The sequence below is a fragment of the Harmonia axyridis genome, chromosome 2 (assembly GCF_914767665.1).
Source record: "Harmonia axyridis chromosome 2, icHarAxyr1.1, whole genome shotgun sequence".
Lineage (NCBI taxonomy): Eukaryota > Metazoa > Arthropoda > Insecta > Coleoptera > Coccinellidae > Harmonia > Harmonia axyridis.
In genome coordinates, this window is record NC_059502.1 from 57,261,566 (window position 1) to 57,391,671 (window position 130,106).

At 34.5% G+C, this 130,106-nt stretch overlaps 7 protein-coding genes and 1 long non-coding RNA gene across 11 annotated transcripts; 4 read left to right on the plus strand and 4 right to left on the minus strand.

Moving 5' to 3' along the window:
• Positions 1–322: 322 nt before the first annotated feature.
• LOC123673908 (cytochrome P450 9e2-like) lies at positions 323–27,963 on the minus strand. Its single transcript, XM_045608670.1, has 6 exons — positions 27,806–27,963; positions 26,216–26,418; positions 12,692–12,855; positions 6,961–7,292; positions 5,099–5,543; positions 323–1,344 (listed from the first exon to the last, which is right to left on the minus strand). The coding sequence occupies exons 2-6, from the start codon at positions 26,416–26,418 to the stop codon at positions 902–904; spliced, it is 1,587 nt and encodes a 528-aa protein (XP_045464626.1). The 5' UTR covers positions 27,806–27,963; the 3' UTR covers positions 323–901.
• Positions 27,964–30,764: 2,801 nt separating this feature from the next.
• Positions 30,765–43,960, minus strand: LOC123673912 (15-hydroxyprostaglandin dehydrogenase [NAD(+)]-like). Its single transcript, XM_045608677.1, has 5 exons — positions 43,687–43,960; positions 40,201–40,321; positions 37,789–37,895; positions 34,903–35,231; positions 30,765–31,641 (listed from the first exon to the last, which is right to left on the minus strand). Exons 1-5 carry the CDS (start codon positions 43,780–43,782, stop codon positions 31,530–31,532), a joined length of 765 nt encoding a protein of 254 aa, XP_045464633.1. The 5' UTR covers positions 43,783–43,960; the 3' UTR covers positions 30,765–31,529.
• Positions 43,961–47,697: 3,737 nt separating this feature from the next.
• LOC123673913 (kelch-like protein 10) lies at positions 47,698–74,052 on the plus strand. 3 transcript variants are annotated; one of them, XM_045608678.1, is made up of 7 exons: positions 47,701–48,105; positions 52,322–52,529; positions 54,945–55,300; positions 61,206–61,570; positions 64,917–65,091; positions 67,895–68,204; positions 73,670–74,052. In XM_045608678.1, the coding sequence occupies exons 1-7, from the start codon at positions 47,851–47,853 to the stop codon at positions 73,879–73,881; spliced, it is 1,881 nt and encodes a 626-aa protein (XP_045464634.1). In that variant the 5' UTR covers positions 47,701–47,850; the 3' UTR covers positions 73,882–74,052. The 3 variants fall into 3 exon arrangements, with proteins under 3 accessions (XP_045464636.1, XP_045464634.1, XP_045464635.1); XM_045608679.1 differs by having other exon boundaries at positions 73,685–74,052; XM_045608680.1 differs by lacking the exon at positions 73,670–74,052 and having other exon boundaries at positions 47,698–48,105; positions 64,917–65,086; positions 67,895–68,203.
• Positions 74,053–80,592: 6,540 nt separating this feature from the next.
• On the minus strand, positions 80,593–86,278 carry LOC123673914 (dnaJ homolog subfamily C member 18-like). The gene is made up of 4 exons (XM_045608681.1): positions 86,220–86,278; positions 82,980–83,291; positions 82,806–82,918; positions 80,593–80,906 (listed from the first exon to the last, which is right to left on the minus strand). The coding sequence occupies exons 2-4, from the start codon at positions 83,260–83,262 to the stop codon at positions 80,781–80,783; spliced, it is 522 nt and encodes a 173-aa protein (XP_045464637.1). The 5' UTR covers positions 83,263–83,291; positions 86,220–86,278; the 3' UTR covers positions 80,593–80,780.
• Positions 86,279–87,356: 1,078 nt separating this feature from the next.
• On the plus strand, positions 87,357–88,270 carry LOC123673915. Its single transcript, XR_006746563.1, has 3 exons — positions 87,357–87,597; positions 87,654–87,842; positions 87,916–88,270. It is a non-coding gene; the product is annotated as an uncharacterized LOC123673915 (long non-coding RNA).
• Positions 88,271–100,044: 11,774 nt separating this feature from the next.
• LOC123673438 (chymotrypsin inhibitor Ani s 6-like) lies at positions 100,045–103,765 on the minus strand. The gene is made up of 3 exons (XM_045607918.1): positions 103,606–103,765; positions 103,386–103,553; positions 100,045–100,232 (listed from the first exon to the last, which is right to left on the minus strand). Exons 1-3 carry the CDS (start codon positions 103,658–103,660, stop codon positions 100,048–100,050), a joined length of 408 nt encoding a protein of 135 aa, XP_045463874.1. The 5' UTR covers positions 103,661–103,765; the 3' UTR covers positions 100,045–100,047.
• Positions 103,766–108,925: 5,160 nt separating this feature from the next.
• LOC123673916 (dnaJ homolog subfamily B member 14-like) lies at positions 108,926–116,064 on the plus strand. Its single transcript, XM_045608682.1, has 6 exons — positions 108,926–109,174; positions 109,233–109,520; positions 109,583–109,845; positions 109,921–110,033; positions 110,885–111,048; positions 115,574–116,064. Exons 1-6 carry the CDS (start codon positions 109,042–109,044, stop codon positions 115,687–115,689), a joined length of 1,077 nt encoding a protein of 358 aa, XP_045464638.1. The 5' UTR covers positions 108,926–109,041; the 3' UTR covers positions 115,690–116,064.
• A 358-nt stretch (positions 116,065–116,422) lies between these two features.
• LOC123673918 (dnaJ homolog subfamily B member 14-like) lies at positions 116,423–125,711 on the plus strand. 2 transcript variants are annotated; one of them, XR_006746564.1, is made up of 6 exons: positions 116,423–116,664; positions 116,774–117,058; positions 120,815–121,014; positions 123,592–123,701; positions 124,537–124,817; positions 125,543–125,681. XR_006746564.1 is itself a non-coding variant. In XM_045608683.1 (6 exons), the coding sequence occupies exons 1-6, from the start codon at positions 116,532–116,534 to the stop codon at positions 125,674–125,676; spliced, it is 1,029 nt and encodes a 342-aa protein (XP_045464639.1). In that variant the 5' UTR covers positions 116,423–116,531; the 3' UTR covers positions 125,677–125,711. The 2 variants fall into 2 exon arrangements, 1 of the variants encoding a protein (XP_045464639.1); XM_045608683.1 differs by having other exon boundaries at positions 124,537–124,703; positions 125,543–125,711.
• Positions 125,712–130,106: the final 4,395 nt, after the last annotated feature.

Sequence of the window (130,106 nt, forward strand, 5' to 3'; positions counted from 1 at the left end):
AAATTTTCGGGTTTGTGAATAAAGTTCTTTCCCTATTCTTGTATTTAAGTATTTATTGTTATGGTCGTGGATAAAACATATTATTCAACTTGCGGTAATAGTCATAACTCACTTGATGAATTACAGCACTCGCCTGCGGCTCGTGCTGCAAACTTCATCTGCGTGGGTTATGACCTACATAACCGCTCGTTGAATAATATACTAATTATTGATATCATGCATAAAATATTACAGTAATTCAGTTCACATCATTCAGAAATGTTAAAAAACGTGAATGTTATTAGCATTTCATATTCTAAGCTAACAATTAAAGCTTAAGTATCATCGGTCATCAACTCGATTGATAACTGATTAATTTTATTGATATCATTCATACAATATTTCTGTAGTCTCTATAATTTTGACGAAATGATGAAATAGCCTTTTCACTTCTGAACACAAAGTTAAATTATGAATTTTAAGAACAACTGATAAATTTCAATGATATCATTCGTACAATATAAGAGTATTTCTATATATGATAAATTCAGGTAATATGATGAAATATTATTATAGGTACATCTCTAACAAAATCAAAGATTATCATGGAAAATTGTTAATGTCAATATAAATTTAATACAGAATTCGAGCGTTACATTTTGACATGAGAAACCACATGACATCGTGGTTTTAATATTGTGTTTATTTGTGGTTTTTTATATTTATTTTCATAGCATCAATCAAATCATGAATCAGCTTGAATACTGTTTATGACAGGAGGAGAATTTCATTCATTGCATTTCTATCCCAAAAAATATCAATATGATAATACTGGCATACCATATAACATTTAATTTCTCATCTTCCATCCTTGAAGCAAATGCACAGACCTATTTGATTTGTTGTCATAAAAATAATAATACTATTTCTCTATCGCTCTTTTTTTCAATCCAAGAGGGTATCCATTTTCAGGAATAAAACCGAAAGCATTTTTGTTGAATTTGATCGGTATTTCAGTTTTCTCAATTGGCACAACTTCAAAATGACGGAAAAGGTAAAAAAGCAAAGCCTTAACTTCCATGAGGGCAAATCTTGAACCAATGCAATTCCTTGGACCAATTCCAAAGGGCATGTAGGTATAAGGATCGATATTATGTTTGTTCTCTGGTGAAAATCGTTCTGGGTCGAATTTTTCCGGGTTTGGGAAATATTTCGGATCGAAGTGCATTCCTAAGATGGGGATCAGCAGTATAGAACCCTCTTTGAGTGTTAAGGGCTTTTCTCCAGGAAGTTCAGGTTCAATTGTGTACTCTTTCGTAACAACTCTGTCAGTCAGAATGCCATTAGGCCATTTCCTCAAAGCCTCTGAAAAATATAGAAGAATATGTTAGCTTATTGTTTCTATTGTGAAGGGTTTTCTAATAATAGGTTACATTTTGAAAAGCCCGCTATCTAGACAGCTGTCACTTTTGAAACTGTCATATTTTTACATTTGGCATGCAAATCCTACGCCATACCAAAATTGAACGATATGCGCTTCAACAACACATTGATATTGGTTAGTGATGTGAAGGATATTACTTCCGCAGTCCGTAGTGTTGACGATAATCAAGGTTTGTTGATTTCTCGTCGATATTGAGAAATATACATTGTACGAATCCACCGCCTCTTCATTGGAAGAGCGGCTTTCCTCTGATCAAGGGGTGGTAGTTTTATTGAAGATGTTAATTGAATTCTTTTTCCTTTAGTAAGGGAGAAAGTGTGGGTGAGGCCTGTCGCACTAGGGACAGGACTTAGTGTTAAGCTGAATTTTTCTTTAGGAACAGGTCTAGTGATAACTGAAAGGCATAAGCTCTTTTATAATTTTACTAACAAAAAAATTATACAAAATTGAACAAAAATTAATCTTCGGAAGGACTTGTTTCAAACTGGCTGGTCTCTTTTATTCCCTTGAAACTTCACAAAGCTACTGGAGATTTCAGAACATAGGACAGAACAAACAAACAAAAAATTGAAATGTTGAATTTCTCAACTTGCTACCTGTTAATTCCCTAGATGGATAATCCTTCAAATGTACTCTCACACAACACTATCGCGAAATGTATCTCGAACTCATGTAACTTTGTCGAACCGATACCGTTATTGCCTAATCTTCAAATCTATTAATTCGACTATCAACCCGTGACAGAACCACAAAAAAAAAATATTATTGAATTTCCCAAACTCTTAACTGCGCTTCAAACTTACTTATCTCCAAAAAATACTTATACCGCCTAACTTCTACTAACTACAGATTTCCACGATCTACCTTTAACTCGTAACTTCCTAATTTCCGCGACCAATTTCCGAACCGATTCTTGAGTTTCCCTGAACTCCCCGGGACTAACTGTTTCCCGAAACTTACTCGTCACTAACTCTAACTTCCGCGACGAACTCCTCTTGAGTTGCCCTCGACTCCCCGAAAATTACTCGTAAATAACTGATTGATTTTTCTATGATTTGGCCTAAGGTTACTTATTTCCTGCCCTCGATGGGCGTACCTTCAAAAATGACGTCTTGGATTTTTTTCCGTAGTTGCCAAGTTTTTCTCTTCCCACGGATCGAATGTTCCCATAAGGAGACCACTCAACAAACTTCGATAAAACTAATTTTTAACACCCTAAAAGTTATATTCTTATCGCCTGAGGTCGAGACTGCACCTAAGTATCGACTTGTACAAAAATATTTCTATCATCCAGATTTGACAAATAGGACAAATAGGGAACCAATAAATTTCGCACTTTATTAGTCGCCACCAAGTCTAGTGTCAAGTGCCTGACCTAACATCGTCTTCGAAAAGGGTCTCGTCTACCTACCGCACGTTGGCGACGTCCAGACTCAATAATCGAGAATCTTAAATTCCCGATTATCACAACATTCCAAAATTTTTGTTTAAATACCAAATAACATGCATGTATGACTCAATATATTAATAACGAAAATACACATTATTTTGCATAAGTCTTTACAGGTTCAGTTGACATAAAGCTCGAGCCGGTCGGTCACCAGCAACGTCGTATTTTCTAATAAGCAGAATTTTCGCATTTGAGGTTTGTAGAATCTAAAAATGATTGTTGAAAAGCCTCTACATATTCAACGTATCACGGTTTGCTGAGGTTCTTGGCTGGTGTTGTGAATGGACCTTCATTATAATTTCACTGAATCGGAGTCGTTACGGCTCTGTTAGCCTACCGAGAATTGCGACCAAATTGATATTTCGTTCTTAACCAAAACCAGGGTGGCCATCAATGCTGTTAAAAAAACCGACGACATCCTTAGGAGCCTTGGCTATTACTTTGTGAGAACCCAAAAATAACATTTCTATTTGAGTGTTTCTTAGTCCAGTCAGACTTGGGCATTTGCACACTATGTGTTCGGTCGTTTCTACCTCCTTTCCACAGAGTCTGCAGATATCATCTGATGACTTACCCATGCGGTACAACAGGTATTTGCACCGACAGTGGCCTGTCAGCAGTCCCACCATTACCTGAAGTTCCCCAACACACTTGCCAGAAAAGGCTCCAAGGATCCAAGAAGTATCTGGGATCTTAGTAAGAATATGCTACACCTCCTCACTGGATTCCTTACAGGGCATTGCCGCCTTAGGAAACACCTCATGAGAATGAGTCTAATAGAAAATGACGAGTGCAGATTCTGTGGGGAGGAGGAAGAAACTCCGGATCACCTGGTGATGGAATGCCTCGCCATCGCTAGCTAACGCAAAACCTACCTTGGACACGAAACTTATAGAAGTGAGGAATTAACCTCCTTGCAGCCATCCCAAATATTGCTGCAGGACCCTGCCTGAGCAAGACCCGGAGTATACCTCCAGATGGTTCTCCTATATGTCCCTCTCCTATTATTGAACGGCTGCCTTGTATTGGTATTTCCCATTCTCACAGAAGGACCAACTGGTGTTAACCTTGATGTCGTTTTTGTTAGTTCATCGGCTTTTTCATTTCCTGCAATAATACAATGCCCCGGTACCCATAGTAGAGTTACTTTATTGCCTCTGGCCAGTTGCTTTATATTACGATACTTCCACGACAGTAGAAACCCCTGGCTATATGAATCCAGGGACCTCAGTGTGGCCTAGCTCTCTGAAGTGATGTTAATACGTGCCCCTTTGAGGTTTCTTTTGAGACACTCTTGAGCGCAAATATATATAGTATAGGCAAATAGAGTCCCGTTTGGCAAGATAGAGGGATCAATTCCCAGGGATCTAGAGATCCTCGTTTTAGGCCCATATACCCCAATATCTGTGCCTTTTTATCCTAGCGATGTAAGAAGTCCATTGCACTGCAAAGACCGTTTCAGAGGGTGATAGATAGTTGGCATCACATCCGAGGGTTTTGCCAGGAGCTTTGGGTCTTATTGATGTCCAATGTCCATGTGTTCTTTCCAGTTTTCATGAAGGAGATTCTCATTGCGGGATATTTTTATTGCTTCCATCAAGCTGAATTTCCTCACATGTAAATGTAAGGGAGGTAGATCGAGTACACCCTCAAGCGTGATTGGACCTTACTTTTCGAAAAGGAGGATGGTGCAACTGTTACTGTGAATGGATTGCGCTACCGAGGAAAATTTACTGTTTTTTTTTCTCAATTAATCATGATTGGCCACCGAAATATTGTAATTCAACACTTTTTTCGCAGGTGCCATGTGAAAAATAACGCCAATGCTACAAAATCGAATCAAGACTTTCAAGATGACATTCATGAAGTTATACAGCCGAAAATTTACGAATTGGCCTTGAAAAATTTCATGAAAAGGATATGGCGCTGCACCCGTATTTGTAGCGGTCATTTGGCTGAAATCGTTTTTCATTGCTCATGTCACACCTTTTTCTTCATAATGAACTAAACATCCATTTATTTCTTTCAAAATATACTCGTTTTTTTCATCAAAATGGAACCTCTTTTCGGAAAACCCTTCAATCAAAGATGCCATATCATTAATGTCCAAAAATTCAGGGTAACTAAATATGTTTAAGTATGAATCTAACGAGTCGCTCAAATCTTCATCATATGATTGCTATTTAATAATTAATATCCATTATCGTAAACACGTTAGAACTTACCAGAAACCACCATATCCAAATAAGTCATGTTCATCACTTTGTTATAAGATGGTTTGTCATCTTCTGGCCAATTTTCATCAATTTCATCAATCAGTTTTTTCTGTACGTCTGGATTTATTGCCAATTCATATACAGTTTGACATATAAGAGTTGCAACTCCTTCAAAACCGGCAAGGAAGAATATGAAGGCTTGAGCAGCAATATCCAAATCGGTTAGTTCGATATTTGAAGTCTTCATCTCTAATTGTTCTTTTACAACTGCAAAACCACCGTCCTCTTCTTCTTGATCTTCTTTTGTATTCAGTTGACCTTTTCTAGCGTCTAGAAGCAAGCCTAAGACATCGGGACGTTTGATGTTGTTTTCTTCTCTCATTCTTAGGGTGTCTTTTACTAAATTTATGAAGAAGTCTTGAACTTTTTTGGAGATTATTGGTACTTTCAAAATCTACAAAAAAACGGATATATAGTAAATATAGGATGTCCGTCATTGGATTTCATATATATCCAAAACGTAAACATTGAAATAACTTATTGATATCGACTACAGTTAATTGACAACCACACCCGATGTCCCCGAATTGTAAAAAATGAAAATTTCAAGGGGCTGAATTTTTTTTTTTCACAGGTTGATTATTGTTAATAATAAACCAAAAGATCTTATAAACGAAATGACCAAAATAAAGGTCAGCCCCAACTTTTCGTAGATATAATAAGTGATTATGTTGATCATATGGCAAATAATATATTCAAAAATGTATAACTTCGAAAAATAAATGCTATAAAAAATATTGTATTCATTTTCATCGTAGCAAAACAAGTTTTCAATTTAATGTTGATTTTTTTTCATTCTGTCCAGACGTATGATTTTTTATTTTTTTCCCTTTAGTTTCTGTTTCAAAAATTCATGGATCGTATTTTTGGGCTAGGAGCATTAATGCGGTATAGCAATTGTTTTTCATACTAAATTTTATGCAAAAAGCTCTTATACTTTCCGAGTAAAGATCTAGATAGTATAGATAGTTGGTTTTTATTCGATTTTTGTATTCTACTCATTCCAAAACATTTCAGGGGGGGTTTAAATTTTATTTTCTTTGAACGATGAATCACTCAACATTTTGAATATTTAATACTTGATGATTGTTGAGTGATACTTGTTACGTGCTATTTGTTATTTGATAATACATACTAGCTATTATTTCAAAACATTTCAGGGGGTTTAAATTTCATTTTTTTCGAACGATGAATGATTGAACGCTGGTTACCTTTTGGTTATTTTTTACTTCATGATTGAAAAGTGATACTTGTTACGTGCTATGTTAGTTAATAATACACCCTTTATTCCTGCATTTTTATGACGATGTAATAACTCAATTTAATGAACGTTAATACTTCTAAACGAAGTGCGTATAAAAAAACAGAATGATAAAAGGACTTAAAACTGACCTCTTCCGGTTTGTGTACGATAAAGACTCCGATGATAAACAAATAGTGTCATAGAAGGCGTGGAGATGATTATCAAACATATTAATTTCGATTATCGATATACTATTAGACGTAGATTGACTTTTTATGAGATTCTGTTTTCAAATAGTTGGGAATATCAAATATTGAGTATATACAAATAATTTTATCAGTGCTCCTTGAAATCAGATTTTCATAACATGAAACACTTTACTGCGCTCATTATTTGTAAATTAAGTTAATCTTATCATAATATTTGATTTGATTCGCTGATTACGAAAATGAACATTATCTTATTTTCAATATTCTCAACAACGATTTTAGTATGGAATGAAGAATTGAAGACTACAGAAAACTCAAATAAAAAATCAAAATAATTTTCTGAGACAAAGCATACTTACAGAAGCTAGTTTTGGTGATAACTGAAATAAGCAAAACGCAATTTTTAGTCTGATACTGGTAAAATCGAGGCTTTGTCGACCCATTTTGAAGAAAGTATTGTTTCTATCTTTCAGAGAGTCGACCTGAAGACCAAAAGCACAACTCGCTATAACGTCACTCGTGAATCTACATATAGAATCTTTGAATTCAACCTCAATAAGATCCTCTTTCTTCTCCAAGAAATGTTCAGTAAATAGGTTTGCATTTTGACAAATCAGTACAAACATTGACTTCATTTTGCTGCTGGTGAAGGTTGGACTGAGGGTAGACCTCATATCTTTCCATGATTGTCCTGAAAACACAGATTAATAATGAAAGGTTCTCAAGACTTTGACTTATTTATATGTTGTATGCACATCAATGATCATTATTATGTTATTCTAAATCCTCAAATGAGGAAACTAAATGCAATGAATGAATGGAATGATGATGGCAGAAAATAGCACTTTCACTAATCGTATCAAAAAATTCAACAAATTACTGATTTGAATTCAATTACTCCTTCGAAGAAAGCTAAACTGTTCAAGACTCATTGGAACAGTTCAAACAAAATCCGGGTAACAACCAGTTCAACGATTTCATCGTGAACAGCTCTGGATATGATCCAGCAGCCACTTTCAGGTTATTATAAAAAGTCTGGAGAGAAACACTCACAATGAAAACTTTCTAAAAGGTGTTTTTTTCAGAGCTATAGAACTATAAATTGCAATAAAACAACGATGGATTATTCGATTGACATGAATTTCCGCAAGATAATCTTGTGGCATTACATTTTCAATATGATTTCGGGCATATGACCGCCACAGCTGGCTCGGATATAGTCCGATCTGGACGTCCAATTTTCTATGACTTTTTCCAACATTTGTGGCCGTAAATCGGCAATAACACGGCGAATGTTGTCTTCCAAATGGTCAAGGCTTTGTGGCTTATCCGCATAGACCGATGACGTTACATAGCCCCACAGAAAGTTGTCTAGCGGTGTTAAATCGCAAGATCTTGGAGGCCAATTCACAGGTCCAAAACGTGAAATTAGGCGGTCACCAAACGTGTCTTTCAATAAATCGATTGTGGCACGAGCTGTGTGACATGTTGCGCCGTCTTGTTGGAACCACAGCTCCTGGAAATCATGGTTGTTCAATTCAGGAATGAAAAAATTAGTAATCATGACTCTATACCGATCACCATTGACTGTAACGTTCTGGCCATCATCGTTTTTGAAGAAGTACGGACCAATGATTCCACCAGCCCATAAAGCGCACCAAACAGTCAGTTTTTCTGGATGTAACGGTGTTTCGACATACACTTGAGGATTAGCTTCACTCCAAATGCGGCAGTTTTGTTTGTTGACGTAGCCATTCAACCAGAAGTCCGCTTCATCGCTAAATAAAATAAAATGGACATAGTGCGCGATACGTATTCCGCACAGAACCATTATTTTCGAAATAAAATTGCACTATTTGCAAGCGTTGTTTAGGCGTGAGTCTATTCATGATGAATTGCCAAGCCAAACTGAGAATAAATCACTTGACAGTTGTTAAATCGGTCGCCATCTTGACCAGTAATGCCAACTTAAAGTTATATACCTCGAAAAAAACACCCGTTATGTAGCGATCAAATCAAATTAATGTTTGCATTAATCGCTAATGTGAAAACATCGGCTTCCAAATAATTCGGAAGCGAAGGTAGTATATGTTTTTCGTCTTTGTGAGATATATATTGATTTTATCCATCTTTCAATGAGGGTAATATGGAATTCTGTTTGATTGGTTGGGTTGCCATGTGTTATTTATTATAAAGGCGGCTTAGGAAATTCGGTTTGAAGATTTTTATTACACGGATTGTTGACGAACGCAGCGGAGCAAAACAAAGTAATATTGTTTTAAAGAATCAAGGATTAAATATGAAAAGGCGGCCAGAAAACTATGCCGAATTGCCGCCCCCCAAAAGGAAACAGTCGCTTCAAGGTTTCACCTCTAACATACAGCTGGCTGCACGTCCGAGCGCAAAGAATCGAATCTGAGGACGGATTCGACATCACTGAGTCGAACAATCGTTTCCTGAAAAAATCAATAAATCATTGAAAACTATACAGGGTGTCCCGTAAAGACCACGTCAAACCGGGGGAGAATGTAGATCAAAGGATAACCCACCTGCTATGACAAAATTCCCACAATAAAAGTTTTACCGTTTTCGAGATATATTTTTTTTTGAAAATAATGAATTTTTGCCCCTTTCAATAGTTTTTCCCTTACGGTTGGTACAATTTTACATCTTTCTGGTTAATTTTTTCTGTAAAATATTGCTGAAGAATGATTTTAACGTATACATCAAAAACATCCTCCGAAAATTTTAAAAGGGGGCTATGAGATATATTTTTATTGAAAATTTTAGTAGTGGATTATTTTGTTCCTGAAGTTAAGCCCATCGTAGTGGAAAAAAAATGTACCGAGCTGCTGCTGCACATTACACCAATAAATTGTCTATTTTATAGTGATTTCAAAGAGGTATCACACAAGTCATTTGTTATTCAAAGAAAAAAGATATGGCTGTTTTTATCCAAATGGGTACGTTTCTGACAAAATCAAGTTTGTCAATTCTGTTAAGAAATCTTCGATGTTGCATTACTTAGTGAAAAATGGCAATTGTTTACGAGCGAAAAAATTACTCGCATAATTATTCACCTCAACGAAATTCAATTTTGCCGGCAAATTTTGGAAAACATCATGCAGATCCAGATTTTTTCAATAAGATCATTTGAACCGACGAGTCTTTCTGTACCAAGGATGCGTACATGAATCTCCACAATTTGCATAGCTGGAATATCTTAAATCCACACGAGGTGAGAGAAGATAGATCACAGTATCGGTTCAATATCAATTTATGGACTGGAATATTTAATTTTGCAATTTTGGGCCCGATCGAACTGCCGTCATCACTGAACGCAAACAATTATTTGGAATTTTTAACCAACCAGCTGCCCATTTTATTGGAAGATGTACCACTGGCGCTGCGACGTAGTCTGTGGTTTCAACATGATGGATGCCCAGCACATTACGGACTCGAAGTTACCGCACATTTGAATAGAACTTATCCCCACCGGTGGATTGGAAGAGAAGGTGAAATTTTGTGGCCTCCTCGTTCACCTGACCTAAATCCTATGGACTTTTATTATTGGGGCTGCCTAAAAGACAAAGTATACGCAACACCCATACGTGATGAAGACGAATTGAGAGAACGTATCCGCAATTCGGCTTCATCACGTATGGGTGTTGCGTATACTTTGTCTTTTAGGCAGCCCCAATATTAAAAATCCAGAGGATTTAAGTCTTCATGTACCCATCCTTGGTACAGAAAGACTCGTCGGTCCAAATGATCTTATTAAAAAAATCTGGATCTGCATGATGTTTTCCAAAATTTGCCGGCAAAATTGAATTTCGTTGAGGTGAATAATTATGCGAGTAATTTTTTCGCTCGTAAACAATTGCCATTTTTCACTAAGTAATGCAACATCGAAGATTTCTTAACAGAATTGACAAACTTGATTTTGTCAGAAACGTACCCATTTGGATAAAAACAGCCATATCTTTTTTCTTTGAATAACAAATGACTTGTGTGATACCTCTTTGAAATCACTATAAAATAGACAATTTATTGGTGTAATGTGCAGCAGCAGCTCGGTACATTTTTTTTCCACTACGATGGGCTAAACTTCAGGAACGAAATAATCCACTACCAAAATTTTCAATAAAAATATTTCTCATAGCCCCCTTTTAAAATTTTCGGAGGATGTTTTTGATGTATACGTTAAAATCATTCTTCAGAAATATTTTACAGAAAAAATTAACCAGAAAGATGTTAAATTGTACCAACCGTAAGGGAAAAACTATTGAAAGGGGCAAAAATTCATTATTTTCAACAAAAAAAAAATATCTCGAAAACGTTGAGACTTTTATAATGGGAATTTTGTCATAGCAGGTGGGTTATCCTTTGATCTACATTCTCCCTCGGTTTGACGTGGTCTTTACGGGACACCCTGTATGTGTGAAAGGGGATCTGTGGGTTGAATGACATTTCAAATCTTTTAAAGAATATACAGTATTTTCCAATAAGAGGTTTCATTTTAGATAGTTAGCTTTTCGCAACTGTCATTTTTGAAGCTGTGATCATTTGACATTAAGTAAAAACTACCCCATTACTGAAGATGGAACGATACACGCTTACTTATTCGAAAATGAGGCTGGTGTATCTGTTAAAGTGACGGTACAAAGCTATGATTTTTTATGGCCGGAATTGGAAAATATTCATTTGGACTACGTTTTTCATTTTCAACAAGACATTCAGTCATGCCACACAAGCAATGAAGCAAATCAAAATTTGTATGGAAATTTGTTATTTCTCAAAGGGGGGATCATAATTGGCCACAAGATCATGTGATTTCACACATTTAGACTATTTTTTTGGGGTCACTTGGGAGACGAGGTCTCTGCTAATTCTTCACAATCAATTTCATATCTCAAAGATGGAATTTGTGAAATTATCGAGGAATTCAGACGCAAATGAGGGAATTATACATGGAAAATTCCTTGAAAAGATTATGATGCTGCAACCGTAATGGTGACCATTTAGCAGATATCGTTTTCCATCTTAAATTTAAATTTCTTTCTGAAGGGTGTTTTTTTTAGGGCTATAGAACTTTAAATTGCAATAAAAGAACGATGGATTATTCGATTGACATGAATTTTATTTATCCGCAAGATAATCTTGTGGCATTACATTTTAAATATGATTTCTGGCATATAACAGCCACGGCTGGCTCGGATGTAGTCCAATCTGGACGTCCAATTTTCGATGACTTTTTCCAACATTTGTGGCCGTATATCGGCAATAACACGGCGAATGTTGTCTTCCAAATGGTCAAGGGTTTGTGGCTTATCCGCATAGACCAATGACTTTACATAGCACCACAGAAAGTAGTCTAGCGGTGTTAAATCACAAGATCTTGGAGGCCAATTCACAGGTCCAAAACGTGAAATTAGGCGGTCACCAAACGTGTCTTTCAATTAATCGATTGTGGCACGAGCTGTGTGACATGTTGCGCCGTTTTGTTGGAACCATAGCTCCTGAACATCATGGTTCTTCAATGTAGGAATGACAAAGTTAGGCTCTATACCGGTCACCATTGACTGTAACGTTCTGGCCATCATCGTTTTTGAAGAAGTACGGACCAATGATTCCACCAGCCCATAAAGCGCACCAAACAGTCAGTTTTTCTGGATGTAACGGTGTTTCGACATACACTTGAGGATTAGCATCACTCCAAAAGCGGCAGTTTTGTTTGTTGACATAGCCATTCAACCAGAAGTGCGCTTCATCGCTAAATAAAATAAAATGGACATAGTTCGCGATACGTATTCCGCACAGAACCATTATTTTCGAAATGAAATTGCACTATTTGCAAGCGTTGTTCAGGCGTGAATCTATTCATGATGAATTGCCAAACCAAACTGAGAATAAATCATTTGACAGCTGTTAAATCGGTCGCCATCTTGAACAGTAATGCCAACTTGAAGCCTCGAAAAAAAACACCCTATATTTACAATTGAATAAACAAACTATTGCTCTTAAAACTTACTCGTTTTTTTTGATTAAAATGAAACCTCTTATTGGAAAACCTTATTCGAAAAGCAGTACCTTTGAGATTTATCAGGTTCTTAGAGAATAACACATCAGTTCCTTCTGCTGCAAAGTTTCTACGATTGAGGAAATATTCGAAATCCTTCACGCACAATTTCTTGATGATGTCTGGAGTTCGAATAACAAGTGCAGGAAGAAAAAATTGATATAGCCCATAATACCTACAAAATGGAAAAACACATCACGAAACTGTTGTTATTGGTTCATAGTTTTCGAAAAGAAACAATTTCTACAGGACTTCATGCATCTTATTGCATGAAAATTCAAGAAAGCAATGACCTGGTGTCATGAGCTGTTGAGTGCTCGTTCATTCATGCGCATATTGCAGCGTTGAATACCACATAACTGAATTCAAAAAAGTGGTCAATCTCAAGCAATATTTTGAAGAATGATAAAAACACCGGAAATTGATACGGTTTTCCTTATAAACTTATTTACGAAGCCACTTGTTTTAGCCCTTTTTGATTATTATGATGTTTAGTTTTGGCAACGTCGCGGATTCTGGGAAATCGAGACGTATGTATTGTCAGATGAATTATTAAGATGTATCGGTTCATCGGCGGTCGGAAATAATAGTTAAAGGTTGTTAGTATAAAGTTTTCGGTGTTTATTATAGCGGTTTTTGGTGTAATTAACGGACATTTTAAATATATTAGGATTACAGTTCATTAGAAGGTCAGTTTGCATTGTATAAGTCCCATTTTGTTCCATTTCAATCCTTTACCCTGTTCCTTTACTTCCTTATACAGTGCGGTGCTGTGTGGAATAGCAGAGAGCAGTTTATTTTGGTAAGATTATTATAACATCAATTTATTGGTTCAAATATAGGGAAAATGCTACATTTTTTGGTCCTTCGAGCCGGATTTTTTGAACTTTAATTCAAGTTTCGGTTACATTTATTTAGGTTTCAATCGGTATACAGAGTTTCGGAACTCATTTTCATTTCATTCCTAATTGTATTCGGAAATATTAATTCAGTTTATTTTGTTCGTTCATACGGTATTGAGCGAAGTAAAAACGTGCGGTAGTTTTTTTGTATTTTTTCAGCGGTTATCAAATTCGGGTCCCAGAGTAAGCCTTGTTGCCAAGCGTACACAAAAGTATTCAATTCACAGTTTAGACTCGCGGGGTTAGTTTCCGAGTATTCTGCGCACTTGACTTTCAACACAATGGGTGGAACGTCAACTGAACGGAAAATTAAGATGCTTATTGCTAAGAAAGAATCTTTATTTTCGATACTGCAGAATTTATTGGATTTGTCAAAATCATTAACAAGTGAAGTAGCTAAAACTAAATTTTTAACAATGGTCAGTTCAATTAATTCAACAAAGAATGACCTGCTGAAAATAATAGATAATATAACAGAGCTCAGTTTTGAAATTAATGATGAGTTCGAACCAGACTTCAATATATTTAGAACCATTGATGAAATGTGTTGTCACATTCAATTTTCAGCGGCTAAGTTGGAACGAGAACAAATTCAGAAAGATGTTTCTTCGGTTAATGTTGAACCTCAGGGAAGTTTGATACGTAATCTTCCTACACTACCGAAGATTGAATTGCCGGAATTTTCGGGAAATATTAGAGAATGGGAAACCTTTTATTCAATATTCAAGAGTTTGATACATGAAAATAAATTACTTACGGATACTGATAAAGTGAATTATTTAGTAGGTCGTTTGAAAGGTTCTGCGTTGACTATTTGTTCTTCGTTAGCTCCTACTGGAGAAAATTATGAAATCATTTGGAATTCGCTTGTGGAAAAATATCAGGATAAGCGCGCTCTTGCAACTAATTATCTACGCCAAATTTTAGAGTTCAAATCGATACAGGGTGAGTCATCTAAGGGTCTCAATATATTTTTGGAAAAATTTGATTGTGCGGTACAGGCTTTGAAGAAGCTTAAATTAGATGATATGTCGGACTTCATTTTAATGCATCAGGCCCTTTCTAAGCTTGATTCTGATACGGTGAGATCGTTTGAAATGACTATTAGGGGTAATGGGATACCTACCTATGAAAATGTGATTAAGTTTGTTAAGGAACAATCGAAAATTTTGGCTCTAAATCAGCAATCAACCCTTAGTAGAGGTGATAGCTATAAAACTCGTAATTCGAAATCCTTTTTTGTACAGGGTGGGCAAATAAGCGAGGTAAGCGGCTATATCTCAGGAACCACTCATCGTAGAGACTTGCGGTAAAAAATTTTACCACTAAAGTAAAGAAAAGAAAACACTGGAAATTGTTTTGAAGTTCATACCTCCACCGCTAGGAGGCGTAATAGCTACCGTCGAGTAGAAAAATGAATTTTACTCGAAAAATTTTCATATTAAGTTGGAAAAAAAATATCATCACTGTAAACCTTGGAAAATTCTCCATCTGTTTGAATTGTCACTTTCGATTTTGCGACATGAAATAAGGGTGGGGGAAAGATAGAAATCTGACTGATTGAAATGTCTGTAACTTCAGTTTGGCTCAACATTTTTGAGCAAATTAGATCTTATTTGAGAGACAACATCTTGTTGATTAAGGAAAAAATATACTCATGATGAATTTGATTCAGCTGCTTCCGATAGGGAGCGCTAAGTCAGAAGTTCATTGTTTTGTTCATTTTTCTCTGAAATTTCAAATGTAATGATAGGATTTTCTTAACAGAAACAAAAATTTTATTGAATTTGCATGAAAAAACCTGAAGGTCGCAAAGCGATAATTTCAGGCGTTCTGAAGTTATGGCCGAAAGAAGATATTCTTCAACTGATGCACTGCGAAAAACCAAATTGAGTCTTCAAGTTCTAACAGAATCAGAAATCCCATCAAATTTGTATGAAAAAACCAGAAGGTCGCAAAGCGATAGCTTCAGGGGTTCTCTAGTTATGGACGAAAAGAGATATTCTTCAACTGATGCACTGAAAAACTGAATTGTGTCTTTTTTCGTCCATAACTAGAGAACCCCTGAAGCTATCGCTTTTCGACCTTTTGGTTTTTTCATACAAATTTGATGGGATTTCTGATTCTGTTAGAACTTGAAGACTCAATTTGGTTTTTCGCAGTGCATCAGTTGAAGAATATCTTCTTTCGGCCATAACTTCAGAACGCCTGAAATTATCGCTTTGCGACCTTTAGGTTTTTTCATGCAAATTCAATGAAATTTTTGTTTCTGTTAAGAAAATCCTATCATTACATTTGAAATTTCAGAGAAAAATGAACAAAACAATGAACTTCTGACTTAGCGCTCCCTATCGGAAGCAGCTGAATCAAATTCATCATGAGTATATTTTTTCCTTAATCAACAAGATGTTGTCTCTCAAATAAGATCTAATTTGCTCAAAAATGTTGAGCCAAACTGAAGTTACAGACATTTCAATCAGTCAGATTTCTATCTTTCCCCCACCCTTATTTCATGTCGCAAAATCGAAAGTGACAATTCAAACAGATGGAGAATTTTCCAAGGTTTACAGTGATGATATTTTTTTTCCAACTTAATATGAAAATTTTTCGAGTAAAATTCATTTTTCTACTCGACGGTAGCTATTACGCCTCCTAGCGGTGGAGGTATGAACTTCAAAACAATTTCCAGTGTTTTCTTTTCTTTACTTTAGTGGTAAAATTTTTTACCGCAAGTCTCTACGATGAGTGGTTCCTGAGATATAGCCGCTTACCTCGCTTATTTGCCCACCCTGTACATCAAAATAATTCTTGCGTAGGAATGGATCGGTCGAATATATGTATTTTTTGTAATCGGAAAAATCATTCGCTGAGTAAATGTGACAAATTTAAACAATTGTCGCCATCTAAACGATATGCTACAGTACGGGATAACAACTGGTGCTATAATTGCTTATCGTCAAATCACGGAGTAAGAGACTGTCCTTCAGACAAATTATGTTCAGAGTGTTCCAGAAAACACCACTTCCTATTACATTTAGGACGTATACGGGGTGAAATGGAAAAATATCCAAATTCGAAATCGGATTCGAATACAAATACGTTGGTTTCAACAAATAACAATTTTTGTGCTACTGCTATGGGTGATCGGGATACTCATACGGTTTTATTGTCGACGGTTGTGGTAAATGTTTTGAACGGTTCGGGTAGTTTGAAGAAAGCCAGGTTTTTAGTAGATAGTGGCAGTCAAGTTAACTTACTTACTTATAGGTGTTGTAAGAAATTAGGATTGAAGTTTTCACAATGTTCAACGTCAATTCATGGGGTTGGATTCAGTTCAAATTCAATTAAAGGTTTTACAAGTATTATTGTTTCGTCTAGGTATGATTTTACTAAGAAATATTCTATTGAGGCATTTTTAGTAGATAAAATTACGGATAAACTTCCAATAGCCAAAATTGATCGCGGTGTTTTAAATAATTTTGGAAATATACAATTGGCAGATGAAAAATTTGACGAACCGGCTGAAGTTGATGGCATTTTGGGGGCGGATCTTTTCTCGATTATTGTGGGTAATTCGGTACCATCAGCATCGGGATCTCCAGTGGCGGTACAAACGGTATTTGGTCATATGATTATGGGAAAAGTTCGTAAGTTAGAGTCAAAGGGGGAGTTCGGTGTATTCTTCAGTTTAAGGGAGGAGTGTCGGTTAAATGACTTGGTTAATAAATTTTGGGAGATGGAACAAGTTCCAAAGAATATTTTGCCGGACCCAGCAGAAGTAATATGCGAAAATTTGTTTTCTACATCTTTAAGTAGAGATTATGAGGGACGTTTCACGGTAGCGCTTCCTTTTAAGAATTCTCCGAATACTTTGGGTAATTCTAAGACAACGGCGTTGATTCGGCTCTATTCATTAGAAAGAAGGTTGGCGAAATTTCCGGAGTTTCGTTTGAGTTATAATGAGATAATGAAAGAAGCAATTCAGTTAGGATATATGCATTTGGTTGAGGATGAATATTTAAAAGATTCGGAACCTGCGTATTACATTCCTCATCATGCTATTGTTAAGCAAGGTAGTTCGAGTACGCCAATTCGTGTGGTTTTAGATGCTAGTACATCATCCGATAATGATGTTTCGTTGAACGACATTTTACATGGTGGTCCAAAACTACAAACCGATCTATTTTCTTTATTGCTGAATTTTAGGTTGTTTCGAATAGCGATTACAGCGGATATTCGACGAATGTATCATCAAATAAGATTAGTTGATCATCAATGGAGGTTTCAAAGATTGCTTTGGCGTTTCAGTCCTGATGATCCGGTTCGGGTATATGAATTCAATCGTTTAGCATTTGGGGTGAAATCAAGTCCATATTTAGCTCTTCGTACTATAAAGCAATTGATAAAAGAAAATGGATGTAGTTATCCTTTAGCAACGAAAATAGTTTCGACAGATGTTTACATAGATGATTTGGTTTGCAGCATTCCTTCGGAAGAGGAAGCATTCAATTTGTATTCACAATCAGTGTCATTATTCGCAGAAGGAAAATTCGAGTTAGTTAAGTGGTCTTCTAACTCTCTCGATCTATTGAAGTTAATTCCTAGTGATCAACAACTTGTAAATTCGGTAACATTTAAAACAGACACAAAAATTTTAGGTATGTACTGGAACCCGGAGACTGATTATTTAAAATTTTTCTTTCAAGTTCCAGATTCAAAATGTACGAAGCGTATAATATTGTCCACTGTGGCTCGATGTTATGATCCATTGGGACTTCTTGCACCATTTATATTACACTTGAAACTTTTGATAAAGGAATTGTGGAAACGGACTTTGGGTTGGGATGAGGATGTAACGGAGGATATATCGAAAAGTTGGTCAATATTGAGAAAAGAATGGCCGATACTTGAGCATTTTCAGTTTGCAAGACATTCTGGTGTTGTGACAACGTCTCCTATTATGTTGATTGCTTTTGCAGATGCGAGTAAAGATGGTTACGGTGCGGTTGTTTACGTGAGAACAATCGGAGATGATGGTAAAATCGTTGTTAATTTATTATGCGCAAAATCTAAAGTATCCCCGACTAAATTAATTACAATTCCTAGATTGGAATTAGCTGCGGCTTTACTTTTATCCCAATTAGTAAAACGTGTAACAGAAGAGTTTGAAAAACGGATTATCATATCGAAGATAATAGCATTTTCAGATTCTTCGACGGTTATTCAATGGTTGGATACTGTATTTCTGAAAGACATATATGTGGCGAATCGGGTATACCAAATAAAAGAAAATTGTCCTAAAGCACAATGGTTTCACATCTCCGGAGTAACAAATCCCGCTGATATTTTGTCTAGAGGTTGTATTCCCTCACAATTAATTGATAATCCTTTATGGATGTCCGGTCCAATTTGGTTACAATCTTCAGACAGAGATTGGCCTATCACTGGGGAGACTTGTTTAAGAGATTCTGAAGAAGAAATAGAACAAACTGGGTGTTATGTATCTATTCAAAATGAAGTGAATGAATCGTTTTATACAATGTTTTCGAGAGTGTCGTCGTGGGTTTCTATTTTGCGGATTACGGTTTGGGTACTTAGATTTTTGAAGAAGCTTCCCAAGAGAAAATTTATTATAGCAGATGATTTGAAAAAAGCGGAGATCGTATTGATAAAAATTGTTCAGAGTAAAGCATTCGGATCGGAAATAATGTTATTGAATTCAGAAAAAGAGATCTATGGAAAATTACGCAAATTGACTCCTTTCATCCAAGATGGAGTTCTCAGGGTGGGGGGGCGATTAGCAAATTCTTCGCTCAAGTTTACTAGCCAACACCCTATTTTACTTCCAGGCAAAGATCCTTTTACAGTAAAATTAATTCAATACTATCATAAAATAAATCTCCATACTGGTTCATTTCTTTTGGAAGCATTGTTGAGACAAAAATATTGGATAGTAGGTGGTCGTAATGTGATACGACAGCAGATACATGCATGTAATCGTTGTTTTAGGGTAAATCCTAGAAATAATTATCCTCTGATGGCGAATTTGCCTGCTTCAAGGGTGAATCCTACAAAAGTGTTTTCTCAAACGGGGGTAGATTACTTTGGACCGTTCGAAATATCACTCGGTAAAAATAGAAAGACTCAAGTATATAAGGGATATGTTTGTTTGTTTATATGTATGAGCGTAAAAGCAGTTCATTTGGAACTCGTCAGTTCATTATCTACGGATCATTTTTTGCAAGCCTTTAAACGGTTTATATCTCGAAGGGGTACTTGTAATGTTTTGTATTCGGATAGGGGCACTAACTTTGTGGGTGCTAAAAAAGTTCTTCGCGAAATTAATGAATTTATTAACTCGGATCAATTCATAACTTCTTTTCAAAATGAATTAGCTTTGAATGGTATTGAGTGGAAATTTAATACGGCCGGGGCACCCCACATGGGCGGTTTGTGGGAGAGCAATGTTAAATCGGCTAAGAATCTGATTTATAAGGTAGTAGGTACTCAAATTCTAACTTTTGAAGAGTTCAGCACTCTTCTTACGCAGGTGGAAGCTTTATTGAATTCACGTCCTCTTTGTCGTCTGTCATCAGATTCAAGTGCACCGGAAGCATTAACCCCTTCACATTTTTTGACAATGTCACCATTAAAATGTATTCCATCGCATGATTGGTCGAATATCAAGTTGAATAGGCTTGATCGTTTTCAACTGATTGACCGGATGGTTCAGGATTTCTGGAAGCGCTGGAAATTAGAGTATCTAACGACTTTACAAACTCGGGAGAAATGGCATTTGAAATGCTCAAATATTGAAGTTGGCACGGTTGTCATATTAAAATGTGAAAATTCGCCACCACTGCATTGGCCATTGGCGTTGGTCACAGAGGTCCATCCCGGAAAAGATGGTATAGTCCGTAATGTAACGGTGAAAACGAGTAAAGGTACCTATACACGACCTGTAGTAAAGGTATGTCCTTTACCGACCCAGTAGTCAGAAGAGTTGACTACTATATATATTTTTTTTTGGTAGGTTAGTTTTTGTTTCTTTTTTGGTGAATTTTTTTTTTATAGTGGATGATTTTGACAAGTTCATTTATGAAAGGTATTTGATTTCAAAGTGTCTGAAATCGAGTTTTCAGGGCGGGGGGTATGTTTTAGCCCTTTTTGATTATTATGATGTTTAGTTTTGGCAACGTCGCGGATTCTGGGAAATCGAGACGTATGTATTGTCAGATGAATTATTAAGATGTATCGGTTCATCGGCGGTCGGAAATAATAGTTAAAGGTTGTTAGTATAAAGTTTTCGGTGTTTATTATAGCGGTTTTTGGTGTAATTAACGGACATTTTAAATATATTAGGATTACAGTTCATTAGAAGGTCAGTTTGCATTGTATAAGTCCCATTTTGTTCCATTTCAATCCTTTACCCTGTTCCTTTACTTCCTTATACAGTGCGGTGCTGTGTGGAATAGCAGAGAGCAGTTTATTTTGGTAAGATTATTATAACATCAATTTATTGGTTCAAATATAGGGAAAATGCTACACCACTCATTGTCTGATATTACCCTTAGAGACCTAACGATATTCGGTTTTTCATAAATAACATTTGAAAGAATGGAATTATCGATTCAAAGGACCAGGTAACAGCCTAATGGAAAAATTGTTACCGGTTAATTTTTCTGAAAAAAGTCGATGGGTCCAACTCAATACTATGACTACATACATGGTGTTGAAATTGAAAAATGTCATTTCTTTGAAGTAACATTTCTCGTAGGAAAACTAGAAATCTTGAATGCGTGACAAATATTACTTACCCATAAGGTAACAATTTGAGACTGGTTTTTAATAAAAAACATTGAACAATGAAATAAATTGTACAGGGTGTCCCGAATTCGATGCTCACTGAGAGCATCTCTGAAAAAATTTTCAAAGACACCTGATCTCTTTTTTCGGAATAATTAGATATCATAAAGGAGATGATAGATACCTTTCGAACAGAAACCAAGATATAGCGAAATATTTGAAAACAGTCATTTTTCAGAAACGTTCTGTAACTCGAAACCGAATCAAGATATATCTATGACTTTCTGATATCTAATTTTTTCGAAAAAAGGAATCGGGGGCTTTGAAGATTAATTCTCTAAGTCTTATAGTTCTTGAGATGTATGCAGTGAGCATCGAATTTGAGACACCATGTACAATGTATTTCATTGTACAATGACAAACTAGCAATAAGTAAACGCCAACGTGTCTTTTACCATTTCTCTATTAAATTTTCATTGTATACAACTTTTGTAATAACAGCTGCCCCTTTCATAATGATATATTATCCTGTGTTTCTATGTATGAGTGTAGACTATTATTATTATCTCAAAACCTGGTCATAGCAAGGCTTATACTCGACATTATAATACCTAGTCTACTCGAACAAAAAGTAATGACAAACAATTGGAAAATTCCACGGAAGACTTTTTCCAATACACGGTGAACAATGAACTAAACGCATTTCAATTTGAATAATGTTTAACTCACCCCCTTATATTCTTATTGAAATATTTGTGGCACAAAAGTCTTTCATTCAAGATGTTTTCCTTCTAGAAATGTTACTTTAAAGAAATTCCATTTTCCAACTTCGACACTCTGTATCTCGAAAACTAGTAATAGTATTGAGATGGATTTTTCTTTGGGGGCACGTGAAAGAAGACAATACTCCAAAATCGATTAAAGATCTTATAGATGGAATTCATGAAATTATCGAGGACATGGAAAATTTCATGAAAAGAATTTGTGGTGCAACCGTATCCTTGGCGGCCATTTGGAATATATCGTTTTGCATCGTTAATGACGTACCTTCCTCTTCACAATAAAATGACAATCATTGATTTCTCATGCTTTCTCGAAATGAAACCTCTCATTGGGAAACCCTGATGTATTTGATTGAATATTTTTGCCGCAAAGTTAGACCACAAATAGTTACACAGACACACAGTTCCTTAAGTAAAATCTAATATTTACTGGTATATTTGATGGTGATATAGGTGATGTTTCCTCGTAATGACATGAACATTAATGTGTTATGGAAATAATAAATTATTGTTGAAAATTTCCACTTATTTGGATGGTAGATCAATCATCAAAATAATTCCTTAACCTACATAACCTAACCTAACAGATGATAGGCCAGGTCAGGTTAAAAACCATAAAAAATAATTCCTTACCTAACAGATAATAGGTTAGGTTAAGAATTATTTTATTATGGTTTTTAATGATGGCGAACTAGTTCCACGATTCCCACGATTCTTTCTTCGATTTAAAATAAATTATTAATTTTTTTGAATTGTTTTTGGGAATAATGTCATCAATCTTCAGATTGCAGACAAAAGATGAACGGGCTTTGAATTAATCATTTCCATAACGTTGCTCCAAAAATTCTTACCCACCCAGAACCTCTGTTCACTCCCTAACCCGTTCAATAAATCTGCATAAATATTAGTTATATTTATCATTAAAAATCATCATGAATCATTCTAGAATGCTCCTTTTCAATTAAATATTGAAAAATACGAGGATCGGTTCCGTAAACATTTAACAAATTTGGATTTTGGAAAATCGCTCGGACCCGTCATTGTTTTCTGAGAATTGCGCTCATCATGCGGTCATCAAAAATGCCCATAGCCTCATTTAATTTTTATAGTGTTTTAGTGTGAGTTTCGCGGAAACTATGATTTTCATCTTATCACTAACGACAGCTATGATGATTTAGGAAAAAAACATCGATCAGAGGAGAAATTACTGAATAGAAATTGGCAATCATCTTGTATTGTTTATATACTTTATAAAATTGCAAGCGACGCTCATGTTCATCTACATCAATTCACAATTCGTGCGATTAATTTGATTTGTTATGGAAAAAATTCTATTATTTTTTGTGAATCCAATGAATGGACTTTCTACACTGTGTCCGTAAAGTATGGAACAAATTCATTTTTAGCTAAATAGACCATTTTAAGAAATAATCCTGAAACACGTCGATTTTCGTTTTTAATTTACCGTATTTCGAAATAACAATCTGATATACAGGGTGAATTACTTTCGAGTAATGACATCGCCGTAATTTTTTTAAAGGGAACACCCCCATTTTGTCTCAGTTTTACGATTACTCTTTCTGAGCTGATTCCAAAAATGTATCACATGTTGATTTCTATTGGTCCTGTACCAAAATACAAAAATATAATAGTTTTGTGTGTGCTCATAAAGTAACACGTAACATTCTTTATTAGTTAAATTAACAATATTATCAAAAATACTTATTGTCTAGCGGCAATTGGTTTGAATGTAACACCCTGTAGTTTGTTATATTTTCAGATCAATAAAAATAAGCTGTTTCCAAACATGTTTGGTACTTGTGGTCTAGCAGACAGAATATGAAAGAAATCATTTTTTATCAATAAAAAAACATGGTCGTCTACTTTTTCATGAAATGTCATTATTTGTTTATTGCCGCTAGACAATAAGTATGATATTTTTGATATTATTGTTAATTTAACTAATAAAGAATGTTACGCGTTACTTCATGAGCACACCCAAAACTATTGTATTTTTGTCCACCCTGTACCAATTGGAATCAACATGTGATACATTTTTGGAATCAGCTCAGCTAGAGTAATCGGAAAATTGAGACAAAATGGGGGTGTTCCATTTGAAAAAACTGACGGTGACGTCATTACTCGAAAGTAATTGACCCTGTATATTAGATTATTTTTTTAAAATACGGTAAATTAAAATCAAAAATCGACGTATTTCAGGATTATTTCTTAAAATGGTCTGTTTAGCTGAAAATGAATTTGTTCCATACTTTACGGACACAGTGTATATTGTGCTCAATGTTGAATTAGCACTGACCTATGCTAATACTTCAATATTTGCAGCTCCATTCATAACTGTAAACACGCGTTAACGATTTCATTCTCTTTTTGCCACTGTACCAAAACTCCTGAACTCCTGAAATACTCGAGAATAAGAGATGTGAATCTGAACAAAGAAAATACCGCTGTATGGGAATTTTCAGGAATCAATTTGAGCATTTATTGGATTCGATATTCAGAACACTCATTTGGTTTTTTTCATCAAATTTCACCCAATTGCCCTTTTCATTGAAATTCATAATCACTTTTATTCTCCAGATAAATTCAGAGGTGATTAAATTTCAAACCGAATATCACTCAAACGAATAATCAGATCTTGAAACATTTTCACTGTCATATTCAGGATGACTTTCAATAACATATCGCATGACCCATCTTTTCAATTCAATCCCTAAATATCATTTGATAATACATAGTTCTTATGTGAAAAAATTTTCAAAATCGGAATTATTCTACCTTCCTTTCAATGAGACACCGTGTATATAAAATAATCCTTCGAAATTTCATGCCGAATTTCAAGAGCATCGTATCACCGGAACTCATCATCAAGATAAAATAACCGACAACGATGACATGATAATAAATCAACTTATACAGGGTATCCCGGAAAGAAAGCGACAAACGGATACCATGGACGCGTATCAAGAGATTTCAATGACCTGAGTGCCTTCGGATATACAGGGTGATGTTCATGTTATGGGTGAAATTTTATAGTTCAATAACTCTTCAACTAATTAACTGAATCTTTTCAACTTTTGTAGTTTTGTCACCCTTTATTATCGACTTACTTCAATATTTCTGAAATTGACTAGGACTAGGAAAATTTCAGACTTTTTTATTTTCATGAATTCCTAATAAAAATTTAAAATCTGTGGTTGACATCGGCATACAGGCCTAAAATGGTGGAATTCAAAGTTTTTCAATTAATTTGCTCTTTTTTGTTCTTTCTAGTTTGTTGATCGAAAGTTTTCTCAAACAAATTCTTTTCATTTATGAACAATTTTTGTAGGATTTGATATATTAATCTGAACTCTCTACTTGAAGAATAGTATTCTTTTTCAGTCATTAAAATAATAAAAATTATATTGTTTACGTTCAGGGTCACTGATATCGTCTGAAATTCTGCTAGACCAGTTGTGTTTTTTCAATTTGAGAAAAATTCAAGGACGGCGTTCGTAAAAGGTGACAAAAATTCAAAATTTGGAATAATTCTACCGATGAGTTCAAGATTTATCAAAATATGAAATTGCCTCCATAAAGGAATGTTTATTGATTACCCTGTATGACAAGCAGAGATTTTGAATTTTATCACGAATTAATTCTTTGTGGTTCAGAAATAAAAAAAATATTCATGTTCATGTACAGGGTGATCAAATATTTACGAAAATAGAAAAAGTCTGAAATTTTCCTAGTCCAAATCAATTTTGTTCGATTTCAGAAATATTGAAGGAAGGCGATAGTAAAGGGTGAAAAAACTTCAGAATTTGAAATTATTTCGGTCGATTAGTTATTAAACAGTGAAATTTTACTCATAAGATGAACATGATTCTTTTCTGTATAATAAGTATCCAAGTTCTGCGATCTCTGATAGGAGCATGAATGAACAAGCGCTCAAAAGATCCTGATACCAAATCTGTGTCGAATTTTTTCGCAGGCTGCTTGACGATTATCAAATGAATGCTTCTGGAAAATATTAAATCATAACCTTTCATTGGGTAGTGTATTATACATTCTCCTAGTTTGATCTATGAAGCTCTCCAAACCAAAGATAACACCAAAGTTGTCCCCAAACACAGGAATCACTCGTCCTGTTTTCACATTTCGTTCTTTCCAATAATTGAATGGTTTGATAGCCAAAAAATATACCAATGTTATCAGTATAGATAACAGTAGAATAAATGCAATCATCTGAAAATAAACATGAAGTATAAATAAATAAAATCAATATTGAAATTTTTCAAGTTGCAATAACCAGATAACAGTCATCATAGTTAATTAATTCACACAAAAAATTCAATTTTTGATGTATATCAATTCCTCAGCATAAAACAGTTTCGAGGATTTATGTTGATTTTTCTTCGGAAGTTTTCCGTGTTTTTTGCAGGCTTAATGTATGATCTCGAATCTTCAAGATCTGGAAATACATACTTTTTATTTTGATTATAGATATAGGTTATTTTTGTATTTTGTTGCTCACAATTTGTCAGTTATATTATTGATGTGCTATTTTTTATATAAAGAAAAGTGGATGATCGGCTTTGGCCGAATTCTGTTCCTCTTGGCTAACCTAACATAATGGAGGATTGGGTCAACAAACATTATTATTACTATTCGGATTTTAATTAAGTGTTCCAATGATGAATTTCGAAATTTTTGGAATTTTTACTTCAATATGAAGAAATACATACATACATTTATAGTTCATCAAAAAAAAATTCATACGCTCTCGTGTTTTTCAATTTGAAAATTCAGGATATCAATACATGGAAATATTACCAAATAAGAAAGCAATAAATGACAATTGGTTTGAGGTAATGTTTCAGAAAACATTGTAATTGAATGATAATGAAAAAAATTCGAAATTCACTATATAAAAGGAAAACGATAATTTTTTTGGATCAGTGGGTGTATTCCAATCTGCTATATAAAAGTTTCTTTCAACAATTGAAAAAATCGATCAAGTGATTTCCGCACAGAATCAAAATTAATCTGCACTGAACAACCTAGTGAGAAAAGTAATGTAGACCTTTAGGAAATCGATGAATTTCAAAGGATAAATGCTGGAAAAAATATCCTTTGGCGAAAACAATGAATTGATCGATTTTGTCAATATTCAGTAGAATAAAAACAAACACTATAAATTGTATTTTAGGTCAATGCTAAACAACCGGAAACACTTTACAGCTTTACAACTGATAATTTATGTCATCTGAGTTGTTAACTTCATTAGATTAGAATCGATTATATAAAATTGATGGTAAATACATGACTGTAAATCTTTTATTCATTTAACAGTAATCCCTATTGGAAAATCTCAATTATGAGATAATTTGAGCCATTTCATTATATTTATGTGAATCTAGTTGACCGAAAAATTTTTGTATTTGATTTTGGTAATTTCAATTGTTGATACGTAGTAATGGTTTTATTATTTTTATCTCACTTAATATGAAATTCGTTGGTTTTACCTCATACGTGATTTTGTGTGGGAGAAAATCTGTCCTTCAGGCAAAAAAAATATTTTTCAACAATTTCCCAGCTCGAGTAAATTATTGTGTAATAAAGTAGGACCTACCTTTATTTAACTTAAGTTCGCATCCTCTCTCAAACAAACAACACTGTACTGATGATCGAATCAACTGGATGACAGCCGCATGTTTTCAATGTTTATTTATCGTTCCCAAGGTCGGATGACTTAAGCCTATCAATTTTCCAAATAAAGCTTTTCAATCAACTCCTACATACTGTTTCATGCTGTTTTTTGTCAGCTTTCTTTAGGGAAATAGTGTTATTTTGGCGAAAATTATGTAATTTTTTGAATTCGAAGTCTTCAATGTTTGGGTTCGATTCACGAAGAATTCGAGGTCAACATTAATTCTGTCCTACCGTTGTATAGATGATTACTCTCGAACGGAATGTGCTATAAATAAAAAAAATTCAGGATATGTCCAGGGTCTGAATCCAGGGCCGCCGCCAGTCATTTGGCGCCCCGGCAAAATAAAATTTCCCCGCCCTAAACATCCAATTGTTTCTTCATTGACTGCTATTAAATTGATATGTTTTGTTATTCACCAGAAAAAAAAATCTGGCATCTGTAGGCCCTCTGTAGAACAACCATTTACTACAAAATATTTTTCGGTTTTCTGAGGTACATCTACAGGGCGTTCCACTATTGATGCGATTCCCCTATTACGGTTAAGCACTGAAATTTTCGATTTTTTTTTTCACAGTAATATTGGGCTGCAATAGATCTACATTCTCGAATTGTTTGGAAATACTGCTCAAAATTTACCGTTTTTGAGATAATTGGATGTTTCGTAAATTGAAGAGCAGTTGAAAAATCTAATTACTTCGAAATGAAGAAAAAAATTCCGAAAGTGAATAATAGAAGAACGGAGGTAAGTATCATCTGACTTTCGATAATAATTGGGAACTGTATTAAGAGTTCAAAATGAGACAATTCGTTGATGATGACTTATTCAAACGTAAATATTCGGCAAACTCCAAATGTCACAACCTTCATTTCATTTTCTCATATGGTAGATAATTTTTAAAAGAAAATTTTTCAAAAGATTTGCTACCTATATAGAAAAATAAAATACATGGTATGCCTTTTGAAATAAGCACCTTATTAATGCACTAAGTTATTAATGAATCGTCTTATTTCGAACACCCAGTAGAGTTCTCAATAATTATCAAAAAGTCCTCGGTACTTACCTCCGTTCTTCCAGTATTCACTTTCGAAATCACAGTCAAATATCTGTCTATCTATATATTATTAGGTTTTTCCAAAGACCCTTCAATTTATGAAAAATTGAAAAAACTTCGAACCAAACAAAGACTTGACAGCAAAATTGTGTTAATTTATTTCATACAATTTGAAATTTCAATGAAAAAACAGGATGTTTCGTAAGTAAACACATGTCATTTACTTTTTTGGTCTTTTTGAACAATTTGATAATGTAACTCTAATGAAGCCTAATGGTACTGTATCGAGGAAAAATTCTAAAATTTCAGCGCTTAACCATCGCATCGATGGTAATGCACCCAGTATATTTTAGCGCTTTCGAATTGCGGATTCTTGAATTTTCTTTGAAGAAGCCTTTGTTATTCCTCTCAGGCATCTTTTCAGTTTTATATATAGGGTGTTTTTTTGGAGGTATATAACTTTAAGTTGGCATTACTGTTCAAGATGGCGACCGATTTAACAGCTGTCAAGTGATTTATTCTCAGTTTGGTTTGGCAATTCATCTTGAATAGACGCCTAAACAACGCTTGCAAATAGTGCAATTTTATTTCGAAAATAATGGTTCTGTGCGGAATACGTATCGCGCACTACGTCCATTTTATTTTGTTTAGCGATGAAGTGCACTTCTGGTTGAATGGCTACGTCAACAAACAAAACTGCAGCATTTGGAGTGAAGCTAATCCTCAAGTGTATGTCGAAACACCGATTCATCAAGAAAAACTGACTGTTTGGTGCACTTTATGGGTTGGTGGAATCATTGATCTGTACATCTTCAAAAACGATGATGGCCAGAACGTTACAGTCGATGGTGATCGGTATAGAGACATGATTACTAACTTTTTCATTCCTGAATTGAACAACCATGATGTCCAGGAGCTGTGGTTCCAACAAGACGGCGCAACATGTCACACAGCTCGTGCCACAATCGATTTATTGAAAAACACGTTTGGTGACCGCCTAATTTCACGTTTTGGACCTGTGAATTGGCCTCCAAGATCTTGTGATTTAACACCGCTAGACTACTTTCTGTGGGGCTATGTAAAGTCATTGGTCTATGCGGATAAGCCACAAACCCTTTACCACTTGGAAGACAACATTCGCCGTGTTATTGCCAATATACGGCCACAAATGTTGGAAAAAGTCATCGAAAATTGGACGTCCAGATTGGACTACATCCGAGCCAGCCGTGGCGGTCATATGCCAGAAATCATATTTAAAATGTAATGCCACAAGATTATCTTGCGGATAAATAAAATTTATGTCAATCGAATAATCCATCGTTGTTTCATTGCAATTTAAAGTTCTATAGCTCTGAAAAAAAACACCCTTTAGAATCAAATTGTCATCAAAAAACGCCCTTGATTGTTGAAAGTGAACGCTTTATAGTGAAAAGACGATGGAGTCCTTGAAGCTGCATTTCAGTACCAATTTGTATTTTCTTAACTAGTTGAGAGCGCCTATTCGATTTCTTCAATAAAATTGGCAATTTTAAATTTCACTACATAGCATGGTATCACTAAAAAAACATTTTGTGTCAAAAATTTTTTCTTGTTTTGTTAACTGAGTTTACGCCCTTGCAATTTGGCGTTCCGGCCGGCCTCTGATGTTTACAAAGATTATGACATTTTATTCAAAATTAAATTATTATTTACCAAGTACTGAGTACCTACGAATTAAATTATTCACAAGATAACAACGAGTCGTTTTCGAAATGTTGTCTGAAAACAGAATGAATGGACAAAACGTAAGGAGAAAACCCGATTTGAAAATACAAAAGTCCAATTATCCCAAGAAATTGAATATTTAATGAGTAATCAAAATTCAAATTATAAAATGTTACAAAGAAATATTCTTTTTGATATAATTATGTAATATTCAATATAAATGATAAACTTTTCATCGTAAATTATTGAATTTGAGAACTTAACATTTCAAATGAGTTTCATAATCATTCATCGTTCATTACATATTCTATAGTAAAATTTTATCGATAAAATATTTCCAAACATAACCAAGCGGAAGCAATTTTGTGTGGTCAAAATTTTGCATTGAAAACCAGCAAGCAAAAAGTTGCAATTTATATGACATGTTGGATTTTGAATGACCAGTGAACAAGATATAGGTATCTATATTTTCCATCAATTGAAATTTTAGAATGCCTTCTTATATTCTTGTATATAATTTTTCACTGATCATTCAGGCAGATATGACAATGTTCCCGCAAATTTATCAAATATCACATCCATTTCCACTATGATCATCCGAACACAAAATCGAAGCTCATAATTTACAAGAGGTAATTTCACTATTAATAAAATACATTTTGAGATGTAGAACTAGGTACTGGCAACTTCAGCTGCATTATCTGAAGTTCCCATTGATATAGTTTTTTCAATTTTTCTTCGGCATTTTCTTCATTTTGTACCCCCTTAAAGCATATTGTATAAAACCGTCCAAAACTTCCATTGTAAGGTTGTATCTTCTCATGTATAAAATATTGGTTTCGACGCTTGGCAAATATGTTGAATATCAGTCTGATTGCATTTTCTTCTTAGAGGAACACTTTGATTTCTTTTGGTGGATTGGTACCTTCAACCAGCCAACTCGTACCGCTAGGAACTTTCTGTATTATTTCTGCTAAAGCCCGCGCTAGGTAATCTGATCTGGAAAAAAATGGAATAATCAGTTCACAGCAAAATTTTTATTTTGTTTTGGATGCAATAACGGACACAATCATTTATCGGAATGAGATTAAAAAATCAAAATAATATGTTAAGTGTTAATAGATTAGTATGAATTTTTATAGACTATATTATCCTATAAAAATTGAATCACTATCACAACTAAATACACGAATCAAAGTCTCCAAGGTGAAAAAATTCATAATAATCTATTTTAACAACGAGTTTTGTGTATATTGACCAAGACCTCAATGTTACAAAATTCTTCAGATCCGAAGAATAATCTCAAATTTCAATTTGAATGAAATCTATATGGTAGAATATGATACATCAATTTATACAAATATAAGCATAGGCGTGCCCAAAAGATGATTCAATTCTTCTTGAAGAGTTTCTTTTTTTTGATAGACTCAAAATGAGGTTGTGTGAGAGTAGGGTTCGATAGAAATCTGCGGATTATGATCTTCGAGAGATATATACCGGTACCTCTAGATAGATATTCTGCAGTTACTCAGACCTATTGTAAATACCATAGACTAGCTGGAACTGGAAAATATAGAGCTAGAGCCAATTAATATACTGTTGTGTCTTTACATTTTGGTCCTTTTGGGAATTTCAAAAATACAGAATTTTCAGGGTTTGTCTGACGTAACTACTAGCTTCTATCTTTGGAGAGGACTTGGGGAGGCAGAGAAAGGTTGGGATAGAAATTATTGAACATTACTTATAACTGGACGGACCCACTGTAAGTGATATCATATGTCCAGTTATCGCAAATTTTTTTATAAAAAAATAAAAAAAGTATCTCTTACAAGCATCTCGAAAGAAGCCTCCAACTGGGCTGGATTATAAGGATGACCCATCCGCTGTTTGATCTTATGCTGAAGAATACCTGATGACTTTTTTCAGTTTATCATGTAAATTGAAAGACGTGGCAATTTGCCATTTCTAGAAGTTTTGATACAAATGAACTCGGAAGAAATGCTAGGTTACCTACGCAGACCAAAACTCTGAATAAAAAATAAGATGCAATCAAGGTACTTGTTTATAGAGCTCAACGTATATGTGAACTGAAATACTTCATGGAGCAATCGTATCACTCCAACAAAGCTTTCTTGTTCAATATTTTCAGCTCGAAAAATGTCTAGTATTAATCTCAAGACGTCAAACAAGAGAGAATAGGGTTTAATATGATTTCTGAGGATGACTTGTTTTTCATATCTTCAGTATCTAACTGATAAAATCGGAAAACTTCTTGAAAAATCTTAACATCGCACGAGCAAACCAACCAATAGGAAAACTGGGACAACTCTTGATAATACACTGCGCAAAAAAATTAACGCACATTCTGAAAATCTCAATTTTAATGAAAGTCAACTCTTTTATGTTCTCTCGGGAAGGTTTTGAACGAAACAAGACACATTAAATGGAAGAAAAATTCAGGATTTCACCGAATCTTATGTAAAAGAAGAGAAATAAACAATTTTCAAAATACTGGAATGCTGATAATTTAATATTTGGTATTTCCACCCCTTGCGTTAATTACAGCTCGGCAACGACGGTTCATACTCAAAATGAGTGATCTTAAAATGTTCTGATCTAATCCTTCCCAGATTTCTCTGAGTTGGATTCCTAAGTCATTAAGAGTAGCTGGATGATTTTCTGAACTTCTCAGCCTTCTATTAAGGTTGTCCCAAACCTGCTCGATCGGATTGAGATCTGGACTTCTTGCTGGCCATTCCATTCGAGAGACTTCAACCTCTTCAAGGTACTCCTGAACGATGCGCGCACGATGGGGTCTGGCATTATCGTCCATAAAAATGAAATTTTCACCAATGTATGGGGCAAATGGCACTACATGCTCTTCAAGAATGTTCCTTATATACCTATCAGCATTCATAGCTCCATTATCAACGACCACTAGGTCTGTGCGAGCCGTCAAAGATATCTTTCATGTAGACGTCTGTATACAAGGGAAGGTCGATCACAATGGTAGAGGCAGAATCTAGACTCATCTGTGAAGAAAACTCTTTCCCTATCAGCCTCTACCCAATGGATATGCTCTCTAGCAAAATCCCAACGCGCCCTTCGATGGGCTGGGGTAAGAGCTGGGCCTCTTTCCGCGACTCGAGGCCTTTAGTTATATTCTCTGAGGCGATTTCTTATTGTCTGAGTGGTAATTTGCACCCCATGAGTTTGCTCAAGCTGATTTTGAAGGAGGCGAGCGGTTGCTAACCGTTGTCTCAACGAAGAAACTCTCAAGTAACGTTCTTGAATGGCAGTTGTTACTCCTGGTCTACCCTGTTCTGGTCTTCGGACATTCATACCTGTCTCCCTGAATCGCTGCAACATTCTAGACACACTTGTATGGGAAACTCCAAACCTTTCTGCAATTTTTGTGTATGTCCACCCTTCTTCTCGCAAAACTACCGCTTGGGCACATTCCTCTTGGGTCAAATTACGTGTTTCGCATTGCATAGCGATCGAGTGTAGAAAATCAAACGAAAGGAAAACTATTGATCACTAGAATTGATCGAGAACAACTGATTTCAGAATGGAGCCCATACATTCAAAATCTGATAATCTCCTCTTTTTTTATTCCTGCTGGGAAAAAAACATCTGTATTGAAGAAAAACGTTGAAAGTGGATGGCATGCATAATTCTAATAAAAATAATAATCATTGAAAACACCTTCAGTTGTAGAATAAATTTGAGATTTCCATAATGTGCGTTAATTTTTTTGCGCAGTGTATATAAGGAAAAAATGGATCAGGTTTTCGTGTTATTATGATTCCAAAAGAATCAATGGATGTTTATTTCATTTTGAAAAAGAAGGTTTGGCTTTAACGATGTGAAACGATATCAGCCAAACTTTAAGTCTCAAGACCTAAGTCTTTATGATTTTTCGTAAACACTACGGGCTATAGCACCAATATTCTCAGTTCTTTTTGAGCAACGCATTCTTTACATCATTACAGTCGAGAAGGTGCTTCACTCGAATGTCCATTAGATTTGGAAACTGTGACTGCGAAATTTTCACAATAGTGAATTTCAATAATGTCAATGAGTTGTTGAAACGTGTATCGTTTCATTTTTAGTAGTAGCGTAGTTTTTACTCATCAAATGTCAAAAGATGAGAGTTTCAAAAGGGTCAGCTGTCCAGATAGCGGAGTATTCAAAATGAAACTTCTAAGCTATTGAAAATGGAACCTTTTGTTGGAAAACCCTTTATATCAAACTCACTTTGTTGGTGCGATATTGCTTATGTCTTTCTGCCAGGCTTGCTCGTATTCACCACTGATAATCCTTTTCCTAGGATCTTCTGTTAGTACTGTATCAGAGGGTGGCGCACATATAGCAACAACCTTCACTCCAGTTAGTTTTTCATGATATGAATCGCCATAAGATCTGGTCAGGGCCGCTACAGCGTGTTTGGTAGCAGTGAACACAGGTAAGGACACCAAATGGCTAACGCAGCTACTGGAACCCACGTTAACAACCACACCTCCTGCGCCGCCTCTGTCTTTGCCCATGAATCGATATGCAAGAAGTAGTCCTCGAATTACACCATTCTGAAAGAACAACAATTATATATACAATTAAAAGTTATGTGAGATTGATATGGAACAAGGAAAAAAATAATGAGATTTAATTCTCAATATTTTTGACATTTTGATTTCATCAAGTTTTGAATTTTATTGATACTGAATGTAATAAACAAACGATCTCACGTTTCAAATAGGCTTTTTTTTATCTGAAAACACAAGAGCTTTTTCATCGGATAAACTTTTATTTTGTACAAAATCAAAATTGATTGGGAATTTAAAGCAATAAATAAGACTGTTAAAATAAGGAAAGCACACAGGCGAAATCAGGATCTTCTGAGTGCTTGTTCATTAATGCGCCATATGGAACACATATCGGGTGTCCCAAGGTGAGTGGCCTATTAGATTATTATGGAAACTATTGATGGTAAAGATTTCAAATTTTGTGGATAGATATTTGGCCATGTAAGGTACATTTTTGAAATAATTTCACATTTCCAGTGTTGCCGGATGTACGACAATTTGGCAACAACTTTGTTATTTTGAATGGGACATCCGGTATTTCTATTTTTTTTATGATACTCCATAAAATATTGAATCTATTCACTCTTACTTTTCCATCCCTATCTTTGACGGTTTTTGAGTTATTAATTATTTTTCGAAATTTTAGGTCAAATTGGCGTATTACGAAAATGACTCTAGCTCGCTCAATATTTGAGATTTGAGTCAGAAATTTTGCAAGTCGTTAAATATTGATCTGATTTGTGTCACTGCTTTTGAATTATGGTTGTCAATAATACAGGACGGACCAAAAAAAATCATCAATTGCCAAGTTACAAAATTGTAAAAAAGTCTATTTTTTCAAATTAGACCCCTAGTATATTTTTCAATTTTTGGAATCAGTTCAACACATTCTACAATTCTTCTATTCACTTACACAGACTTTTTTACAATTTTGTGACTTGGCAAATGATGATTTTTTTTGGTCCGTCCTGTATTATTGACAACCATAATTCAAAAGCAGTGACACAAATCAGATCAATATTTAACGACTTGCAAAATTTCTGACTCAAATCTCAAATATTGAGCGAACTAGAGTCATTTTCGTAATACGCCAATTTGATCTAAAATTTCGAAAAATAATTAATAACTCAAAAACCGTCAAAGATAGGGATGGAAAAGTAAGAGTGAATAGATTCAATATTTTATGGAGTATCATAAAAAAAATAGAAATACCGGATGTCCCATTCAAAATAACAAAGTTGTTGCCAAATTGTCGTACATCCGGCAACACTGGAAATGTGAAATTATTTTAAAAATGTACCTTACATGTCCAAATATCTATCCACAAAATTTGAAATCTTTACCATCAATAGTTTCCATAATAATCTAATAGGCCACTCACCTTGGGACACCCGATATACCTATATACAATTATGTGCCTCAAAAATTCTTGACTTCACGTCCTATTTTTTTAGGTTTATAATTTATTTTTTTTAAAGTAGGATACCGTTTTAGGTATAAGAGAAATCAAATAATGAATACTAAATGAAAACTGATTAAAAAAGCATTGATGTGATGTCAGCAGTATTAAAACGCTTGTTCGAGTTGAAATATCGAATAGTTTCACAGAGGAAACCAAGCAAAACGATTCATTGGATAAATACATAAAAATAATTACAGAGTAAATAAGATAAAAGCGACAAAAAACATAAAGAATAGAAAAACTACAAACAAGGACAGAATCACGAACGAGCTAATAAAAACGAATGAACGGCTATCGTAGAAGAATCTACAAAATTGTTCAATATAATACTATGGTACAGAAAAATGAGAAAGCTGATTCCAAAAATGTATCACATGTTGATTCCAACTGGTACAGGGTGGACAAAAATAATAAATTGAATCTAAGCGATAATTAAAACATTCACGAATATTAAAATATTTTAGTAATAAACTATCATTGAACACCAATAAATTACTAAACAAATAATGACATTTCACAAAAAAGTAGACGACTATGTGTTTTTTAAATTGAGAACAAATAATTTTTTTCACATTATGTCTGGTAGACCACAAGTACCAAACATGTTTGGAAACAGCTCATTTTTATTAATTTAAAAATGTAACAAACTACAGGGTGTTACATTCAAACCAATTGCCGCTATGCAATAAGTTTTTTTGATAGTATTGTTAATTTAACTAATAAAGAATGTTACGCGTTACTTTATGAGCACACACAAAACTGTTGTACTTTTGTCCACCCTGTACCAATTAGAATCAACATGTAATACATTTTTAGAATGAGCTCAGCTGGAGTAATGGGAAAATTGAGACAAAATGGGGGAGTTCCATTTAAAAAAAATTACGGTGACGTCATTACTCGACGGTAGTTCACCCTGTATATATTAGATTATTATTTCAAAATACGGTAAATTAAAATCAAAAATCGACGTGTTTCAGGATAATTTTTTAAATGGTCTGTTTAGCTAAAAATGAATTTGTTCCATACTTTACGGACACGGTGTATATCTTTCATATTGGCAATTTAGTTAATGTATTTATTTCCAATTATTATACTTACCAAATTAACATCAACTTCCAATTCCCATAATCGGTCATTCATGATTGAAGCATTGTTCACCACGATATCAACACCCCCTAGTTTCGATATGGTTGTTTGAAAAGCCTCTGGAAGAACACATAAAAATTCAATGAAGCAGGAAACATGCACAAGCTACGTTCCCTTTTGGAAACAATTTGCTCAACTTCGGGAAAATTCGGAACAAATGAGCCGAATTTATATACACTTGGGAACGTAAACTTCAAAGGATATACTTGGATGGTTCGTTCCATATTCAACGAAATATCACAATATTTGAACGAGCAGTCCTTTATTGTGTTCAGATCAAAATTCTATTTCGCTTGAAAATACTCTATTGATGCGGGAATATAATTCTTCATGAAGGAAATTGAAATAGTAGAACATTTCACGCGTAGGAGAAGTGTGACTTTTCATGGTTCTTTTGGGAAAATGAAAGATAAGTCTTGAAAAGTATTTTCTCATCCAAACGAAATTCATACAAATGATTTTTCACAAATATTTTGAAACTATGTATTGAATAGTTAATAATATGGATCTTCATATCTGGATTCGATTTTTATTTACAATCAATGTATTAGATGAATGAAAAATGTGGCTACTTATAGACCTTATAGTTGTTATGCAAAAAAAAAACTTTGACCGATAGAAATCATTATTTCCATTGATAAAACTTGTTCCAATTAAAGGCTGCATTCTGATAGATATCAAAAACAAATAGTTTTTTGAGAGAAATCAATAGATGTTTATTTCATTGTAAAGAGGAAGATATGTTATTAAGGATGAAAAACGATAAAAGTCAAATGGGCACTACGGCTACGGCTGTTGGACCATATACTTTATATTTATTTATTTATTTTATTTAATATATACAATGTTCTACAGGTTTAAACCCAACTATAGAACAAGGAATAAATGAAAAATAAAGTATACACTAATATTACATATACTGAGAAAAAAAAACGATAACAAAAATTCTCAGTCAGTCAAAATAATGTGATCTTATATTTAAAATGGAACAATTAAAAATATCCAAGTGAGAACTTATAGCATTACAGGCATCACACATATTATAAAGAGGTGAATACTTCAATGTATTCGTTCGAGGTGTCGGTATATAAAATGTATTTCTAACTCTAGAGGCTGGTCTTGGAATAGCAAAATTTAGTTTTTCGAGAATGCAAGGATCTTTAATGACACCGTTTATTAGTTTGTGAGTAAATATAACTGAATGACATTCTCGTCGACATTTCAAACTATTCATGCAGTGTCTGCTCAAAAGCAGGTTCTGTGGAAAACCGATAGGCGGGTAGACACCATCTGCTCTATGAAATTTTTCATGAGCAATTCGCTCATTTGATGCTCTTGTCCTCAATACCTTCAAAAATTTCAGATCAGGAATCGATTGTGGAGCTGTGGCATGAACATCATCTTTTACGTGCAACAAAGAAAAAAGTCTGAAGGTGCTAAATCCCTTGATCCCGGTGGCCAATTGTGTTAATTTTTTCGAGAATTACCATGGCCAGAAATTTTTTTTTGCAAAATTGAGATTGATCGTGTCTTGTGTGGCACGTAGCGCCATCTTGTAGAAAATAAACTTCCCTTAATATCTTCCATTGAAGGCTTAAAAAATTATTAATCACAGCTCGGTAGCGCAATCCATTCACCGTAACAGTTACACCTGCTTCATGTTCGAATATGTAAGGTCCAAGAACACCACCATCCCAAAAACCACACCAAGCAGTGACACGTTGAGAATAGTAAGGCTTTGCAACAATCACTGCTGAATTTTTAGAACCCCAAAGTGAAAATTCTGATCATTAATATAGGGCCTCATCACTGAACTGGTGATCGACCGGCTGGAGTTTTTGTATTAACTGAACTTTAAAAACGTTAAGACTTAAGTTTTTGATGCATAATACGGTGTAATGAGGTTTATGGAATGCCAAATTCCCAAGATCGACAAGGAATCGCCAAACCTGAATTTTTGTCAACACTACGGGCAACAGCACCAATATTCCCTGTTGTTCTTAAGCGACGCACTCGCTTTCGATTCTTCACATCGGTAACTTGTTCCAACAGTTTCAAATATTTTGTCGGCCGAGAAGGTGCGAACCGAAAGTGCTTTAGTTTTGCTAACTGTGACTGCAAAATTTCAACTATTTGTAGTGAATTTTTATAATTTCAATATGTTGTTGAAGCGTGGATCTATCGTTCAAATTTTAGTAAAGTCGTAGTTTTACCTTGTCGATCTTCAAAGGACGATGGCTTTAAAAATGAAAATTGCTCAGATAGTGGGAGAGAAGTGCAAAATGAAACTTCTTATTGAAAAACCCTTCATATATGAAAAAAAATACATATATATTGCTGGTTTCAATTTAGGGATTAACTCACCTTCGAATTGAGGATAATCTGTGACATCACATGGACAAAATATAACCCTATCTCTAGCTATTTTTGATAACTGATGCAGCAATTCTTCTCCTTCATCTGTATTTATATCACAAATAGACACCTGTAAAGAAAAGTTAAACTGTTTTAAATATAGGTATCGTTAGTAATATAGATATTCGAAATGTTATTAACGAAAATTAATGTAGTGAAGGATTTAATGAAAGTTATTATTACCCTTGAATCTTTTTGTGCAGATTCTACCGGTTTGGCCTATATGTACTCTATTACATTTTAATTGATATGAGTTTTTGAAAAGGTTGTCTTTCTTAATTTTTTTTCAATAATTGTATTCGATCAAGAAATTCCAGTATTTTCCTCTTAGATTCAGCCTTATGTTCGAGTACATCTCTAATTTATTGTCGAAGTTTAATTGATTACGATTTTTTCTGAATTGGGAATAGTTGACAAAAAAATATTTAGCAGTTAAGTAGTTTAACTAAGTTAGTGGTATTCATATTTCATAATGAATCACGTAGTAAAGAAATACTGTTTCCGATACCTTGTATTTCAATTGTGGCAAGCTGAAATGTATTTGCATATGTGTAATTATTTTCTTTTTTTTTTTTTTTGGCAACCGTCCGGTTAGCATTTTTCCTTTTCCTATAGGGCTAGGGCAACCAGGTGCACTTATCCATTAATTAGGAAACGGATACGCGCGAGAGCAATCCGTTCCCTGAGTGGTTAACGCACCTTATGAATCTATTATCCTAGTCTGAACAGATAACGACCAAATTAAACTGTAGTCTGAATGATAAATTTGTATGGGAAAGTACTGATCAATTTGAGAATTTAAATTACATATTTAATTGAATTTTTCAACGGGGTGTTCCTTAATTGGAGGTATGAAGGAAAATGAGAGATTCCTTGAATAATTTAAAGAAAAGTTCTTCAACCAAACGCTTTGTTTTCAAGATACACCAGTGTGTTTCTTATAGTCACTTTTTGTGATGATAATTCATCGAATCTTTGCCACAGATTGGTTAAATAAGTACTGAAACTTATGATTAATTTATTCATCATAACTTACTCGATTTTTTAATAATTTGGATTTTCTTGATGATTATGATAAAATTCTTCGAAATTTTTTCTCGAAATCGGTAGTAGATACGTCAAAAATACAAGAAACAAAAAAGTATATTGAAGTTTCTTTTGAAATTTTTCCAAACTAGAAGAGGTCCATCAAAAAAAAATTCTGGTGGAAAGAATAGACCACTATTCTACAAAAAATATCACCCTGTAGATTTTTATTGAAAATTAGCATATCACATGAAGAAAACATTGAATTGAATTATCTATGCCTTTTAAGTTTAAGTTGAAAACCTTGTGAAAGGAAGGTGCTAGGAGAAGTAAACTTGAAAAATTATCAAACTTTAACACCCTGAAAACAAAGCATTTGCGGGTTTATGAGACTTTTTTCAATACGAGAAATCTGTCATTTTTCGTACCCCAATTTGAGAACACCCTTTATGTACACATTATAATAGTGAGGAATGTTATTCTTTAAAATTGAATATACAAACAACACAGGTGCCAAGTTGGTTTGAATGCCAGCTTCCATTTACATTTACCACTACAGTTTTTTAGTTTTATAGTTTCTTGAAATCAAATGATACTATAGAAGTTAACGTTATACTATTTATTATTTGTGCATACAATGAACTATTCGTAAAAGAATAAAGAATTGAATTGTATGGCCTATGCATTGTGAGGAGAAATAACAAACCTAATGATTCAAAGAATTCTAAATGAATAATCAATTATTTGAGTGCTGAATTGTGAAATTAAATAAAAGCACAACAAACATATCCCTGATCTCAAGAACAAATGAAAATAATCATCAACACTAATTTAAAAATTACGATTAATAGGTGCATAAACACATATTTTTTGCATGTTGCAGAGGACATAAATGTATGATGTGCTTAAAGTAGATAAAGTAGCATTTTCATAAACATCTTTTCATTACTATACATATATTATTTTAGTTGACATTTTGATTTTTGAAAGTTTGCATGGTGCATGGCGATAAACTATAGAAAACATCAGCGTTAGTGAATTTCAAAATGTTCTTCATGAAGTTTCTAATGCAGCAACAGTTGCTACAGCACAATTATTGTCTGAAAATCAAAATCCAGGTAGGAAAACGTATTTGTTCATGAAATGATGGATATGTAGAAATGCGAAAATATTACAGATGATGTAAAATTTATCTTACTTGGCGCAAAAACCTGAAAATGTGATTTCTCTACCCCGTGGAGCATGTAGGTACTCTATGTTGTATCATTTTATTGGAGAAAAGAATGTGAAGAAGTGATGAAGAATATTCGTAAAAAGCAAAGAAATCAGATGTCTTCAGCAGCGAGCAAATCAATAAATTCATTAGGAAAGCAGATGATGCAACATGCTAAAGGTAGGTACCTTATTCTAACAAAATATTACGATTGCAGGCTCTAAAAGTATTAATTCAATTTGCTTCATTTTCAAGTAGCAACAATTATTGGATTAGCCGGTGCGTGTAAAAGGAGAGAACCAAAAAAAAAATTAAATGATCTTATAAACGACAAGGAAGATATGTTGCTCATAAAAATACCAGATTCTAAAACTCATATCGAGATGATTTTGTTGTGGTTGGACAAGAAATCCTACTCTTGAATAGGCAATATTTATCTTTACGGCCATCCTATCCTCCACACAACAGATTATTCGTGAATTACAAAAAAATTTTCGATTCAGCCTGTTGTTTTGTGAATCTTGGATCAAAAATCGAAGATTTTTTGAATTAATCCAATACTTTAAATAACACAGGCCATAGCATTCGGCGAACATCAGTTACGATATTTGCTGATAAGAATGAAAAATTTTGAGTCACGGAAGTTGGAAGAATATAAACACAATTCACTTATAAAGACCAAAAATAAAAATGCTAAAACCATTCGACAATTATTATATGAAAACAATCAATGTGTAACGGAAACTTCACCTTGTTGTTCTTTCTCCAACGAATAGTATTTAAATATACTAAGCAATTCAAACAAATCGAATCCTTTCAATATTAGCAATTGCTTGAATTTTTAATATAAATATTAATATGAATGAGAATTAGAATGTTTCTGTTAGTACCCATCTTCGAATTTAAATATTTAATACAAATAAGATTTGAAATATTGGAAAATGTGTCTCATTGATTTGTTTTTCCACACTTTTCCGAAAAAATAGTGTATGCAACACGTCTAAAAACAGATTTTTGGACTGACAGACTTCCTATGGCTCTTCCTAAAATTTTGTCAACTTGTCCAAAAAACAATAGACTTATTCCGGACTTGTTACGTAAATCAATATTTTTTATACAATACGAATCGAAGAAATGAAAACGAAACAACATGATGATGTTCAATAAATTCAATAATATTACGATTTTTGACTCACCTTACACCCTTGCTTGAACAATTCCTTACAGTATTCCCTCCCTTGACCAGCGGCCCCACCTGTGACCAACGCGACTTTGCCTTTCAGATCAAGCATTTTCCACAATTAGTTCCAGTCCCAGCACAAAAACATCTACTGTATTTGTGGGTGAATCGCGAGCAATACAAAATAATGGTTCTATTTTTGGAGTGGCAACGTTACAACCACATAAGCCGCGCCCTTCTGGCGCCGCGACGTCTAGTAGGGGATCCTAGGGTGCCGAGTCATTGCGCAAGAGTCCTACAATTTCAACTTTCACCGGAGGTGGATATAATGAATTTTAATATGCGTCGAATTTTCTATACAGAATTAATAGTTTTCAGGTATTTCTTCAAATTTGTACCAGCTTTGTTATTCAATGCTTCTGAATAAATGAGTTTTTGAAGAGATTTATCGTTGAACGTAGTGTCAGCTTTATGTGGAGGTTATTTCCAGTAAATTAGCAGAACATGGCAAAGACGCGAGGAAAGGTCTAACGTAAAGTCAGGAGTTTTTAAGCCCTCATTTATTTGTGTGCTAATTGCGCTCTCAATTACCCATAGAGTATAATAAACATAGATAGAGGCAGTATACGTAATTTCTGCATGTTCCCAACACGGCTAGATTACATTGTCGGAATGTGATATAAAGGATTTTTTTTAGAGCTATAGAACTTTAAATTGCAATAAAACAACGATGGATTATTCGATTGACATGAATTATATTTATCCGCAAGATAACTTGTGGCATTACATTTTGAATATGATTTCTGGCATATGACCGCCACGGCTGGCTCGGATGTAGTCCAATCTGGACGTCCAATTTTCGATGACTTTTTCCAACATTTGTAGCCGTATATCGGCAATAACACGGCGAATGTTGTCTTCCAAATGGTCAACGGTTTGTGGCTTATCCGCATAGACCAATGACTTTACATAGCCCCACAGAAAGTAGTCTAGCGGTGTTAAATCACAAGATCTTGGAGGCCAATTCACAGGTCCAGAACGTGAAATTAAGCGGTCACCAAACGTGTCTTTCAATAAATCGATTGTGGCACGAGCTGTGTGACATGTTGCGCCGTATTGTTGAAACCACAGCTCCTGGACATCATGGTTGTTCAATAATGAATGAAAAAGTTAGTTATCATTTCTCTATGCCTATCACCATTGACTGGAACGTTCTGGCCATCATCGTTTTTGAAGAAGTACGGACCAATGATTCTGCCAGCCCATAAAGCGCACCAAACAGTCAGTTTTTCTGGATGTAACGGTGTTTCGACATACACTTGAGGATTAGCTTCACTCCAAATGCGGCAGCTTTGTTTGGTGACGTAGCCATTCAACCAGAAGTGCGCTTCATCGCTAAACAGCAATCTCATTTTGGGCCCATTCGACGAATCTACGCCTTACTTGATGATCGTTTGGCTTCAATTCTTGCACGAGTTAGATTTTGTAAGCACACAAACCAAGATCCTTCCGCAAAATCTTCCATAAAGTGGATGGACACAGATCCAATTGCTGTGCTCGATGGCGGATAGACTCATTCGGGTCTTCCTCAATGCTACGCTCTACAGCAGCAATAGCTTTTTCTGTACGCACCGTACGACATGATGAATGGACCATATTCACCGTCGCCATATTGTTGTGCGACAATACCAACTACCCAGTGTTCCCAACGGAGAAATATTGAGTTTAATAGAAAAATACCGCTAATATCAAAAATACTATCAGCCATAGAGATTATTCTTCCACTCACTATTTCCAAAAATGGAGCGAGGCCTTCATTTATACACTCGGCCACAATTAATTTGTTCAGAAAACCACCTTTCACTCATGTTTTTATTTCCAAAAGGTGAAATTTTTGCGAAATATTGTCCCAAACAAGCCTATCTGGCGTAGCAGATAGAAAAGGTACACATAGACTTCTCTTATAAACTTTATATTGTGGGATTTTTCTAGTAAACTCAATATTTCTTCGTTGGGAACACTGGGTAGTTGGTATTGTCGCACAACAATATGGCGACGGTGAATATGGTCAATTGCCAAACCAAACTGAAAATAAATCACTTGACAGCTGTTAAATCGGTCGCCATCTTGAACAGTAATGCCATATTAAAGTTATATTCCTCGAAAAAAAACACCCGTTACATTTTCAAATCCACAATTTAACTATATCATGAATGTATATTATATTGAATGGAATTGATTTATTTGAGTCATTTGCGATTGAATATGCAAATTTGAATATTTGAAATCCGCTATTTTTCCTAATTGTCGATTTGCACTACTTTGAAGCATAAATGTATAACCAGTTTTTCACAATAATGCCTCAAATTTCGGAAAAAAAACGGCGGAAGCAGAAATGTACGCCTATGTATTTCTAATTATATTCAGTTATAATATCACAAGAGCAAAGACAATATTCGATTATACACCGATTCACGAGACAGTTCGCGAAACATCACGAGAGCGCAGTTCGAGTGGTGTTTCGTGAACTACGTCGAATGAAGAGATTCCTATAATCGAAATATATTGTCTATGCTCGAGTTGGTATTCGTTACGATTATACACTGTGTATAAGTATGGAACAAATTCATTTTTAGCTAAACAAACCATTCTAAGAAATAATCCTGAAACACGTCGATTTTATTTTGATTTACCGTATTTTAAAATAATAATCTAATATACAGGGTGAATTACTTTTGAGTAATGACGTCACCGTCATTTTTTTTAAATAGAACACCCCCATTTCGTCTCAATTTTACGATTACTCTTTCTGAGCTGATTCCAAAAATGTATCACATGTTGATTCCAATTGGTACAGGGTGGACAAAAATACAATAGTTTTGTGTGTGCTTTAAAAGTAACGCGTAACATTCTTTATTAGATAAATTAACAATATTATTGAAAATACTTATTTTTTAGCGGCAATTGATTTGAATGTAACACCCTATAGCTTGTTATATTTTTAGATTAATAAAAATGAGCTGTTTCCAAACATGTTTGGTACTTGTGGTTTAGCAGAGAGAATATGGAAGAAGTTATTTCTTATTTCTATACATTTTTATTAATATAAAAATGTAACAAACTACAGGGTGTTACATTCAAGCCAATTGCCGCTAGACAATAAGTATTTTTGATAATATTGTTAATTTAACTAATAAAGAATTTACTTTTTGAGCACACATAAAACTATTGTAATTTATCCATCCTGTACCAGTTGGAATCAACATGTGATATTTTTGGAATCATCTCAGCTAGAGTAATCGGAAAATTGAGACAAAATGTGGGTGTTCCATTGAAAAAATGACGGTGACGTCATTACTCAAAAGTTATTCACACTGTATATTAGATTATTATTTTAAAATACGGTAAATCAAAATAAAATCGACGTGTTTCAGGATTATTTCTTAAAATGGTCTGTTCAGTTAAAAATTAATTTGTTCCATACTTTATGGACACAGTGTATAAAGAATAATTTCAATAACTACAACCAAAGCACTGCATTTTGATAATTCAATGACATTTCATTGAGCTTGACATTTATTCTTTTGGCAAATGTTGGAAATGTATGGAAATGATCCCAATATGGCAGGAAGCGAAACACCAAAACGATTATACCACGTCGTCAAGGGTATATCCTCTTACCAATAAGACGTAACTATGGGAAATTTACGGATTCTGTTGATTCATCAGAACACGAGTTATATAATAATCAAAATTCGCAAATTTCGGACTTTTTAGCATTGCTCTAAGTTTGTTCGACATCACAGTCGTGGAATCTTTTAAAATGGTATCCGAACATCAATTCGAAAGTAGATGTGAATAGAAAATACTTAATTTAGATGCAAAGCTTTTATTACCTACAGAAAAATATTCTCATTCACATGGTTTGATTAAACCACACGAATTCTTCATTGACAATTTCTTTTTTTGAATTTCCTTTCCGAATCATGTGACTACCAGTATTCAATTGTGTCGACATTCGAAAATGTCACATTTAAACGACACGTCAGTTGAGTCAAGCCTTGAAATAAAGTAGACATCGAAATTGAACGTCAAAAAGAAAATTGATTTCCTTTATATGAACTATTTGTTGTTGACCAACCTCTAACTGAAGTACTCAAAAAAAAGGTCTAGATTCGATATGGACGTATCCATGAAACTTCTCAAGATCAATTACTATGGTTCATCTGGCAAATGCAACAAAATAACTAGAAGACGAAGGAAACTGAAGAAATGCGTTTGTGTTCTACCTCAAACCGGCGAATTAGAGTTCCCGAGAGTTTGGGAGGAATTGAGGAATAATAATCAGTTGTGCGATGGGGTTGTCCGATGTGCCAGTGGCAAGGAATTCAGGATTCACAGGGCAATACTATCTGCCGTGAGTCCATATTTTAAGGTATGAATTCATGGTTAGAATTGTAGGATTTATTGTTGAATAGTGGCAAATGTGAATGACATAATGATAAATCTCGTCCAAATCTTCTTTCCGATACATTTCAAAAGTGTCCCTCTGAATACATAACTGAATTTTATCTCTGTCCTTAAATACATTGGAATATTATCTCGTCCTGAGTCTTGAAGGAATACCGCTTACTTTGCAGAGTGTTCTTAAATTGGAGGTTCAGATAGAGGGGTAGGTTATTACATTTTCCGTCATACCATCTATTTTCCTCAAGATATCTTGATTCTTCAAGATATTCAGCAGAAATTGACAAAATTAATCGAATGAAAATTTAGACGGCGATATTTTCCTGGATGAATGTCCAATTTTTTGTTCAAAATTTCTTTGTGGTGCACCGCTAGTAATTTGAAAAATACAAAGTTCTTCTTTCTTCTTCAGGTGCCATCTCCTCTCAGAAGGTTGGCTATCAAAATGGCTACCTTCATCTTTGACACTGCAGCCCTAAACAACTCAACAGAACTGCACTTTCTCCTCTCTTAGCACATGACCCAGATACTACAACTTTCCAATCTTTACCACGTTCAGTATTTCCTTATCTTCACCCATTCTTTTGAGCACTTCTGTATTTGGTACCTTGTCTATCTACCTCTATTTTGAGGTTTCTCCTGTAAGTCCACATTTCGAAGGCCTCCAGGCGATTACTAATATCCTGCTTTATTGTCCAAGCTTCAATTCCATAGAGGAGCACAGGGAATACGTAACATTTTAACAACCTGATCTTGAGCTGTAAACTTTCCACAAAATACTTTTCTCATCTTATTGAATACATCTTTATTGCATTCAGAAATTATTCGATAGATTACAATCTTTCCGTATATTCCGTCGTAAGAAAACTAAAGATAAGATTTTCAAATAAGATATCAGAATATATTCATATTCAAATATTAGTTATTTTTTTAACGATTCAAGGTATTGAGTTATGACTATTGAAGATTCGTATGGATGTAAATTATTCCCTAGATCTGAATGCAGGAGCGCTTGCACAATCTGAATGTGATGAGGATATAGCGAGATATTTAAAAAGCCAGATATTTGAATTAACATTAATTTAATTGTACTTTCGTTGGATTTTCTTATGAGTCGATCGGTGGTATTCTAGTAGTTCGTGGTTTTTCTGCTTTCTTATCTAGAGCAGTGTCGTTCAACATGGTATTTGAATAGTACCACCAAAGGAGAAAAAATATCTGAAAACATATTTCCTAAGATATAGGGAGTTAGAAGCTAATTGCGGTTTGAATCCACTTGGTTGAAAAACATGATTTTCCTTTTTAGTGAAGTTGAGGCAAAAAAACCATTCAATATTCAATATCGATACCGTTATGCTTGGACAATTACTACTTATGGCTTATCCCTCAAAAAAAGGTTTTAATAACGCCAAATCAGAAGAGGAGACTGCACATCAAATTATGACTCGTTGAGGATGAATAAGTTATAAGTAAATGTTGCTTGGATTCTCGGGAGACCAATAACTAAAGTTGTGATGGTTCAATTCTCAAAATATAGCAAAATTTTCCCGTTCTTGGTGGTCTGAGGTCTCTTGACCGATGTACAGGGTTTTTCACCATAATTTGACCCCCCCTTTAACTTTGTTACTAAAAGAGGTACAAAAAAATGTTTTCTACAAAAGTTCCACGAAATCGACTAGTGTTTTTTAAAATGATTTCACAAAACGAAATATATACAGAGTGGGCAACATATTGATTGCAACTTCATTTTTTCAAATGAAACGCCCTGTATATTTTTCTATATTTGACTGGCTCTTCTTCTCCTGATTTCGAATATATAACATATGTTTGGCCTATCTCTCTTATTCTGAGTATCATAGAGTTTCAAATTTCAAGAACCACCTTTCATGCTCAGTAATCAGTTTTCAAGTGGTAGGCTATGATAACTCAAAATGCCCTTTTTTGATTTAACTCGTTGGCAATTTGACTATATGTCATATCGTTGACAACGAGATAAATCATAAAAGGGCATTTTGAGTTATCGCAGCCTACCACTTGAAAACTGATTACTGAGCATGCCAGGTGGTTCTTGAAATGCCCTTTTTTTGAGTTATCTCGTTGGCGATTTGACTATTTGTCATATCGTTGCCAACGAGATAACTCAAAAAAGGGCATTTTGAGTTATCGCAGCCTACTACTTGAAATCTGATTTCTAAGCATGCCAGGTGGTTCTTAAAATTTGAAACTCTGTGGTACTGAGAATAAGAGAGATAGGCCAGACATATGTTATAAATCAGGGGAAAAAGAGCTAGTCAAATATAGAAAAATATACAGGGTGTTCCATTTGAAAAAATGAAGTTGCAATCAATATGTTGCCCACTCTGTATATATTTCGTTTTGTGAAATCATTTTAAAAAACACTAGTCGATTTTGTGAAACTTTTGTAGAAAATTTTTTTTGTACCTCTTTTAGTAACAAAGTTGAAGGGGGGGTCAAATTATGGTGAAACACCCGGTACATCTTGGAATGGTGAAACTTCAAATCGTTCTACAACATCCTACGCACTGTTTAACGATTCAATCTTGGTTTTCAATTAATTAATACTTACCTTGCTCTATGGATGTTTTTTCAACCCATATCAGGATTGTATTTACATGAAATTATCATCGAAAATGATATTTCATCGCTATACAGTTATAATAGAACCATTACTGACAACGAACGCTTCATACGCAAATATGCGATGATGTCCATACACTGTTCCTTTGTTACTGAAACACTGCCATTCTTGAATGATAGACACTCCAAGAAATTTTGCTTGAATGAGACATTGTGTTGATGAAAATTTATAGCTGGCACCAAATGCTCACTGTCGTTAGGCCGCTGTCCAAATGACAGAGATACTTACAATCGAAAGATGTGTGGATATGAACCTTGTTAGAAACTGTCAGAAATATGATATAACGATACATTCTGACAGGCTGGCTGCAATCAAAGCATTGAGATCACATATCATTGATTCTAGATTGTATTGCCGAAAGAAAACGCAATGAAATAGGCAAGAATAACAAGGTCTTTTTAGTCTGGGTTCCCAGCCACTCGGGAATTAAAGGAAATTAAGAGAACAATAAACTTGCCAAAAAAGGAGTACAAACTCCTTTCATTGGCCAAATACCTTCATGTGGATTAGGTAAATGTACCTACAAGAAAGAGTTTCAGGAGAAGAAAAAACCGAAAGAGAATAGTTATTTATAATATATGTGCAGAAGGCATTGATATTCCTCCACGAGTTCAAAATTCAAAAACGAGCCACGAAGTGGCGAGTTTTGGAATGAACGAGTGGTAGAATGAGCCTTCTGTACGAGTATTATACATTATTTTCTCTAATTCATTGCATTTTTATTGAAATTAATGAAATATTTCCATAAATATAATTTAGTGACTTTTGCATTGAAAAATGATGGTTGGCAGAACTGATTTCTTTAAGGCAAATTGATGAATTGACAGATAAAGCCGTGGCGGAAAGTTTGGAGTGCCAACATAGAATAATAAAATATAACCATGAAAACTGTGCGTTTCTGATATATTCTCGCACGATTTTGTTCTACAAGATGTGGAAGAATGAACGGAATAACCACAGAATTAGAGAAACACTCTACTACTTCCCATGTTGGATAATTCCAAAATTCATTCAAATCTTTTATACTGCGAGATTTAAGGAGTATCTGGATGTTAGCCAGCTCTCCTAACTGGATTCCTTATAGGGCATTGTCACCTCAGGAAGCAGCTCATGAGAATGAGTCTAGCAGAAAATGATGAGTGCAGATTCTGGTTGGAGTGAGGAAGAGGAAGAAAATCCGGATCACCTGGTTATGGAATGCCTTGCCATCCAAAGACAACTCAAAAAATGCTTTGGACAAGAGACTTTTTGGAGTGAGGAAGTAACCTCTCCTTGAAGCCATCCCAAATACTGGAGTTCAATGACTAATGACGGGAACACATCTGAGGGCTGAGCATAAGAAACCATAAGTTCACGGTGTAATGAAACCCCTCTTGAATCTAGATATAAATCGAATTATAGTGATATATTTCATTTTTCCAAATACTGCCCTATAACACATCGTTTAAATTTTTAAATACTCGATATCTTCTTCTAGACTATTTTTGTTTTCAACATGTAACTACCACTTCTTTTCGCAGTGTAGGCTCTGTTCACGAACTCTATAAATCGAGACAAGGAGGAAAATACACAGGCGAACACCACAATTCCCACAGCAATACTGGAGAACCTTTTGGACTTTGCCTATTCCGGAAAATGTTCAATAAACGAGAACAACGTCGAAAGCCTGCTGCGATTCGCTGATCAATACGAAATTTTGGGTGTTGTGCAGTTATGTTGCAAATTTTTATTGGGTGAGTGAATAATTTAAGCATTTTCAAACTAATATCTGTTTTTTAATAACTTGAAACTAAGATACCCCAAGGTTTGGAATAATAAAAAGAGGTTAAGTTAGAAATCAAATGGTTCATTAATAGCCCTAATGGTGTGAAATATACCGGGTGTTCATTGGAAAACGGAAATACTTCACAGGTGCATAGGTGGCACCAAGGCGGTTCTGGAGATACCCCATTTATTGGATCTTACTGTCTTCGTAGCCGAGATACAGGGTATTTTATGAATTTTGCCCGTTTCTTTCTGAGGCCATATCAAACGAACCACCCAATATATTTTCTTCATATTTGGGAAATATGTTCCTAATTGAGAGCCCAAACGTATCATGCAATAACCGCCTTGAAAATCCAGGTCCGGGTTAACAAAAAATTATGAATCGTTTGAATCCTTGAAAGAACACCCTGAATATCGGAATTTTGAAAATTTGTTTTAATATTCAGAAACTCCACTATAAACTAAACTGAGACGAGTACTTCAAATTTTCACGCAATCAATTTTACTGCACAAATTTTCAACGTAAAAGTGAAATTTTTAAAAACTTGAATACCTGAAAGTGGTTTAAAGTGACTTTTAACAATGAATTATCAAAACTATTGAATCCATAATTATTTCAACATTACTTTGTAATTCATTTTTACATTGGTTTTCCTTTTTATAGTTGTATACTATTTCAGTTTTTATTTATTGTGAATTGAGTTGCATTAGGTTGAAATCGGCATATTCCTCATTTGAAAATGTATAAGGCATTTTTTTAATTCAACAAAACACTAAATCACTGATAACAATGAGGAAACTATGAATATGATTTGAATTATCCTAAACAACAATGGTTTTCTGTCAAAGTGATGGTTGTCAATCTACTTGATTGAATACGAAATTTTATGAATATTCGCAGTAGTGAAAATAGCTCTGCTAAAAGAAACAATAGACTTTAGACACAAAAGAGGACTATGCTCTCAATAAGTTACTTTTAGATTTATCACTAAAAGTTACTTCAAACTACTTCCAGCAACCCAATTTCTCAGAAACTTCACGTTTATGTTGAAAATTTGTGCAGTAATGAGAAACGACGAGAGTAACTCAAAAATAAAAACTGAAATGGTATACAGCTATAAAAAGGAAAACCAATGTGAAAATGAATTACAAAGTAATGTTAAAATAATTATGGATTCAATATTTTTGATAATTTATTGTTAAAAGTCACTCCAAACCATTTTCAGGTATCCAAGTTCTCAAAAACTTCACATTTACGTTGAAAATTTGTGCAGTAAAACTGTCTGCGCGAAAATTTGAAGTACACTTCTCAGTTTAGTTTTTAGTGGTGTTTTCCGATTTCGGCTACGAAGACAGTGAGACCCAATAAATGGGGTATCTCCAGAACCGCCTTGGTGCCACCTATGCACCTGTGAATTGATTTCCGTTTCCCAATGAAACACCCTGTATAATCCAAAAATGCCGATACGATCCAATTGACACTAAGTTGGGATGTTTCACTTCTATCGCGTTCAAATTTGGTATTCTGTTTCTAATTCTCCTTCTATCGCCAAATGTAATTCGTAATTGGTATGCATAGTAATTCTACTTGAATTACAGAATACCTTTTCGAAATGATTCCTGTGCATTTCAATTCGATCCATACTATCTGTAGTCAATTCGAACTTATAAAATTCATGGCCATCACTCCGAATCCCATAAGCATGCCTTCTCTTGAGATCAAGGAAGTCTGAGCACCAATCATAAGATCTAATCTGAGGAAGTTGAACCCTGTTCAGGTCGGAAGCATCTCGACACCACCAAATTAGAAAGGAGTCGGAATTCGGACAGATAACTGCGCAACCCGAAAATTCGACTAGTGCGCATACCGGAAGTGAGGTTCTTTTCAGAACCAAACAATCGTTCCTTCTCAGAACCACCACCCTGAAGACGGCAGGCGAATGCTTGCCGAAACGTCGGAAACAACCAACCGCACAGATGATGGAAACAGCCCAAATAACTATCTATTATATAGTCCATCATCAATATCAAGACAACAATTATTCAGGACGTTTTTCGATTAAATAGACAAAACGTCCTTTGTCAAATTTGACAAGGTATTCAAAATCACGATTTCTCATGAAATTGAAGAGATGGCTGAAAAGAAAAACAGATCCTTCTTCAAAGAAAATTTAGATGAATTAGGCAAAACAAGGTGGCAAATTTTGCCGGGGTGACCAAATATCTGGCGGCGCCTCTGCGTATGATCACATCATACTTTTAGGTTCGAACCTCAATTGTTTTCAAAGAGTCTATTGCAAGCCCATTTGCTGCTGTAGCCTCATTTCTCTTTCAATAATTTCTTTCATAGCACTGTTATTGTTATATTATAAATGTTCCAGATGAAATGTGTCCAGCCAATTGCCTGGGTATTCTCCATTTTGCCGGACAATATTTCTGCACAAAACTGATGGAACGCGGAAAATCATATGTAAGGCATCATTTCGTCGATTTGCTGATGGAAAGTTGTGAATTTGTCAACATAGCCGTTTCTGAACTGCTCGAGATCCTCAAAGATGACGAACTCAATATAAAGTCGGAGGAAATAGTCTTCGATGCCGTGAAGAAGTGGGTTAATTTCATGCCGATGAAGAGAAGGGTACATTTGTTGGAGTTACTGAAGTGTATGAGGTTGCATAATTTAGAGACGAAGCAAATTTCCAAAATGTCTAAATGGTCATTGATTCAGAAAGATCCGGTAAGTTTGAATCTTTATCATCAGTGGTGGGAGGGGTACCGATTATTATTATCAATCGAGAATAAATTACTTATACTTATAATCATACTAATACTTTCAATTCAATTCAATTCAATTCAATTTATTCACCATAAAATGTTACAAACAATTAACACCACATACACTCGAAATACACAAATCAAACGAGTGTATCATCGGTAAAATGACCCACACTAGAAATGAAAGAAATCATGTCTGTGTCGTGAATCATTCACCACATAATATAATACAGATGCATAAATCTGAATGGAGCAGATGAGGAGCCCGGAAACCGCCCCAGACAGCCAGGCGAAAAAGCGCCCCGCCATTAGACTACACGTAAAAGATCAGTAGTAGGAAGTTTGAGAAAGACCTTCTTTAATTGAATTCTATGGTTTCATGATATCTAAAAATGTATTATAGTTCTTTTGGATGTATTTTTTGGTTTGTATACTAAACTGTCGTTTATTATTAATCAATGATTTTATATTAATAGGAAGTTTGTCGTAAAACTTAGGTGCAAAGTATGTTACTATTCGTTGAGTGTGTGACTTAATGTACAGATGGGTTCGCAATAAAACTGATCTGGTGGTGTGGTGCGCAGGTATCTTTGGTAAAAGATGCTGTATCTTAGGGAGGTAATTTATGCAAGCATGAATATATAGAGCCTTAAGTGGCAGCACCTCAGCTATCTTATACAATCTGTCAGTTGGAAATGTTCGGTTTTTCTTATGTATTATTTTCAGTATGAATTTTTGAGTGATCAAGATGTTTTGTAAAGAATTATTGAACCCTCCTCCCCAAATAACTAAACAATATCTCAGAATTGACTCTACTAATGATATATAGACCATCTTTAATAGTTTTTTATCGAGAATATCTCTAAGTTGATATAGTCTATAGACTAAATATCTCATTTTTTTATTGATATAGTTACAATGAACATTCCATCTCAGATGTTTGTCCAAGATAATACCCAAATATTTAATGTTATCGACATTTTGTATAGGTTCGCATGAACAGTTAGAATTAGAACAATCTTCGCCATGAATTTTCAAGATTGTGTTTTGTGGTCTGTCAACAGCCGAGATTGAGAAAGTAATATATTTAGTTTTTAGAATATTTATACTAAGGAGGTTGTAGTTGAGCCAGCTATACAAATTTCTAATACCATCTTCTGCCTTTCCAAACACTTCTTGCCAAGTGGATCCTGCGAATGTCAGAACAGTATCATCAGCGTAAGCAATTATTTTACCATTTGTTAAAATCGATCCAATATCGTTAATGTAGATAAGAAAGAGTGTAGGCCCAAGTACAGTACCCTGTGGGATACCTATTGTGGAGTTTCTAACCTGACTATAAGTATTTTCAATTTTGACTCGTTGTGTCCTATTCGATAAATAATTTTTAAAAAGTAGATTTGCACTTCCCCTTATACCCATATATTCCATTTTTTCTAATAATTTGTCATGAGGAACAGTATCGAAAGCCTTAGCTAAGTCGATAAAAACTGACAGATTTTTTTTATTTCCGTTCAAGTTCGTGTTTATCTCATTCGTTAGGTTAAATATAGCGTCCTCCGTGCTTAAATTTGGTCTAAATCCATATTGATTTTTATAAATTGTATTATTCGTTTCTAGAAAGTTCATAACACGGTTTTTCAAACATTTTTCGAATATCTTGGCAAAATTATTGATAAGCGCAATGGGCCTATAGTTTTGTAGAATTTGTTTATCGCCGGTCTTGTGGACAGGTACAATGCTAGATGATTTCCAGTCCTGAGGAATTTCATTTTTCTCAAATATAAGATTAATCATATATTTGAGCGGGTCTATTAAATAGGTATGTATATATTTTATGAGCTTAACGTCAATTCCGTCATCCCCAGGCGATGAATCATTCTTCAAAGTAGATATTAATTCGATAAGTTCTTGTGAGTTTACTGGTGTAAGGAAAAGCGTCTTCTGATTAGTTATGTTATTTTTGTATGTTTTTTTAATTTTCTTAATTTCATTCTGCATTTCAACACCTATAGTGGAAAAGTAATTATTGAAAGAGTCGGCAATGTCAGTTGAATGGGTCAAAATTTCATTTTTTTCGTTGATAATGCATTCAGTTTTGCTTTGTGATTTTGTTACATTGACCGCCTCATTCATTATTTGCCAAATTTTCTTAGAGTCATTTTTTGCTAATTTAATTTTGTTAGAGTAATAATTATTTTTAGTAAGTCTTAGTAATTTATTAAGAAAATTTCTGTAATTTATATATTGAAGTTTCATTTCGTTTGAGTAATTTTTATTTAAGTCTAATTTCATCCTATCTCTCTTACGAATACTGTTTATTAATCCAGGAGTAATCCATGGTTTTAGTTTTTTATTTTTATTATTTAAACGTGTTATTCTTCTACAAGAGCTCAAATGATTCATTAAAGTGAACTTGAATATCTGATAACATTCCTCAACATTATTTCTTTCATATACTTTTAGCCAATTTTCTTCCTTCAGCAAAGTTAATAATTTTTTGACATCGGTTTTCACAAATTCTTTTGTTTTCATTTCATTTTTTATTTTTCCCTTAAAATCGAGTTCCAAGCCTACAGGATAATGATCTGTCATTGAGCATTTAAAAATAACAGGATTAAGACTAAAATTTTTTTTAATATTCATCTGCGTTCTGACAAATATATGATCAATTAAGGTTGATGTAGTTTCTGTCACTCTAGTAGGCTTGTTTATATAAGAAATAAAACCACACGATCCCAAAATATTCATATAGAGACTTGACATTTTATCGTTTCCATTCAAAATATCAATGTTTATGTCTCCTACAATTATCTCAACACTATTCCTCTTTAGTTCACTTAAATATTTTTCCATTTCTTCCATGAATACACCCAAATTAGTTGAAGGAGGTCTGTAAATAGCTGTTATCCCAAGAGCAAGTTCATTTATTATAATTTCTACACGAACAGGAGTTGTTTGATTCAATTGTGTATAGTTAACTCTTGGATTCAAATTCTTTCGAACATAAACTATTGTTCCATCATTCTTATTGAATACAGAATTATTATAATATATTTCATAGCCATTTATTGAAAATAGTTCAATGTTAGTAAGGTTGAAAGTTTCTGAGAGTACAATTATATCTATTTTTTCTAAATTTATTTTGTCCAGACAAACTAATAATTCATTGAAATTTTTTTGAATGCTTCTTATGTTGAAATGTATTATACCTAGACGCGACATGCCCCCAACGAAGCCCCCCCCCGGCCCCGATCTCCCCAGTCATAGCGGTCCCCGGGACCTCATCAAGCTCCAGTGTCTCTAATATGTTCATTAGACAGGGGAAACAAATAAATACCCCTCACATGCTCTCTGATGAAGCTAACATTTTGAAAAACTCAAAAAAGTGCTCATAATTATAAATAATCTATATTATGTTCTAAAGTAATTAACAACCATCATTAACCTAAAGAATAAAAAATCAACAAAAGAATTCAATACATATGAAGGCCAAAAAAAAAAAAGAAAAAAATTTTCAACATTTCAGAACGTAAACTATTTATGGAGATAATTATTTTTGTGAGGTTACAATTTTCCTCTTCACTCCATTATCGGTTTTAACATAAATGTTTCCATTACGCGTGAATACTTGTTTTTTGTCCTCACTTTTTTGTCGTAGTGAGCGATATAACTCTAGACGTCTCTTTGTTAGATCTTCAGCGATTCCAATTTTCGTTCCGTTCAAACGTCCGCAATTTTTCAGTATTGTTAATTTTGTTTGATACCGTTCAAATCGAATAATCACTGGACGTGGATTTTTCCCTTTTACACCCAATCTATAGCATTTCACAATATCAGATTTGTTAACTTTTACCTTCATGTTTTCGTTGAATATTTCAAGTAAATTTTCCATTAAGTTTTCTTCTTGCATTTCCATCAGATTGTAAACACATACATTGTTGACTTTCTCTGCTTGCATAAGGTTATCCATCCTCATATTGATCGACTCAATTTTATCCGTGTTATCGTTGACTGCAGATTGTAAAATATCAAGTTTTTCGTTGATCTTGATAAGAAGTTTGTTTATGAATTTATCGTCACTGAAGAATTCTATAATGGATTCCTTGATTGCTACTTTAATATCTGTGTTAGTTTTAGGGCCCATTTTTATGTTATATATTAAAATATTTATATCATATAAAATACAATTAACACTTTGAAATTTTGTGACTCGTTGGCACTTGGATAATCTCTATTTTTCTAGTTATCAGGAGCGATGTGATCACGTACTACATCATGCGCACCTCGACAGTGAATACTAATACTAATACTTATGCTTGTACTTGTAACGGGTGTTTTTTTTCGAGGTATATAACTTTAAGTTGGCATTACTGTTCAAGATGGCGACCGATTTAACAGCTGTCAAGTGATTTATTCTCAATTTGGTTTGGCAATTCATCATGAATAGAGTCACGCCTGAACAACGCTTGCAAATAGTGCAATTTCATTTCGAAAATAATGGTTCTGTGCGGAATACGTATCGTGCACTACATCCATTTTATCGTCGACAAATACGTCCATCAGAGCAGTCAATTCTATTAACCATGGAACGTTTTCGCATCACGTTTACTCTTATTGATAACTCGCATCCCCAGAGATGCCGTACAGAAGAAGCTATTGCTGCTGTAGAGCGTAGCATTGAGGAAGACCCGAATGAGTCTATCCGCCATCGAGCACAGGAATTGGATCTGTGTCCATCCACTTTATGGAAGATTTTGCGGAAGGATCTTGGTTTGCGTGCTCACAAAAACCAACCCGTGCAAGAATTGAAGCCAAACGATCATCAAGTAAGGCGTAGATTCGTCGAATTGGCCAAAATGAGATTGCCGTTGTTCCCGATTTTCATAAGCGAATTTCGTTTAGCGATGAAGCGCACTTCTGGTTGAATGGCTACATCAACAAACAAAACTGCCGCATTTGGAGTGAAGATAATCCTCAAGTGTATGTCGAAACACCGTTACATCTAAAAAAACTGACTGTTTGGTGCGCTTTATGGGCTGGTGGAATCATTGGTCCGTACTTCTTCAAAAACGATGATGGCCAGAACGTTACAGTCAATGGTGATCGGTATAGAGGCATGATTACTAACTTTTTCATTCCTGAATTGAACAATCATGATGTCCAGGAGCTGTGGTTTCATCAAGACGGCGCAACATGTTACACAGCTCGTACCACAATCGATTTATTGAAAGACATGTTTGGTGACCGCCTAATTTCATGTTTTGGACCTGTGAATTGGCCTCCAAGATCTTGTGATTTAACACCGCTAGACTACTTTCTGTGGGGCTATGTAAAGTCATTGGTCTATTCGGATAAGCCACAAACCCTTGACCATTTGGAAGACAACATTCGCCGTGTTATTGACGATATACGGCCACAAATGTTGGAAAAAGTCATCGAAAATTGGACGTCCAGATTGGACTACATCCGAGCCAGCCGTGGCGGTCATATGCCAGAAATCATATTTAAAATGTAATGCCACAAGATTATCTTGCGGATAAATAAAATTCATGTCAATCGAATAATCCATCGTTGTTTTATTGCAATTTAAAGTTCTATAGCTCTAAAAAAAACACCCTTTACTTATACTCATACTCATATTTATACACATACTTATACTTATACTTATACTCATACTTATACTTATACTCATACTTATACTTATACTCATACTTATACTTATACTCATACTTATACTCATACTTATACTCATACTTATACTCATACTTATACTCATACTTATACTCATACTTATAGTTATACTTATACCCATACTCATACTTATACTTATACCCATACTCTTACTTATACTCATATTTTTTCAGGAATGCAAACAGTACATGATCGAAGCACAACAACGGATCCATCAATATCTACTAGAAGAAACGACCACAATCTGCGACAATTACTCTTTTCGACCTAGAATACCGTACGAAATATTGTTCGCTATTGGGGGTTGGAGTGCTGGTAGTCCCACCAATTTCATCGAAATCTACGACATCCGGGCTGACAGATGGCTGCTATCGACCGACACCGATTCTGTGCCCAGGGCCTATCATGGGCTGTGTTCTCTGAGGGGATTGATTTACATGGTTGGTGGTTTCGATGGCAACGAGTACTTTAACACGATGAGATGTTTCAACCCGGTCTCACACGAGTGGAGTGAATGCGCTTGTATGTACTATCCGAGGTGAGATATCAGGGGCTCTTCTTCTTTTTATATCCGTAGCCGGTAACTCTAGTCATCGATACAGAGTACCAAGTCGTCACTTCGAGACGCTGCAGAGATCTTTGATTGAGCATCTCGGATCTCCATCAGCCTAATAATATGATTATTCTCACTATTATGCCTACTATAAAATATTCGTCTCTCTTCTCTAACTTGTAAAGTTTAGTACGCAATCTTTAGGCTGTAACTCTTGCTGAATGGTTAATTTATACCGATAGAAATACAAAATACATCCTACTGACTATGCTACTGACTTGGACTCTTTGTCAAACAAGTCTTACCTTTTCAGGGATTATGAAATATTTTGAAAATAAAACACATTGATTAGATCCTACTGTATATTATGATATATTCATGCACAAAAGCTAGGGAACCACTAACTTTGTCAATGTGATAACTTGAACAACTAGGTACAATATTTCTTTCTCCTTAACAAAAGTGAAGGTTCCAAAATAGGATAGATAAAAGTTTCTGCCGATCGTAAAGTGACAGCTTAAACACAATAGTTCTACCTTTTTTACGAACCATAACCATGGGTACCTATAAAAGAAACTTAATATTATATCACTAATAAAGCATTTGACAGCATGTGGATAAAGGGTTTACTATACAAATTGTTCAAGAAAGACACACCATCATATCTTATCCATATAATAGGTTCATACCTAAAGCATAGAAGATTGAAAATAAAAATTGGCGACTCGGAATCTAACTTCTTCACTCCCATGCAGGGTACACCTCAAGGATCCCCACTCTCTCCTCTTCTATATAACATATATTGCAGTGACATTCCCACAATCCATAATACCCAACAATATATACTACAATATGCAGATGACACTTTAGCAATTTCACATGGGAAAACATTGAAAGACTGCATGAAAAATCTTCAAGAGCATGTTAATAACATCACATCATGGTTTTCAAAGTGGAGATTGAAGGCCAATCCAGAAAAATCACAGTTAATCATATTCAACCACAACATAAATCACCAATCTCCAACTATTGCAATAAACAATAAAATAGTAACACCATCAATAAAATACCTGGGTATTCAAATTGACAGCAAAGCCAGCCTGAAACTTCATGCGAACAACATAAAGAAGAAAATGATAGCTAGAGCTAAACACTTTAGATGTTTGACCTACAACAATCAAGGAATTGACATGAAAACTGCAACGATCATCTACAAGTCTATATGTCGACCAATAATTGAGTATGGACACCCCCTATATGCGAACTGCAGGGAGTCGGTGATCAAAATTCTAGAGGTTGCTGAAACAACATCCCTTCGAGCAATAACCAAAATGAGACATCCAAACAACCGACTGCACAATCCCCCAAATCACCTTTTATATAGCAGAACCAAGGTAGAACCCATTGGAGGGCGCATTGAGAAACTCAACAATAAATTCATACATAGGCTAGAAGAATTGGACGATATAAGTGATTTCATGCACGACGAACCAGCAGATAACCCACGCAGAAAATTTCCAACTTGCACTTTACTCCAAAAATTAAGAAGTTACTTAAATTCCTAAAGTACTCATGTTTTTTTTTTTTTTTGTAGATATTTAGAAATGTATTTCAACCCAATATGGGCTGAAGGACTTTGGTCGATGGCCTGTTGATAACATATCAATAAAGATCAGTTATTATTATTATTATTATTATTATATCATTCATTAATATGTACATCTGTGTCGGTTTCTAAACTAGTTTGAAGTACAAAATAACTTCACTGAATTTTTATTCATGAACCTACAACTTTTTTCAAGAAAACATGTAAAGATCAGAAGGGAAATATTTAGGATAGATAACGAGAAGTTGAAACACATGTGATACATGGGTATCACAAATTTTCTTGCGTTAAATAAAAAAAAATGAAATATTTATTGCAGAAATAAGTGAAAAAACTGACAAACGTGTAAAAAAACAGTGGAGATTCATCAACAGACTTTTGAAAAAATTGAAAAATAGAAAGGGAATCATCAGTTGAAAAAAGATTCATCATTTGAAGAAGTAAATGTTGCAAATTGTATTAATGAGGGGTAGAGAACTGAGTAGTAGATTAGCGATATTATCATAGGTCTGAAAAAAAAACCGGCTGCAGATTAGCCAGGTCATTGATTTATTGAATAATATTACCGAAATTTTTTCAGTTCATATTTGCAGTACTAAAAGTACTTCTAGTAACTATGAGATCATTTTAAGAACTAGGGTCTTTCCTAAAATAAGAGAAAATGGACCTAAACTGAGGATCTCTAAAGCCCTGGGAAGTGAGCCCTCGATTCTACAGACCGAGATAATGGCTGTTTATGTAGGCGCTCAGGAGTGTCTCAAAATGAACCTCAAGGGGGCGCATATATACATCACCACGGACAGCCAAACCACGCTGAGATCCCTGAAATCGTGTTGCCAGGGGTCTCTGCTATTTTGGGAGTACCGTAACACCATAAAGCAACTGGCTAGAGGAAATAAGGTGACTCTACTATGGGTACCAGGGCACTGTGGGGTTGAAGGAAATGAGAGAACTGATGAACTTGCAAAAAGGACAAGGTTAAAACCTGCTGAACCTGAGCCTTTCTGTGGGATAGAAAAAGACTAATATAAAGCTGCGGTCCAGCTATGGGAGTTGAACAGCAGGACAATCCACTGGACTAGCACCCCTAGACTTGTTCAGGCAAAAAAATTCGTGAAGATTTCACCTACCTACGCCAAAAAGCTCCTGAAGCTGTCGCGAGCCGAGCTTCGGGTGATGGTGGGACTGATGACGGGGCACTGTCGGTACAAACATCATTTGTACCGTATGGGAAAGTCAGCAGACGAGATTTGCAGGCTCTGTAGATCGGAAGCAGAAACAGCCGAACACTTGATATGCAAGTGTCCGGAGCTGGCTGGCCCTAGAACCATTCACATGGGTAAGCCGGTCCTGGATACCAGAGTGGTAACGGCCAAGGCCCCTATGGAGGTTGTCAATTTTATCAACGTCATTGACGACCTCCCTAGGTTTCTATGAATGAGTAGGGTAGAGAACAAAAGATCTGCATGGTCGCAGTTTCCGGAAGGCTTACCGAACCAAAACGACCCCAGTTCAAATAATAATAATAATAAAATAACAGAAACATTGTTTTAGAGAGTTTTCAGGGAAATATTATGTTGTGTTAGAATAAGTTTCAATATAGATAAAAAGTAGTATTTTGAATGCAATCTTTTGAATAACATTTACATGATACTGGACAAAAAACCAAGTAACCATATTTATGTTTTGGTCCAGGAATGCAGTAATCATTTACAATACTTGCAGGTGTTACGTGAGTGTTGTTATGCACGAAGAGAGGATATACGCCTTAGGTGGATATAATGGTAGGGTTCGGATGAACACTGTGGAGAGGTACAACCCTGATAAAAATCAATGGGAATTGATACCTCCTATGCTGAAACAAAGGTCCGATGCGAGTGCTGCAGTGCTTAATTGTAAGGTGCGTTACATTTACATTAACTCAAATGTATATATAATTTTATCCATCAGTTATGACTGACATTATTGATGTCATTTGAGTCAAGTTAACTATCAAATAACACACTAGTGTGTTAAAATCCGTAACTCACATTCATATTTAAAGTAGTATACAATAGTATAGTATATTTATTCATTACTATTACAAGCAGTCATTGTAAAATTAATTGGTTGATCCAGATGCTCTCATATCGGTACAACTGCTGATAGTGCTGAAAGACGTCGACACATTAGAACCTTGTATTTTTTCTGCAATTTGTATTTTGTTAGGGACCAATTCTTCTAAATATACTCTAAATTAGTCATGTTAGCCCCTGCATTGGCCAAAAGAGTCGCCGAAGACCTTTTCAGGCAGTGACCGGTGTAGAGAGCTAGTTCCTACATTTTCAAAAACACTGCAATTCTTGAAAGCATCTTCGACAATGTATTAATGTAGGATCCAGTTATTGTTCCCTGTAAATAATTGAGATGGTTAACAGGATGCTCGGAGACATATTAGTTTCTTCAAGTGGCGAGGGCATGACAGTTTCAATGAATTTACAGGGAACGAATTGTTATTGTACATATAATGTGAAAAGAATGTGTAATTCTTCGGGGTGTCGAAGATGTGTCATGTCGGTTGTAAATCTTGAGAGACTTACTGGGGTTGAGAAAGTTCGAGAACAAGACGGTTGTACCAGATGTGTCACATCTGTGTATCAGGTTCTAGTCCTTCGAGAATATTCGATTTCCAGAATCCGCGAAGATCTTTGTGGGCGGTACGGCAAAACTCTTATTGGACTAGGGGATGGTACTTTCCCTAAGGGTGTGGTCAAGCCGGAAGGATGGAAGGATATTCAGAGTAGACGGGGTAAGTTGCGGTCAGTAGGGAGTTCAGTTCAAGTTAAGTCGAAGACGGGTAAAGTTCAAGTTCGGTCTAAGTCCAAGTAAAAATAAGTTCTGTCGGTTGAAACTTAAGAAGTAAGACGAAAAGACGGTTCCCGGACTAGATTAAGATGAGTCGCGAACAAATCAAAGACGAGACGACCGAAACTTGTAGTTGGGACAAAGACGTGAAATATCGAAGACGACTAGAGTAATCAAAACTAGAGTTGAAGAGGAAATTCAGTACCGTGGTGAGAAACTTGTAAATTAAGCGTAATCAAGATATTCTCAATACTGAGTTTGTACTGTAATTGTGGCTTTGTAAATAGATGTAAATAATTAAAAAGAGTTTAATTATTACAAACCCGAACAAAGTCACGAAGAAGAAGACGGAAGGCCAGGTAATCGAATCATACCTCTAGACGATCGATTAACCAAGCCTACATTAATTCTCATCCCACACCTCCGGTTTTTGTAAAAAAAAAAAATAAAGCAGCTAGAACTAATAACACATGTCAGAATAACAAAGCGGACCAAAAAATCGGTACCTACAGTATGTAGATGTCATACAATAAGCTTAGGTATTTGTAAACATAACGACATCGAAATATTAGTCGACTTGTGCCTGCATCATAAAGTTATTCTTGATTAAACATGTCAGCTTACGAGCCAAGTTCTCGTCATTTGCGGGATGTTTTTATTTTCTGCTTTAATATGAAGTGGCTGAGGCTCATCGAATGCTTTCAAATACCTATGGTGAGGCCTCTATTCGTGAATGAACGTGCCGAGAGTGGTTCCAACGCTTCAAGAACGGTGATTTTGACGTCGAAGACCAGCATGCCAGATGAAAGAGAGGTTTTCGAAGATGCAGAATTAGAGGCATTACTTAATCATTAGTCAATACTCGTATCAAACGCAACCAGAATTGGCAAGATTATTGGAAGTGACGCCACAAGCCTTTTAAGTCATGGAATTGATTCAGAAACAAGGAAATTGGGTGATGTCCGAGTTGAAGCCGAAATATGTTTAACTGCGTTTGTTTACTTGTGAACAGCTGCTTGCAAGGCAAAGACGGAAGAGATTTCTGCATCACATTATGCTGAAGACGAAAAATGGGTTCATCACGATAATCTCAAGCGCAGATAATCATGGGGATATCCTGGCCATGCTTCCACAGCCAAACCGAATATAAAGTTTATGCTTAGTATTGATGAGACCCGTTCGGCGTAGTGTGTTGTTAAAACCGACTGAAACAATCACAGGCGATCATTATCGAACGTAATAAATGCGTTTGCGCTTAGCATTGAAATAAAAACGGCCGAAATACAACGAGAGACATGATAAAGTGATTTTACAACATAACAATGCTCGACCCCATGTTGCGTAAGTGGTCTAGACATACTTAGAATCATTTAAATGGGAAGTCCTACTTCATTCGCCGTATTCTCCAGAAGTTGGTCCCTCGGACAATCACTTGTTTTGATCAATGGCACACGCCCTGACTGAACGGTCTTATGAAGAAGTAGAAAATTGGATTGATTCGTGGATCCCTTCAAAAAATGACCAGTTTTTTTAACGTGGGATTCGTACGCTGCCCGTAAGACGGGAGAAAGTAGTGGCCAGCGATGGACTAACTTTGAATCATAAATATATAACCAGTTTTTCACAATAAATCCTCGAATTTCGAAAAAAAAAATGTACGCCTATGAATTCAAAACATTTTAGTAATGCTATAATTATAAAACAAATGAGAATCGAATAAGAACATATTTTCAAAAATTATTTTCACGTGTACAATACTCACCTAGAGTTCGGTTCGTTCCTCCCGACTCACCCTTTATAGGAATTTTTGTGATTGTTTTTTCTAAATATCTGTTGTATTTCCTTCCTTTATCCTTCAGATCTATATTGTCGGTGGTTTCAATGGCCAAGAAGTGATGTGTTCTGCAGAAATGTTCGACATCTCCACCAGCCAATGGTCCTACATACCCCACATGACATCGGCGAGATCAGGTGTGAGTCTGGTGGCATTCAAGAACGCCCTATACGCCATAGGTGGATTCAACGGTTACACTAGATTGACTACTGGGGAAAAATTCACACCGGAATCTGACACAAGATGGACTGAAATAACGGAAATGATGACACCGAGAAGTAATTTCGCGACAATCACCATGGATGACTTCATTTATATTATTGGAGGTTTTAATGGTGAGTCTTGAAACTGGGGTGTTTTCTTTTCATAGGTATAGTTATATAACTTCTCATAAAACGGATGGATATGGTCAAATGGCGTACAGACTTTTGAAATACATAGCAGCAATAGCTTAGCATTCCTAATGTTGGACCATCAAGATACAGTTATGCCCCAATTATTGCCTTGATATAAGAAAAATATTATTGATATATAAATAAATTTTTTAAAATGAGGACGCTGAGAATACTCCCCATATTCACGTACTTAATGATAGAAGAAGTGAACTTGATTTTGCTTCCGCGTCAACCGAAGTGGGAGGAACTTTTGTGATCACTTTTTGTAGTCCCCCACTCTCGAGCCAAATTTATGTCATCATAGAGAGGTGTCTCATGAACCCGCTGGGTCCGCATTAAAGTGTGGCGCGATGCTCATAACGCCACCTCTCGGGAATACAGAGTCACTACAAATAACTGGTTTCGGAAATCCTTAGCGTCTTCAATGCTAATCCATTTGACACATGTTGAGTATGCGCAAACGTGAAATTTTAGTGATTTCCGTATCTTGCTTCATGGAGGAAGTCTATAATTCGAAGTGAATACTGAAATGTGCATCGTCTTATTGAAATAGTGGACATAGCTAAAAGCTGTAAGGATGTAGTTATTCTTTTGTCAAAAAATTGAAATAATTATTCTGTCCGATTTTTTTACTTCTGATGTCTTTAAGTTTAGGTACGAATTTGGCAATATCTGATGTGATGAAACATTTTGATGTTCCATATGTTCCTCTAAGGTTACAAAGCTCCAAATCACTATTGAACGTTATCAATAAGAATTTTGGAACGTTAGCTTTCTGCAAAAGATGGTTGGATAGAGCCGGAGCTACTAAATACCAAATGGCGCTGAAGGACCTCTGCGACAAGGGAGTTGTAGATGCATATCCACCGTTATGCGACATCAAAGGTTGTTATACAGCTCAGTTTGAACATACCATCAATCTTCGTCCAACATGCAAAGAAATTGTCTCTCGAGGTGATTACTAAACTTGACGTTTCTAAAAGTTTTTATTGAGATGATTTCTAGGCACTTCCTATGTGAAATTGGATATTGCAGTTGTTTTTCCATTCCAAAAAAATCAGGCCTCAATTATTGAAATTCCATCGAAAAATATTTGTTGCTTCAAAGTATCAACGATTTTAAATCCTTAAAACAACACCTGAAACCACTATTGGAATTATCAGTATGGCAACTCGGTAGTCCCTGTCATAAGCACTCTTTAGCGTGATGACTTTGCCGTAGATAGGTTGGGATTATATCCCAGGCAAAGATTTGCTCAGCGTTAAGGCCATCTCTCGAACTAGCGAGGTGTCATCATCACAGTCTCATTAATGTCTTCTTGGGAAGATTATAATATATAAATTCTCAAACTCGTAAAACAGCGCAAATGATGCAATGAAATTTATTTCTAAGTAGAAATAAAAATACAAGTGGATAAGATATATATCATTTGCCAGAGTATTCTCAAAATCCAAATTAATTTTTTTTGTCCAATGAAATATTTCTGTACCCATATTGACCAAGCGTAAATACGATTATAGCAGTATAAAGGAATATCAGAACAATGATTTTTGGCTCCAACTACAGATCTGGAAGAAATTTCAAGAAACCTAGTAGTTTGATAAGCATGATGACAGTAATTGAAAATCACTTAATCATAAAATAAAATCACACATTTCTGATGTCCGCCATGATATTTTGAACACCAATAAGAGCGAATGACGTCATTCAGTAGTAGAAAAGGAAACTTAAAGGCTGGTTTTATTCTCTTACAGATTTATTATAGGTTATATCCATGGTGGAAGAATGTTCTTCCACCATGTGTTATATCAAGATATACTTATTCTCTGGGTTATAATATGATGTCTACGCTTTTCTGATTCTCTCAGTATAGTTTAGGATTCAGTTTCTTTCATACCTAATACGGTTTGACGTCACTAGCGACGCCATGACTCTCTCATACGTTTTGGTGCGAATTTTAATTCTGAAAAATTTCATTTTTTCCAACTAAAATTTTACTATCTGCAGATAGATGCTATTCCTTGCGTATAATATCGTTTTTGAACATTAAAGAATAGTTCTTAAATGAAGAGGGTGACGTAAAATTGGGATGGATCAACAACCAAAATCCATAATATCAATTAATAATAATTAATAAATGAAACGAAGAGAAATATTTATATTTTTATTGCATGTACAAATCACGTTTTGTTATTCTGATCAATGTGTTTGAAGTAAAGTTGGTGCAAACTATTTTCATTAAATCCTGGATATGATCATTGGTGGTTATTATATGTTGGTACAAACAATGTAAAATGTTTCGAAGCCAATTTTAATCAGGCGTGGATCCAGGCCCCACTTTTGGGGGGGGAACTTTTAGATACTCAAAATACTGAAAATGTGGATCCCAGACACATTTTCGGACGTCATTTTTTTTGCCGTTCATTAATATGGGTTTTCACAAAATGTATTGAAGGTGAAATTCTTGATGATCTTGTAATTATTCGAGCCTTAGTATGTCAAATTCTAGGGGGGCCGGCAAAATTTAAGAGGTGCCCGGGCCATTTGGGGGGGGAACGTTCCCCAGTTCCCCCCCCCCGTGGATCCACGCCTGAATTTTTATTAGTCCTCAATATTTATTACAACACACAAATTTTATCCGAAATTCTGCAGAAAGAAATTCCGAATTTTATGTTTCAAAACAGTGTTCTCATGGAAGTCAATCATTTTCAATTGTAGTGTAGCTCTTTTTCTCCCAAAAATATTTACAACTATTGTTACAATTATTGTTCTGTTCACAATAGGGCTGTAGGAAGTGAATATTCTTGATGCCAGTAAATTCTTTTTTCGGATTCTGATTCAAGATTACTGATGAAAGTCAAAATATTTAACACTGACACTGTCGATGCTAGTGACTTATGAGACTGGATATGATATCTGGTGATAACCCTCATTCGTATAACAAGAAAAAATAGCACATTTGCATAAATATATGTCAATTTCAATCGGAAAACTACCGCTCAATTGGTTGAGAGAGTGCAAATTGGTACCAGATGGTCTACATTACATGTAAGCATAAATTTTAAGGTAATGTTTAGCTGATCACGCACAATCTAGAAAAAAGGACTGGTAGTGGCGCTCGCTGTCAATTCGAATATTTATTTTACCACTAGACATTTTCAGTATTAAGAGGGATTAACACCACGTGGTTTTTCGCGTATCAATTAAACTTTGTTACCCATTCATTTCCCCTCAGGCGCAATTGTGATGACCAAACTTTGTACGGTGTTATACATTCACTTCATCTTCTCTCTCTTTTTTCGAAGAAAAGTAGAGGGTAGCACGGTAAGTCTTAGGGAGCGTGTTTGAATGAGTGGGAAAAATAAAGGACGGTTTGGGTGTTAGCCTTTCAATTTTTCTAGAAGTAGGCTTTTTTCCTTTGAATTCTACATAGCATTCAGCAGCACTAGATCATCAATGTCTTCCCCGTAATGACTACTCTGTCATACTCCTCGCAAAATGACACATCAGTCTGAACGATCAGAACATCAGCGTCTTCTAATGCCTATTTGGTTTGGATACTCTTGTTTTCCAGTTCACCCCTCAGCATCTAAAAGTCATCTTGTTTGTATCATTGGAAAGAAATTTTACCTACATAATGGTGCTGATTGAGGTTGTCTTTGGAAACACAAACTTAGTACAGGGCTTCAGCCAGGAACGCCGATAACGTTCTAATACCTTGGTACCATCAAAAACCACTATGGTATTACTCCCAAAGTGCTTTTTGATGTAGTTTTGTCAGACTACCTGGAATATGGCTTCGTTTGACTTGTTCCAAACCACCATGCCATTTTAAGAAAATTCTTCTAATTTTGATCGGCTGTATCTCAGTTGTTATAACGTTAGGAAAAAGTTAATGAACATTAAATTTAATTTTTTACAACTAGAAATCAACGTTTTGATCGAAAACTGCTTAGTTTAAAGATTTTGACCTATAGAAACCTATAGAAGTTTCATTAAGTTCGACATTTTCCAAACAGGCCACACATTTTGGCTCTTTTTACTGGACTATTAGTTTAGATTTTAGTTTAAGATTTCGTGCTATCTGTATATTAATAATGTTACTTCGCTTGAGCACCAGCGACGTGCTACTTACTTTGTTTTGATATCTCACTGATTTCAGCTAATTCTACACCTAGCATTCGATTATTTATTCCATTTGGATAGATAAAATAAGGTTAAATTTAGTGAAATATTTTTTCAATAGCTAGCCGTTGTCTTATATTCATCTTATTGGAGCCAAACTTAAATATTTACCTTTAGACCTGATGGTGCTACAATATTTTGAGATCTTTGGACTAAGGGTGCAGTCCTGGCATTACAAACGTTCCAAATAATTTTTTGTAAACTTTAATCAACAACCAAATCGAGTCGATTTTACTGTAGAAGTAGGAGTGTAAAATTCAATTTTCGAGCTAGTTATATCTGGTTCACAAAAATGTTCACGCTAGGCGAATTTCTTGTCTGCAGTTCCCACTAATAGCCAATTCTATATAAAGATTGGGTTTGTTCCGTTCTTGAACTACGCTGAATATACGATTCATCAAGATTTTCTTCCAGATCTGTATACTTTGGAACAAAATTAGTAAAGAGCGGATAGTAGAAGTAATATAGATAGTCTTTCCAGAGTCACTTGACCAGCACGGAAATAAATCAGATATACAAGGTTTGTCTGAGTTTGAAGTAATTCTTCAGGTGAATGGCAATAAGTTTATCTCATTCAGTAATTTTCGATTCTCACCAATAATTTTTATAATACGAGTGATGAATAGCGTTTTGATACGTTGGTTAAATGACATTGATTAGATTATATCATAGTATAAGGAAAGGGATAGTAAGCCAGTGTAGTGCTTTTTCGATTTTGTTGATGTTGAGCGCCATCTAGTTGTACTCACGTTTTACTCGAATTTTACTATCAAAAATTGGCCCATAAAGTGGAGCCCTCTGAAAAAATCGGTGTTATTTTGAAGAACTAAAATATTTGAAATAGAGTGGTCAGAAGATTTCTATATTTTGATATTTTTTCTGCTCTGTAATAAGCATTTACGCCAGTGGCGTGTATTTTTGATAACTTAAAATAACATAAAAATTATTGGCAATGTCATGCGACCCCTTTTCAACCACGCCACTGAATGAATTATCGTATTATTTCTGCGCCATCTATAGCTCATGATTCAGTGCCATCTATTATCGAGTTACTTCTCCAAATCCAAATCCATCTACAGTAGCGACCCCTGGTGACTATTTCCTTGCCGTCAAACGGCGGTTGGCTTACTATCCTTTCCTTATACTATGATTAGACTATACTTGCTTATCCATCTAGCTCACGCATACATCGAAGTAATTCAATTGATAACCATCTGTAGATCTCTTGCTGTCAGGTTCAACAACGATAAATTACGTTGAGTATTATGATCCGGAGAGCAACGAGTGGCTGGACGCCTCTTCCATGAACCTGAACCGTTCCGCGCTGAGCGTTTGCGTGGTCAGCGGTCTGCCCAATTCCCGGGAATACTCCTTTCTGGGACGGCTGAGTAACGGAGACACAGAAAAGGACACCGAATTGCAAGATAGATGAAGAGAGCCAGATATGTGGACGATGCCGGCCAAAGTCTAGGCCGGCTGCCGTCTTTAGCATTTTAATCGTTTTAACTTGTGCCCTTCTGGTCTACGTCTTTTATCTATACATACCTACTGTGTACTATTTTTTAATAAATGGATTGTCGGTTTTCGACAACTGGAACCTTAATTTTCTCTTATTATCACGATCGAATATACAGGTTGGTTCCAGAGGAGACCGTCAGATTTTAGGAGAAGTTTACACTAGTCAAGGCAGTTTCGAAGCAATGTTTGGTTTATGGTTGGATGCCTGTATTTAGGGTCTACAGGGTGATTTGTCCGATTCGACCGATTTTTCTTTCATTCAACTTTGGTATGTCTTGATCAATATTGATGAAATTTTCAGTGTAGAAGAAAAGGATTGTCTATTTTCAATAATTCCAATACTCTCCCAAAAATATAGGGTGAGAATTATGACGAGTTCAGATTAAATTTGCAGGTTGAAAAAACACCCTGTACATTCCGTTTTCAAAAATTCGCTACCTACTTCAGATTCTACCATAAGTTTACATTACTGGAGCGTTTTTATTTTTTTTGGCACACGTCCAGTTTTCCTAGAAAAAATTGTAAAGATGAACAATATCGTTAGTTCGCTCCAAGGCAGTGAGAATATTCTGAACTAGATTGTAAAACTGTAGGTATCGTACAATGATACAAAGCCCTTCCGAATGTATGAAAAATAGTTTTTATCAAATCAAAAATTTGCCATGAAACTTAAATCTCAATTTAAATCAAGTTCTTTAAAATCCATGGTTACCATCAAAATGAAATAAAATGAGAATATTAAATAAATAATAAGTGTATTTCAGCATGACACAAGTATTTGCTCATGCGGAATATGCAGATATGATTCTTGTTTGTAGTTTTTATAACGGAAATGGACATGAAGCCAAAATGGAATACCAAAGACGATTTCCCAACCGACGTCAACCAAATAAAGTTACTTTTGGAAAGTCTAAAGAACATGGGCAATATCCTGGTTCCTGGTAAGGCAGAGCACCTTGATAGGCCTACTCAAAAAAAATTTAAAATTTCCAATCAAATTGTTGAACGGGTGGAGGAGAAACCGTCTATTAGTACTCGTCAAATTAGTACATCAAAATATGAGTGATAAAAATTGAATTTCGAATTTAGAAAAACTACTTCAGAACTCAGGAAGAGCTTTGTATCGTTGGACGATACAGCTTTACTATCTAGTTCAGAAAATTATCACTGCCTTGGAGGGAAATTACGATATCTATTGTTCATATTTGAAAATTTCTTCTAGGGAAACTGGACATGTGCCAAAAAAAAATAAAACGCTCCAGTAATGTAAACTCATGGTAGAATCCGAAGCAGGTGGCGAATTTTTGAAAACGGAAAGTATAGGGTCTTTTGTCAACCTGCAAATTTAATCTGAACTCATCATAATTCCCACCCTGTATTTTTGAGAAAGTATTGGAATTATTGAAAGTAGACAATCCTATTGTTCTATACTGAAAATTTCATCAATATTGATCAAGCCATACCAAAATTATGAATGAAAGAAAAATCGGTCGAATCGAACAAATCATCCTGTAGACTCTAAATAAAGGCCCCCAACCATAAACCAAACATTGTTTCGAAACTGCCTTGACTAGTGTAAACTTCTCCTAAAATCTGACGGTCCCCTCCGGAATCACCCTGTATACGGTGTAGTATTATTGTTATTATTATTATTTGAAATGAGGTCGTTGTGACTCGGTAAGTCTTCCGGGAACTGCGACCCTAGAGATCTTGTTCTCTACCCTACTCATTGATGGAAACCCGAGGAGGTCGTCAATGGCGTTGATAAAACTGACAACCTCCTTAGGGACCTTGGCCGTTACCTCTCTGGCTTCCTCATATGAATGATTCTTAAGCCAGCCAGCTCTGGACATCTGCATACCAAGCTGTTTCTGCTTCTTATCAACAGAGCCTGCAAATCTCATCTGCTGACTTTCCCATACGGTACAAATGATGTTTGTACCGACAGTACCCCGTCAGCAGTCCCACCCTCACCCGAAGCTCGGCTCGTGAAAGCTTCAAGAGCTTTTTGGCGTAGGTAGGTGAAATCGTCACGAATTTCTTGGCCTGAGTAAGTCCAGGAGTGTTAGTCCAGTGGGTTATACTGTAATTCAACTCCCATTGTTGGACTGCAGCCTTATATTGGTCTTTTCCTAGCCCACAGAAAGGCTCAGGTCCAGCAGTTGTTAACCTTGATGCACTTTTTGCGAGATCATCAGCTTTTTCATTTCCTTCGACATCACAAGGTCCTGGTACCCATAGTAGAGTCACTTTATTGCCTCTGGCCAGTTGCCTTATGGTGTTACTGCACTTCCAGGTTAACAGAGTCCCCTGGAAGTACGATTCCAGAGATCACAGGTGTAGTAATTATACGGAAAAAACATTAATCCGAGCAATCAATCCAATTGGAAATGAAAACATTTCAATACAGACAGCTTCCGAAGTGTACAACATTCCCAGAAGAAAACTCTTTGGAATAAAATTAACAAAAGATATATGGACGAACCCGGAGGCATTAGTGCACTAACATATACCGCCAGCACTTCATTGAATTGCCAAAAAAAGGAATGTTTGAGGCATTGGCAAACTCGCACCGATTTGCGAGTCACTTTGCCAAATTTACAAATTAAAAAAAAAAAAGTGTGCACCTTTTCATCTGATTCTTACCACAGCAGTCGACAACTAAAATGTTCAAATTAAACATACTTTGCACAGGACTCATTTCACAAAAAATCGAGAAAGTTACACCAAGAAAACTATAAAAAGTGGTGCAAAGTCAAACCGCTCTACGGTACATTAATATGAAGTTTCCAAACACTGAAAGGTAAAAAGGATATAGATCCACTTTATAATATTTATTTTTTATTATGTTTATAGATCAGTTTGCAATCGCTTGTTTAACAGAAAAAATTGCAAATTATGTACATTAATATGATGTTCCACTTTATTTCTAATCCTGCCATCACGGTCATTTGCTGACACATACTCCTCTATCATCTCTACAGAAATTTGGTTTGCAATAACACGCATCATTACATTTAATGTTCACAATTGGAGATATTGCGTTGTTTCCACATGTATCTTGAGCCGAAGATCCACACATATACATTTCGTTAGGACGATTACAATCAATACCTATAAAAAAAATTGATCCAACTAAATTCAGTTCATGAAAAAAGAAGATAATAAATAATTTTCTATAAACTCTGTTCAGGAACTCACGTGCGAGTAACACGAAATATCCTTCAAACAGAACTAATAGCACAAAAAATTTGAGTAACATTGAGTAATCGATAAAATACAGGTAATATCATTTACGTTCAAACTTTCAAGATAAACTCAGTTCACTTTATATATAATATTGACAAATTATAGCAATTATAACATTATACCTACATTTGCCTATTGTCGATATGAATAATTACTCTTTAGAATAAAGAGTGTTATCGTTACTTAGCTTGTTTATAATTTTTTACGCAATTCGTTGATAAATCCTGAAAATTATTTTCCATTCGCTCTTTTTCCAACTACATAGATGTTGATGTTTGGGATTGGCAATAGGAATAATACAGAATACGAAATATGAATGAGAAATGGAATTCAAGATGTCGTTAATTCGATGAAATCAGATATACACATTACACGGTAAATTATATTATATATATTACATCCGTAACAAACAATGAAGAAAAAAGTTCTTCTGATGGTGATTATAGGTAGGTACTGTTATGGTTTTTTCAGGATCAAAATTAAAATAGGAAAAACATATTGTTAACTTCCGTACTCCAAAATTAAAAAATAAAACAAGATTCATACATAATCTGTTTAAATAATAAGGTTAATGTTAATTTATTATCTCAAATTTAAAATTATACCTATTATTCAAATGCACAATCAATAATGTCGTACGGTATTATTTTCTGGGGAAGCACTAACCTAAGATCAATCTTCGTTGTGCAAAAAAGAATATTGAGAAATATGTGTGGATTACCATATAGGGAATCTTGTAGAGGCATATTCAAGAAAAATAATATATTGACTATTTATGGTCTGTATATATGATGTATTTATGAGGTTTTTGCAATTTGTGAATATTTAGTTATGCCTCTTGTATCAGTTTGTTCGATTCTTCAATATGCTTATATATAGAGGTTATTTTTCTATTTGGACCATTTTTGTAATTTTGGGAATAAAGTTCAACCAGATAGTGTATAAATTCATGGTTTATTGAGACAAAAACAAAAAAGTGAAGGTGTTATTGCATCTTTCTATTATCTATAATATTTATCGGATTTTAAAATGAAATAAATAGTATTCAGTGAAAGAAAGTAGTTATTTGTTTTACTAGGAAGCAAAGTAGTAGATTGACTGCCTTGGCTGAATTCCGCGGCAGTCAATCTACTACTTTGCTCCACGTTTTTTTTTTCATCATCCACAAAAAGGTGGTCGGTAATTTGCAAATATTTACCAGATTTTAAATTAAAAGCTTAAAGTGCCAACAAGACAATATTTGATGCTTTTCTAGAAATATCTGGTGATTTGCTCGTTTTGAGCAATCAAAATTGTAAATTTATTGGCTCGGTAATAATATTTCAAAAGAAATTAATGCTCTAAGCGAGATGGTGCAGAGCCCCTCAATGAATACTCAAATCATCATAAATTTGTTAAATAAGTTGATTGGCAAGTTTACAAAATATAATAATAATAATTTCACTATGCACACAGTAATGAAGTTTTAGTAGACCCCAAAATCAAATATAAAGTAGAGTTTCATTTTAGAATCCTAGATGGAACAATAACATTACCAAAGTATTTATGTGATAAAATAAGATTTTTCAATGATGTATATACATAAAAACTCTGGAAACAACTATTAAATTCAAATCCTGTTGGCTAGAGAAGTAAAAACCAAAAAATACTTTTTTTCAATGGATTGAATATGTATGTACAATCGCAATTACCACTAATTATGAGATGTGCTGATAATTTGAATCATTTCAAAAGACTGATAATAAGTGATATAAAAGAAAAGAGTGCTGCAATTTTATTGTTAACTTTGCAGCTTATAAAATTTTTACTACTACATAAAAAAATCAACTTTATCTGCTCATCATTTTGGTATGAAAAATATGGACATAAAAATGAATATTCGTTGGAATTTACCTGATTCATTTGTTTCACGAATTTACACAAAAAAAAAAAATTAATACATATACTCATGCTAATGCCCATACTCATATAAGAGTAAAAATTTACATTCAGATTTGCATCGTACGAAGGAATTGAGGCCTTGGATAATTTTAAGAATTTACGCTTTATTTTCGAGATACAGGGTGTTTCTTGTAGTCTTTCTTTTTTGTGAAGCCTATACCAGTTTATCGAATCTTTATTAATCTTAGCAACAGATTGGGTAAATAAGCACCAAAACTTTTTAAATTATTTAATTTATTTCATCATTGCTTACTTACTAGATCTTTATAATAATTTGGATTTTCCTGAGGATAACCAGAGAGCTGTTTGAAATTTTTCATCGAAATCTGTAGTGGATACGACAAAACTACAAGAAACAAAAAAGTGTATTACTGGACCATCGTTTTTTTTTTACATTTTTCAAACTACCAGTGGTGCCTCAAAAAGAATTTTGGAGGAAAGAAGCGGGCATCCTTTTTCCAGAAAAAATATCACCTTGTAGATTTGCATTCAAAATTAGCATATCACATGATGAAAACTTCAAATTGGAATAGCTATGCCAAATTTGAGTTGAATATTCAGGGAAGGTAAGGTGCTGTGAGAAAAAAACTTGAAAAAGTCGAACTTTAAAACCCTGTTTCTCAAAAACAAAGCGTTTGCGGACAATGTTATGGGACTTTGTGTCTTACAATGATCCGAGGATCTGTTATTTTCGTTTGTTACTCCAATATAAGAACATCCTGTATTCTCAATTCAAAACTGATGTCTTGACAAAAAAAAATGCAATTTGTACGAAACACATTGAATTGTTCGATAGGAGTATCTCAGTTCAGTTCTCTGATAACTGCAGTATTGAAAAACAATGCGTAATGCAAAAATCACAGATGGAAAAACAAGGGACGACGCCGACAAAGCGGATAGATGAAAGAAAATAATAAACCTCGTACATAGATGTGCTCGTCTCGGTGCTCGTAGTGCAATAAGAGTGATACTCTTGAAAGTGATAATAAACTCATAAATGGTAAAAGGGTCCGATTTTTTACTGCCGTGTCGATTTCAAAGAAAAGTAAAATCATTATTGGTTCATTCCATGAAAAAATTTCGAATAAACGCACATAAATATGGACCTTGTTTTCATGAGATATATTTTCATATAAAGATGCATAAATACGAAAACAACATTTCAAATTTCAAATTAGTTTCTATAATTCTCAATTCATTTCAAATTTCAAATTAGTTTCTATAATTCTTAATTCATGGATCGTGTACTCGAGCTGGAAGAATGAACGCGGTAGGTATAGCAACCGATTTAGACAACGTAGGTATTTCAGAAGCTCAAGATGGCAGAAGATTTTTTTCAGGGTTGGTAATTTTTTTTTCCAGTAACGATTTCAAAGGTTTATCAATATAACGAAATGATATCCGCAATGGTTAAAATCGAAATTTGTGAATCTAGGAAAATAATCATTTAATTTATCTAAAATCTGGAAGTATTTATTGAACAGAACTATTATCTACAAATGGAAAAGTATATATTATGATGAAAAATTGTATCTTAACCCCAACATAATCACAGCTGCACCGCGACGTGCCTTACTTCGTTACGCATACTCTGAAGTTTTGTTTTTCATTCTGCGGATTTATTTATTTTTTGTCTTTTTCTTTCTTCTTCTTTCCATCTGAATATTCAGACCACAAATAGAATATTCCTAAAGCAGTTCCCGCAATCGCAAATGAAATCAACAAGTTCTGTAGATCAGTTGACTTCATCTGAAACAAAGAGAAGCAGAAGATATTTTAATACACTGGAATAGTCATACTTATAATAGTTATTTATAAAGGGTGTTTTTTTAGAGCTATAGAACTTTAAATTGCAATAAAACAACGATGGATTATTCGATTGACATGAATTTTATTTATCCGCAAGATAATCTTGTGGCATTACATTTTAAATATGATTTCTGGCATATGACCGCCACGGCTGGCTCGGATGTAGTCCAATCTGGACGTCCAATTTTCGATGACCTTTTCCAACATTTGTGGCCGTATATCGGCAATAACACGGCGAATATTGTCTTCCAAATGGTCAAGGGTTTGTGGCTTATCCGCATAGACCAATGACTTTACATGGCCCCACAGAAAGTAGTCTAGCGGTGTTAAATCACAAGATCTTGGAGGCCAATTCACAGGTCCAAAACGTGAAATTAGGCGGTCACCAAATGTGTCTTTCAATAAATCGATTGTGGCACGAGCTGTGTGACATGTTGCGCCGTCTTGTTGGAACCACAGCTCCTGGACATCATGGTTGTTCAATTCAGGAATGAAAAAGTTAGTAATCATGGCTCTATACCGATCACCATGAACTGTAACGTTCTGGCCATCTGGTTTTTGAAGAAGTACGGACCAATGATTCCACCAGCCCATAAAGTGTACAAACAGTCAGTTTTTCTGGATGTAACGGTGTTTCGACATACATTTGAGGATTAGCTTCACTCCAAATGCGGCAGTTTTGTTTGTTGACGTAGCCATTCAACCAGAAGTGCGCTTCATCGCTAAACAAAATAAAATGGACGTTGTGCGCGATACGTATTCCGCACAGAACCATTATTTTCGAAATGAAATTGCACTATTTGCAAGCCTTGTTCAGGTGTAAGTCTATTCGTGATGAATTGCCAAACCAAACTGAGAATAAGTCAATTGACAGCTGTTAAATCGGTCGCCGACTTGAACAGTAATGCCAACTTAAAATTATATACCTCGAAAAAAAAACTCCCGTTACTATAAGGGATGTAAGTACCTACCATTCACCGGTCGAGAACGAATTGGCAAAAAAATTGGAGACTGGCTGATGTACTTACATCCCATGTAGTATATAACATTTTTTCCGCGCTCGCTGTATTGTATGTTTAAAAGAAAATGCACATCGACAAAAACCGAGAAAACGTGTTTCCAAATTTTGTTAATTATGTGAATAATTGTAAGGATTATACCATTATTATTCATTTCAATTAATATCACCGGATGTTTGTCCGGATTTCTATAATATGAAATCAAAAATTGAAGTTACTGATAATAATTTGAGATTATTATTTCTCTAGGGATGTAGGTTGACTTACGTCATCGAGATAGAATAGAAGGAGGCGCTATGGGCAGTTATCGTGCTAGAAGAAATGTGTCCACTAGGCAGGGCTAATTCTATTACTAGAGTGGGGGAAAGATCAGGGTCGGATTAAATAAACTTTCACGAAGGAATACGAAAATGAACCGTGTTCATCACTTTTTAAACAGTCCAAGCTTTGTTCACCAAGTTTTTGTTTAAAATAATATACAACATATCCTGCTATATAAATTTTAATATATTTAGAGTATGGTGAAGATGGATATGCAGATATGCAAAACTTGTGAATACGGATCTGTTCACTACTATGAAATGTTATTGGTCAAAAGTTAACTGAGATCTATATCCAAAATGGCGTACTGGTACCGCTTTGAGTCACGTGATGTCGACTCCTTCTCTATTCTATCTCGATGACTTCCATCCTGTCGTTAAGAGCAACCAATATCCTGTTAGGAAACTTTCACTTACGTTTGTCAAAGCAGTGTCAAAATAGATTGCTTACAATACAAGGAGGGGAAAATACAATATTAAATGGGGTAATTCGAACTTACTTCGCTCGTGTGGTCATATTTTCTGAATGTCGTCTTTCTCTTCTCTTCTTCTCTACTAATCTCATCATAAGACTTCCGTTTCTTCTGATCTGTCAGTATATCAACAGCATTGCCTACATGAAATAGTTTGTATGAATTTGAAGTGAAACTATTGAAATAAAAATTGCACAATACCTATTTTTTTGAACGCATCTGCTGCACCTGGGGCTTTGTTTTTGTCAGGATGAACCTTAAGTGCCAATTTTTTGTAGGCTTTTCTTATCTCCTCCTCAGTACCATCTTCATTGACGCCAAATATTGCATACAAATTCTCGGAATTTTTTATTCGTTCCACTTCTTCCAGTTCTTCCTGAGTGTAATCATTCATTTCTGTAGTCTCATCATGGGTAACTTTCTTCTTTTTTGATTCGTTAGCCTCATTCTTTTTTCCGTTCATTCTTTTAGGCCTATCAGCCATCCCCTCACACTTTTGATTGATGATAAAATCTGCAAAATAGTCGAAAAATGTATTCGAAATTTCCATTTTAACTGAATTATGATAATTTAACTGGTCGAGTCTCTTTGCCATGATTTATATGGTATTGTTTTATCTATTTATTACACCATTCAACAACTCAAGCCAATGGGAAAACCTAACCTAACCTAAGCCAATTACTGAATGGGAAAAAATCATAAGAAATAACCTCATCAAACTAAACACGTGAAAATAAAAAACAAAAGAAATCGAAGCCAAGTGCGAGCCATGAATGATTATAGAAAAAAATGGGGCCCACACCTAGCTCCACATTTCATGAGTCAATTCAGACTATGATCCAAGCATAGTCCTCCTTATAACATATGGTTTACTATCGAAAATATCAAGAACAACAGAGAGGTAGCTCTAACACATCCGGTACAGGGCGAGAAATACATTAATGCGCGGAAAAGGAAGGTAAAAGGTAATTGCAACACGCACGGGCAATCTGGGCACATCATGTAGATTAATCAAAGAAAGTAAGAAAGGACAATCAATAAATAGTATAATTAATAAATAAATAAGTTTATTGAAGCAGAAAAAATATCAGGTGTGTGAATAAGTCTTTCCCGTTTTTTGTAAGAGATGGCGCCACCAATACTGTGCGAGTATTTAATGGTTACATATGTCATAATCAAAGCTCATTCATCTGTCAACAATTCCACACTAACACATTAGTTGAAATTTTTTCGCATCATAAATTTTTGAAATCGTGAAAATGTCGAAATTTGAGCCGAGTCGACGTCATTTGCGGGAAGTTTCACTTTATTGGTTCAATTTGAAGAAATCTGCTGCCGAGGCGCATCGGTTGCTTCAGGAAGCTTATGGAGAAGGTTGTGTCGATGATTCAAGTGTTCGCGGATGGTTTCGACGCTTCAAAAGTGGCGATTTCGACGTGGAAGACAAGGAGCGTTCCGGGCGGCCGCAAATCTTTGAAGATCAAGAATTGGCGACTTTGCTTGATGAAGATTCGTGTCAAACGCAAGAAGAACTTGCTGAAGCATTGGGAGTTGACCGAACAACCATTTCCAAGCGTTTGAAAGCCATGGGAATGATCCAAAAGCAAGGGAATTGGGTGCCGTACGAACTGAAGCTGAGAGACGTCGAACGGCGTTTTTTCACTTGCGAACAGCTGCTTCAGCGACATAAAAGAAAGGGTTTTCTGCATCGTATCGTGACTGGCGATGGAAAGTGGATCCGTTACGATAATCCGAAGCGAAGAAAATCATGGGGACTACCCGGCCATGCATTATCATCGACAGCCAAGCCAAATATTCATGGCGCCAAGCTCATGCTCTGTATATGGTGGGACCAGCTAGGTGTGGTTTACTATGAGCTTCTGAAACCGAATGAAAGGATCACAGGCGAGGTCTATCGACGACAATTGATGCGTTTGAGCCGCGCACTGCGAAAAAAACGGCCACAATACTCCGACATGCACGACAAAGTTATTTTGCAACATGACAATGCTCGCCCACATGTTGCACAGCCGGTGAAAACATACTTAGAAACACTCAAATGGGAAGTCCTACCCCACCCGCCGTATAGTCCAGACATTGCTCCGTCTGATTACCATCTCTTCAGATCGATGACGCATGGCCTGGCTGACCAGCACTTCCATTCCTACGAGGAAGCCAAAAAATGGGTGGATGACTGGATAGAGGCCAAACCGGTCGAATTTTTTCGCAACGGGATTCGTATGTTGCCAGAAAGATGGGGAAAAGTTGTAGCTAGCGATGGCCAATACTTTCAATAATTCATTTGTAACCATTTTTTCACAATAAAGGCTCAAAATTCGAAAAAAAACGGGAAAGACTTATTCACACACCTGATATAACAAAAAACAGTTTCTGAAATACAATTAATGCGTAAGGTACGCATCAATAAACAAATTATAACCCACAAAAGTATATACTTGTTCGTGGGGGAATAATATAAAAACCATAAACTCCAAAAAACAACTACCAATGAGTTCAGATAAAACAAATACAATACAAGTAGTACAACAAAACAAATGTTCTAAACAAAGTTATCCCTGTTGAAAATTTTCCTCCAAAATTCATTATCTTGTGACTTGAACCATTTCTTGATTCCTCCGGTGAAAAGTGTTCGAGAATTAACTGCTCTTAGGTTTGAAGGTAAGATGCTATATAAAACAGGTGCAAGGTATAATTTCGCAATCCCAATGTCTTTCCGACTTGCGGTCGCTGTACTGGATTTCCCCTGATCTCATAATGTCCAGGTATAATCTGTGGTCGTTTATACTGGTATAACAAAAGCGATCTTTGTAAGTAATTGCACAAGTGGCCAAGTGCATAAAAATTACCGATAATTTTGCATGACAGTCATAAAAACTGCATGAGTTCATTTTCGTTTTTGGAGAAAGAGCCCGACAGCGAAGGTGGAGGGCTCTTTCTCTTTCTCTTTCTCCAAAAGCACAGAGTCACTGAGTCACAACAGTATAAAGCGGTAGACGACATTTAGAAGAAATGAAAAAGAAAAGTCTTTTTCGAAAAACCTTCTGAATTTCCGATTCTGCTAATACATAGTATTATAAGACTGTTTGCAGTTTGGTCCGAAAATGTACATGGTGAACAGAAGATCATGAACTTGGACAATTCAAATTGATCAAAAATCAAGATTTTCATATCAGAACGTGAGTTTATACCCGAGTTATGGTATATTGATATACCATATATATAATGCTGCAATAATATATTTGGTGTGCCATTCGAAATAAGGAAAGAGTATAACCGGAAGTTGTAGAGATCTAAAAATATTTTAGGGAAAGAGATCTTTGTCTCAAACCCTTATATGCAAAATTTTTAGCACAAAATTATGATTAGTTTTCCGTAAACTTCTAATAGTCGGTGAATCATGCTGTATACGAATCAGGTTACCTGAAATATTGGAAACCACTAAAAACGCTTCGAAATTTTTGGCGATATGCAAACCATATGAATAGTGTTACATTTCTGCTATAAACTTAAATCTCAAAGCGGATATAAAATACCTAGAGACGATATCAGCTGTTTCCGTTGTAGATAATATTGAAAACTTATCTGCGGAAATATTTACATATCTCCTCGGAGTAAAGGACGGTGCGAAACCAAATTTGAGATATTTATGAGTAAAGTGCATAATGCATGGTTTCATGTTAAATTTGTCCTTCCTGTTATTTCTGACTGAATTACATCCTTATTCGGTACTTTGAATTTTAGACATGGAATTTTGGTTGATCAAGCTTGAAGTGCCGCCCCTGAATTTTGGCGCCCTCGACAACTGCCTACCCTTCCTACCCCTCAGCGACAGCCATGATTATTTCTTCTTTGAAATCATCAATAGCTTTTTTCACTTGGTGCCCATAATGCTGCAAATTAAATAGCTCAAGGCGAGTTGAAAAACGTTACTAAAGTTCGAAAAATCATCGTCTAAGATTTAGAGCCACAGAATTCAAGGATAGAAAAAAATGAGCTCTGTTGGCCAAGCATGTTAAAGAACAAACACAAAATTTATCATCCTTTTCTGTGGAATTCTCATCTTGAAGAGCGTGAGGGTGAATGGAAAATGAAATCAACATTATGCTGACGGCTTCTCTGAATTAGTTACTTAAAAATAGAGATGAGCACTAATTCATTCATGAGTTCTTTAGCAAGGCCGGAGTCAGGGGTGAAACAGTGAAGCGACCGTTTTATACGCCTCTATTTGAGGGGCATCAATTCGGCCCAGTTTGCAAGCCGCCTTTTCATAGTTCATACTAATTCTTGAAAACAACATAAGTTTGTTCCGTCCCGCTGCATTTCCTACAACAAAAATTTCCAAACCGCCTTCACTACGCCGCCTGCAAATAACAGATGGCAGCCCAACCAATATGAATAATCAACACCCCCCCCCCCCCAACAAAAAGCCTCACCTGCCCCGATGATAGTTGGAAGCCGATTTTCACAAGTTCAACATATGGAAAATTCCTACGATTTTACATTCGAAACTAGTTACTGCTAATTTCCAAATTTTTTCAGCGGAACACATGTTTGTAATCCCACTAAGTTTTTAAAGCAATACTGAAACTTTGCATGCCCTACCACCCTTTAAAAATTGAGCTTCATTCCAAGCAATTAACAGTGAAACAAGGAATATATGTTGTCGATGAATACAACAATTAACGAAAAAGTCTTCAACAAGTGGAGTGAACTATAATGATAATGCCAAACATTTCATAGATGAAATTTTTTTCAGTTCACACAATTTGACAACATATATTTGCAATAACACAGAAATGTAAGTTAAAACAAGTTCACTTTAAATTTGTGAATTCGTTAATTCAACTGTTTCAGGATTTCGAAGCTAAAATATGGAATTGATTGTGGACTCTAAATTCAGAAAGAAGGAATATGATTTAATTATTAATAGGAATAGGTAATAAAATGTTTCAAACATAGGCCCAATGCAAAGAAGAAGAACCAATAGGTATCTAAGAAGAGAAAAATTTAAAAACAAACTTATTTCCCCAAAAAAAATTAATGGTATGCATCTTCATTTTCAACTCAATACATGATTTTTAGTTTTCTTTAAATTTATATGGTCATTTTGTTACAGATTCACCAAAACATTGAATTTGTCAATTATAGACAATTTAGTATTTTCAATCATAATATATACAACACACAATATTACTCTATTCTGCATTAAAAACCCAAAGGAAATGTTTTTCGAGATTTATGTGTTTCTAAAAAAATAAAGACACTTTAATATGAAATTCTCATCTTTCCTCCTATGACCCTTCAATCTGAAATTGTCATCATTCTTCCTCTGACCCTTCAATTGAAAATATACATTCATTTAAATTTATTATCAAGGCGAAATGTCAAACCTATCCTCATATGAAACAAGCTAGTAAGCATAATACTATGGAAACGAAAGAACTAATTGAAGCTTACGAAGAAAATATATAGGTACTTACTATATTTGAGCACCAGATTACGAATATGTTATCCAAATTCCTATGATTTCATTAGTTTTTGAGAAAAATATTCATAAAGTTTGTACATTCCAGGTGGGGATATCTATTAAAATAGACCTTCTTTTTGGGATTTTTTTCATCTGAAGTCCCTTCAGTATCACACATATTCAATATTTTGACCATTTTTCTGCAAAAATTGCTTCATCTCATCAAGAACAAGGAAAATCGACAATGTTCACCAGCTCGAATTCATAACAGAGTCTGAAGCTATCAGCTGTTTGAAAAGCGGTGTTGCAACGTATATTCTTCCAATTCTTTGACCGACGAGTAGTTTGAATGTTTGAAAGTGTCAATTTGTAATCATAATGTGTACTTTTGTGTACTTTCAGAATTATAGAGTAACGTACATGTCTGATATTTGTTTGTCAAGAATCTGGATTTTTTGGTACATATAAGCAGATTATTGTTCTCAGATTTCAAAGCTTCCTTGATATTGTTTTTAAAGGAACGCATGTCTCCATAATTTAACAATTACAACAATCAGTTTCCAGAAAGTAGTTTCAAAATGGACCTAAATGCTTTAAAATAAGGAAATTTTTGGGTTGAATCTAACAATACTAATAACGTCAATTAAATATTGTTATCTTTGGAGTCTCTATAGCTCCAAAACAAGTGAAAAGTTTTTTTGCTACTTCTTTCGTTTAATGAAAAAGTGGCGAACTGTACCATCATAAATGAAGTAGATAACCCACAAAAATATGCATTATTATATTCAAACGCTCATTTTTTACTTTTAATTACAATTTGGCCCATTTGAAAATTGTTCTACTCATGGAAGACGATTTTTTTTTTGCAGAATTATTTCACGATTTTCGTGAATTTTGAGCAATCAGCAGAAGACTTCAAATCCGCTGCTGACTAACAGCATTTCGAGAACTATAAGACATGAAGAAAAAAACAATATTTCGCTATATCTTGTTTGCTGTCGAGAATGAAACAAAATATTACCTGATTTCTTATCATTTCAAAAAAAATGCTCGGGGTTTTATAGTTCTCAAGATGCTCTCAGTGAGTATCGTATTTGGGACAGCCTGAACATTGGGTTGAGGATGAAGCAAAACCATCTTTTATTCAGAAAAATAGTTAAAATTAGTTATACACTTTATAATTTCGAAGCAATTACTGAAAAACGAGAAAATCCGGCAACATGGCAAATCCCTTCGATGCATGCAATTCGACCTCGAAATAGATTGGTGAGAATATCAATAACCCAGCAAACACGTTACATCACTTGGCAGTTTCGCGAAGTCTCAAATTGCACATTGACAGATATCTTCATTGCGATTACGCATACTTGTTCTAAACATATTTATTTTGCGACATTGCTTTGTTAACAACAATTCGAAGATGCAGTGATAATAATTTGAGGATATTAATAAATAACCACAATGCCATCCCCATAGAAAGTGGTAAATTAGTAGTTAAAAAGTTTACCATCGAGCGACTTCGCAACGAAGTCTTTTTGAGAACTACACAATGTTAACATGAATTGGATGATATTTCAAATCCTTTTTGAGTGGGTCACTTTATGTTCCCAATATGGCTGTTTATTCTGGTGAATGTAATAGTAATACTTTGCACATTATTATTTTCAATTATCCATCTGTGGCACTGAAATATCCAGCCCTCAAAGAGTCCGACGAATATTTATTTATTCTCCTTCATCTGGATGTAATAAACAAAAACAAACGATTCAGAGCAATCCGAGAGGTCGTCGGTGAGACCAGAACGTGATCCTAATAGAAGCATTTTTGCAACAAAATACAGATTACGTATTCACTTGGTCCGTTTTCTGGCTGATCGAGCGATATTTCGAAAACTACAATAGCTATAGGCTTCCCGTTTTTTCAGTTTTATTTGTGCGTTGGTGTCTGCCATGTGGCTGGTGATATAGCTATATCACCAAAAAACCAATAAATTAAAATATATATAGTATTTTTTTATAAGTGGTCAAATGAAGACCGGCTCTGTTTGTTAATTTTATTATTTTATGAGAGATAATTTCACTTTTTTGTGACGTTTGTTTTTTTAAATTTGATTGAATAATTATTTATTATATGGATGTTTCATTACTTCATTTCCCATTTCCAAATTGTATGTACAAATTTCTACAGGATTACTTTTGTGATATTCATAAAATAGTCCCTTTGGCACTATACAGTGTGTTTCCAAATTGTATGTATGACTTTGTACAAGATATTCTACACATTAAATAAATGATATTCTATATAGGAATCCTTGTCCGAATTTGAACAATACAAGGCATTTGACCTATATCAAATATCATTTATTCAATGGGTAGAATATCTTGTACAAAGTCATACATACAATTTGGAAACACACTGTATAGTGCCAAAGGGACTTTTTTATGAATATCACAAAAGTAATGTTTTGTGGGGATTACAGATTCCTGCGTTACGGTCATGGTGGCGTTGCCAACAAGGTTAACGCTTCCCCCAACAGAGGGCGCAACAATCTACTTAAGCCTCGAAGTAAGCATCTTAAACGGAGATAAGCCGAGCATTTTGTGTCTGTTCTATATTTTATTTTTAATGTTTTATAACCGTCTAACTAGGAGTAGGCATATAGAGGCCTAGTTAGATAACCATTTATTTTTCCCGTTAACTAGGAGTAGACAGATTGAGACCTAGTTAGCGCATGTCCCGTTATAGTTATCCCGAGGTTAATCAGGAGTAGGCAGATTAAGGTCTGAATAAACCCCACCATCGACCAAGTCGTCACGCTGTCCCAAAAGTTTTATTTAATAAAGTTCAAAATTTTATCTTATATGGAAGTCAGTATGTGTACTCTATGTGTAGTGAAAAAAAAAATAGAATTGAGAAGTCTAATAATGAAATCATAATCGAACTTCCTATTGAAATTGATATAATGTTCTCTATGTGTGGTGAAAAAAAGGGAATGGAATATAGAGATATCAAAGAGACCTCGCATGAAACGACCCAATGTGGTTATTAAAAAGAGATTTATTGACTCAAAAACTTCCATAAAAGTGACAACAAATGGATGTTTTTTTGGGGATATTTTTTCATGTCTCAATTTGAACAACACAACGACTTGAAATGCGTACATGATGTCGCGGACATTTCGCTGCAAATGCGAGCGGGAGGCAATGTTTTTAATACATCGCATGCGAGCTTTTAGTTGCAAAGTTACTTCCATGGTACTTCACAGTTACCTCCCAGTGTTTGCTGGGAATTCACATCGTCAATTCTCCTCGTTTTTGATGGAATAATGTAATTTTTGCAGAAAAAATGCTCGAAACATGAATATGTGTTATATTGATTGACAACAGATGAAAATTCTCCCAGAAAAGATCTATTTCAATAGATATCCCCACCTACAATATGCGAACTTTGTGAATTTTTCTCAAAAACTAATGAAATAATTGAGATTCGGATAAAATTTTCGTAATCTAGTACTCAAGAATAGTAAGTACATATTTTTTTCGTTAGCTTTCATAAGTTCTTTCGCTTCCATAGTATCTAGGTATTACGATAAATAGGTAGTTAACGCACTCCACCCTGTAGAGAAAATTATGCTTAGTGGAACTTACGTATTTGGATCTCCTGAACAAAAAACTCAAATGAAACTAAGCTGTCTCCACTACTTTCGGAGATATGGCCCCCCCAAAGTCAGAATAATGGGGGTTTTCACCTGTTTTTCTCCATCAAATTGAGCTCGAATTTCTTCCTTTTTTTCAATCACACAATATACACATTCTAACTCAACAGTTTCAACACTTCCTCACAGAAGAAACACCTGTAAATGAATGAAAATTCATCCTTCTTACTAACCTCACAAAAATATAACTTTCGACAGATGACTCTGTGCCTCAGAGTTGTCCGAGTTATATTTTTGTAGGGTTAGTTGGACGGATGATTTTTTGTTTATATAAGATGATTTTTATGTGAAAATGTGTTTATTCAGGATGTGCATATTGTGCTGATGAAAGAAAGAAAAACTTTGAACGAAAATTTATGGAGAAAAGCTTAGGTATATGTACAGTGCATCCCATTTTGGGTGAGACTGCCAGGTTTCTCCCTTGTTATTTAAGATAGAGCCTTGCGGTTTTCACGTTCCTGTCCTACTTTTTCGTGAAACTCAAGTTGGTCTAATCAGATTTTGCATAACTGTTTCCGTTCAAGAGATACAGGGCGATTTTGGAAATTGATACTTTTCGGACCCCTCCTTTATCTCCGAAGTTATTAGAAATAATGCTGAGGTAAAAACTACGTCTGAATCAAAATGATGTGTGATACTTTATAGGTAGAATGGTCAGAAATGTTGAAAAAACACTAAAACATCAAATAATATGATTTTTTGTTAATTAGCAATGGATTTCCCATATGAAAAAAGGTTCAATTGGATAATTTGAATTTGTGATTTTTATAAATAGTAGAGTAAGCAAACAAAGATAATACACTCATCACTAACAAGAAAAACAAAACGTAGGTACCTACCTAATAGCAACAAATAAATAATACAAAAATTCATAAACATTGCATAATATCTTACAACTTAAACTGTTCGAATTACTGTCCATTTTCCTCTAATACATAATTGACAAAACTTTTCAATACGCCTGAGTGCATTTAATATTATAAAAGGGCGGTTTTGTAAATCCTGGAAAACTACCTCTGTTGATGCACGAAGTTCTTCGAGACTGTTATGTCTTTTACTGTAGTATATTATATGTATTAGGGAAAATGGACAGCAATTTGAACAGTTTAATCTGTAAGATATTATGAAATGTTTATGAATTGTTTTATTATTCATTTGTTGCTATTAGGTAGGTACCTACGTTTTGTTTTTCATATTAGTGATGAGTGTATTAAATTTGTTTGCTTACTCTACTATAAATAAAAATCACAAATGAAAATTATCCAATTAATCCTTTTTTTCATATGGAAAATCCATTGCTCATTAACAAAAAATCATCATTATTTGATGTTTTAGTGTTTTTTTAACATTTCTGACCATCCTTCCTATATAGTATCATATATTATTTTGAAGGGGAAAAAATAACGAATTCAACGAAGTAATGATATATAGGGTTCCATTAAAAAAAATATAGGTTTGTGTTGAATCTTCAAAACCATACCCCGAAAAAAAAATTGAGTACGCCACTGGATTCTACGCAAAATTCTGATTCAGACGTAGTTTTCACCTCAGCATTATGTCTAATAACTTCGGAGATAAAGGAGGGGTCCGAAAAGTATCAATTTCCAAAATCACCCTGTATCTCTTGAACGGAAACAGTTATGCAAAATCTGATTAGACCAACTTGAGTTTCACGAAAAAGTAGGAGAGGAACGTGAAAACCGCAAGGTTCTATCTTAAATAACAAGCGAGAAACCTGGCAGTCTCACCCAAAATGAGATGCACTGTATGTACATAAAAAACCCTGTTTTTCTAACTTTGGGGGCATCTCAGGAATCTATTCCAAAAGTAGACCTACTCAAGCTTTGAAATGTTATTTCAGAAGCTGAAAACAGCGACAAACAAGCTAATGAAAGGTATGAAGAACAGTTTTCAAAATCCAATGCAATAGGCTTTATCAACCATCCAAAACAACTTATTCAGTACGACAGTACATAAATAATTTGTAAGCACTATTCAATCGAATGATACTCTAACAGGGAAGTGTGCAAACCCTTGATTTTGAATAGGTATAAGGGCTGTTGCGACACCACATTTTGAAGATCTTATCGAGTACTATTTGATCCTGAAATTTCGCTTACAAATTTCCATCGACAACGAAATGACAGGTAAAGAAGTGGAAGAATACTTACTACTAAATACCTTTGAAATAAATATAAGCGGAAATAAAGTGTTTCACTATTTAATCAAATGAAAAGTAAGTTTTTATTCAGAACACCGCCTGTGGGGAGAATCGTTGACAGACGGGAATGTACAGCAATTTGAATGATTTCAGTACACTGAAAAAAAATCACCAATTTAAAATCATTAATACAATGTGGGTATTTTTTCATCAATATAATGAAATTTCATTCTTTAACGAAAATCCATATTCATTGATATTTTGAATCCCTGTTCATCAATATTACAATTCTGTTATTAATGTTGAGTGTTCCTTGTTCCGAATTATTCATTGGATAGGAAAACTGCTTTGGACAATTTCAATGTCAACAGTGGTACATTACTCATACAAACTACTACTGATCGAATATTGAGCCGAACATTGTAATAATGAACATTTCATTGATTTAATGGGAGTGGTTCCTTGATTCAATGAAGTAGAAAATTCATCAATATGATGAACGACTTTTCATTGTTTTATTGTTTCTGTTCATTAGTTGAAAAATGATAAATGAATTCATCGAAAAGATTTCACATTTTAATTGAATTAATCTACTTTTGGTTCAATAGAAATTAAAATTAAAAACAATGATTCCCACTCAACATCTAAGTATTCGTAAACAATTATAATCTGTCAATCACTCCACAGGGCGTTCTGAATAAAACCTTACTTTTAATTTTTTTTGTTTGCCGCTGTATTAAAAAAAGGAAGTATATGAGGACAGTATCTGAACAATTATGTTCCCGAAGAAAGAAGCTACAATTCAAAAAATCATCGCTAAAATCCGCCAAAGAATTTAAGAGAAAATGAACTACAAATTCGTTGTAGCTTTATGTGTTCCCCTAATTTTGCCGGTTTGTATATTTTAGCACTCCTGAGAAATAATCTTCGTGCCAATTATATTTTGCACACAGATGGACACTTAGGTTGGTGCCCTGATTTCCGGTATCTGAACATAGTACCAAAATGAACAAAAAATGAAATTCGTAGATTGATTCACATCAATGTGTCTTATAAACTCGGTAGGTACTAAGGTACTTACTTAGATACTGATCGAATTTTCTTCCCACAGGACACTTCCACAACCAGGTGAAAAATAAAGACCGAATTGGTTCTTCAACGTCACAAATCTATCGATGGTATACATCGTTGCCAAGGGATGATTATTTATGATATCTCCGGAAATTGTCATATAGTACCTTCATCACAGCTGTCGATAGAGATAGCCCGTTGACGCCACTAGACGTCGGCGTATCGCAAAAAAGAGCAACGTTTTATTAGATTTAGTTATTCGTATACAGTGTGGTCCAAATATATGGAAAAAATTAATTCTCTCAAAAAAACAATTTTCATGAAAAATGCTTGTTGATTTGTAGAGGGTATTCCTTGATTGTAGGTACAAATGAAAATAAGAGAATCCTTGTATAATTTCAAGAAAAAAACTCCTATAAAGATGGGCACGCAAAATATATGTTTTCTAGGTACGGGGTGTTTCTTGAAGTCCCACTTTTTCGGGACGATTATGCCAGTTTATCGAATTTTATTAATCTTCACTACAGATTGGGTATAAAAGTACCAAAACTTATAGTTGATAATTATTCATCGCAGTGTTCAAACTGGATATTCATAATAATTTGGATTTTCCGTGGTATTACCTACTAGAGAATGTTTGAAATTTTTTTCTAGAAATCGGTAGCAGATACAACAAAACTACAAGAATTCGAGAAGAGTAGTATTGGCCAAAGATTTTCCAATTTTTTCCGAACTACCAGTGATCCACTAAAAAAAATTCTGGAGGAAAGAAGAGGACACTGCTCCAGAAAAAATAACACCCTGTAGATTTGCGTTCAAAATAAGCATATCACATGATGAAAATTTCAAATTGAAATATCAATTCTCAATTTAAGTGAAATATCTTTTTGAAAGGATGTCATGAGAAAAAAAGTCAAACTTCAAACCTTGTATCTCGAAAACAAGCGTTTGCGGGCTCATGTTTACAGGAGGAATCTGTCATTTCTGATTACCCAATTTGACATTCATGCGAGATAGATTATGTTATATTTTAAGTATACTGATGTCATTGATTTTTTTAATAGGGAAGTATGTCATGTGACACCTCAAGTTGAATCTGTTGAATGGTATGAATTACTGAATCTCGATTACTTTTTATGGGACTATATTTAGTCATTGGTTTAAGCCGACAAACCAGCAACTCTTGAAGCATTGGAAGCCAATATCCAAGTCACCATTGAAGCCATAAGGCCAGATTTATTGGGAAAAGTAGTGAAAAATTGGACTGATCGAATAGACTGTGTAAGTCGTAATGCCGAAAATAATATTTAAAGAATAAATTCCATGAATTCCAGGTTATAATAATAAGAAATTAATTTAAACGATATTTCTGCCTTGTATTATTATTTAAAGTTAAGTTCTCAAATAAGCTCTTCTTATCCAATGAATCCAATTTCATCGAAACGAAGAACACTCAACATCAATTCCAGATATTCGAGATATTGATGAACATCAGGGATTCATTATATCGATGAATGAAATTTCATTATATTGATGAAAAAGTACATTTCATTTGTGGCGACAAAAAGCAATTAAACATAATGTCTGTCAGTCTGTGTCAGGCCGAAATTGTCGTCACAATACTTAATATAAATGTACCTACATTAATGTAACAATGGTCTTTCCTGGTGCTTGTGCATACAAATTTCTCATTCATAGGGTTCTCAGAAATATAATACAGATAATATCTTTCCCCTACCCTAATTAGTGTGCAGGCACCATGATACCATTGCGCAGGCATGCAACTTAGAGAATAAGAAAAGGAAGAAGAAATGTATGGTATACAATATGACTTTATGTTTGTAACCCTGGTATAAAACTGGAAAAAGGGGAGTTCAGAGGAGTAAGTTACGAGGTGTGAGATGATGTTCAGTTGAGTTAGTAGAGTGTTCAAGGATGTTCCCAAGTGCTGTACCACAATAAATTTCTCGTCTGTCGTCCATCAGAGTTATTATAATCCCCAAGAAAACGAGATATCCCAAACATCAATAAAGTTGTTGATTTTTTTTATTGTACAAGGTGTAAATGGCCTAGAAGCAGGGTCGACGCTAGATGGGGGAGGCAGAGTAGGCGGTCGCTTAGGGTGCCATTTCGAACTTAATCAGCGAAAATCACATGTGTAGAAATTCAAAGTACCTAATGAGATTTAATTCGGTCAGAAATAACAAGAAATAATACCGACAAATTTTATCAAAAGTGCCGCATTATGCTTTCTACTCATAAATATCCAGATGTCAACTAGTTCTCCTCATAGGACTCTTTACGAGTTATTGATGCTTAAAAACACAGTCTTGTCGGCGTTCCCTTTGCAGAATTTTATTGAATTTCATTGTGTATCTGGGGCGACTTCATGGATGTTTCAGGTATTATTTTTCCTTTCAATTGTCCAATCAGAATATTGATTACTCAGAGGCATGCAAAATATACTAGAAACGATTACATTTTCGAACTTATCATTCTCAAGTAATAAGACGACATTCCATTATATTATATTTTTCGATTCGTCTTTAGATTTAAGTACTTCGAATTAGGGGACTGAAAGCGAGCTCTATATTTTTAATTTTCCGATATTTTTTTTTCGGCACTGAAAAATATCCACGATTGTAGCGCTGGATGATGGAATAGATAAAAAAATTTCTCTCAATTTTTTGCGTCCAAATACAGAATGTAATGATAGAATTTTCATCAACGGCCATCGAATAATAAATTCTCTACTCTCTTAAAAGTGTCATATATTATACTGGCCTGGGGTGGAGCATATCAATGTCACATGAGAAGAGTTGAGGTGGTGCAAAGATGGTTGTTGCGTGTTATACACAGGAAGCCACAATTGATTCCGTCAGAGGATCTGTATGCCATTTCGAAAACAATGAGCCCTCATAAATTATTTGTATTTCAGATACTAACTGCAACCTGTTCCAAAAAGATTAAACTCCAACTGAATACGTATAATTATGACACTAGAAGAAGAAATACTGACTGCTGGGTACCAAAAGCAAGGAAACGAATTGGTCAGAGATATTACACCTATCTCGCCCCACACATTTATAACGAGATTCCAAAGGAAATAAAAGAAATACAGAATGCTAAGGAACGAAAAGGCAGAATCAGGGCATGGGTGAATGAGAAAGACAGACAATTTTTCCACTTGCTTATCAATCCATAATGGATGGTTCTGGACAATGAGTTACATATGTTCCTGGAGAAAAATATTGGTACCTTGATTTGTTGGTTCTTACATACTTTTGCTTTATCTTTCATTCTTAAGTTGAAATATAAGGGAATTTTGGTTTATTTTATCGTCGCAGGCATTCATTTTTTTATATATAAGTATGTATATATACTGTAAATCTTTGAAGAATTGTAAATTATTAATCGCGTACAGGCTCTTGCCTCTGCGATCAATGTTTATGTTTGATAAACTATTATCATCAGTCAATTTCCAAGTATTCTAAACAAAACACCTGATGGAAATCACTTAGAACAGAAAGCAATTATAGTCAGATTCGTAGATTTACCAAAATGTTCCACAAATCATATTGTGAATAACGGCAAAAAAGAAATTGTGAAAATCAGGGAGTATTTTTAGGATTTGTTCCTTTAGTAAAAAGGACTGGACCTGATTCAAAAACGTTATAGAATAGACAGCGAACTAAAAAAATATCTGAACCACTCAAAGATATGAGAGGGTAGGGATACAATAATACGAATAATATAAAGAGAAAGGATAAAGGTTTGCAAAATAGAATTTTGAAAAGGAACACTCGAGCCTTTTATGTCTCTTGTAGTTCCCATTCCTTGAATTTAAAGGTGAACGACGCTGAAATTTTTATGAAATCAATTATGAAACTAAAATTTATTCGTTAGAAATATTATGTCACAATATCGCCTTAGTCAGATTAACTCTACATTGAATATGAACTAGTAGAACCATTGGATATCAAAGAACTTTTGATAAATTTTCATCTCATCAATGTTATTTTTCGTACACACTTTTAATCTAAGTTTTTTAATGATTTTTTCTGTTATTATTCAAATTTTACATGAAGTGGCCTTAATTTTTTTATCTCTTGGTTGAAGACCCTGATTATCTAAAATAAATTAATATTAATTTTCTGCATGCCGCAGAGTTGAATCATAGGGCGGCAAATTGTGTAGGTATCTGCCTAGGGCGGCAGATTGGCTAGCGACGGCCCTGCTTAGAAGTCTAAACACTATTTTATTTTATTATTTATCTATTTATAATAATTATTACTTGTTTCTTGCTTTGATTCTAATATGTTCCATTTAGTTCAAGATGGGTAAGTTGATTTTCTTATCGAAATGTATTGCAGGTTGTTAATTAAACTAAAGGTACCTAACTGTATTACAGATCAGATCAGACTTAAAGAAAATTGAATGAGGGTCAAAATCACCTGAAAATCAACAATATGCAGCCACACTGTATAACAAAAAATGGAGTAACTAAAGACGACATTTGAAAAGTTATGTTCCTAGGGAATCAAGCTACAAATGAATAATAAATACTAAAATCGTCCAAAGAGTTGAAGAAAAAATGAACTTAATTCTTTGTCTGTTCCCCTAATTTTGCAGATGTGTCTGGTTTCCGTTGAAAATAAAACAGTAACTCGTAAAAAAAGCTCTAGTGCATTTGAGTACGTATGATAAAAACTAATACCTGATGCTCAAATCAAATTATTCAGAAGGAAGTAATAGAGCCGAATTATTATATGATATATTCGTAGGTACTATAATATACAAAACAAAATTAACATGAAAATTTGAATTTCATCCGTCATCCTCTTGATCGAGAACAGCTTCTAACACATCGTCCGGATCTTTCGTCTCTAATCAAATTTTGTTGACAATAACAACCTGGTACGCATTGAAATGTACAAAACGTAGACGTTGGCTTTTGGCACGTTGGGGTACATGCTGATCCACAGCTATCGAATGATTCATTGGGACCACAAATGGGATCTGCAAAAATACCTTGAAAATTTTCATAAGATCAATTTAGTTAGGACTTACCTGACAACGAATATCCTAAACAGAGGAATGATAACACTAAAAATTTTATTAACATTCTGTTTCAATTGTAATTAGGATAAGATGGGAAGAGTTATTGATTGCCTTTCAATCTTCCCAGAGTGAATGAATCGATTATATAGCAGTCTGCGAAGATCACGAAAACAATTACTATATTTGTAATCATGCCTATGAGCTGTTCACCTATTTTTATGCTAACTTTTAATTAGGTACATCCTGGAGTTAACAGTAATGGACTAAAGAAACATTTGAATTAAATCGTAGGAAAATCTAAGAAGAGTTTCGAAATTAATATTAAAAAATGATCGAAATAAGTATAATATGTATTATTTTTCAAATAGATTGACAATGAATATTCTATGAATTGTTAGATAGGTAAGAATAGGTAAATTTTAAATGCATGCCTATTGCAATTCAAAAAAAAAGATTAAAAATGTTTTTGGTTAATAAATGTTATTATAGTGTTAAGGATTTTTTAAGTGAAAGGGATTTTGTTTCATTATAGTGTTCATATGTATTGATATGTATTGACGTGATCTACATCTGTTGATATTTGATCAAATAAAGGATATTATTATTATTATTATTATGAAAATCTGATATGTTCAAAAAAGTTTAACATCCATATAGGTACACTCACCGGCAAAAAAATTCGGCCACATAAATTTGGCTGACGTTCGTTGACCATGAACTTAATACGTAATTTTTCATCAATTTCAATTGTTTCTACACCAAATTGAAGATTAATTCTTCGGTATTTAAGCAAACTCCAGAAAAGTTCTCCAAAAATGTTGCTTTTTTAGGGTAAAAAAACATGAGTTTGTAGTCCAATTTCTCAACTCTCACTTTGTACAGTTTATACCCAGTTTCTTATACAAAGACCATCCTTTTCGTCATCTTTTAGTTTTTATTTCGATTTGATATCGTGATATCTTTTGAAGATTCTCCTAAAAATTTCTCAAAAACTGTAAATCGTTTAACCCCCTTTTGGGGATTCTGAATACCGTGTATCTGAGTTTGCGACGTTTTCTAGGTACTTTTCGATTTTAATGCCAATGGACTAGTTTAGTGATGTTGATAATACTACATTTGACACGATAGAATTAAAATATAGAGCAAAACTGATAAATCAGTGAAAAAATTTTGAAAATCCATCAATAAATGAGTGAGAAATAGATTATTTAAATTTACGTATTTTAGCGCGGATTGCTTTGGCCTCCGACACGTCTGTGACGTCACGGCACTGGCCTGTGATCGCTACACCATAAATTACGTTTAAATAATTAGCCGCGCCAAGGCTCTCGCGCTGTTTGTAGTTGTACAGTGTAGTTTTAACTCGAGTTTTGTTTTTATGTCACCATAATGGAAGAAGGCTTAGTGAAAGGACAGAGTGACAATTTGCTCAAAATAGATATATTTGCAGTGATGGAGTTTTTTCTTCACATCCATCTTATGTCAGTGCTGAAATAAAAGGAGTTAAACTTTTCAAGTAAGTATCTACTTTTGAGTTTGCTTCGTCATGGTTCAACTTATAACGATGATTTATTTAAAAAACGTTTCATAAACAGTTTGTAGTTGAGTACTGGTTGTTGAGTGTGATCAATGGCAAAACATATTTATGTGAGGAGTAAAAAGTAAAAAGAGAAAAAAGTAATTTATATGTATGTATATAGTAAGTTATTTCAGCCATCGTGTAACGAACAAAACACGACACGAACGGCACAAGTGATTGTACACCAATGAATTCGTAAGCACTCTGCGAATACCAGTCGTCTAGTGTGTGACGTCACTACACTTACACGTACTATGAAATTATTCTTCCAAGCGCAACTTCAAAGTCACATAACTTTTTCATTTCTAGAGATATTTCAATGATTTTTTCACATTTTTGTTTCATTTTACTTAAATTTTTAGAATTAATCCTTAACAAAAAAATGAAAACTAGTCCATTACTGAAAGGAGACTCTCAAATCTGAAGCATAACCTAAAAACCGTCCCAAATTCAGTCACCAGTTATTCAGAACACCCAAAAGAGGTTAAAACGATTTTTAAGACCTTAAGAAATTTTTAGGGTCTAGATACCTTTTTAGCACTAACTTTCCTGGGCTATTAGTCATACCATCAAAAAATTCACCTCAGGGTAGCGTTTGATCATAACTTGGCTAGTATCTCCGAGATTGGATGCATAGTAGGCCCTTTTATCATCGAGGGCCTGATAAATGATCAATAGTACCTTGACCATTTGCCAGAAATATCAGCATTAGGTAATCCTAACATGTACTGGTTAATGCATGATGGTATTGGCTGGGATCTTGATTGGGCACCCGGATCCTTATGATTTTTACCTCTGGGATAGAGTCGAAGATATGGTATTTGAAGAACGAAGAGCAGACTTGATCGAGTTGAAAGTAAGGATTAAAGCAGCCTTTGGAAGACTAGAAACGGTGGGAGATATCAGATGAATGGTCAAGTATGAAAGAAATACCAATATGAAAGAGGTCGTTAAAGTTAATAAGCTAAAATAAATGTAAATAAATTGAAAAAATAACTTAATACTCCCTAGAGAGTTAAAAAGAGTAAATAAAAAATAGATAAATAGCTGAAATAGCCTCATGCAGTTAAGTACGTTCAAACATCAAAAAAATGATTTTCCCATGTAACGTCTATGGAAACTTCAAACTCTATTAACTCCTCGAAGACCATCAACTACTACTAATTTTTTCTTTAGAATCTGAATAAATGTTATCAAGTTATGTAGTTGTAATCTTATCTTGGATATGAAGAAAAACCACTTTCTTGCCAAAAATTTAAATTTTCTTTTGAATTTCTTATAAGATGAAGCCTATATCTTATTTCAGAAAGAACTTGAGAATATAAGGAATATTATGCAAAAAGTTCGAGCACTCTATGGCTTCCCTATCAAAAATTATAAGCCTGGCAAATACAGGACTTCATTGTGAACCGATCTGTATATAGAAACAAAAATTCAAAATTTCTGTAATTAAAATAGTTTAATATAGATACATTTAAAGGTAATTGAAAAATTTGATGTATCTAGTGCAGAATCTATGTAGTTTTATCATGAACATTTGCTGGTACATTTTCCAGATTTTTCATCCCTGATGAAAGTTGGTTTGCAATAACAACCTGGTACACATAAAGCGATACAAACAGAAGGTTTTGGCTTTTGACATGTTGATGGACACGCGGATCCACAAGCATTGTAGATTTCGTTAGGAGGGCAAGAGGGCTCTGCAAAATATTATTATAATTTTTTTTTTCATACAATTCATTTGTTACTCACCTGACGTGGTATATTCCAGAAGAAGAAATAATAACACTAAAAATTTAAGTAACATAGTGTTTTTTTCTACTTATGATTTGCTGAAAATAACGGATATTTCATTTGCGTTGAAATTTCTAAGAGATACTGAATCCATTTTATATCAAACGTCGAAGACCATATTAGGTATCATTTAAATTATATTATTTAACAATATCTTATTATAAAATCTAATTTCATGTGAACAACATAATTAGTTTATGGAGAGAACAGTAGAGGACTTCGCTATGATTTCAATGAAATTATTGAAGTTATTCAGTTTTATTATATTGGTTTTGTAGTTTTTCTTCTTTAGGTGTCGTCTTAGATCCGAAGGGCTATCATCGAAGCTTTTGTTGTTAAGTTAAAATATTCAATTGATTCGGTCCTTACTTGATGGAAATTCATTATCACATGAAATAAAACAAAGAATTTTCCTCAAATATATTTGACCTGTATTATATTTCGTCAAATTTGTATTCTATATGTTTCAAATTACGACCGGCAGAATCTCCGCAAACAGCGTTGCAAACATTTATGTTTTCTAAAACGGATTTCGTTAAAAAAAATTTCTGGAAAATATTTTTTATTTTGTGAGATGCGTAAAACAAACGCTATTTAAATCTGCTTAGGTGCGTAAAACAAACGCTATTTAAATCTGCTTAGGTGCTCAAGGCTTAAGCAATATTTTTGAGCCGTTCAGTTCTTCCAATGTTACTTGAACTACTTCATAAAAGCGCTTTTCAATCCTAGAGTTGAAAATAATATTTACGCATTTTATTGAATTCTGACGTAGATTTCTTGAGTTAATTCGCTAATTAGAAAGTGATAGATGTGCGTATAGCTGCAGATAATGAAAGTAACCAAATCGTCTTCCGACTGGAACGTGGATTATTTTAGCCAATAGAAACAACTAAATAGTTCTGGTTCCAGAGACGGTTCGCTAAATACCGGGTTTCATTTGAAAGTAGTTAGACAATAAATTCCTTGGCCCAAAATGAATTGCTGGGAATTTGGACAACCTTGTATAATCGAAATATTCTGGATTCCTCCAAGTGACTTTAGATATGCCTTTATCGAACCGCTCCAAATATGGATATCATGGGGACAATTCTAGAGATGAGCCCATCCAGATGAACAAAAAAATTGATGAGGAGATGACATTTTCTTCTGAAATTTGTCAGCCAAATATTTCACTAATTGAATGTTTTTTAAATTTTTTGTTTTGGGTTTTATTGCTTTATCAAAGATGAATGTTAGGATAAACAGATTTTATTGTTTGAGAGTTTTTATTCAGTGCAAAGCAGTTTTATAACCAAACTGGTAATTTTCAACATTTATATCCCAGCGTATGCCTAAAAATGTTGAACTATGAATGGAAATGTTCACTGGTTGAATTTCATTAATCCTACACTGTCCTCTACAGTTTCTATTGAGATAAATCCTACAAGAATATATAAAAAGGTTCTTGGAAAAAAGTGTATCATGAGAACTCCTAATTTCATTGTGATTCCCCCTGTTGTTCAAGGTTTCAACCTGATCTGGCGGTTTAATCCGCATCAATACCAACTGTTAATCATCATCTCAATAGTTTCGAAATAATGATAGGTACGGATTTTATATTTCACCTACTTCAACCTGGGGCAAGGTCAGGTTTTTAAGTTCTTTCATAGGGATGGAATTTCACATGATATCGAAAAACAATTCTAAATACATTCAAGTTGTAGGTACGTCAGCTGAAAAAATTCACATCATTCAGAAAACAAAATAACGGAAATTAATAAATCAAAAAGCTTCTTTGAAAGAACAGTCGAAAACTTAACCCGTATAGTTTGCCAACAAAAACGAACCACTAAAAATTAGGCAAAAGTTCAAGATTCATTTCCGTCAAAGCTACTAGACGGTTTTTTCTCCTGTGTCAGTGTGTGAACCTTATGCGCATAATAAACTCTTTTTTACAAATACCGGCTGTCGTAATTATAGCTTGCTTTTTCATAAAATTTGTAATAAAATAATAGATTGTAACAGTTACATTATCAAGTTTGAATTAAACTTACACTTTAGCCTTGTCTTTTTCTGACATTTTCATTTTTGATTCACTCCATTATCTTTCTTATTATTAGAGAAACACCATTTTACAGCATAACATGATATTATGGAAAATAAAGATCCAAATTTAAAAAGTAAAAACGAAACAAACTAAAAAGAAATAAATTGAACGATAACAGTAACATTACCAAGTTGGAATTGAACTTACACTTTAGCCTTATCTTTTTCCAACATTTTCATTTTCGATTCACTTCATTATCTTTCTTATTACTCGAAAAACATCATTTTATATCATAACATGATTTTATGGAAAACGAAGATCCAAATCCCGGATTTGGATCCGGGCTCTAAGCTGGTCATACCCTGATAACGCTACCGACTTCTTGTTATTTTCTCACAACTCGAGCCAACTTAACTCTTGGCATATCTGGCTCAAAAAATAGTTCTAATAAAAAGTGCTCTTTTTTTATAACAGGTATTCCAATAAAAGGTTTAATTTTGAATAGCTAGCTATTTGGGCGGCGTTTACTTTTAAAGCTGTCATCTTTTGACATTTGGCAAGTGAAAACTACGCCTAAGATGTCTAGGCATCTTAACCACGCCATTACTAAAATGAAAGACACGCTTCCAAAACGCATTGATATTCACTACAGAAACAATCAAAATTTCAGGTATAATATATCCAAAGTCACTTGGAAAAAACCAGAATAAAACAACGATGGATTATTCGATTGACATGAATTTTATTTATCCGCAATATAACCTTGTGACATTACATTTTAAATATGATTTCTGGCATATGACCGCCACGTCTGGCTCGGATGTAGTCCAATCTGGACGTCCAATTTTCGATGACTTTTTCCAACATTTGTTGCCGTATATCGGCAATAACACGGAGAATGTTGTCTTCCAAATGGTCAAGGGTTTGTGGCTTATCCGCATAGACCAATGACTTTACATAGCCCCACAGAAAGTAGTTTAGCGGTGTTAAATCACAAGATCTTGGAGGCCAATTTACATGTCGAAAACGTCAAATTAGGCGGTCACCAAACGTGTCTTTCAATAAATCGATTGTGGCACGAGCTGTGTGACATGTTGCGCCGTCTTGTTGGAACCACAGCTCCTGGACATCATGGTTGTTCAATTCAGAAATGAAAAAGTTAGTAATCATGGCTCTATACCGATCACCATTGACTGTAACGTTCTGGCCATCATCGTTTTTGAAGAAGTACGGACCAATGATTCCACCAGCCCATAAACCGCACCAAACAGTCAGTTTTTCTGGATGTAACGGTGTTTCGACTTACACTTGAGGATTAGCTTCACTCCAAATGCGGCAGTTTTGTTTGTTGACGTAGCCATTCAACCAGAAGTGCGCTTCATCGCTAAACAAAATTCGCTTATGAAAATCGGGAACAACGGCAATCTCATTTTGGGCACTATTTGCAAGCGTTGTCAGGCGTGAATCTATTCATGATGAATTGCCAAACCGAACTGAGAATAAATCACTTGACAGCTGTTAGCTGTTAAATCGGTCGCCATCTTGAACAGTAATGCCAACTTAAAGTTATATACCTCGAAAAAAAAAACACCCATTACAAGGGTTGTCCAAGTTTCCAGAAATTCCTTTGGGGCCTGTATACTTATTACTTAACAATACTTTCAAATAAACCCCAGTATTTAGCGGTTCGCGGTATCCACTTCAAAAGGGACATCTGGCCGAGCCTTTTTATGGACTAGTTCAAGTGACTTTGGTTATACAATACAGTCACAGTTCGCAAAACTAAAGAACTTTTGGGTCATTGATATGAAGCAACTTCTTGCTCTGCAATGGTGAAACTTGTGGAAAAATGTGAGCTGTTAGCGATGTGGAGAATGGGGATCAGTATATCCAAGCATGATTGTTGAAATTTCTTTCCATCCTCAACATGTCACTGTTTGCTGCGGTTTTTGGAGTCATTGGAACCCTTATTTGGAAATGAGGCTGTTGCAACTGTTACGGTGAATGGTCTGCTATAATGACTGATTTTTTTGTGACCGGAATGGAAAGAGAAGGATGCCTTATTATTTCTCGAAGAGGTGATCACAATTGACCACCTAAATCTTGTAATTCAGCACCCTATCCAGAGCCACATAAAAGATAAGGTCTATGTCAATGCGCCACAATCGATTCAAGACTAAAGATGGAATTCGTGAAGTTATCGATGGCATACAGCCGCAAATGTGCGAATTTGGAAAATGGAAAATTTAATGAAAAGGATATGGTGTTGCACCCATAGCTGTTACTGCCATTTGTCTTATAATCTAATATTGTTAACAGGGAACACCACCACGTGACATACTCATGATCTGATGTCAATATTTGCCCAAAGGAGGAGGGACAAAAATGATCAGTAGTAATTAGAAATGTTACACGTTGAAAGGTTGTATTTTACGACTCTTTTTATACATTTTCACAAAATCAGAATTTCACCTCTTATGTTATGATTTTTGTTAAGATTTTATTTACGAATATTTTTAAAATATATCAGTGCTTTGTAGGAATACAATATCATCAATTATTTTGCGAAGAATGAAAAGTATTCAAAAAAAATTTTTTCATTATCAAATTAAAAATATTGAAATACTACAATGTAGATTATTTTTTAAAGAAATTATGTGAAAACTTCATCAAAATTGGTGAAGAAATATCTCTTATTTCGTTTTGAACTGAGCAGTTACGTGGTGTTGTTCCCTTTCAATGGTAGGTATACCTTCCTCTTTACAATGAAATAAACATCGATCAATTCCTTTCGAAATATTGCTTTTTTCGGTATTAAAATGAAAGCTCTTATTAGAAAAGCTTTTTTTTTCAAAATTACAATGAAAACGTCATATTTTGAGAAACAAGATACTCGAAAAGTTCTACTTTTTCACTGCCGATTGGAAAATTGTTGCTATATCAACGATGAATTACTTTTCCGTCCACCGGAGTGAAAAGTGTAGCCTAGCAGCGCAGCTCAGCGGCGGCAGACCCTAACGAGTCGTCACTGCATGGAACTGGACCACCAAATATGAAAACATATACATTTTTAGGTTTAGGTCAGTTAGTATTCATGGGGATAAGGAATATTTTCTGAAATTAATCAATAGTAATCCACCACAATTATTGCTTAGAAAACTGAATATTTATAATAAATTCTAGAGATCATTTGATAAAAATCATTCAATTTTCGATGACCTTGTAACTGACGTTTTGTTTTCTGTCAATTAAATTGACAAATCATAAGATGTTATTAAAATTATATTGAATTAATTTATATATCCAAAAGATTTCTAGGTTTTATTCAGAAATCAAGAGTGTTAAAATAAGATTAAACGCAAAATACCATGGACGGAAATAAAGATGAAGCTGAAAGATGTATTCAATTAGCTGAGAAATATGTGAAAGAAAACAATCGGGAAAAAGCAGAAAAATTCCTTCACAAAGCTGAACGTCTATTTCCGACACAAAAGGCTAAGGGTAATTCAAATGTAACTGTAGCCCTTATGTTCCGAATATTAATGAATATGATTTTCAGATCTCCTTGTACGAGTAAGTTTGATGTCTAATATATCAGAAACACAGCTACCAAGAAAACGGAAAGTGAGCCCTAAAAATGAGGACATTCCTAAGACAATTGATTACACTCCAGATCAAGTGGAGGCTGTTAAAAGAATAAAGAAATGTAAGGATTATTATGAAATTTTAGGTGTCAGTAAAGATGCTACTGACTCGGACATAAAGAAAGCTTACAAAAAATTGGCACTACAGTTTCATCCTGACAAAAACAAAGCCCCAGGATCTGCAGAAGCGTTCAAAGCAATAGGTATTGTGAAATTTAAGCTTCAATAGGTTCAAGGTATTATTCATGCAATCTATTTCCTGTAGGAAATGCTGTTGCTATATTGACGGATGTTGAAAAACGTAAACAATATGATCTGTATGGTAATGATGAGGATAGAATGGCAAAGAACTCTCGTTTCCATTCACATTCATTCACTAGGGGTTTTGAAGCAGAAGCTACTCCTGAAGATTTATTCAATATGTTCTTTGGAGGTGGCTTAGGAGGTTCTAATGTTTACGTTAGAAGGGATGGACGCTGGCAAAGACAGACCTCTAATCATCATGAAAACCATAGGCAAAGGAATGAGGTGATGTCACATTAACTTCATATTGTTCAAAAGGGTTTTGAAACAATAAAATAACTTTTGTTCTTCTATTTTCAGCAAGGTGGATATGGCGCTTTTCTACAATTGCTACCAATTATATTGGCAATTGTTTTATCTATGGCATCTAGTTTTATTATATCTGACCCACATTATAGTCTACAGTCCAATTCGTAAGTGTATATTTCTTTTTAATTTCTTGCTGAGATTCCAAAAACCTTTTATGACATTAAATTTGAGAATTGACATAAAAGGGTAAATAATTGATTTCTGGTAATTCCACATTTTTGAAGAAAAAATGTACATAGACTTGACCTTGTCATTATGAAAAAAACTGAAAACAATTTATAGATATTTTCATAAAGAAGCTTCAACTATCTCTCCAAACAATTTTTCACATAACTAAATAGGCTATTTGACAGTATATAAAAATATTTAGATTTGGTTATATGTGTTGAAGCCTTGGTACCAGTACACCTGTACTGATTTAAGGTCAGATAAATAAGGATTATTATTATTATACCTTAATTCAATCAAAAAAATATCAAAAAAATTTCCTCAAATAGTGTTTCATTAGAATGTTAATAACTTCGAGATTTTTACATGGAAATTTCTATTTTTCTAGCTGATTATTTGATAGGATATCAAAAATCTGCCAAGTAGCTCATTATTAACTACAAAAAAACACAATAGACTTTGAGTTCCCAGAGCAAAGTAACTCCTGACACGGTAATCAGTAGCACTGTACCTTTCTGAGATATACTGATGTTAATAATGATCAAATACAACACAAAAACATCTCACTCACATTTTTTTATGATGCTACATAGTTTTGTGCCAGTTGAAAAATGTCGACATGTAAAATTTCCATTAAAAGTACTGAAATAATTCATGTAATTTTCTTTAATAACTAGCAGATTAGAAAGTAACGCTCCAAGTTTTGATAAATATTGCGATACTATTGAATTTTAAGTACTACATTTGAGTGTGATATATTCTTGATAAATGTTTATTTTTTTTGTAGGAAGTATTCGGTTCACAGGACCACCCAAAGTTTGAAAATCCCCTACTATGTGAAGAAGAACTTCCCTACTGAATATCAGGGTTCCGTTCAGAGGCTGGAACTGTCTGTAGAAGAGGAATATGTGACTGGTCTACAGCATGCTTGCTATAGGGAGAAAAATTACCGTAAATGTTTCACTTTACTATACTACAGTATTATTAATATATTACTCTATATTTTGAACAGCTTATGCCAATTTTTTGGGTTGACTAGTGATAATATCGAAGAAGACTTTTTTCCTTCTGATCCTGACATTTGCGAATTTTAAAGTATTGTGGACCGTTCGAAATATAGAGAAATATATAATATTGATTGTCTCAAAATCTTTGTGTATCGTATGTTTCAATAGATTCTTTTTTGATTGCATGTTTTAGTGGGTATAAGTTTAGAAGTTTGCATAAAATGATTACATCAAGATACATGCATGTTTCAGAATTTCAAATAATTCAACGATATTTTCAGTTATGCACGATATCACATTGAGAAGAAAAACTTTTCGAGAAGAAAAATTAAGATTTTTGAAAATCATTCAGATCTGTTGATTTTGTTCTTGAGGGGTACATTTTTCTACATAAAAATCATAAGAAATCATTTTATCCCTCTGCGCAGCAATTCCAAACCCCTCAAATTTGAATAGTGAAGATTGGCCTCGTGATAAGTTGAAAAGATCTTTTCCTCCTGACCATGACAGTGAAAATTTTTTTCAAAGTCTGATTACGTAATATTCGGTTCGAATATGAAATACCTTTTAATTATTCATTATTATTATCAAAACTTTACTTGGTTTTTGAAGAAGAATGGCTTTTGCATGCTTGTTCAAAATTGTATTGATATAATTTCATCACGAAATTTTGCATGAACCTTAAATAAAAATGTGGATACTTTTTACACAATGTCATTAAATTTTTTGGAAGAATTTTCTTGAGGAAACAAAAACGCATTTAAAAGTAAGAAATTCACGCTTGGATGTTGTATTTTTCTCCTCTCGATAAAAGATGTTTTACAGAATGATTCATTAAGAATGCCCAATCTCTGAATTCTAGATTCTATAACAACATGCCTTAGACAATAATTCTAGTTTCCGAAATACTGAGTGTTTAAAGTTCAAATATGGAATTTGATTTTTGCAATAATTTTATGTTTTTACAATTTCTATTTGGAAATAGTCATCTTCAATTTTTTGGATTGCGGATTGCCAATTCGGACTTAGTTTTGTTAAAAGAGAGCGCAAGTTACAACACTTGGTTATGTTTAGTAAATCAGAGTTTTTTTTTCGGTTGAACTATGAATAAAATAACAATATCAAAAAGCGTTAAATTCTATTAAACACTAGAGATTAAATTAATGAGTGAAGTATCTTCTACATCTTTATGAGACTGTTTTATGCAAAGTCATACATTTATCAAGGAAATGGTTTATCTAAACTGTACCCAAATGTTTTGTCAAACAATTCTGCCTTATTCCGTGAGGAATAATTAAACACACTTGAGCCAGATCTCTCATGTAAGCCTTAAGTGATTCAAAGGGCTCAATTGATGCTTGAATGATGAGCGCTCAAAAGCTCCTGACTTCATGTCATTGTCTCCCCCAATTTTTTTCGATATACCTACTGCTTGAATTTTCTATGATTCTGACGTCGCTATTAACACTAAATTTAACACGAAGCTTGGAATTGTTAGTCAACATACCTTTTACGGTTAAGCGCTGAAATTTTCGATTTTTCTCCGACTCAGTATCAGTAGGCGCATAGAACTTCTCAAATTTTTAGAAATACATACACAGGGTGCATCAAAAAAGTGTAATTGACCAAACATGTTTTTTTCTTATATAACACCCTGTTTTTATTGAAGTTTCAGATTGGATGAAATAAATGAATCCAACTTGGAAAAACCTAATGAATCAAATCATTTAAATGAGATTTTGAAAGCGAATATTTGAAGAATATTATACTCGCAGTTTGAAATGGTTATATAATGTCCAACGATCCACATATTCAGTTTATAAAAATGTATCTATTCAACAATACATCAAATGTAAATGATAGGACCTAACCTAATGGTTGAATCTGTTATTGATACAGTAGGTCGTGTCTATGTACTTATAGTCTATTCACTTTAGGAATGAAATGACATCACATATAGGGTATGGACCGTATATCACCTTGGTTATTATCGTCAGTAAGTTGGTGGTCCGTAGGTATATGTCAAATTCATCAAAAACTGGTGGCTATTTCCTCAAACTTTGGTGAGTTATCTGTCACCAGAGCAACCGTACTTTTATTCTGGTTAGGTTCGGTAACCACGCCCACTCCGGTTGGCAGTTGTCCTTTTAATTTTCAGATTATTGTTTATGAATATTTTCCATGACATCTTACACTCAAAAACTTTATAATTTTAATTATGAAACAAATACCCTTCAGATGTAAATAACTATTAGTTATTTACAAATTAAAAGAGATCAACCATTTATCACCTCCAAAATTCTGTCAATGAAAAATTTAGTTGACAAGTGTCAAGCGGTCCGTAAATACGAAGCAGGTTACCTGAAAAATTGAAAACCACTAGTAATCGCTCTGATATTCTCGGAGATATACGGACCATACCCATAGTGAGATTTTGGTACCGACCAAAAACTTCTTGTAACTGCTTGAAGCGTTCACAAATCTTGGGATATTTGCTCGCCCTACTGTTTGTAATTGAAATCTGATATTCTCATTTTTATTCTTGGTTTGGTTTAGTGACTCAAATAATATGACAGTGTACAGTGCATCCCATTTTGGGTGAGACAGCCAGGTTTCTCGCTTGTTATTTAAAATAGAGCCTTGCGGTTTTCACGTTCCTGTCCTACTTTTTCGTAAAACTCAAGTTGGTCTAATCAGATTTTGCATAACTGTTTCCGTTCAAGAGATACAGGGTGATTTTGGAAATTGATACTTTTCGAACCCCTCCTTTATCTCCGAAGTTATTAGAAATAATGATGAGCTGAAAACTACGTCTGAATCAGAATTCTGCGTAGAATCCAGTGGCGTACTCAATTTTTTTTTTCGGGGTATGGTTTTGAAGACCATATAATTTTTTCAATGGAACACCATGTATATCATTCCTTCGTTGAATTCGTTATTTTTTCCCTTCAAAATGATGTATGATACTATGTAGGTAGGATGTTCAGAAATGTTAAAAAAACACTAAAACATCAAATAATGATGATTTTTTGTAAATGGGCCATGAATTTCCTAAGTTTCAATAAGAGGATTATTACTTTTGATTGTTAAAAGTAGTAGTTGATTGATGATACAAACATCCTTTTTGTTATTATGGCTTCAATGCATTTGGGAGCATTGTTTTATCAAGTAGGCATTGGAGAGAAAAAAAACCAATCTGATCTATCTGTCATCGCTATGAATTATTGTTAACAATTATTGATTCTTTTTTGATATGGAAAATCCATTGCCCATTAACAAAAAATCATCAATATTTGATGTTTTAGTGTTTTTTCAACATTTCTGAACATCCTACCTACATAGTATCACACATCATTTTGAAGGAAAAAAAAATAAGGAATTCAACGATGTAATGATATACATGGTGTTCCATTGAAAAAAATATAGGTTTGTGTTGAATTTTCAAAACCATACCCCGAAAAAAAAATTAGTACGCCACTGGATTCTACGCAGAATTCTGATTCAGATGTAGTTTTTACCTCAGCATTATTTCTAATAACTTCGGAGATAAAGAGGGGTCCGAAAAGTATCAATTTCCAAAATCGCCCTGTATCTCTCAAACGGAAACAGTTATGCAAAATCTGATTAGACCAACTTGAGTTTCAGGAAAAAGTAGGACAGGAACGTGAAAACCGCAAGGCTCTATCTTAAATAACAAGCGAGAAACCTGGCTGTCTCACCCAAAATGGGATGCACTGTACAGTACCATGCAAATTCAACAGTTTTTTCGAAATTGAACGCAGAATAGAAAGAGTGGGTATAATTATTTGAACAGCCACTTGATGTTGATTTTATGTTAAAACTTGGAAGAAATTCACAGCCTGTTCTATGACGTCATTTCACGCGAAGATGAAAAATAGGGTTTTCCAATAAGACATTTGTTTCATTTTGATATAAAAAGAAGTATCTATTGAGAAATCAATGGATGTTTACTTCATTGTAAAGAGGGAGGTATGCGGTATGCCATTGACGCTGGAAAATGATGGCCGCCACGGCTACGATATACTTTTCATGAAATTTTCGATGATCAATATCAGGCTGTATAACTTTAGAATTTCCTCTTCAAAGTCTTGAATCGATTGTGCAGCTTTGGCATATACCTAATGTTTCTGATGGTGCTAAAGCAAAAAAAAAGGTGTTGAATCATAAGATCTCAGTGGTCAATTTAATCACTTCTTCGAGAAAAACACTCTCAGGAAACTTTTCACCATTTTTATACTGAATTTTAACAAATTCCATTGTGTTGTTGGAGCGTGTGTCGTTCCATTTTTTAGTAATGCCGTAGTTTTTATTTACCAAATGTCAAAAGCTGACAGCTTCAAAGTGATAGCTTCCCAATAGCAATTAATTAGCGTCTCCTCAGTTTCCTTAGATTCATATATAGATAGATAATATTATTGCTTTATCAACAAAATAATATTCACTTTCAGGTGATTCGATGATTTGGAAGGCTAGGAATTTTGGAGATAAGGACCTATTCCAAAGTGCTCAGAATATACCACTTCATTCTTGTCGAAAACTCGAAGATTTGAGACGTCATGGATAAGCAGGCGACTTGGAACATGATGAAACTATGTGTAACTTTCAACATGTTTTTTATAATTCAACAATAATAAATTGATTCTCTGTAGTTAAATCAAGGGTTATTATTCAATTCGAAGAGATTTTTGCAATATGGAACTTTTAATAGATCGAAAAATTATAGTTTTGTGATTGCTATTGAGTTTGTAAAGAAGTATTCCTCAAGTACACAAGAACTATTGTTGGATGTTTGCAATAATATAGGATATGTTTTAGGATATTGGCTAGTCATTCAAGTTAACTTTAATTCCTATATTAGAGAGCTTCTCACAATGTATTCAACATTTTATTGTTATTCATTTTTGGTATATATTTAAGTTATAATAAATTATTGTTGGTACATGTGTTGATATTATTATTATTGAATTTCAAATTAAAAATGTATGGATCCGATATTGGAAATTATGTCTGTAGCTAAAATTTTTTTTGTTTTAGTGAATTAAACATTATCCAATCTCCAAATATTGACATAATAATTTACATAAAAGGAAAAATATGAAAAAGTTTTTTCATTGAACAAAACCTAAATACCTACAAAAAATACCGAAAACAGAATATTTTTCATAATAGTAATGATAACTGACAATCATTTTTGTTTTATTATCATATTCAACAATTTTTAGATTAAAAATTGTGTCTGCAGTAAGGGTTAAAAAAATTTCGGGAATGACCATCTAATTGAAAAAAAGATAAATTCCCTGTCAATTTTGACTTAGTTTGTCGCTATCTGAATGAAATTTTACTTTCAAACCCGGGGAATCCTTGTTTGGATAGTTTATAAAAATATTATGTTGCGTAAATTGTGAAATGGAAAGTAACAAAGATGAAGCTACACATTGTTTAGATATTGCAGAAAAATGTATTCAACAAAAAAATTTCGGAAGAGGCATAAAATTCCTGAATAAATCGTTGACATTGTATCCTTCTGAAAAAGCTCAAAGTGTGTTTTTCTTTCATTATGCCGGAAATTATTTTGACCTTCCATAAATCCTTTTTAGCAGTTTGTGATAATTCTCCACATGCCTTATAACTTTATATAAATATTTCAGGTCTACTCAATTCAATACAAGATTTGCCATATCAGAAAGATTGTCGTCCATCTTTGGAACTAAGAAAAAAAATATCACCAAAATGTAGGACCCGTTCGCATACACCTGATGAATTAGATGAAATAATCATTCAGATTCTGAATTCGCATAATTATTATGATATATTGAAATTAGATAAGGACGCCACTGATAAAGAAATCAAAAAGTCTTACAAACAACTTGCGCTAATACTCCATCCTGATAAAACGCAGCAACCAGGCGCAGCTGAAGCTTTCAAGTCAATAAGTAAGAATTAGTAATATTCATTATTATATTCTAGTGTCTTCCACATGTTCATTTTCTTCTCGTGCAATGAAATCATAAAATCAAGTTATTTAATTGTACCAACTAAATTTCACAGTACAGGTTTGCAGGTCTCGTTTTAGCGTTTCTGCAACCCCGGCAGAAATAACGGGTGTTTTTTTTTTCGAGGTATATAACTTTAAGTTGGCATTACTGTTCAAGATGGCGACCGATTTAACAGCTGTCAAGTGATTTATTCTCAGTTTGGTTTGGCAATTCATCATGAATAGACTCACGGCTGAATAACGCTTGCAAATAGTGCAATTTTATTTCGAAAATAATGGTTCTGTGCGGAATACGTATCGCGCACTACGTCCATTTTATTTTGTTTAGCGACGAAGCGCACTTCTGGTTGAATGGTTAGTTCAACAAACAAAACTGGCACATTTGGAGTGAAGCTAATCCTTAAGTGTATGTCGAAACATCCAGAAAAACTGACTGTTTGGTGCGGTTTATGGGCTGGTGGAATCATTGGTCCGTACTTCTTCAAAAACGATGATGGCCAGAACGTTACAGTCAATGGTGATCGGTATAGGAGCCATGATTACTAACTTTTTCATTCCTGAATTGAACAACCATGATGTCCAGGAGCTGTGGTTCCAACAAGACGGCGCAACATGTCACAAAGCTCGTGCCACAATCGATGACACAAGATTATCTTGCGGATAAAATTCATGTCAATCGAATAATTCATCGTTGTTTTATTGCAATTTAAAGTTCTATAGCTCTACAAAAAAACACCCTTTACAAGTCGGCGCCCTTGCAGGTTTGGGATTTTGTACTAAGGGAGGGGAGTTTGGGGTGGTGGATGAATTTGTATTCAGAGATTTATAGTGGAAATCTCCACACACATTCAATGAAAAGTAATTTAGGAAAGAAAAATGTATTGAATATAATTATTCTTTAGGAGTTTTTTAGTTATAATTTAGGGAACGTGGAATGTAATAAACTATATAAAAGTGTTGTGCTGAATTCTAATGAATGAAATGATGGACTTTATGAATTGAATTCAGGTTTCAGATTCAATAACTATAAACATAACTTTTTATTCTCAGAATCATTGTTAACAACGAAATGAGAAAACGGCGAACAAAACATAGGGAAAAAAACTTATTAAAATTACAATCTATAAATTTCAAAAGAATAATTTAATACTTCTGAAATAGAATAAGGTTCAATTTCTATAATTAAATTAGTAAGTTTGCGTTTGAATTGTTTGAAATATATTATATTCAGGAGAGATTTAGGAAGTTTATTATAAATTTTTATACACATATACTGTGTGTTTTTCTCTGTTAATGTCAGACGATGTATAAGTATAGGGTAGTTAAAATGGATCTTCTTGCGTGTCCTGTTTGTATTATAAAAATAGTCGAAGTATTGCGGATTTTATTTAAGGAAAAAACGCATTCTAAGATGTATACACCGAAAAACGTAGGAATTTTATTTTGTCTGAGGCTTTCTGCCTCTACAGGACTCCCATTACTTAATTCAGACACAGCATAGTCCTCAGAGCGGATTTTTGGAGTATACAAATTTTTCTCTAATTCTGTGGTTATTCCGTTCATTCTTCCACATCTTGTAGAACAAAATCGTGCGAGAATATATCAGAAACGCACAGTTTTCATGGTTATTTTTTATTATTCTATGGTGGTACTCCGAACTTTCCGCCACGGCTTTATCTGTCAATTCATCAATTTGCCTTAAAGAAATCAGTTCTGCCAACCAACATTTTTCAATGCAAAAATCACTAAAATATATTTATGGAAATATTTCATTAATTTCAATGAAAATGCAATGAATTAGAGAAAATAATGTATAATACTCGTACAGAAGGCTCATTCTACCACTCATTCATTCCAAAACTCGCCACTTCGTGGCTCGTTTTTGAATTTTGAACTCGTGGAAGAATATCAATGCCTTCTGCACTTGTATTATAATAGTATATTCTAGAACAAGTTGCAGAATGGGCTCCTATTCCAACACGAATGCGAAATTCGAAAACGAGCGACGAAGGAGCGAGTTTTGGAAAGCATGAGTGTTGGAATTGCCTTCTGCAACGAGTATTAGACGATATTTTCTCTATTTCAATTCAATCAAGTTTCGTGAAATATTGTCGAAATTCAATGAAAAATTCAGATTATATATCCTAGTGACTTTTTTATTGTATCTTGGCAGTTGGTGTGACTGTTACGAAAATTGACAGATTACGGAATTTCAATTTGAATCGTATGTTTCGAATTTAGACATAATTGTCATAATTTTCAATTACCCATTAAATTCGTAAATTATATCTGACGAAAACGATTTAACACTACCAGAATTAAGAGAATTTGCAAATAATGTAGCAAATTATTTCACTATATCCCCAAATTATATTATATTGACAATTATTGACGTTTGTCGAAATTTGATAGGATTGGAAGTCAGCATAGGCAACCACACGAAAATAATATCTGAAAACAATGCTGTAATGAGTTCATTACAGCACTGTTTTTAGAACTGTAATGGACTCATTACGATACTGAAATAGAGAAATAACTATACCGCTATCAGAGCTACCATCACCTCAATGACAATCCCATATCTCATGAGAGATTCGAAATTTGCGAAACAGATAGATCTCAGAAGGTCACCATCCATGTAGGTCCCAGTTCAGAAAACAGTCAACCTGAATTCCCAGGAACCTCGAAGTGATGCCTTGACTGTAGTGTTGTTGAAGTCGATAGACGCAGGAAAGTATTGTTTAAATTGAGAAGTTCTGAATATTTCGGTTTTATTGACATTCAATGAAAGCTCATGTCTTTATTTTGCACTTATGGCATTGGCACCATCAACAAACAATAGTAGCCTTATCATTCTCAAAATGGAAAATCGCAAAGAGTCTGGCAGATCATTTACATTAAACACAAAAAGAAGAGGCCCCAGAATACTACCCTGAGGTACCCCTATATTAACAATTTCATCGTCAGATATATGAATGCTGTTGCCAGTGTTGAGTGAAACTCTTTGTTTTCTACTCTTCAGATAGCTACGTATCAATTCAAGCTGGGAGTCTCGAATGCCATACAAATATAATTTTTGTAGGAGTTTTTCTTGGTTTACACCGTCAAACGCTTTAGATAGATCCATAACGAGTCCAATAGATACTTCCCTACCTTCAAGTGCGTCAACAATACCGAAAGTCAACTCATAAAGAGCAGTGGCAGTGCTTCTCCCCCGGAGATAACCATGTTGGTTTCTCGAGAAGATCCCAAATTTATGGAAAAAGTTGATTAATCTGTCCATCAAAATCTTTCCAAAAATTTTCGAGAAAGCAGTGAGCAGTCTGATTGGGCGGTAGTTGCCAATATAATCAGGATCGCCCTTTTTAAAGATTCTTCTGTTAAGTTTCGACTCAAGAAAACGTTCGAGCATATCGTTCTTTTTTTCTTTAAGATGAGTAAAACAATCGGATGATGCGGATGGACCATTATTTTCAATTCGAATGTGCCCAAGACGAGGTATAAAAACAAACGAATACATGTTGCAAAGATGTTTGAGTTTGAGATTAGTGATATAAAAAATAAATCAGGAAAAATTGTTGAAATTTCCTTATTAGGGTTCCTAGGTTCTCTCTTTGTTTGTCTTTTTCTGATAACCTTTCACCATTAATGCTAGAAAAGTTAGAATGCTTGATCCTTATCGATTTTTCGGTAGGAAATGCTGCTTCAATTCTTACCGATGGAGCAAAAAGAAGGGTGTACGACATTTACGGACCAGAAGAAGTCAACAACTCCTCGGCCAGTTATAGTTTTCGATCTACCTTTTCAAAACATGACAGCGAAACTTCTGTGAACTGTTCTGAACATAATATATTCGAAGAGGATAATGGAGGATTGTATGATAAACCCAAAAAAGTAACTACAGATTTTATCCAATAAATTATATTGTTTTCAACTTTTCATCTAACGTATAAGTCATATTGGAAGAGCATTATTTAATGATCCGCTCTGTCTCAAATAGATTTCTATTATTACTACTCTAAATGCATCATGCATCAGAATTTTATGTACGGTATTTTGAATAAACATTCCTCTATTACAATCATAGGAAGAAAAATGCATAAGTGTGTGTTTTTTAAAAAAAAAATGTTGTTTTTGGCGACCGTTTTCAAGATTATAGGATATTCGATGCTCTTTTACTTTGTATTTAGAAGGTTTTTTTCGTTCGAATCATACTTTTCGGGTTTTGGCTAGACGTTTTCGAGCCAAATGTCGTAGGTGCACCCTCTCTCAAGTAGTTTCGTCCCGAGATCGCTGGTGGACTCTTCAGTTCGGCAACCCAGCGATCTCAGCATAAGATACTTTCTCGAAACATTGTGGAGATGTGACTCTACTGCAACGGGGCGACCACCATAAACCTGCCAGAGCCGATGTAAAGTGTGGCGCGACGCCCATAACGCCATCTCTCGGGCAGACAGAGTCACTACAGGGTTGTAGGCGGAAAACCGAAGGTAGGTTAGGTTCCCCAAGTTAGCACAAGTGTAGTAAATCGGAAATTTAGAAATTACTGAAATTATTGTAGTAAATCGGATATTTGGAAATTATTGAAACTATTGAAATTATTGCAATTATTATTCAGAAGGATGGACGATAAATTCAGAAGAGCGGTCGAGACTTGTGTAAACTGATCTTATCTTGGAAGCAGGATATATTCTTTATCGATTATTGCTTTTCATTACTTATCGTCTCACTGCGTTGGTGAAATCGATAGGTATATTTTTCACGGATAAGAAAAATATATTTAGATACGGGGAAATCTTGGCTTTTCTAAGTTCAGTAAATGCTTTTTGGTCACATATGACACAGCAGAAAATCCGTCAGGCTGTAGGCAAAATCGAAGTATGGTTCTTGCTGAGATCGACAGAAAAATCTAGTTTGAAGCCGAGGTGAGGTCTGTTGACGAAAAATTGAAGAAGGATAAAAAAAATTTCTAACCAATGATATAATTGGCATGGTATCTTGGGCAATTGTTGGGGCGGTCTTAGATAACTACGAGGTTACGATTTTGTTGAGGTTGAAGGAAGAAGTCAGTATCGCTTAGGGTCTCTTTCTCTTATTGAGAAGGGTTGAGAATTCGAACGTCGGTCGCGAAACCGGACTTGGATTAAAACAATTTCTTTTGAAGATCAGAGTAATTTTTAACAAGGTTGAATCAAAAATAAAGGAAATTTAGTAGATGATAGAGAGTTGAAGGAATTTTTAGTTTTTAAGGAAGAAGGAATTGTTTTAACTCTAAGAAAGGTTGAGTTAGGTTAGAAATTGTAAAACAGGGATTTTTTGGGGTAAAGTTTTAGAATTTGTTTTGGTATGAATTAGATTAGCTCGGAGTGCGCGAATCGGGAGTGGAGTTATTAAAAAGGAATTACACGTATTGAGTGAAAAGTTTGCAGAAATTAAAACTAGGTTTAGGCAGGGCCTAATTACTCACCTAGCACCGCGGGATATAAGGGCAAGTTAACAATCTTTTGGCTATTTAATTTTTATATGATGATTTTTGAATACTTTTTCGATGAAAATGAGTTTATTTGAGTAGTCCCGATTCTCCCAAGTTCAAATGTTGGTTATTTTGCTAATCATTTAACTTCTTTCACTTGGAGACCTGGGGGAAGGGACTGCTTAAGTTTTTCAGCCTTTTCCTCATTTGTGATAACCAAGGTGTACAGGAATCTTGAGCACCTTACTTTGAATTTGGTGTTATCCACATTCTTCTTTATTTTTACTGATTTGGCGTCCTTCCTTCTCGCCGTTAGGAGGAACTCCTTGATCTCGGTGATTTCTCTTGGCATTTTGTAGATTATTTCGGTCAACAAGGTAAAACGAAAAAAGGGAATAATAGATTATTTTAGACATTTTTTTTTAATCATAAAGTTTTGTCCGTTTAGTCAGAAATAATAACATTTCGTGGATATTGTAATTTTGAATATTTTTTTATTTTTCTTCATTATATTTAAGTGTAAAATTTTAATCGACTTTCATTAACCCAGAAAACTAATCCTGTTCCTAGAGAAAGAAAGTCAACTAAAAAGACCTGTCCATTGAAGCGACGGGCCGGACTCACACATAAAATCTTTGTGAATTTACATAATTATTCATTCTCCGAGACCTCTGGAAAGCCGCTCTTCCAGGGGTTGAAAGAACATCTCAACCGGAGATAAGTGAACGTTGGTCAACATTCTCTGACCAACACGTTCATGACACAAGGGTCAAGAGTTCGAAAACTCAGCATTCAATTTCACGAAAATTTTGAACTTACCACATCACTCAATAAGTCCTGGGCCACCAGGCCTTATCCTGGCCCGTATTACCAGGTGATCCTTACAGAATCTGCACTCGTCGTTTTCTGCTAGATCCATTCTCATAAGTTGTTTATCATTATTTTTTTATAGTGAACTGATTTCGTTCAATTGTTTCAATTATACCAATTTTTTTCAGCGTGAGAAATTATCCCTGAGGTTGATATGGCCAATCATTTTTGCAATTACCCTTACAATTGTTACCACGTTTTTCATGCACGATCCATTATACAGCTTCCAAAAATCTCCGTGAGTAACTGCTAATTTTGGATTTATATTTCAAGTTTATTTTATTTGCTTGTTCTTGCTCTTCATCTTTTATGCCTAAACATCTGTAATTTAAGAATGTTAAGCTGATAATAATTTGATGTCAAAATAAATTCCGCCCTGTCTCTCGAATTGAATATTACTTGAAATGTAAATTGTTTTTCTCTATAATATTCAACTCCTTGACACTAAATAAATATATATTGTAAAACAATATGATTATTTATGCATATTTATAGGAATCAATGAAGAAAACCTTAATTCTTATATCAGATCATGATTTTATTATTAGTTTTGATTTAGTTTATCTCTGAAGGTGAGTTTTGTCTAGGTATAGGTAGTTCACTTTAAGAATTAATACGATTACGAATAGAAAATAGATGAAAATAAAATTCCAAGCATTTACAAGCAATAAAATTGGATTTTCTGTTTCTTCGGGAAATTTCATCAATGTGGCAAATAGTCTCTTAGGTTTAGCACTTCTTAAATGAAATTTTAGTTAATAATCCTCACGAAATATTACATAACAACATCGTCATTATTTTATAAATAGTAATTCAATCATTTGTTGCTAAAAAAGGGGGTTACCTGGAAATTTTTTCGGAAGTTTTGAAAATAGGTGATTTCATAGATTTCAATGTGCTCTTTTCGAAGTCCAACTTTGTCACCATCTTGGAAAAATAGCGCTCAAATTCAGTATCTTGGTCCTTACCGACACATTTTATGATCAAATATTTATATAGTTTTGACTTGCCATAAAACATCTAGATAATAAGAAATATTAACAAAAAAGATCTTATTGGATTATCCATTTCAGGAAATACCCAGTGCTGAGGTATACACATAACTTGAAAATACCCTATTTTGTGAAAGAAAACTTTCTCATGGAAAATTCTGGTATGACCATCTCCCTGTTGGACAACGAAGTTGAAATTGAAACAATCACAAATCTACAGCATGCCTGCTACAATGAGAGAAGTTACCGTAAATGTTTTTCATTACTTTGGTATAATCTACTGAGGTTGTTTGACTGATTTTTTATGGTTATTGACGGAGGTGTTTCAAAATGACGATTTATCTACTTGATTTTGAATTTCGGTAATATATGTATAGGACTGTTAATGTTTGATGTATAATTGAAATCCTCATATTTTTTTCGTCTTGAACAAAATAATGTTGAATTAAAAATACTATAACAATGGATGTAGGTACACCCCGAATTCGGTTTGGGGCCGGTTTTTTATACTTTTCAAAAATTTCTACTACTAGGAGTGCAACTAACAGTGGAATAATTGATGAGTCGATTGAGTCTACTTGATGAAGTTAATTCAATATAAATTTCAAAAAATTGACAATATTATGTCCTTTCCCTTCACGATATAGATATAATATATGTTTGTGATATATTTGGTTTATTCTGGGGTTTATTTTTGTCTTGGAATTCAATTCCAATTCGAAAAACGACAACATATTAATAACTATCCAAAAGAAAAATCAAAATAGCTCACTTTTATAGGGTAACCAGAGGGAATGGCGCAATGGCGAAACAGGGGTGGCCAATAGGGGGCCAGATTTTTTTTTGGGAGGGGGGGTGCAAAGTAAAGCGAAACTATAGTTCTGCTAATTTTTTAGCCTTAGTATGTCACATTTTAGGGGGGGCCACCCCTGGCCCCCGTCTAGCATCGCCACTGGTATGGCGCTTACTTAAGGAAAACACCGTCTAATTTTAGGTGCCATTTCCCTTTCTCCTATTTCCCTTAGGTACATGTTATTTAATTTTTTTGAAAATAATTCTGTGTTCATCAGTTATTTTCTTATTTCAGGTAATTATTTACTTCAGTTGGCTAGGAAGAGGCAAAATTCTGAGGATCTATCAGGTCTGCTACAAATGAGATCACCCTCGTGTGAAAATCTACGGGAAATTCAAAGAGTTTTCTACTTACTTGAACTAGAATAAATTATTTGGGAAAAATTGTGGTGTATTTGCTTTTTATGATTTCGACCTTTTTTTGACAAAATAATACGACACCTATGTCTTTCAATTTGAATATATGAATTTGAGCAGTCCTCATATTCAATTCCTCAAAATTATTCAATATTCTCACTAACAGCCAGTATATTCGAATATCAAGCGTTAAGAGGTATTACGACCACATGGCTTTCCGCATATCAGTCAAATATTAGGTTTCCATTTATTTCCCCTATGGTGCTCCTGCGATGACCAAACTTTGTACGGTGTACAAAGTTGTACATTCACTTTATCTCCTTTCTCTTTACAGAGCATATAAGAAAAAGACAGCACTGTACGATGGTCGATTTTTTTTTTCTCAAAATTATAGTTTTACCTCTTTTGTAATGATTTTTTGTAGGTTTTTTTCACGAATAATTTAAAAATATATCAGCGCTTTGTAAATTGTTTCATTCGCAAATGTAGATTATAGAGAAATCATGTGAAAACCCTATAAAAATCGGTGGTTGTAAGAAGGAATTTCTATAATTTCGTTTGAACTGAACAGTGACGTGGTGGTATTTTCCCTTTTAAAGAGGAGAGCCAAATACATTAATTTGAATACTGCGAAAAGATTAATTTTATGATTGAATGAAAACAATAATAACATTAATAATTATAATTAATGGAGTGAAGAAAATGATTGCATTATTTTCTTCTTGTACTAATATTTCTAAGATTTATGAAAAACACGATTGTTAGTGTCGTACAATTGATTAAATATTTACGGTACCTTGCTCAATAATTTATTCGCTTTTTTTTATTTAATCAAGTTTACCAAATAACACAGAAATACGCAAATAACAGAAAGTTCATTGTTCATGAATTTTTCCATGAAGCAGAAAATTCAACCAGAAAAACATTTGAATCGTAATAATAGACGTCATAAAGATAAATTATGTACGTTATCTTTCGAGACGTATTCAATATTACGAGTTTGATAAACTCGAATTAAAAACAGTACCCACAATAGAAGTTGTCAATTATTTGACTTGAGATCAAAATGCTACTAACTACAAGGTAGGTACCTACTGGTGATTTTGGGAATGTAAATATTTGTGGTTCTGAGAATTATATGAATCTATGTGGTATTTTTATAATTAAAAATCATTATTTTGTATGATTCATGGAACATTACAATACAAGTACCATTTGAAAATATGAAGAAAGAATCAGATTAAATGTTTGCCCTATTCTTTAGCAGAATATTTTGAGAGAACCCAATGGCTGTTTATTTCATTATAAATAATAATAATACTTATTGATCCTGTGAGACATTATATGTAACGGACAAGTCCATCTACCTAAATACATTAACAAAAGAGAATTATCATCTAAGTATTCCCTAACAAAAAAGTATGCTCTACAAAGCACAACCGACTTAATTTTCGATTTAAATTTCAATTTATCCAAAATTTTGATAGAATCTTGTAAATGATTGTACAGTTCCTTAATTTGGTGGAGGGTGTTTTTTTTAGAGCTATAGAACTTTAAATTGCAATAAAACAACGATGGATTATTCGATTGACATGAATTTTATTTAACCGCAAGATAATCTTGTGGCATTACATTTTAAAGATGATTTGTGGCATATGACCGCCACGGCTGGCTTGGATGTAGTCCAACCTGGACGTCCAATTTTGGATGACTTTTTCCAACATTTGTGGCCGTATATCGGCAATAACACGGCGAATGTTGTCTTCCAAATGGTCAAGGGTTTGTGGCTTATCCGCATAGACCAATGACTTTACATAGCCCCACAGAAAGTAGTCTAGCGGTGTTAAATTACAAGATCTTGGAGGCCAATTCACAGGTCCAAAACATGGAATTAGGCGGTCACGAAACGTGTCTTTCAATAAATCGATTGTGGCACGAGCTGTGTGACATGTTGTGCCGTCTTGTTGGAACTACACAACTACAGCTAAATAAAATGAAATGGACGTAGTGCACGATACGTATTCCGCACAGAACCATTATTTTCGAAGTGAAATTGCACTATTTGCAAGCGTTGTTGAGGCGTGAGTATATTCATGATGAGTTGCCAAACCAAACTGAGAATAAATCACTTAACAGCGGTTAAATCGGTCGCCATCTTGAACAATAATGCCAACTTAAAGTTAAATACCTCGAAAAAAAAACACCCGTTATAATGGAGATGACTCAAATTCTGTAGTTCTATGAATAGGCATGGATAACGTTTCTGAGCCTCTTGTAAAGTATCTGTGAAAACTAGACAAATTGACAAAGAGTGATTCATTTTCTTCAACATTTTGCAAAGACTTAAGAATAAAGATACAAGGTACTGTCGGAATACCATTTGCAATAAATATAGGTCTGCAGTGATCACAATAACCCAGCCTGAACATCATCCTAATTATTCTCTTTTGCGATATAAAAACGCTGTTGAATTACCCCATACCAATATATTATAGGCTATATGGCTGTAACATAAACTATAATATATATTTAAAATTGCATCAAAGGGAAGTGAGTCTCTAATGCGTCTGATAGCCTAGAATGGTGAGCTCAATTTGCTGCAAACATGATCCACGTGTTCACACCATCTCAAGTTCTTATCAACGTATAAACCCAAAAACTTTATTGAATCGCTTGATTTCAACTCTATGTTCTGAATGTTCTGATATTGTAGCAGAAGTGGCTCTGACAGAGAATTTCTTATTTCTAAGGTGCTATTATGCATCTTACTTATCTCGAATATGATTGATTCTGTCTTAGACATATTGACAATTAGAGCATTAGTTTGACACCTATGTACGAAGGTCACAACTATAATTTCACAGCGATTCAGAAGCTCAACCCGGCTCGACGCCGAGACCACCACAGAAGTATCATCAACAAAAATGACCAAGCACTCATCAACAATGTGACAGGGCAAGTCATTAATGAAGAGAATGAACAGTAGCGGTACCAGAACAGAACACTGAGGAACTCCGAACTCAGTTTCATATTCGTCTGAAAATGTCTCAAGAACTTTCATAGACATGGTTCGATTCGATAAAAAGCTTGAAGTCCAATCCAAAATATTCCCCCTGAAACCCAAATTGTACAATTTACTGATGATAAACTGTGGCGCAATACAATCAAAAGCTCTTGTGAGGTCAAAGAATATACCACATACGCAAAGTCCCCCATCCAAAGAGCGATGAATGTGATCAAAAAAGTGAAGAGCAGCGGTTGGAGTGGATCTCTTAGGTCTTAAACCGTGCTGACAATTAGAAATTAAATTATACTTGTTCAGGTAATTAGTCCTACGATTCATTAACACTCTTTCAATGACCTTAGAAAGAACACTAAGGATGGATATAGGTCGATAGTTAGCTATGTTATAAGCATCATTTCTCTTATACAGGGTGGCCATTTGAAAACGAAACAGACGAGATTACAGATGAAATGAAGTTTTTTGATAGAAATGCTCGGACAGGTCGATTTCTGTTTCGAGGGGGACAACTTAAGATGTAGGTTACGGACGCATAGCGCTTCAACCCTTGCTGATACAACCCCCCACCCCCAATTTTTGAATAGGTAAGATGGGGTGAGTGATACCTCAATTTAAAGGTATTTTTATACTGATTTCAGCACAGTAATTGTTTTTTCATTTTATGCATTAGTTCTCGAAATATTCATGCGTTAGTTAGTTAGGAAGGAAGCCACAGTCATGGTTGTTTTGAAGCTCAAAATGTCGATTTTTCACAAAACACTAAAAGTGCCATGAAAACACCACTTCATTTTCAAATACTTAGTTAAGAATATTTCGAGAACTAATGCATAAAATGAAAAAACAATTACTGTGCTGAAATCAGTATAAAAATACCTTTCAAATGAGGTATCACTCACCCCATCTGCCCTATTCAAAATTTGGGGGTGAGGGTTGTAGCAGCAAGGGTTGAAGCGCTATGCGTCCGTAACCTACATCTTAAGTTGTCCCCCTCGAAACAGAAATCGACCTGTCCGAGCATTTCTATCGAAAAACTTTATTTCGTCTGTAATCTCGTCTGTTTCGTTTTCAAATGGCCACCCTGTATATTGGAAGCACAGTTGCATGCTTCAATATATTATATAGCAGGAAACACATCAGAAGAAACTGACAGATTAACACCATATGTGCTAGATGATCTGCCACATCGTCGGCTATAATTTTTAAAATTCTCGCAGAAACACAATCCAGATCAGGGCACGTTTTATTTTTTAAAAATCTAATAGCATAAAGTAGTTCATATTTATGCACTGGGTGGAAAAAAGTTGTTTCTTGAACAAGTAATAACAATTGGCCACCCAGATCTTGTGATTTAAAACCTTCAGACTTTTTTCTTTGGGCCCATATGAAGGATTTATGCTAATGCTCTACAATTAACTCAATA

Coding starts and splice junctions, on each gene's coding strand:
- LOC123673908 (XM_045608670.1), bottom strand. CDS start 26,418: ATGATTGCATTTATTCTACTGTTATCTATACTGATAACATTGGTATAT. Junction 5,544..6,960: donor TATCACCAAAACTAGCTTCT/GTAAGTATGCTT, acceptor GTTTTTTTGTAG/ATTTTGAAAGTACCAATAAT. Junction 1,345..5,098: donor TTTGGATATGGTGGTTTCTG/GTAAGTTCTAAC, acceptor TATATTTTTCAG/AGGCTTTGAGGAAATGGCCT.
- LOC123673912 (XM_045608677.1), bottom strand. CDS start 43,782: ATGCTTGATCTGAAAGGCAAAGTCGCGTTGGTCACAGGTGGGGCCGCT. Junction 40,322..43,686: donor TGTTCAAGCAAGGGTGTAAG/GTGAGTCAAAAA, acceptor TTTTCTTTACAG/GTGTCTATTTGTGATATAAA. Junction 31,642..34,902: donor AGCAATATCGCACCAACAAA/GTGAGTTTGATA, acceptor ATTTTTTTCCAG/ATCAGATTACCTAGCGCGGG.
- LOC123673913 (XM_045608678.1), top strand. CDS start 47,851: ATGGACGTATCCATGAAACTTCTCAAGATCAATTACTATGGTTCATCT. Junction 48,106..52,321: donor CCGTGAGTCCATATTTTAAG/GTATGAATTCAT, acceptor TTCGCAGTGTAG/GCTCTGTTCACGAACTCTAT. Junction 55,301..61,205: donor CATTGATTCAGAAAGATCCG/GTAAGTTTGAAT, acceptor ATATTTTTTCAG/GAATGCAAACAGTACATGAT.
- LOC123673914 (XM_045608681.1), bottom strand. CDS start 83,262: ATGGCTGATAGGCCTAAAAGAATGAACGGAAAAAAGAATGAGGCTAAC. Junction 82,919..82,979: donor AGATGCGTTCAAAAAAATAG/GTATTGTGCAAT, acceptor TATTTCATGTAG/GCAATGCTGTTGATATACTG. Junction 80,907..82,805: donor AATATGACCACACGAGCGAA/GTAAGTTCGAAT, acceptor TCTTTGTTTCAG/ATGAAGTCAACTGATCTACA.
- LOC123673438 (XM_045607918.1), bottom strand. CDS start 103,660: ATGTTACTTAAATTTTTAGTGTTATTATTTCTTCTTCTGGAATATACC. Junction 103,554..103,605: donor TCTGGAATATACCACGTCAG/GTGAGTAACAAA, acceptor AATATTTTGCAG/AGCCCTCTTGCCCTCCTAAC. Junction 100,233..103,385: donor AAAATGTACCAGCAAATGTT/CATGATAAAACT, acceptor GTATTTTTGCAG/ATCCCATTTGTGGTCCCAAT.
- LOC123673916 (XM_045608682.1), top strand. CDS start 109,042: ATGGACGGAAATAAAGATGAAGCTGAAAGATGTATTCAATTAGCTGAG. Junction 109,175..109,232: donor TCCGACACAAAAGGCTAAGG/GTAATTCAAATG, acceptor TATGATTTTCAG/ATCTCCTTGTACGAGTAAGT. Junction 109,846..109,920: donor ACCATAGGCAAAGGAATGAG/GTGATGTCACAT, acceptor TTCTATTTTCAG/CAAGGTGGATATGGCGCTTT.
- LOC123673918 (XM_045608683.1), top strand. CDS start 116,532: ATGGAAAGTAACAAAGATGAAGCTACACATTGTTTAGATATTGCAGAA. Junction 116,665..116,773: donor TCCTTCTGAAAAAGCTCAAA/GTGTGTTTTTCT, acceptor TAAATATTTCAG/GTCTACTCAATTCAATACAA. Junction 121,015..123,591: donor TGTATGATAAACCCAAAAAA/GTAACTACAGAT, acceptor AATTTTTTTCAG/CGTGAGAAATTATCCCTGAG.